Source organism: Dendropsophus ebraccatus, chromosome 14, assembly GCF_027789765.1.
Source record: "Dendropsophus ebraccatus isolate aDenEbr1 chromosome 14, aDenEbr1.pat, whole genome shotgun sequence".
Lineage (NCBI taxonomy): Eukaryota > Metazoa > Chordata > Amphibia > Anura > Hylidae > Dendropsophus > Dendropsophus ebraccatus.
In genome coordinates, this window is record NC_091467.1 from 37,199,214 (window position 1) to 37,343,392 (window position 144,179).

Consider the following 144,179-nt stretch of genomic DNA (forward strand, 5'->3'; position numbering starts at 1 on the left):
AGTGTAAGGAGAGAAGTGAGGGACGGACCATCATCTGCTAAAAAAAAAAAAAAAAAAAGAGGACTTTCTCGACAATAGAACCTCTGGCGATACCTATTATGGATTTAGTCTGTCGGATTGCCACGGCTAAAGGCTCTATAGCTAGGGCAAATAGGAAGGGGGAAAGGGGACAGCCTTGCCTAGTGCCTCGGCGGAGTAGGAATGAAGTAGAAATGTCCAAGTTTGTTTTGACCCAACCAGTGGGATTCGAGTATAGGAGCTTAATGTAGGATAAAAGATTTGGGCCAATATTACATCTACGTAGGACTTCCCAGATATAGGGCCATTCCACCAAGTCGAAGGCCTTCTGTGAATCCAGGGAAAGAACAAAACCTGACTGGAGACCCAACCTACAGGCATCTATATCAAGAAATAGTCGTCTGACATTAATGTCATTAGCTTTGTCAGACATGAAACCCGACTGGTCCGGGTGGATCAGAGAGGATTTTACATCAAGTAACCCGGCGGTTAAGATTTTCACTAAGACCTTGATGTCAGAGTTAAGAAGAGAGATGGGGCGTTATCAGTCCGGGAGGGAGGGGTCCTTACCAGGCTTAGGAAGTACTACAATGAGGGCCTCTCTCATACTGGCAGGAAGAGTCCCCAACTCTGCAGCCTTGTTAATGTGGGCCAGAAGGATCGGGCTTAGCAGTTCTGCTCGACTTCTGTACCAGTCATTCACAAGTCCATCCAAACCCATAGTTCTCCCCGAGGGGAGAGACTTGACAGCCGCGACTACCTCCTCCAAGGAAAAAGCGAGGCAGACTGCTCAGCTGAGAGCTTCCATAGGGGAAGAGAATCCAAGAAGGCCAGAATGTCTCTCTCATCAGGTTGAAGGTTTAAGCCAGTGTAGTAGTCCCGGAAGACTCGATTTATACTAGCAGGGTAAGAGATGTGTGGGTCTAAGCCAGTAGAGATAAAGGGCACAGACGCACATGGCCTCTCAGCCAAGTAAGCCAAGAGTTTCCGATTTCTATCCCCAAAGGCAAACACCGACATCTGAGAGGAAAGCTGGTTACGTTTAGTCTTATCCATCTGTAGAAGAAGGTGTTCCCTCTGTAGCTGGAGCCATTAATGTCTGTGAGCGTCTGTGGGGTCTGAAGTAAATAGGACTTCTCCCCTCAAGTTTCTCCTCTCGGATACATAGACCCTTATGAAAGGATGCTATCCCCAGAGTGAATGCCCCTCTGATCACAGCATTATATGCGTCCCATCGGACGAGGGGATCTGGGAAGGAAGAATTAAGCTCCCAATAACTAGGATGAGCATTCTAAACAGCATTGCTCAATGGAAGACTTGAGGTATAGTGGGAAATTACGAAGGTATATAAGTTTCTGATACCAGTTAATTTGAAGATTTTTTTTCTCTGGGGTACCCCTTTAATAGGATATGTAAGGGTAGATTTATCAAATGGTATAAAATATAGTGTATAATATAGTCACTCTATGGGCGTCTGACTCCTCTCTGATGAGTGCACGCACGGCTTCCAACGGGGATTTCTCGGAGGCGGGACGGGATCCGTGACCGGGACTTCGAGGAAGGGTTAAGTATAAGGGGGCTCCACCGGGGGGTCGGGCAGGCTTCACCCCGGCAGCCGGGGTGACAGGCTTCCTTTAACTCATGTAAGGATCCTTGATGAACGTGATCCAAATATTAGTTCCTGCTTGCTCCTTTTATGTAAATAGAGCTCTCCTTTCATTGGCATTTGTGCAATATCCAGTCGCTTATTCAGTATGTTACTGTAGTGACTGCTGCTTAGCGTGCTCTTCTAACTTATTAAGCTTAGGGCGCCATCTGCTGGCCCTCTTAAATATGGACTTGTTTAATGATCTTTAAAGATTAAAAATGTTAAAAAAATGTGCATATGTAAAAGGATGTTTGTGGCTTTGGTTGAAAATTGATTGGATCAGGAAACTACTAATCATATTTTGAAGGTGCACCTCCTTATAATTCAGTGTAATATACAATTAAAGTTAAATCACAACTACTGCTATATGTAGTTTAATGTACAGTAAGGCTATAGTCACCTTTGTAATTGCCCCAAGTTCACTGTATACATCAGCATATTGGCAGACCAGTGTATATTGCTGAGTGCCCATTCCAGGATACAAAGTGATCATTGCTGCCCACAGCAACCATTCAATTAATTGGAGAAGTTCCGGAAAGGAAAGCGGGCTCCGATTGGCCACTATAGGTAACATGGAAAATTTTCTATTATACATAATGTCTAACAGAGTAGCAAGCCAGCACCATATCCTATACTCTGAGCACAGAAGCCAGTTGACAGACGAGTGTTGAGCCTAGGTGTGTAGGTGAAGGAAGGCTCTAGGGATGCACAACTTAAAGCAACTCTGTACCCACAATCTGACCCCCCCCCCCCCCCCAAACTGCTTAGATAGCTGCTTTTAATCCAAGATCTGTTCTGGGGTCCGTTAAGCAGATTTCACCTGAACACAGCATCAAATCTGCTGCGGATCAGCAGGTGTTAACGCACCCTGAAACTTGCAGTTCTGTATCAAATTGGCGTGGTCAGAGTGTGTATGCCCTAGGATTGCAACGCCCCTCCTCATCACTAGGATTGTCCCTGAGCAGCATTTCTCCTATTCCTCACCTGTCTTGAACACTGCACAGGTGCCTTATGTGCAGTGTTCACACAGGTAATGTTCTAGGGGCATTTCTTATGATGAAGAGGGCTGGGAGAAGGGACGGAGGGGCGTCGCAATACTAGGGCATTGGTACTCTAGGCCACACCAATTTGACACAGTGCTGCAAGTTTAAAAGTTGTTTTTAAGGACAATAACTGTATCACCTGCCAAACAGACTCCAGGACAGATCTTGGATTAAAAGGGTTATCCAGCGCTACAAAAACATGGCTACTTTTCCTACTCTCTTGTCTCCAGGTCAGGTGTGGTTTGCAATTAAGCTCCATTTACTTCAATGGAACAGAGTTTGAAACCCCACACAATCTGAAGAGGAGAGGGGGAAAAGTGGCCATGTTTTTGTAGCACTGGATAACCCCTTTAAAAGCAGCTATCTGAAAGTACAAGCAGTTTGGGAAGGGGCAAATTGTGGATACAGAGTTGCTTTAAATGCAGCAATGCGATATAACGCTATAGAAAGAGAAGCTGGCACTCAGTTGCTTCTCGCTGGAAGAAGCGTGATCACTCACGCGAAACAGCTGTCCCTTGGCAGTACACAATTCTTCCTCCCTTGCTGTAACATGCACGTGTGGAAATAAAAGTTAAGTATTCAATTTTCTGTATTGTTATATTCTCTATTATACAGTTTTAATAACTAAGGCCTATTTATATCAGTTTTGATGTGTGAAACCTTCATATTGGCAGCGATGGCACAAGGCACCATTTTGTATGGTAAATTATCAACACACAGCCAGTGACAACTGAACATGTAATTTATTGGTGTGCAAGGCAACCAAAATGGTTATTTCCTACAAAAATAGACTGCATTGCGGCCCAATCACTGGGAAGCACACTAACCCAATAAATTCAAGGTACCCATCATCAAGGGCAGCTTACACCACATTGTACAGTATAAAAACATTGCTCTTAAAATTATTCAATAAAAGAAAAATTAAAAATAATATTAAAAAATCCATCTTCCTCCAAAGAACACACGAAGGGAAGGGTGTAAGGCAGTACAATTTATAACAAACTATTTCCTGTAGGAATAGCTGAAGACATGTGCTGATTGGAGGTTATATGGTTAGAGAGTCCAAACCATGGAGAAAAGCATATTGTCTTGTAGCTTGCTCTAGTCCAAAGGTCGTGGGTCAGTAGTGTATTCACAATGGGTTAGCTGGAACCCAAAACATCAGCATGTTGGGAGGAATGTCATTCTGCTGTGAGATGCAATTAGAGATGGGTTAGTCTACATTACAATATATTCGGTTACATTTTTCAACTATACCAGGGATGGGGAAACTTCTAGTCTGCCCTTTTAGCATATAGTAAAATGTATTGCTATTGGCCCACCTTGCCTGAAACGATTTTACCAGCATTTTCAAATGTGCAAAAACAGACAGGAGCTATCCCCACTGACAGCAAGGTGGGAAAAAACGGGAAAAGTGTCTTGGGCATACTCTGTGACCTGTCCAGATGTCATTCCACAGGGAGGGCAGATTTGTGAAGCCAAAGCCAGGAATATACTATAAACAGAACAGGTCATATAGGAAAGACTGATATTTCTCCACTTTTCAAATCTATTCCTGGCTTTGGCTTCAAAAATCTGTCAAATAAATCTCTCTGTGTAAAGGCATCCTAAGATTCACCGATTTGGCTTCTCTTTCTACTGGTGCTACTCCTCACTGTGATACTGTATAGATCACAGACATAACAGGAAATTTCAGCTTAGTTTTAAAAAGGAAACTAACAGCAGGATCATACATATGAACCTGCTAGTATGTTCCTGTATTTCTATATGGCAAATGCAGGACACACAGCATTTACTCATCATTAAATAGGATATTTAGGACATTTGCTGAAGCCTAAAATCTATCAAATGAGGACTATTGAAGGGCAAAAACCACTAAAGGTACATATCAGCAGATCTCTACATCAGTTTCACAAGGATATACTGGTATGACAGAAATATAAAAAACAAAAACACTATTTTGCAAAGAGATTGTTAATATATACCATACCTGCTCCATTACTGAGCCTGCCTCCTACAGCGATCTGGCAGGAATTTCTTTCCCCATAACTCCTACAAAGAAAAATGTAACAAACTATTTAGGGTGTCAAGATATCACTGGTTGTTAAACAAGGTATCAAAAATGAATAATAATAATAATAATTATTATTATTATTTTATGCTGCCCACTATTCACACTAGGCTTTCTGTGCAGAAATGTATATGGCAAATCCAGGCAGATTTGCGGCAGATGACTGAAAGGTACAGAATATCCATACTTCTTGAAAAGATTATAAGATTGCACATGCAAGGATGGATACACAGATAGAAGTTATCCCTAACATTTAAGGATATCTAATGAAATAGATAGAATGGTGCAGGGTCTACTTACATTCGAGTACCTTCCAGAGTACTCTGGATCTCTTTTAGCATGTCTGCAAAGACAAGAGGACAGTGCAGAAACCGGTTATTGTATTTATCTCTGGTGGATGGCAACAAGATATTGTGTTCTGATTTAATTAAAAACCAAAGATTCAACTAAGAGAACTTAATGGCCGACCAGTTTTTTTAAGCCTTTATCTTCCTTGTGCTCTGTTCAAACTATATTTCAAAACAGGAGAACATGTTCTAGGTGAAATTGTAAATGTCCTGCATTAATCCATCAGCTCAGCACTATCAATTGCTATATCAGTCAGCCACAGGAGGCCTAGCAGTTTGACAGCAGCATCTAAATGGTTAAAGGGGTAGAGCAGCGCTGACTAAACGAAATGGCCGCCGGGCCAATAGATTACAAGATGTCCATTATGCCAATATGTCAACTTGATTAAAAAAGATTTAGACTATTAGACTTCTGCTTGGGGGGGGGGGGGGGGGGGGGGGAGAGAACCATGTGGACACCATAGATGCTGGCAAGAAAGTTAATAGCACCACGTGACAAAGCTAGATTAGAGAAAGAAAAAAAAAAGTGCTGCACTACTCCTTTAAACATTTGGCACAACGATCGCTCTGTGCCAGCTATTAGCAAAGACGCGCAGCTGCTGAAAGCATCTGGGATCCCATCGTGTGGAGTGGTTTAGAGTCCATATGACCTTAAGAGCCCTATAACAAAAGTAAACTACAGGAGCGTTACTGGGTTAAGGGAGAAATCCAGGGTAGGCCACTGACTGGCTGAGTGGGGCTGACACGTCACAACCCAGGTCCCCCCTCAGACCAAGAAGCGGCTGGGGGACCAGGAACTGCAGTGGGTGACAGCGAGCCCCTGCGCTGGAGTCGGGAGGTAGGTGCATGCTGTTATGTTCAGGCACCTCCTCCCCGGCTATTTTGAAAAAATGTCCGACCCCAGACTTCTCCTTTCAATATTTTAACCCAGGGTACAAATTATTAACCATGTTTTCCCCAGAAAATCTTAATGTGGTTGTACAGTACTGCCTTTCCTTTGAGCAGGCAGAAAACTGCATCTAGTCTCTTGCTGTTCCTCTTCCCCAGTAATCTTTGCAGTGCATGCTCAGAACATCTTGTTTCTCCAACCTTAATAACCCCACTCCCTCCCCCACATGCCCCACACCTGCTGCCATGTCTTCATCCTCTATCTGTGAGAGAAAGCAGGAGACGGAGTGGATTGCACAGAGGGCTGTTTTCGCTACTTCCTGGATGTCAATCTACTAACACTGTGGCAGAACTGCGCAGGCACAGTAATACATTATAGAGACATCTATATAATGTTTAATGTATTTTTAAATAGAAAAGTGGAGTTCCCCTTTAATTCAAAGAATGATTCAGCATTATTTGGGCATAATCAGAAAATCCCTTTAGACAACTACATGTTGCAATAGAGAGATTACATTTTCAGACGGAACCAGTGGATTTTCTGCAGCAGACTATCACTGACCAGCAGAAAATCTTTTTAGATTAGTAAAGCCCCATATAACACCTAGAACTGTAAAGTCACATCCAAACAGCAGGATGCTCATGGAAATGTGTGAGGATCAGTGGATGTAATGATCAATTAAAACAGTGGCCAAACATCAAAACAACTAGAAAAAACAAACACTTTCTTGTAAGGACATCATGATATTGACTAAAAGTTGCAAGATTTTACTAAGTGCATGTAGAGATGCCAGTGATGGCAGTAACAAAAGGATACTCACTGTCATCATTTAACAATGCATGCTCCATCACCTGCCTCCGCGATCTGTGTCCTGAGAGATGAACAGAATACTATTAGAAAAATGTGTCATGGATACAAATTTTACCTGGCAATGTAATGATTTTCAAAGGGGTTTTCCGCTCTTATAAGTAGGCATGCCATAAAACTAATCAGTAGCCAACCTTGGGAACTCTTTTCAGGGATCAGAGAAGAGCCCAGTAGCAGCCATGAATTACACTTAGAACAATCTTATTAAAGATGATCAGTTTAAGCAGATTCTACAGATTTTACAGAGTTTATTTCTATGAAGCTTATCAATTCGTTAATTAATTCAATTAACTTAATAGAAGGGGAAAAAAAATGTCCCTTACCATCTGTACTGGAATCACTCCTGCTGAATGACCTGCAATCACAGAAAACTAATATTTTATTCCCACACAATGGTCAGGCAGGCTAGCCTTAAAAGGAATCTGTTATGCAGACCAAGCCCTCCCCCACTCGTGCTCCCACCCAGTACAGAGAGCTCTTAAAGAGGACCTGTCACCCCCCGTGCCGGGGTGACAGGCTCCTGACCCCCTGCATCGCGCCGGGTCCAGCTTCCTGATCCGGTCGGGTCACGAAGATTTCAGCTACCGAAGCCCGGCGCGCGCACACAGCAGAGTCCGACGCTCATAGAGAATGAATGGGGAGTCCGATGCTCCGTCATTCTCTATGGGCATCGGACTCTCCTGTGACTGCGCGCCGGGCTTCGGGAGCTGAAATCTCCATGACCCGACCGCATCAGGAAGCGGGACCCAGCGCGATTAGGTAAGTATAGGGCGCTCTAACGGGGGGGTTGGGAGCCTGTCACCCCAGCACGGGGGTGGGGGGGGCGGGGGTGACAGGTATCCTTTAAACCAAAGCAATGCTCTTAAAGGATTACGAGCATAATTCGTTCCGGGACCGTGCTTGTAATCCAAATCTGCTCTTAAACCAAAGCAAATTTTCCCATAAGAAATCATAGAAGTGCAGACAATTGGTTCCACACCGCAAAAATAATGATTTATTTTTTTGAATTACATGTAAAACAGATGAAACAAAGATTAAGAAACAGCAGAATATGTGATATCATAAACTACTGTACAGTAAATGAGAGGATGGGAAACAAGAGCTGAGAGAGACTGCAGGGAGCATGAAGGAATGAGCAGGGCAGATGTGGGCACATACATGCAGCGCTCTCTGTCCGGGGAGAGAGGGGTTACAGCTATGGAGAGATTACCCCCACAGTCCTGTCCCCTGATGTAAGCCCCAGCCAGAAGTGGATCTGCTATGATTTAGAAGGTGAGGGAGACTTCCTGGGTCAGAGTACAGTGCTGTAGACCCCGCTATGTAGACCATGCCCCTCCTCCACTCGCGCTCCCACCCAGAACATGGAGCTCTTAAACCAAAGCAATGCTCTTAAACCAAGTCACAATTTTGAAAAACTGTGAGCTCCTAAATCAAAACGCTCTTAAAGTTACTCTTAAACCAAGGTACCACTGTGTGTATATAAATATATATATATATATATATATATATATATATATATATATATATATATATATATATATGTATGTATGTATGTATGTATGTATGTATATATATATATATATATATATATATATATATATATGTATAGACCAACAAAACACATCAATCACTGAACTCAGGGAGAACAGTGAAAACTTCCAATGGAGTACTCATTTAAGAGTCTCCATTGATTGTCCCATACAAAATTTAAATATGCAAAAAAGGGGTCCGTGGAGCCTCAGTTACGAGTCTCAAAACACGGGAATAGCCAGATATCCCTCTCTCCAGAGAAGGAAGCCCATTGCCAAGGGGTGCCTCCTAGTGGGGAGAGCACCAAACCACCCTGATACGTAGTTCCTCAGGTCCTCACTCTGGTGTTTCCCTATTTAGGTCCCAAAGCTCGCAACAGAGTGAGGACCTGAGGGACTACGTATCAGGGTGGTTTGGTGCTCTCCCCACTAGGAGGTACCCCTTGGCAATGGGCTTCCTTCTCTGGAGAGAGGGATATCTGGCTATTCCCGTGTTTTGAGACTCGTAACTGAGGCTCCACGGACCCCTTTTTTGCATATTTAAATTTTGTATGGGACAATCAATGGAGACTCGTAAATGAGTATTCCATTGGAAGTTTTCACTGTTCTCCCTGAGTTCAGTGATTGTTGTGTTTTGTTGGTCAATTTATCATTGCCCCAGTAGCCAGAATCCTGCTCCACACTGACGAGGGGCAAATACCCCGAAACTGCAGTCTGTGGATGGATGCCTAGCCTTGGTAACCCTCGTCTTATGTCGTTATACTCGCCACAGAGTTAGACTTTGACTTACAGGGACCACTCTGGTGTTTCCCTATTTAGGTCCCAAAGCTCGCAACAGAGTGGCCCCTGTAAGTCAAAGTCTAACTCTGTGGCGAGTATAACGACATAAGACAAGGGTTACCAAGGCTAGGCATCCATCCACAGACTGCAGTTTCGGGTATTTGCCCCTCGTCAGTGTGGAGCAGGATTCTGGCTACTGGGGCAATGATAAATAGACCAACAAAACACAACAATCACTGAACTCAGGGAGAACAGTGAAAACTTCCAATGGAGTACTTATTTACGAGTCTCCATTGACTCTGGTGTTTCCCTATTTAGGTCCCAAAGCTCGCAACAGAGTTAGGACCTGAGGGACTACGTATCAGGGTGGTTTGGTGCTCTCCCCACTAGGAGGCACCCCTTGGCAATGGGCTTCCTTCTCTGGAGAGAGTGATATCTGGCTATTCCCGTGTTTTGAGACTCGTAACTGAGGCTCCACGGACCCCTTTTTTGCATATATATATATATATATATACACACATACACACACACACATATACACACACTCACCGGCCACTTTATTAGGTACACCATGCTAGTAACGGGTTGGACCCCCTTTTGCCTTCAGAACTGCCTCAATTCTTCGTGGCATAGATTCAACAAGGTGCTGGAAGCATTCCTCAGAGATTTTGGTCCATATTGACATGATGGCATCACACAGTTGCCGCAGATTTGTCGGCTGCACATCCATGAAGCGAATCTCCCGTTCCACCACATCCCAAAGATGCTCTATTGGATTGAGATCTGGTGACTGTGGAGGCCATTTGAGTACAGGGAACTCATTGTCATGTTCAAGAAACCAGTCTGAGATGATTCTAGCTTTATGACATGGCGCATTATCCTGCTGAAAGTAGCCATCAGATGTTGGGTACATTGTGGTCATAAAGGGATGGACATGGTCAGCAACAATACTCAGGTAGGCTGTGGCGTTGCAACGATCCTCAATTGGTACCAAGGGGCCCAAAGAGTGCCAAGAAAATATTCCCCACACCATGACACCACCACCACCAGCCTGAACCGTTGATACAAGGCAGGATGGATCCATGCTTTCATGTTGTTGACGCCAAATTCTGACCCTACCATCCGAATGTTGCAGCAGAAATCGAGACTCATCAGACCAGGCAACGTTTTTCCAATCTTCTACTGTCCAATTTCGATGAGCTTGTGCAAATTGTAGCCTCAGTTTCCTGTTCTTAGCTGAAAGGAGTGGCACCCGATGTGGTCTTCTGCTGCTGTAGCCCATCTGCCTCAAAGTTGGAGGTACTGTGCGTTCAGAGATGCTCTTCTGCCTACCTTGGTTGTAACGGTTGGCTATTTGAGTCACTGTTGCCTTTCTATCAGCTCGAACCAGTCTGCCCATTCTCCTCTGACCTCTGGCAACAACAAGGCATTTCCGCCCACAGAACTGCCGCTCACTGGATGTTTTTTTCTGTAAACCCTAGAGATGGTTGTGCGTGAAAATCCCAGTAGATCAGCAGTTTCTGAAATACTCAGACCAGCCCTTCTGGCACCAACAACCATGCCATGTTTAAAGGCACTCAAATCACCTTTCTTCCCCATACTGATGCTCGGTTTGAACTGCAGGGGATTGTCTTGACCATGTCTACATGCCTAAATGCACTGAGTTGCCGCCATGTGATTGGCTTATTAGAAATTAAGTGGTAACGTGCAGTTGGACAGGTGTACCTAATAAAGTGGCCGGTGAGTGTATATACATATATATATATATATATATATATATATATATATATATATATATATACACACACACACACACACACACACACACACACACACACACACACACACACACACAGTGGTACCTTGGTTTAAGAGTAACTTGGTTTAAGAGCTCATACTTTTTCAGAATTATGACTTGTTTAAGAGCATTGCTTTGGTTTAAGAGCTCCCTGTACTGGGTGGGAGCGCAAGTGGGGGAGGGGCATGGCCTGCATAACGTGGTCTACAGCACTGTACTCTGACCCAGGAAGTCTCCCTCACCTTCCAAATCATGGCAGATCCACTTCAGGCTGGGGCTTACATCAGGGGACAGGACTGTGTGGGTGATCTCTGCATAGATGTAACCCCTCTCTCCCCGGACAGAGTGCTGCTATACTGTGCCCACATCTGCCCTGCGCATTCCTTCATGCTCCCTGCAGTCTGTCAGCCCTTGTGTTTCCCATCCTCTCCATTACTGTACAGTAACTTATAATATGACATATTCTGCTGTTTCTGAATGTTTCTTTCATCTGTTCTACATGTTATTTAGAATAATAAATCATTATTTTTGGGGTGTGCAACCAATTGTCTGCATATCAGTGATATCTTAGGGGAAAATTTGCTTTGGTTTAAGATTTGGACCCGAAATGGTCCCGGAACAAATTATGCTCGTAATCCAAGGCACCACATATATATATACACATACATACATACACACACACACACACACATCCATGTCCTTGTCCTATATATAACAGTGTTAGTAGTTAGGAACATGAATTGCAGTATTGCAGTTAGTGAAAAACTTCCTCTGTCAAAGATACTTGCCTAGATTTTTCATTTTGCTTTTCTATGCTGTCACCTCTGCGGGGTCTTCTATTCGTAGGTGGCTCTGGTGGATCAACCTTGCATCGAGGAGCAATAAGCCAGCATGTGGACAGTGAGAAACGCTCCATTTCCGAAGGGGAAATAAGGTAAAACCCTTTAGGGTAAAAAATGAAATCCAGATAAATAAAATGATTGTATACATTTATTAATCTTTAGTTACACACACCTTATACACTGCCGACTTTTCAAGTTTTTCCACCAACAAAGAATAGGAGGTGTGTAATTTTTTATCGTAGGTACACTTCAATTGTGTGACAATATATAAAGAAATAATTAAATAATTACTTAGCATGTTATTGGATAAAATATATTTTTGATACAAAAGAAAAACAGAATTACAGAGGTAAGACATTGCGTGTAGTTCCTGACCAAGTTTGCAGGCACTGTAGCAGAGATTTTGTTCCACTCCGCCATACAGATTTTCTTCAGAGCTTTCTCTGGGCAACATTGAGTTTTAGCTGCCTCCAAAGATTTTCTATTGGGTTCAGGTGTGGAGACTGGGTAAGCCATTCCAGGATAGGGTTGGGCGATTAATCTCATTAATTCGCCCGGAATTTGAGAATCGATTAGATTTTTATTTTTTTTTTTTTAAATCGATTTAAAAAAAAAAAAAATCTGTGGATGTGGCCAGCGGGCGGCCGGGAGGGAAGCATGTTGGTGGTGGCCTCCAGGAACTGCAGGAGAGCGTGAGGAGGGAGAGCGCCTAGCAGCGTCTCAGATGTCAGCAGAGAGCACTGTGTCAGACTGAAAATAAAACAACATTTCCTGTAGGACATATACACTCACCGGCCACTTTATTAGGTACACCTGTCCAACTGCACGTTACCACTTAATTTCTAATCAGCCAATCACATGGCGGCAACTTAGTGCATTTAGGCATGTAGACATGGTCAAGACAATCTCCTGCAGTTCAAACTGAGCATCAGTATGGGGAAGAAAGGTGATTTGAGTGCCTTTGAACGTGGCATGGTTGTTGGTGCCAGAAGGGCTGGTCTGAGTATTTCAGACACTGCTGATCTACTGGGATTTTCACGCACAACCATCTCTAGGGTTTACATAGAATGGTCCGAAAAAGAAAAAACATCCAGTGAGCGGCAGTTCTGTGGGCGGAAATGCCTTGTTGATGCCAGAGGTCAGAGGAGAATGGGAAGACTGGTTTGAGCTGATAGAAAGGCAACAGTGACTCAAATAGCCAACCGTTACAACCAAGGTAGGCAGAAGAGCATCTCTGAATGCACAGTACGTCGAACTTTGAGGCAGATGGGCTACAGCAGCAGAAGACCAGCCGTTACTAGCATGGTGTACCTAATAAAGTGGCCGGTGAGTGTAGTAACTAAGTAGTATGGGAAGACTTGAGATTTTTAATTAGAAGTAAATTACAAAATCTATATAACTTTCTGACATCAGTTGATTTGAAAGAAAAAGATTTGTCGCTGGACAACCCCTTTAAATACTTATTTTCCCTACTGTATATCTCTCTCTCTATATTTTTTTTCTCTCACACATGACTGAAGGCAACAATACTCTTTAAAGCACAGTTGTCAAATATGCAGCCCTTCAGCTATTGCAAAACTACAATTCCCATGATGCTTAAATAGCCAAAACCAAAGCTTTGGCTGTCCAGGCATGATGGGAATTGTAGTTTGAGAACAGCTGGAGGGCTGCCACCCCCGCCCCCTGCATCAAAAGGAATTATAACCTTCAGAACGCAAGCTTCCACCTACCTTGACCAGATCTGGTGAACACACAGGATGCTATTCCACTCACGTCTTCCTTTCGGATGCAGTCATAACGCACTTGTGGCTTTAGGTGGGGTAGTGAAACTACCTGGACATCTCCTAGGTTGGTAAGAACGGTCAAGTGATTTTCACTATGGTCTTCTGCTCGACAGCTACCAAATGTGCACACTGCAGCCTTACGCACGCGGCAACCTTCTGTGGCTGTCAACTTCAATTTTAATTTACTGCTTACTTTTGGCAACGTGAATACCTGTAAAAGGTATGTGTCAAATTACAGATTGTAAAAACCTAATCCCATCCACTAACCAGCCACATCCCTACCTTGAACTGTTCTTCAGATATGACTAGCAATTGGTGGCTGCCTTGCATTTCTGGGCTTTTTGAAAGGTCATGAGCAGCTTCAAGGGGTTCTGGGAGGGGAATGCTGTGACCATCCAGAATTAGGATCCCCACCACTGGTGCTCTGTGCATAAGTTGGATTTCTTTAACTAGAATGAAATGAAGTTAGAAAATACAAGATAATTTTTTCTTTAATAGTATCTACCCTCCAAAAATCCTACCAGCAATCTTAGCCTTCAGCAACGAATTTTCAATAAAAAAAATTATACATCATGTCTTACTTTGTGATGCAGATACTGCCTCCTCCATCCGTCGCTCTGTTGGTGGAACACGCAAAGAAAAAGCATACACTGTGCCACCATTAGTACCAGCCCACAATGAGGGACTATGGCGGATGCCTGGGGGAGAAAAAGCTAAAGGTAACCAACCTAAAACACACACTATATACTACATACTATTTGTGAGCCTTACCATTAGGCAAATATTAACATCAATAAATTTATTTGAACTGTCCAGAGCAGCAGCAAATCTCCTTAGAAAACCTCTCCTTCCCTGCACAATTCCTGTCTAGGACAGAGGTGGCAGCAGAGAGCGATGTGTCAGACTGAAAAGAAACCACCACTTCCTGCAGGACATACAGCAGCTGGTAAGTATGGGAAGACTTGAGGTTTTTAAAAAGAAGTAAATTACAAATCTATATAACTTGCTAAAAACCAGTTGATTTGAAAGATTTTCGACGGAGTACTCCTTTAAGTCTACTTTGTTAGGCATGGCTACATTGATTGTTATGCTGTACACATGGCAAAATAAAGTAGAAATCAATAAGTTCTGTTTGGCAAACTTTTTCAAAAAGGACCCAAACTTTACCTTGCAACTTGTATATAACACTGTCTAAGAGCCCTAAAAGCCATGTATAACACTAATACATGAATTAGGACTGTATCTAAAGACGTCTGAGCTGGCTTTAGGGCAAAGTTAGTGTGAAAAAGATGACAACATGTATGACTTCAGGTAAACGGTTAGCATCTGGTAACTAACAGCATGTTGAAAAGCACTAGCTTTTCTGAAATAAAAATGGGTCCATAAATGATCACTTTCTGGTGGCAGATGCCTGCCAGTGTTTATACACACAGAGGTATCAGAGGCAGCAATGGCTTTTTCCCCAAGCCGTTTATAAGCTATGCCTTTTTAGGGGAAAAAAAATGCACACCTGAAAAAAGGATAAAACAATGGCTTTTTGTAATCTGTCAAGAAATAATCAAATTTTGGGAAGTAGCAAACAGTACTGGTATCCTAGAGTGCACACAAAGCCCCCGATTGCAATGCCTTCTCACAAGAAGTGTAAATTGTAAAAAGTCTTCTCTTCTGTCTGCTTTTTAGAGAAGAGCTTTGTGCAGAACCTCCCTATTCAGCCAATCATTGGCCACAGCAGTGTCCCGGACAGGTCCTGTTCCAAGCCTTCATCTTGAAAGCAGGAAGACAAAAGACGAGAGGTGGAGGACCAAAAGGCACACCACCACTGGACCTGCAGGGGATGGGTTAAGTATTGCCCAGCAACTTTTTTTTTTTTTTTCTAATGCCAGAATACCCACTGAACTGACAGTAAGAGAAGACTTTGCACCTACAGTGCTTTTTAAGTATTGGAATTGTGGTCCTTCCCCTATCTGTGTTGTTCAATACTCCCTGTCTCTCACAGAGATTGTGTTCAGCTGCTATCACTAAAATGGCATAGGTTATGTGCATACGCTTTTAGAGTTGCTCAGACATTAACCCAATACTGACTCCTAATTGGTTGGGAGAGCCGTTTGTAGGGCATTATGGGATACCATGAGCTCATGTGATCCTTCCTCTTCCTTTATACCATGCGGCGACAAACACAGGAAGGGGGCCATTCACAAAGATAACATACATTACAAGTTGTATAACTTTGTAATGTGTGTTATTTTGTGAATAATTTCTTAGCGCCGCACTACCCCTTTAATGTTGTCGCACATTTACTACATCATGCATTTTAGCCTGTTCTCTGTACAAAAAACCTCCTCGACTACAGAACAGTTTCAATTTCGAATAGTGTATATAGCTTACTGTCACGGATGAAGGTGTCCGCAAAATACAGTGTGCGCACAAACCCAGTGAAGGAATCTTCTGCCGATCGAGCCTCAATCTTACGTTGTACAGGGGCCAGCTCCATCTCATGCAGAGCTTCTTGTTCTAAGCGAGCATTTGCCTCCTGCACCTGACAACCACAAGTTAAAATACAATGCAATTTCTGATAAGAAACAAATAAAAGGTATATTGATGAAGTCTACACTCTACTATCCCATTACATGTGGATACATCTATTCGGACACTGGAAGAATGTTATTATACTGAAGTTCTATGTACTGATGCAATATTTGAACTAAAATGTACCAACATTTTTACTCAAAGAGCCCGAGTAGCTTTGTTTTTTTAGTTATTAAATCTAATAGATTACTTCCTAAACAACAATTTCCACTGGTTTTATAGCACACACTGACGATGATGACTGCTTACAGAACTTTGTATTGTCAAGACCCTTCAGGCTCTGAGTGCCTTGCTAAAACATGGGGAAAAATCTGATACCAGGGGGTTCTCACTCTTCCATTGTTCCCACCTCTTACAGCAAACCTTTACCAAAGAGGCATGCCACAGTTGGCCATATCTAGAAGTGTAAGAAAACTTCACAATCTGAGCTTTGACTATTTTAGGGAATTTAATCAGATTACATATAGGTATTTTATATGCTATATTACTATACTACAATACATACTATTTTGTATACTAATAGTGTAATAAAAACAAAACACAACAATATAAAAGGTACACAGTATAACATCCTCACTTTAGTTGCAACTCCATCCCTTCGCTTATTGACTTGGCTCCTTCTAATGCGTCTAAAAGATTGGCGTAAAGATTTTTTCAGTGACTTCACACGAGACAGAGGCCCCTCCAGGGCCAGCTGGTCACTGGCATGTAGTGTGCACCTGTAGAAGAAAAGAAAGAGTCAGCAGGGGAATAAGTTTATCATAGGCTCCTTCTGCACCTGGTTCTATTGGGACCAATTTACCTAGACGGATAATACAAATCTCTTAAGTCAGTGATGTGGCAGGCTTTTTCTTAGTTCCCACTCTCTTCACCCCCCCCCCCCCCTTTTTCCTCTCCTTTCTTTCCCCTTTTCTTCCCCCCATCTCATGTTGTTTTGGGCGTTAGCCCGGTCCCTACACTCCTTTTTATTATACCATAGATGTAGTTCTGCGTCTCCTGTTTCTTTGCAGTGTAACCCGCGCTTAATTGCTGTTTGTTGTTATGCCTTCATATTGTTTATGTGATTTGTGGCCTGACTGGGGTTTCGTTGAATTGTTGTTCTTATTTAAAAAATTTTTATAAAATTCTGAATTAAAAAAAAAAAATAAAAAAGTACCATAGGCTGTTCATGCTTTTATTCTATGGTGCAAAGTCAAAGAGGCTTTCCCAAGCTCCTGAAGTACATCAAGCTGGAGTACCTCCTCACTCCCTCTCCCATGCCTATTTCAGCTGGAAGCTGAGTCTCAAGCAGGGTCAGGGATGGGAGGGTGATTGAGGGTGCAATTCCAGCTTGCTGTATTTCAGAAGCTTGGAAAAGCCTCTTTGACTGTTTTTACTGGAGAATGACAGCATTTTTTCTACATTCTGAAGCACAGACCACTATATGAAAGATTACAGGTGTCTCCTTAACAGTTATCTAAGGAGTCATCAGTTTGGAACCTGAATTGCAGTTGACAGATTACATTTAATGTCACACAGTAAAAGATATTAAAAAAGTTGCAGAACTATGTTTTGTTTTTTCAATTTTGTTTTGCAGCAGATTTTATAGTAAAATGAGGGTTGCTTTAAAAAAAGTAAATTTGGCCATATAGAAAACAAGGCCTCATATACTGTAGCTCTGTTGATGGAAGGAGGAAAATTGGCTGAGCCTTAAAACATGCTTTCCTTGTGAGGCACTTACTTTACCATTACTTGACACTTTCGCTGAAAATCATATACTCCAAAGCCATGACTGGTGCCAAACGCTAATAACCTCCACTCAGAATGAAGTACCAAGGAAGTGACAGCAGCAGGTGGTTGGCATTGTACTAAGGCAAAAGGCTGGAACCCAGGAGGAAAGCGCACAGAGTCTTGTCGTGCATGAAGTCGCTCATGGCCTTTCCAACGATATCCTTCCTGCTCCTGCAAAAGATCCACCAGGGTGTGGTCCACCGTGTGCTGTGAGGCCTCATCATTCAGCTCAAGAACAAGGACCTTAGGGAAAAGAGCAAAGCAGATACAAAAGAAGAATATCAATATGCGGAGTAACAAATCATGTAACAAATGTTTTTTTTTTTTGTGAACCTGTCAGATGTAATTCACGTTTTAAAACTGCTGACACTGTTAGCTGTTAGGTCAAAGAGACATACAATGCTTTCCATATATCCCTTTGTATAAAAATGATATATAAATAGCTGTAAGCTGGAATGTCTCTCTACCCTCTCTAGCTTGATTGACAGCTGGATGCAGAGTGCCAAGCAGGTTCAGGAAGAAATCTTGTATAAGAAGTCTTGTAGAAATCTGGCATAGAACACAGCATTTATTTTCTCTTGATCCCACTTTTCCTCCTAGTGAGGAGAAAGCGGCAGAAAAGACCCCTTCTGCTGCCTGACACAGGAACGTGAGTAGAAAGGGGAAAATATCCTCTCCTGACACATTTATCAAAGATTTCCTTTTATATTTAACAGTACTGACCGCAATACAAGACAAAAGAAGACCAAGGCAAAGCAAAAGATTATGGGATGCATGGCTGGGATCTTTTTAAAGCGTTTTTGGTCAGCGTTCCTTTAATCATATGGGCCTTTTTAGCCAGTCAGCTTGCAAGCAACTTGTGACCTTAAATCTATTAAAGTTGAATTTTGAAGTGTCATGTTGCAAGTTGCATAGCATGCATGTTAACAGTCATTTGAGGAGAAGTCCGGTGAAAATTTTTATTTTTAAGTATTGTATTGCCCCCGCAAAGGTCATACAAATGACCAATATACATCTATTACAGGAAATGCACATAAACTGCTTTTTTCCCTGCACTTACTACTGCATCAAGGCTTCACTTCATGGATAAAATGGTGATGTCACGACCCGACTCCCAGAGCTGTGCGGGCTGTGGCTGCTGGAGAGGATGATGGCAGGGGGACACTGAGGGACACAGGGCACTGGAGGGACACTGAGCATCCCTCTGCCATCATCCTCTCCAGCAGCCACAGCCCGCACAGCTCTGGGAGTCGTGACATCACCATTTTATCCAGGAAGTAAAGCCTTGATGCATTAGTAAGTGCATGGGCAAAAGCATTTTATAAGCATTTCCTGTAATAAGTGTATAGTGGTAATTTGTATAACTTTTGGGGGGCAACACAAAACTTTAATAAAAAATTTCTGCTGGACTTCTCCTTTAAAGGCAATGTCACAATGAAACACTGTGATCCTTATGTTATGACTAAGGTAAGGGCCTGGCTTAATACATTTCCAACATTTTAATAAGAAATTAAAAAGGAAACTCACCTGTCCAGCAGTCCCACCTATAGACAAGTAGCCACTATATTTACAAAGGTAAATCTTCTGAATTCCCAGACGGGGATCATCACTGTACGGATCAAAACTGCCAACCTGTCAGGAGCAAAAAGTCTTTTATTAATACAGATGTATTTTATAAAAAAAAAAATTATTTGGCATCTCATTTTTAGTGGGAGAATTCCACTCACTTTCCTCAATGGGGGCCATTCATCCTCTCCTTGTGAGTTCAGGTTTTCATTAGGGTCCATGTCAGTCTGGAAGACTCCCACTGTGCTCATTTTGTACATCAGCTGAAGGCAAATCCCAGATGCATCCCAGAAACGCACAGTGCCATCTTCATGCCTTTGAATAAAGAATGATTGTCCATATACGTTTAAAAAATTAATTACCATTAAAACAGGTAGGAGGCTTATGGTGCGTTTACACACAGATTATCTGACAGATTTTTGAAGCCAAAGCCAGGAATGGATTTGAAAAAGAGGAGAAATCTTAACCTTTCCCTTAACCCCTTAGCGACCTATGACGTACCTGGTGCGTCATGGTGCCGCGGGGGGAGTTCTGAGAGGGGTCCCGCCGGGACCCCTCTCTGAACGGCGCAGCTCCCAGGTGTGATCTGCAGCCAGGTAGCGCCTCTATTAGCCGGCGCGGGTCCCGTTGCCGCGCCGGCTAATTAAAGGACAAGTGCCATGCAAAACTTTTTCCCAGTAATTGAAGCACATTACTAAGTTATATAACTCTGTAATGTGCTTCAATCACCTATCTGCCTCCCTTCCCTGTCTTTTCCCCCCTCCACCCCCCAACCAGGAAGTGTCCTGACTCACACAGACCTAATTACTGTCGTAACCGTCACCAAGCTCTTCTCTCAGCTCCTTCTCCTGTTACAGCAGCCCCCCCCCCACTCCCCTGCCTTGTCAGGTGACAGGCTTGCTCACCTCCGATTGGCTGAACAACTGCAAGCCATCACTTGTCACATCTCACTTGCTTATCTTCCCTCAGACTGACTCCAGCACTTAGGCAGCTCCCCCCTCCCCTCATCCCCTCTCTCCTGCTGGGTGGACTCAGTGAAGGAGTCATGTCACTAGAGAAGATAAGCTAAGCAAGCAGAGTCACCTGACAAGGAGGGGGAGGCTGGTGTGACAGGACCTAGAGCAGCCCTCCTGCTAATGACTCACAAGAAGGAGCTTCCTGGTGACGGTGACGACAGTAATCAGGTCTGTATGAGTCAGGACACTTCCTGCTGGGGGGTGGAGGGGGGAAAAGACAGGGAAGGGAGGCAGATAGGTGATTGAAGCACATTACAGAGTTATATAACTTTGTAATGTGCTTCAATTACTGTGAAAAAGTTTTTCATGGCACTTGTCCTTTAAGCACCTCAATGCAGCTGTCAAATCTGACAGCTGCATTGAAGGGCTTTATACTTTATATCCCTGGTGTCTAGTGGGTCGGTGTTATGTTAGTGAATAGCCCCCTTCCACGTGTTCCCCCCCCCACCCCGGAAGTGTAGTGCTCTATACTCACCTGATTCGTGTCGAACGGGAGTCGACACGAATCAGGTGAGTATAGAGAATTACACTTCCGGGTCTAGCGTGGGTGGGGGGAAACACGGGGAAGGGGGCCATTCACTAACATAACATACATTATAAAGTTGTATAACTTTGAAATGTGTGTTATTTAGTGAATAATTGCTTACCGCCACACTACTCCTTTAACCCCTTAACGACATCGGGCGTACCTATACGCCCCCGCAGGGTGGGCTTTAACGCAAACGGGCGTATAGGTACGCCCGATGTTTCCCCGATCGCTGTGTGTTCACACACAGCGGTCGGGGAGGATGGCCTGCTATAATGTATAGCAGGCCATCTCTGCTCGTCGGCACGGGGGGTGATTAACCCCTCCCGTGCCGACGATCGCTGCTATATGCTGATCAATACAGATCAGCATATAGCAGCTGAAAACACTTTCCGGGTCATCGGTGACCCGGTGGCCCGGAAAGCAATGGCGATTGGTGCTGTCCGAGATAGCAGCAATCGCCATAAGTGTCCCCACCAAAGATGGCGCCGATGCCACCCCCACGATCGCCGTGATAGGCCGGCCAGTACCGGCCGGCCCATCACGGCGATCATACTGTAAAAAACAGTGTTGCTGAGAGGTGCAGAACAGGTGTGTGTGTGGTGCAGTTGTACCATACTCACCTGATCTGGCCGTCCGGAGCGAAGATCTGCGGTCCGCGCCGTCCTCGCGTCTTCTTCGCGTCGCTTCCGGGTTCGTTCGTCCAGCGTCGGAAATCTTCGGAAACACTCGGGTCTTCGTTTTCGGGGGGCCTCGGTAATCTCCGTCAATCTTCTCTCTACTGCCCCCTAGCGGCTGATCAGTGAATATCATTCACTGATCAGTTGCTTTGGGTTAAAAAGATTATTTTTTTTTTTTTTCCCCATTTTTTTTTTTTTTTTACTTTTTTTGCGCCCTAACGCCGCTGAGTACTGATCAGCATCGCACGTAAGTGCGCCACTGATCAGCAACTCCTCCTTTTTGGCGTACGAGCGTTTTTTCCCCCCTATATCCTACCGCCACTGTCTGCTGATAAGTGCGGCATTTATCAGCAGCTCCTTTCTTGGCGTAGGGATATTATTTTCTTACTGTCAAAAAAACTTAAAAAACACTACATTACACTACACTACATGAAATAAAGTTTTACAATAAACATTTACATACCCCATATACTAGTCCCCGTATAAAGATGGCCCCCAGGGTGTTTTCGGCGTCGGACGCATATGCTATTATTGCCTCAAACGCCAGTGAGAATGAATGGGGGGGATCCTTCTTTCCTCCATTCATCCTCATCATCATCATCATCATCAAGTGACGTGTCTGGGGGTAGCGTAGCGTACGCTGCCCCCCAGACACGTCTTTTCCGCCAGTACCGTCCCAATAAGAGATCACGGTATGGCGTAAAATTCTACAAACTCTGTGAGCGTACCTCAGGGTACACTTACAGATTTAGAGTACGTGCACACTGCGGAATGGCGAAGGATAACCCTTTGTGCATTCCACAGCTGGCACCCGCCGGCGGACTGATGCAGGCGCGCGTCTCCGCCCGTGTCATAGACTCTATTCTATGCACGGGCGGATTCCGTTGTCCGTCCAAAGAATGAACACGTTCATTCTTTGGACAGAGGGCGGAATCCGCCCGTGCATAGAATGGAGTGTGACACGAGCGGAGACGCACGCCTGCATCAGTCCGACGGCGGGTGCCAGCTGCGGAATGCAAAAAGGGTTATCCTTCGCCATTCCGCAGTGTACATGTACCATTACAGTGTATGAAGGAAGGGACACCCGAATCCTGCCCCCAGATGCCCCCTCCCCCCCATCCTCGGAGTTAGTGGGGAGATCGTCCAGGAACTGATCTTCCCACTGCTGGATAAAGGTCACCACCTGTACGGGGATAACATTTATACCAGCGCCCCCCTCTTCTGGTCCCTCGCTGCCCGAGCTACTGTAGCTTGCGGCACAATCCAAAAATATCAGAAGCCGTAATAAAGCCCTAATATTTAGCAGCCATGGAGCGGCCCCAGCGCTTCTGGATATGAAGGACCCCGGATCGCACCAGGACAACATTTTCCAGGTGACGTCCCCCACACTGGAAAACAGGAGACCCCAGAAGAAGTACAGAGTGTGGCGTAACAGGGGGATCAGGAAGGACACCATTTTCCAGTGTGACGCCTGTCCTGATCACCCCGGCCTCTGCATACTGGATCGCTTCAAGGTGCACCACACGTCACTGGGGTTCTACATTATCTAAATTCTGTCCCTTATTCCTATTTCAGGGGTCACGTTAGTCCAGGGATTATTCTGATCGCCATTATGGAGTCGGGAAGGAATTTTTCCCCAGTGATGAGGCTACTGTCGTCTGCCTCACGAGGGTTTTTTGCCTTCCTCTGGATCAACACAGGTTGAATTTGATGGACACCTGTCATTTCCAACCTTGTAAACTAATAATTGGCCTAATACCCCCAAATAAATTAGAATTGTCCCTTTTTCCCAGCTAAGTAGGTATGGCTGCCATTCCCATTAGAGGAGGCCATGATGTAATTACAAAGCCTCTGTGCGGCCAGGACAGTAGAAACCCCCCACAAGTGACCCCATTCTGGAAACTACACCCCATAAGGAATCTAACAAGGGGGGCAGCGGGGATATGGCCCCCTGGTGACGGCCACATTTGGGACGTGAAAATGAAAAAAATTGTATTTTTTATTTTCTCGGCACATGTTCTACGTAAGTGCCCATCACCAGTGGGGTCCATATGCTCACTGCACCCCTTGTTAGATTCCTTATGGGGTGTAGTTTCCAGAATGGGGTCACTTGTGGGGGGTTTCTACTGTTCTGGCAGCACAGGAGCTTTGTAAATGCGACATGGCCTCCATCCTCCATTCCAGCCTCTAAATGGCGCTCTGTCCCTTTGGTGGCTTGCCCTGTGCCAATATGGCACATTATGTCCACATGTGGGGTATTTTCGGACTCAGGGGAAACTACCCTAAACGTTTTGTGTTCACTTTCTTTTTTAACCCCTTGTGGAAAAGGAAAAAAATCAAGGCTAGACCAACATTTAGTGTAAAAAATGTTTAATTTTTACACTAAATCATTGATCTTGTCTTGATTTTTTCATTTTCACAAGGGCTTAAAAGATAAAAAAAAAACACTAAATGTGTAGCGCAATTTCCCCTGAGTATGGAAATACCCGACATGTGGACATAAAGCGCCACGTGGGTGCAGGGTAAGCCTCCAAAGGGAAGGAGCGCCATTTGGTTTTTGAAGGCTGGATTTGGCTGGAATGGATTCCAAGGGCCTTGTTGCATTTAAAAGGCCCCTGTGTTGCCAAGACAGTTGAACCCCCCCACAATTGACTCCATTATGGAAACTACACCCCTCAGGGAATGTAACAAGGGGTGTAGTGAGCATATGGACCCCACTGGTGACGGGCACAAATGTGGAACAATATGGCGTGAAAATTAAATATTAAATTTTTTACACTATAATGTTGGTTTAGCCTTAAGTTTTTCATTTTCACAAGGGGTTAAAAGAGAAAAAAAACACACAAAATGTGTAGAGCAATTCCCCCTGAGTCCGTAAATACCCCACATGTGGACATAAAGCGCCGTGTGGGTGCAGGGCAAGCCTCCGAAGGGAAGGAGCGCCATTTGGATTTTGGAGGCTGGATTTGGCCAGAATGGATGATGAACGCCATGTCACATTTACAGAGCCCTCGTGCTGCCAAAACACTGGAAACCCCCCACAAGTGACCCCATTCTGGAAACTACACCCCTCAAGGAATCTATCAAGGGGTGCAGTGAGGATATGGACCCCTTGATGACGGCCACATTTGTGCAGAGAAAGTGAAAAAATGAAAATTTTCCCTTTCACGTCACATTGTTCCACATTTGTGCCCGTCACCAGTGGGGTCCATACAATGGCGGATTATAATGTAGGCGGTTTGGGCGGCCGCCCGGGGCCCGAGGTTCCGCCCACATTATAATGCCGCCCGGGAGGCCCCCTTCCCCCCGCCACTGCAGGCTCTTGTGACCGCAAGTATTGTTTCGCTTGCGGTCACAAGAGTCTCCGGCTGCCTCCGTCTGATGCGCGGCTGCCGGGGGTGTCCCGTCCTCTCCCCAGCAGCGCGCACATCACACAGCTCCTAGTGCCGTCTGGGGCCCTGACTTCCGGTACTGGGAGCACACGTACCAGAAGTCAGGGCCCAGGCGGCACTAGGAGCTGTGTGATGCGCGCGCTGCCGGGGAGAGGACGGGACACCCCCGGCAGCCGCGCATCAGACGGAGAGAGGATCGACGGGGGAACGCAGGGTAGGTGAGTTGTATTTTGTTATTTTTGTGTTATTTACTGACTGGGGGGGGGGCATCTATAAAGGGGAGAAGAGGGGGACCATCTATAAGGGGGGAAAGAGGGGGACCATCTATAAGGGGGGAAAGAGGGGGACCATCTATAAGGGGGGAAAGAGGGGGACCATCTATAAGGGGGGAAAGAGGGGGACCATCTATAAGGGGGGAAAGAGGGGGACCATCTATAAGGGGAGAAGAGGGGGACCATCTATAAGGGGGGAAAGAGGGGGACCATCTATAAGGGGGGAAAGAGGGGGACCATCTATAAGGGGGGAAAGAGGGGGACCATCTATAAGGGGGGAAAGAGGGGGACCATCTATAAGGGGGGAAAGAGGGGGACCATCTATAAGGGGGGAAAGAGGGGGACCATCTATAAGGGGGGAAAGAGGGGGACCATCTATAAGGGGGGAAAGAGGGGGACCATCTATAAGGGGGGGAAAGAGGGGGACCATCTATAAGGGGGGAAAGAGGGGGACCATCTATAAGGGGGGAAAGAGGGGGACCATCTATAAGGGGGGAAAGAGGGGGACCATCTATAAGGGGGGAAAGAGGGGGACCATCTATAAGGGGGGAAAGAGGGGGACCATCTATAAGGGGGGAAAGAGGGGGACCATCTATAAGGGGGGAAAGGAGGACCAGCTATAAGGGGGGGAGAGGAGGACCAGCTATAAGGGGGGAGAGGGAAGAGGGGGACCAGCTATAAAGGGGAAAGGAGGACCAGCTATAAGGGGGGAGAGGGAAGAGGGGGACCAGCTATAAGGGGGAAAGGAGGACCAGCTATAAGGGGGAAAGGAGGACCAGCTATAAGGGGGGGAGAGGGAAGAGGGGGACCAGCTATAAGGGAGGAAAGAGGGGGACCAGCTATAAAGAGGGAAAGAGGGGGGACCATCTATAAGGGGGGAAAGAGGGGGACCATCTATAAGGGGGTAAAGAGGGGGACCATCTATAAGGGGGTAAAGAGGGGGACCATCTATAAGGGGGTAAAGAGGGGGACCATCTATAAGGGGGTAAAGAGGGGGACCATCTATAAGGGGGGGAAAGAGGGGGACCACCTATAAGGGGGGGAAAGAGGGGGACCACCTATAAGGGTGGGAAAGAGGGGGACCATCTATAAGGACGGAGAGGAGGACCAGTTATAAGGGGGGAAAGAGGGGGACCATCTATAAGGACGGAGAGGAGGACCAGCTATAAGGGGGGGAAAGAGGGGGACCAGCTATAAAGGGAGGGGGGAAAGGGGGACCAGCTATAAAGGGAGAGGGGAGAGGGGGACCATCTATAAGGGAGGGGGGAGAGGGGGACCATCTATAAGGGGGGAAAGGAGGACCAGCTATAAGGGGGGAGAGGGAAGAGGGGGACCAGCTATAAGGGGGGAAAGGGGGACCATCTATAAGGGGGAGGGGAAGAGGGAGACCATCTATAAAGGGGGACTATCTCCTATAGGATTAGCACCCTCCTCTCCTGACATCCTCTGTGCTGCTGGGACCTCCCCTATAGATCAGCACCCTCCTCTCCTGACATCCTCTGTGCTGCTCGGACCTCTCCTATAAGATCAGCACCCTCCCCTCCTGACATCCTCTGTGCTGCTGTGACCTTGGGGGGGGGGGGGGGGGGGCAACATCAGGGGACCAGGTGAAGTGGCAATATGTTTATTGGGGGCAGTGGAGGTGGGGCGGGCAATGCTTACTGGGGGTAGCAGCAAGGGACCAAACATCATGTTTATTGGGGCCAGCAGGGAGGGGAGGCAGGCAGTGTTTATTGGGGACAGTGGGGGGGGGGGGCGCAGTAGTAGATTATAATGTGGGCGAATTGACTGTGGGGGGGCCCAGGTTGGGTGGACAGCCCGGGGCCCAGGGTACATTTAATCCGCCACTGGGTCCATATGCTCACTGCACCCCTTGTTAGATTCCTTGAGGGGTGTAGTTTCCAAAATGGGGTCACTTGTGGGGGGTTTCCAGTGTCTTGGCAGCACGAGGGGTCTGTAAATGCGACATGACCCTTGAAATCCATTCCAGTAAAATCCAGCTTGCAAAGGACAATTGGCGCTCCTTCCCTTTGGAGGCTCGTCCTGCGCCCGCTTGGCACTTTATGTCCACATGTGGGGTATTTCTGTACTCGGGAGAAACTGCGCTACACGTTTGGTGTGTTTTTTTTCTTTTATCCCCTTGTAAAAATGAAAAATGAAGGCTAGAACAACATTTTAGTGTAAAAAATAGAATTTTTCCTTTTTTACACCACATTGTTCTGAAAATCTGTGAAGCCCCTTTGGGGTCCAGATGCTCACCGCACCCCTTGTTACACTCCTTAAGGGGGGTAGTTTTCTAAATGGTGTCCCTTTAGGGGTGTTTTTAATGTTTTGGCACCCCAGAGCCTCTGCCAACCTGAAGTGGTACGGTCAAAAATAACCAAATATAACGGAGGCGTTGAAATTCACTGGGCGCTCCTTTATATCTGAGGCTTGTGGTTGCGTCAAATAGCGCAATAGGGCCACATATGGGGTATTTCTATAAACTGCAGAAACGGGGCAATCAATATTGGGGTGCATTTCTCTGGTAATAGGTTTATCATTATGAAAGATATTGGATTACAATAAAATCTCTGCACAGAAAATAAAAATTTTCACATTTCTTACACACTTGGCTTTTATTTCTGTGACTCCCCTAAAGGGTTAAAACACTTTCTGGATGTGCTTTTGCAGAGTTTGGGGGGTGCAGTTTCTGAAATGGGGTGCTTTGTGGGGCTTTATAACATACAGGCCCCTCAAATACACTTTCAACCTGAACAGGTCCCTGAAAATATCTGATTTTGAAATTTTACAGAAAATTTGGAAAATTGCTGCTAATGATTTAAGCTTTCTATTGTCTAAAAAAAAAATGAAATATAGTTTAATAAATGCTGCCACCATAAAGTAGACATGTTGCTAATGCTATTTAATATATAATTTATGTGGCATAACCATTTTCTGTATAAGCAGGAAGGTTTCAAAGTTGGAAAAATGCATTTTTTCACAATTTTTCACGTTATTTTGGTGTTTTTCATAAAGATTTGTTATGAGTATCGACTCCATTTTACCAGAAATGTGAAGTACAATATGTCACGAGAAAACAATCTCAGAATCAGCCGGATAGGTAAAAGCATCCCGAAGTTATTAATGACTAAAGTGACACAGGTCATATTCATAAAATTTGTCTCTGTCCTTAAGGCCATTTCAGGCTCTGTCCTTAAGGGGTTAAGACCTGTTCTGTTTATAGTCTGTTCCTGGCTTTGGTTTCAAAAATCGGTCAGATATCTGTCAGATAATATCTGTGTAAACACACCATTAGGAATAATGGCATGGAAATCTACCAAGGCCCCCTCACTCTATTAACGCTAGTTAATAGTTATATCCCCCTCTATAAATCCCTATATATGCAAAGACATTGCCCCCAAAAATTTGGTCACCATGGTTAGCTGAGCCTGTTTTTGGCTTCTGCAGGGACTGAGTACAGCATACATATCTCATGTCTGCATGAGAGAGCGCTGGGGTCAGTTGTGTTTGCTTGAACTTTTCGTGTTTTTGTGTAGGCTGGTTGCCAGAGTTGTCAACTTTGCTATGTACATGCCCTCTGTTGGTAATATACACAGAGCTATTGTACCCTCCTGTATCATGCCTACGGATCAATACTGCCTTCTTTGTTTTGCCTTTGTTATTACTTTGACGCTCCATGTTTGAGCATTGGAATTTTGTGTATTGTTCAAATGTTTTTTGCAAAATAATTACACTTTTCTGAGATGATTTATCTAATCTACAGTATATACAGGCAGCAAAGCCAAGATTATTACAGCAGCTCCGGGGTTGGCATTGTTGTCTTACAGCACTGGGGTTAAATTTGGAAAAAAAAAAAAAAAAAACTACAGTAAATATCTGCATTAACAGAGTTTTGTGCTGCCTGAACAATGGGCATCAGGAAATCCCAACAGGCTTCCTAGGTTTCTGGTTGGACAAACAATCCTCTTCTGTGTATGTGTATGACTGTGTCTTTTCATAGACACAGTCATACACATTTTAGTCCAGTTTGGCTGTTAGGCTATTAAGCGGTTTAAAGGGGTACTCCAGCAAAAAAAAATTCTTTCAAATCAACTGGTTTTAGAAAGTTATATAGGTCTGTAATTTACTTCTATTTAAAAATCTTAAGTCTTCCCATACATCTGTCTGAGGCAGGAACTGTCCAATGCAGCAGCAAATCCCCATAGAAAACCTCTTCTGCTCTGGACAGTTCCTATCTCGGCCAGAGATGTCAGCAGATAGGACTGTGTCAGACTGAAAAGAAAACATTTCCTGCAAGACATACAGCAGCTGATAAGTATGGGAAGACTTGAGATTTGTAAATAACAAGTCTATATAACTTTCTGAAACCAGTTGATTTGACACTGGAGTACCCCTTTAAACAGCTTAACAGCCTAACAGCCAAAATGGACTAAAATGTGTATGGCTGTGTCTATGAAAAGACTGTTCATCAGAGGATTGTTTGTTGAACCAGCAACCTACTTGTATCTAAAATGTATGGCTAGCTTCAGTGCATTCTGAAAATAATACAGTGTAATAAATGTGAAACTATAAGGTGATAGACTAAAGGGGGGAGGGGGGGTGAGAAGACACTGACCCAGTTAACAGCAAATCCCTTTGTCTTGGAGCTTCAGCCAAGTTCACACCACCATCAACTGGCCATGGCTGTAATGAGAGGATATTTAACAATTAACAAAAGTGCTTATTTTTTGGATGCTTAAATATAAAAATACAAACAGGCCACAGTTGCTACTAGAGGAAGCCTACTGAACACTAAGAGGCCTCATATACTGGACGAACAGATCTTGAATAAGTGTCAACAATCAGCCAAGGGGTAGGAAAACACCTGATCCTCAGTTGACTTCATCTTTTAAGCTGCACTAAAATATAACACCATTGGCCTCACATCTCCCACTGTAACATTTGCATAGGACCATTGAGCAAAGTAATCGGCTACAGGGTCCCATGATCTAAGAAAAAAAAAATTTACAGATTCTTTGGCTATATATTTTAACATGAAATCTGGGGCAAGGGGTCGTATAGCAGAATGATGCAGCTTTTGTTGTTCACCGTATAGAATCACATCATGATTTCAGACCAGAAGACAATTTTGACTAGTACCATGGCCTTTGCTAATTGAGAGCCTGTATGTCTAGTCTGTGACACCCAGTTATTAGGTTATACATAAATGTTAAGGAGAAAAGTAGGAGGAGATTGGCAAATGCTGCAGATTTATGACATGTCAGGTGACTATGTACATTTACTGTTGAGTATTGGGAGACTTGTGGCCAAATCCATACAAACTTCTCCTTACCATGTTGGAGTAATGCGTGTTCTGCTTTCTTCCTGCACTGATTATCCTTTCCCACAGCTTTAGTGGAATAGAAGAGATATGGTAAGAACAAGTGATTGCCGAGCAGTGTAAGGAAACCAGGTAAGGGCACTGAATTACTGGCCAACCAGGCGTCTGCAGATCTATGGCCACAAGCTCTTCTTCTGCGAGAACCAACAGGGCACGCGGGTCATCGTAATCTAGATGCAAAAACAATTTTTACATTAGTAAATACATATAAATAAAATGAGTTGTAGGATCTTAGAAAAACATGGCTACATTCTTCCAGAAACAGTGCCACTCATGGATATGGGCTGTATGTACAGTAATGTTGTGGCTTGATCCCACCCATAGGGATATGTATAGTTTATAACATGATGGCACATTGACAGAACATGGCATCACTTTATGTGGAGCTCCAACCGCCAAAAGCCCCACAGAGGATACAGCGCAATCTTACCCACCCACTTTTAGCAATCTCTGTTCCTTTTAAACTGGAATAGACATCTCACTATAAGTACCTAAGAGTTGGTCTATTAGAACAGAATAATAAGGGGAGTCTGGCCCAACTTGCAGTGCAGACAGATACACTCCCAGGGTTCTACCAGGTTACTGCATTATATAAAGACTTGACTAATCTGAATATTATGCAGTTGGCAATGACAACAACCCAACCCTTTTGGAGGACACACGGGTGGCCACATTTTAACCAGGTTTTCTCTTGTTTCCATAAGCGCTCAACATTCCTGAATGTGCAACCTCAAATTATACTAGACCAAGTTTCACCAAAATATCCAGACCTTCACCAACATATTTCACTGAACCAGTACAGTTGCCACGCTCCCATTTTCCTGTAATGAACATCTAACCTCGACTCCTGTAAAACCTCTCTGGCACACATCATTTAGCCTCTTTTACAATATTGCATTCCCAGGAGAGGTACAATGTATCTCCTGGAACACACCATCAACAATTACGTTGTCAGACAACCAGTCTCAGACATCCTCTCTTGCAAAAAATATGTGTGCATGGACAGAATATACAATTAGAGATGAGCGAATCGGGTTCGGGTTCCAGTCGATCCGAACCCAAACGTTCGGTATTTAATTAGCTGGGGCTGCTGAACTTGGATAAAGCTCTAAGGTTGTCTGGAAAACATGGATATAGCCAATGACTATATCCATGATTTCCACATAGCCTTAGGGCTTTATCCAAGTTCAGCAGCCACCGCTAATCAAATGCCGAAAGTTCGTGTTCAGATCGACTCAAGCATGCTCGAGGTTCACTCATCTCTATATACAATGTTTTAGATGTGAAAAAAAAAAAAGACTCATTTTCCGCATTCAAGACATCCAAGGGCATCTCACTGCCTAAATGCCCACTCCCACTGACTTAAATAAACGATACATATTTCAATAGGGAGGGTAGAAATGTGCTGAAAAGTGACATTCACCCCTTTCCACATGGACCTCCAAGTGGACTTTTATTTTTTTTTTCCTGGGAACTTCAGAAAGAATAAAGGGAATAGTTAAGTCAATGGAAATAACGGTGGTAAGGTGGAGAATCCAAGACTCTCTTCCCTTAGCTTTTGAAAATACCTAAGCACCCCTCCCAAGCACACGCTTGACTTATCACAGTTAATTTTCAGCCGAGAATAGGTCCTAAAATATGAGGCACAGAAATGCTCCATGTGAAACAGCAGGATCACCAAGGTACAGTATTGTCATCAGCAGAAAGACTAACTTTTATTTATTTATTTTCTCCCACCAAGCCATGTCTCTGCAGACCCCGAATAGTATGTGCCTTAAAGTGACACTGTCACCCCCTTTCTGCATTCTGACATCTCTACACAGGTGTAAAGGGTAAATTTAGCGTTTTTCATACCTTATTTTCTATCATACGTCATGCTGCTTGTTCAAGTAAAAAGTGTCCTTTTATCAACTGCAGATTGTGTTAAGTGTGGCCAACGATGCTGCCGCGAGGCCACGCCCCTTGACACCCATTGGTTGGCCGACGTAAAGGGGGTGGGGTCTAGACCTTTCAGTCAGCTTGTTCCAATAGTTGGCGGGGCCAACTGTGGCGTTGTGGGAGCAGCATAAACTAATGACAGAAAAGCTGAACAGAATGATGTATCACTAACACTGTTTCATGAAGCTGATTTGGAGATATCCTTCTGAACAACAGACAATAACTAATCCTTTCCATTATGTGCGTGATCTCAGTAGTCCTGGATATTTATGAGAAGCAGAAAACTCTGCCCACTAGATGCTGATTGGCAGTTATCTATCCATGCTTTGTATAGGCAACTATTAATCAACAGCTGGTGGGGGGAGTGTTAAGAATCCTATTCTCCTGCATATTAGGAGAATGGCTGAACAAACAAAATGATGTTAGTAATACACCAATCTGTTAAGTATTTCTGTCACTAGTTTATGCTGCCCTCATTTAAGGAGTCATAAACCTATTGATGGATTCCCTTAAAATTGCACTATAACCAACTAAGGACAGTAATTACTGGGAATAAATCCAGTCTAATCAGGGTAACCATTTTCAAAATGACTTTCTTAAAATATTAGTGAAGGTTCTCACTAAGAGTATTAATTTCAACCTGTAAGCAACAATGAACAATTGTATAGTCTGGCACGGCTTACAAAGTATAGGCCCCAGATAGGATGAAAAAGATTTATACAATTTGGCAGGGTAACCATCTAGTAACCAGAATTCTTTAACAAGGAAATTGCATCTTGCACAGAGGATGAATCTCTCAGCCCTCCAGGTGGTGACAGAGTTTTTAAATAAAATCCATAGGCTCCAGCAAGGAGATACAAAGTAGTGTATCTTCATCTTCCAATTTACTGTGACTCTGGTCTGTTGAGTGTCTTAGCATATCAGAGAGGTGTCCACTTTAATTTAATTGATTCTAGTGGTGAGAGTGGACTGTCATTGTTTGATCACTAGGAGGACATCTCGTGTCTCAGGATTAACCTTCTCTACAGATGAATAGGAACATCCAGGTGAATGGGGGGGGGGGGCAGGCTGTGGAGCAGGGGGGCACCTCAGTTCTCTTGAAGTAGTACTGCAGCAACAGCACAACCTTTGATAGGCCTCATGGTCACAAAAATGACAGCTCTTTATATTATGTTAATGGTTATCACAAATGTCAGAAAAATGGAGAATGGTAGAGCCCTCTAGTGGAGGAGGTAAGTAAGTGCAGCTGCAATGTTTTAGAGACAAGATCACAATGAGCCCCACATAACAGGCAATCGTTAGGGTATATCAGGGCTACTTAGCAACCAAAAGTTCCAAACCAGCAATGTGCTTCCTGTTTCCCCATGCCCTTTTCTTCTTTCCAGTGTAGTCAGTGTTTGATGGGATGGTAAAATCTCCTCTCTTTTTTTACCACCAAAAACACCATCACCACCTTTACTTACCAGCTGAGGGATCAGAGCTGCAAATCACCAAATGGTCAATTATTCTAGAAGTGAAGTCAAAGGCTGTTTGTTGGCTACCATGGACTACAGAAATGCTGTGTCTATCGCCATAACTTGCCATTGGCATGCCACCTTGAAACACAATATATGGTGACCTGAAATAAACATAAAGCAATTTACTTGCATAACCAAGATTGCAAAGCCAGAACATTAATGACAATTTTAGCTATAAAATATTTTACTCACCCTCTGTGCGATGACAACCATGTTATTTTAGAGATTGCTTTACAGCGGAAGGGACCTATAAGGAAAATTAGACCTTAATGACAACAACTACTCCTGTTGTTCACAGATATCCATCTTTTTACAATGACTTACCATATGGCACTTTATTCTCCATGGGAGACTGTTGTATAATTTCACCACTTGCCTCCCACTGACTGTAACCACCATCATTGTGACAGCTTACGATTTGCTGTCCATCTCGGCACCAGAAAATATTTTCTACTTGCTAAAAGAAAATTAAAGACAACAGAAATAAGGTGCTATCACCCCTCAGGGACATTTGATGTGCACACTATGCATATTAACCCTCCAGCAGATACCTGAGTGCCAAGGAAGTGTCGCACACTGCGGCCAGCTGTAACATCCCACACCATCATAAGTCCACGACTGTAGCCAATCAGGATTCGGTCTGGGTTCTTTGGATGCTCTTGCAAAGCTTCCACTGACTCAAAGGGACGTCTGCTAGCATACTCGTCTGGAAGACTGTAGGTAAAAAGAGAAATGCTGTAACAATCCTCACCCCTAGGTGTAAATACACAGTAGAAGTGTGCAATGTTGCTTACCCACGTAAGGCCATTTCATGCCCAACCGTTTTTTCCTCTAAGACTTGCAGGGATGGTAGTTTTAGAGTGAAAACACTGCCTCCTTCTGTGCCCACATACAGCCATTCTCCAGATGAGTGTGCAAGGACCACCTTAATTTGTGTTACACTAGGGGGTGCCCTGTTAACATAGGAATGCCAATACTTTTAGAAAAATTAGGTTGTACAGAATAAAAAACAATGTTCTAACAATGGCAGCATGAAAGAAGATGCTACAGTAAACAGTACAGGCTGCAATCTGATTATTGTAAAATGTAACAGAATTTTCAATCTTATTGCTATCATAAAAAAAAGTCTAGCTATGGATATGGATATGTATCCACATTTACCAAGACTAAGGGCCCTATTACACCAACAGATGTGTGACAGATTTTTTTCAGCAAAAGCCAGGAATGGGCTTGAAAAGAGGAGAAATCTCAGTCTTTCTTTTATGACCTCATCTCTGTTTATAGTCTGTTCCTGGCTTTGGGTGAAAAAATCTGTCAGATAATTTGTCAGACATCTGTTGGTGCAATAAGGTCCTAAGTAAAAAGAAAAAAAAAAAAACTTCAACAACCTCTATTAGGGTACAAACCCACTTGACGTTATTTGCTGCGTGAATCAGTCTTAAAAATAAGCAGGCAAAACGCAGGTTGCCTTTACATGATTGTTCTGCGTTAAAATACGCAATTGTGTATTTTTGAAGCGTGAAGCTTGTTGTTAGCAAAGCATCAGTTGTTAACAACCTGTGCGAAAAACGCATGTAGCTTCACGCTTCAAAAATACGCAATTGCGTATTTTAACAACTGATGCTTTGCTAACAAGCTTCACGCTTCAAAAATACGCAATTGCGTATTTTAACGCAGAACAATTGTATAAAGCCAACCTGCGTTTTGCCTGCTTATTTTTAAGACTGATTCACACAGCAAATACGTCAAGTGGGTTTGTACCCTCAAGCTTTATAAAAAGGTGTTAATGTCACTGAACTAGTCAAAAGGCCTATTGCATTCCTAAAATACAGCTGTGGGGGAGTTGCACAGCAGTTCACTCCCCTCCCTGGGCTGCCACAACATCCAACTCTTATGGCCCTATTACACGGGATGATTATCGTGTGATTCTGTGTAATTTCAGGCAACGATTGAAAATTCGTTTGTATGTTGTTGATCTAGATCTGAACCTAAAATTATCGTTAATCGTTCGCTGTAATTCCACATTCGTTCGCTCAAATTACGCATTTGTTCACTAATCGTTCAGTGTATTTGCACATTGTTTATTCCTTCTGATCCCAGCTAAACAATTAACGATCATAGTAGCGAACGTAATAATGACCGTAGTAACTATCATAACTAACAATTATCGTTCTGTGTAATATGGTGAACGATTTAAAGTTAACGATAAACAATCTTGTTTGTGATCGTTTATCATTAGTCGTTAATCGTTAAAAAATCGCTCCATGTAAGGAGACCTAATGCTCCATTGACTGTAATGAAGCAGGCAAATCAGATTTGACTGACAGCTTGTGAGAGACACGTGATGTTGTGCTCCCCTCCTGTATATCAGGATTACAGTGGGTGTCAGGAGTTAGACCCGATATGATCAACACCGTTTGACATGTCTGATGACACGTCATCAGTTACTCCAAAAGACAGTAACACTTATAAGAGAATCTGTCTTTTCTTCTGAACTAAGAAAAATACTTTTTTGAAAAGGTCATATACACACTCTGCTACACAAAAGCTAGGGGATGCTGTCATGGGTCTATTTTTTGAACTGCCTTTGGGAGTGCACTGAACCTGAAAGCACAGAAATACCAGATCAATGCCTGGAGAGGACAGAACAGGCACTTTTTCCATCTACCTTTTCCTAAAAACAATTTAAAAGGGTTATCCAGCGCTACAAAAACATGGCCACTTTCTTATAGAGAAAACACCACTCTCGTCTCCAGCTTGGGTGGGGTTTTGCTCCTCAGTTCCATTGAAGGGAATAGAGCTTAATTGCAAACTGCACCTGAACTGGAGACAAGAGTCGTGTTGTCTATGAAAGGAAGTGGCCATGTTTTTGTTGCACTGGATAACCCCTTTGATATATGGTCCCCAGATAAGAGCATAAAATAAAAGGGCTCCATTCACTTTAATGGCCTAAACAAATTCCATTCAGGCTGCTTTGTGCTGATATATGATTATTTTAACAAGGACTCCTGTTAAGCCCTGATAAATTAGCATATACCAACAAAAAAGCAGCCCAAATGCTCAGGTCAATGAAATGGCCCCAACATTACAGATAAATATGCTATTCTTGGCAGAGTGCCAATGGATACCTCAGACAGCATAAATGCAATGTGAAATGAGCCTTTTGCTAAAGTGCCAGAAAGGGGGGTGAATGAAAGAAATAATGTGCACTAGCCTCCCCAGCTCAAGCGCTAATGCCCATATACCACAGCTTAAGTCCCCTAGTCGATATCTGGTTAGAGAGGAGCTGGGATGTGACGTTCCAAGCCTGCTCAGCCAGTCATTGTCTGTAGCGTGGTCCCATCTTGGCCACTACCTGGCTGAGTGGGCCTGGAATATCACATCCCAGGTCCTCTCTCTAACCAAAAAGCATCGGGAGACACTGCAGTATATGGCATTGGCGCTAGAGCCACAGAAGTGCACTTTATTGCTTTCACCCCCTCCCCGGCACTTTTGCAAAAAAGCCCCCTGCCCGGAATTCTCCTTTAATTCTTATACTTGTACTGTCACATTCAGGATAGAACAATCTAATTTCTCTATGGTCATCTCATACTTGAACAGGACAAACCAGTTTTCAATGCTAGTCTAAACTTGCCCATGACTGGCAAACACACACTGTATACCAGTCAAGAATAAGTAGCACAAGGGTATGGCACAGAGGTCAGACTCTCACTGGCAGAAGATATCTAATATTGACTCTCTCATTAGTTTATGCTGCCTATTCTGAGAGCAGCATAAACTAGTGACAGACATACTAGTTACTACAATGTATTACTTACATTACACTGATATTGTAGCAGCTATTCTTATACTGTACTCTAATTTGTAACCTGGACACTGAGCACAATGCACTCTCCATGTATGTGCTATTCAGAGGATTCATCAGTTATCTGTGACCACTCAAGCCCCTATTAAACAAAGCAATTATTAGCCGATGCTGGTTGATCACTGTCTTTCAACATGCTGAAAAATAAACTATATGCTGCAGTCGCTCCATGTAATAGGCGTGGTGGCAGCAGACCGCCGCCATCTTCTATCGGCTGCCCAGACGATCTAGCAATCGCCCGGGCAGCCCCCCGACTCTTATCCGCTTGTGCCAGCAGCGAGAGGGGAACGAGGAGCATGTGAGCATTGATCTGACAGGTCGGCACTCGTTTGCTCTTCTGAATCGCCCCGTGTAATAGGGGCTTTAGAGCCTGTAAATAATAAAGTGGGTTTAGGTCCCATAGTAGAAAACCTACAGTGTGAGGTCTGAGACAGGTGTGAGGTGGTAATTTTGAAAGGCAGAAAACTTTAATCTTTCACAGAACACATCAAATATCTACAGAAAACAAACAAACCAAAAAACACATTAATGAAAATGACGGGAACAAAAGATATCTTCTTTACACACCCAGGCGGTCCTCGAAGAGTGAACTTCTTCTCTTCCTGCAGTTCGGACACCCCATCCTGATGCCTTAGTGACCACAAGTGAAGGCTATTGTCATCCAGCAGTGTGATAAGTTGGCACTAATGTCATATGATGAGAAAAAACAATATGAGCAAAAAGGTGAACAGCAAGAAATTATATTCATATATTAAAGATGAGATTAGGTTTATTACTGCCATGCAACTGTAACTCAATACTGTAGGATAGACAGGATTTATAAAGTTGTTGACCCAGTGTAGAATAGAACTTCCACATTTTCCTGGAGGCAACCATTTAATTTCCTACTGAAGCAACAAGAACAGTGGGGCAGTTTAACCGTTATAAAAGTGCAAAATTCCAGAATAATTTTCACCAAAAAAACTGGCTGACACAGCTTGCATTTATTATGCCTGAGACTTCTGTGTGTCATCCAACAATGGGGAATGGGTTATTATTGGGAAACTATGTAGCCTACATATAATACCATATAATTCTTCCATAAAGTAAGCCAACCAGTTGGTCTAAACTTAGATTAGAAGTGAAAACCTAGACTAGACAGTGTACAGGCCCGTTGGTTTGCCATCTGTAGTAATAAAAGAGATAAAAACTAAGGGCAGATCACGTCTGACTAATCTGATTTGTGTGACTGTCACACAGTACTGGATGAAGGTGGTGTCGTGGATATCGCCTATGGGGACTGCAGCAAAGTGATATAGTTCCCCATAGAGAGCTCAGAGAAGTTAGTGACAACTGGCCTTAATCCATGGATAGTTCAGTGGATTTGTGGTTGGCTGAAGGATATATATCAAAGGGTGGTTGTTAATGGTGTGTATTAGATCCTCCGGGTGGCCCAATGAAAAGAACGTCGATCTACTTTCGCCACTCCAATTACAAAAAGTGATGGGCAGCAGACCGTCGCTGTCGTGATCGCTGTGATCAATGGCTGATCATTGCTTTAGGCCCAAACCTAAAATCATCAGCCGCCAACCGAGCATCACTACATGTAATAGTGATGTGCGGCTAGCGGCTGACGATTCTGCAAACAGTATACATTACCTGTCCATGTTCCAGGGCTCCTCTTGCTGTCAACTTCTTTCTGGTCTCCACGTGCTGCAGCTTCATAGCGGCCTGTCTGAGCTGACAGTCAATCACTGGCCGTGGAGGTCACAGACAGCTCAGACAGGCCACTCTGAAGCTGCAGCGCGCGGGACCTGGGAAGAAGCAGACCGCAAGAGGAGCCGTGGAGCATGGACAGGTAATGTATACTGTTTAAGCAAGGACTGCATGGACATCGGTAATAATTTCTGTGCAGCCCTTGCTAAAATGATTATCAGGCTCAGTAATAGGCCCAGTAAACGAGCGCCGATCTAGCAGATAGGCCCTCGTTTACAGTATTCATCGGGCCTCGATTGGCCCATGTAATAGGACCCTTAGAATCAACTCTTCAGCTAAAAACACCAACCAAAATAAAAAGTTGTGAAAAAAACTGCGCTCCTTTAACAGATTTTTAAAAGAAAGACCAAGGCTCCTTCCAATTTTTCCACTCTCAGTAACCACAGCAAGCCCCCACCCCCATCATTCTATTTACTTACTTTTAGCATGCATTTGCACTCTAATAACAGGAATCTACATATAAAAACAGAGTATTGCTGGGTGACAGATGAAGGAGGAGACCACCACTTCCAGCAGGGAAGCAGCATGCAAGTTTTGCCAAATTAAATGTTAGTATCTCACCTGGTTTGGAACAAAGCTGATCTTTATTACTGCATTATTCTGTTCATGTAAATTCATGAACTCAACTCCAGGACAACCATATCTAATAAAAACATGGCTAAGGAAAAAAAAATGTAATCTACAATGTAGCTGTTAGTGCAAAAATAGCCTGGGCCAGTATTTAAAAAACTGCCAATTTTGTAACTTTCCTTTGCAATAGTTCAACATGGGTTGTGTAGTAACAGATTAGTCCCAAGAAAGCGATAGGGAGTTTTCATTGCTTCTGTAGCCTTCACGGTCCACATTTCTGGGACCAAGTAGGAGAAGCTGTTTGGAATAGTACTCTTTGTGAATAGACATCAGGGTTAGTAATGTCCCTGCAGCCCTTGCCCTAAGAGTAGAATAATAAAGTATTAACTTACCTTACCACCCTTCTCTGATCTCTGCAGTTCTGCCTACTGTTCCAGTCTCTACACAAACAGGCCCTGGCTGCTCAGCCTGTCTTGGCCAGTGATTGGCTAAGCGGCTGCAGTCTTTCAGTGCAGAGACCAGAACTCTCTCGTTCTCTCTATTATGGGCCATTTACACAGAAAGATTATCTGACAGATTATCTGCCAAAGATTTGAAGCCAAAGCCAGGAATGGATTTGAAAAGAGGAAAAATCTCAGGCTTTTCTTTGGCTCTGGCTTTGGCTTCAAATCTTTGGCAGATAATCTGTCAGATAATCTTTCTGTGTAAATGGACCCTCACACGGAGCAATAATTGGTTGATTATCGCTCCGTGTAATAGGGCCCTAAAAGTGGTAAAGGAGAAGCAGGAAAAGGACACTGAAGCTTATCAACAAGATCCTTTTCAAAAACATGAATGGGCTATACTCCTTAAAGTATATTCTCACTTTAGGCTAGATTCAGACATAATGTATCGGATGCGGATTTCACGCTGCGAGTTTGCAGCGAAATCCGCTGCGGTTACCTCTCCTGTCAGTGTCAATTTGATTACATAGTCGTAAAGTATCTTCCCGGCGGTGGAGGGTTAATGGGGGTGGCACTTACATACTCACAGCGGGATGACAACCCCGCTGCAAGTATGTAATCACATTGACACTGACAGGAGGTGTCTGCAGGGGATTTCACGGCGAACTCGCAGCATGAAATGCGCTGCGGATACGTTACGTGTGAATCTACTAGCCTTATAGTGGAAACACAGCAGAAAACTTCCATAGCACACAGATGAGATTTGCATAAACCTTAACCCCCTTGCTGCTACTGTCTTTCACTGCAAATTTCCGTGCGAAAATCCAGAAAGGAAAGGGAACATGGCTTAGCACTACAAGTGAGTGACAGAGATAATTCTGGTGGTCTTGCAGAGAATGTCATTACCTAGCATCGCTGGATGCCACACTGCCTGCAGACTCCACAGAGTGCCCATCCACTTGCCATCCTGTCACCAACTGCCTTGCCGCAATCCGTCAATCTCTACCATCTGCCTACTCATATTATCCTCATTCATTGGCATACAAGTGGATTTTTCTTACACCAAATAGTCTAGTTTCCACTTGCCCACAAATAGAGAGGGCTGTTCTTTCTGTTACAAGATAATTCTGGTGGTCAGCATGGATTAAGAATACTATACATGCAATATTTTTTAAAGATTGCAGATTGAAAAGTAAATAAAAAATTTTCCCTAATTTAACAAAGACAAATTATTTATTTATATATATATTTCACACACACATATACATATATATACACACACTATATATTATATATAAAATACTGACGACTGACATGACTGAACCTACAAAAGGATACAATTTGATAGCTCCAGAACGGGTTCCAATTGCCATGAGCCGAAGAGAGTCACTAAAGCCCAGGGCACTAGGTTGGTGAGGAAATCCATGTTCAACAGTCTAAAAAAAAAAAAAGTTAGACAAGTTAGAAAAGTTCACAATTCTGTGAACAGAATTGAAAAGATGAAAACACACCATTTATTTCCTCCACTCTGCCTAATATGACATATTAAGAAGAAGCACTCCTGCAATTTTATCGGTCTATACATTGCACACTCACCACCACTATTCCTGTGGTGTCATCACAGCTCTGCTGCATCCACACATTTCATTACTACTGCTGGGTCATGTGACCTCAGATTAGCCACCATCATGACTGTTACTCTCCTTTTCAAATCTGCTATCATTCCCATGATGCATCAGCACAGCATCACATGGGCGGCTAGAGGGCGCTCTCTGCCTGTTGGTAAAAACCTGTAATAATCGACATCTCTATTTATCTTTAAATAAACTAAGAGACTAAGTATACAATCAGGGAGGCTGAATAGTCATCAACAATAAAATTATGTGACAGGAGCTACATCATCATCATCATCAACTCCCGCCCCTGGCCCCAATCTCCCGATGCGCTCCTTCTTCAGTTTCCAGGCCCCTGATCACTGACAGCCTGCTCGTCCAATCACTGAGCTAAGCCATTTTAGCAGAGGAATGAAAATCTGCTGCAAGAATGCAGGGCCCATAGACTGTAATGTACAAAGTACTGAAGCGGATTTCATTTGCTACATGTGAACAGACTCTAATTTCTAAGGTCTTCAATAAACTTGTTAGCAAAATTACTTTTTTGTGTGAGCAAATTAACAAATCTTGTTTGCAATCAATGGGCCGCATTTGTGGGAGTATTTTGTAACATGATAACCCATTGAAAATGTTGATTTGGATAGGAAACTAATGCTGGAATCACACACAGAAAGTTTTTTGGAAAACTACCACTGCAGTTTTTGTGCCAAAGCCAGTGGATTCAAATAGGATAGAAAATATAAAAAGGGAGTACATGTACTTCTCTTTTCTGTTGGATCCTCTCCTGGTTTGGGCACAAAACCTTCAGTGTGATTCCAGAATAAAGGCTATCAGACAAATCTGTTGGGGTGTATTCATTTAGCTGTGCATGGTATTTGTGAAGTCAAACTGAAGAATACAATTACAATTTACATCCTTCCATATTAGTCCCAAGATGTCTATATAATTATCTGCAAGATCCTTGGTTAGTTGGATTATAGAAAGAAAAACATTAACATAAGCTTAACTAGGACTACATAAAAAGAAAGTCTATAAGCCTATGAGTTGGCAAAGGAGCATGGGAAAAAGTATACTGGATATTCTGCTCTCTGTGAGGTTTTAACTCTTTTCTAAAATGAGGTGTAATTCAAGAAGTCTGGATTTTCCCGGCTGCACTTGCACAATAATAACTGGTTTGTGCACTAGCTGTGGTTATCAATGATACTTGCTCTTTAAATGAATCAGGTTCTGCATTGGAGAGACATTTTGAAACCACCTTCTCAACCGGTTAAGCTAGAAAAGCAAATTAAATATAACGTATGCAACTGTAATAATTATGATCAACGATACAATACTGGGGAGGTCAGCCAATCGGGCTCGACGGAAAACACCCTCTTGGCCTGACCAGCTAAAGCTCCAACAATTATAGGACTGGATCCAGCACATCTTGCTAGTGTCTAGACAGAGAAAATCCTAAATATCATTGACAAAGCCAAATGTGGATAAGTGTTGCACGATTAAATATCCAGAATTGACAAACTATGTAAAGTGCTGCAGAATTAGTTGGTGGCTATACAAATTAAAGAATTATTATTAATAAATATGGAGAGTTGTAATGCAACTAGGCTGTGTTTTTGTTTCCGTTAAATGTACAAAAATGGCACAAAAATGCAGTGTGAACCCAGCCAAAAAGGGGGGGGGGCCATGCCAACACTATATGAAAGCTATGCAAACCAAATCACATGGATAGACTTAACGGTTAAGGATCAAGTCTTGTTTATGACTGAGGCCAGATAGGGTGGTTTAAAGAATGCAAATCCTAAAGGTCTCTCCTTAACCTTTTTAATGCCTTGGACCCTCAAGTTGGTAAAGTCACCCTAATGCATCAGATATACAATGATGCATGAGTGCACATGATGTGCATATACTTTACATACAGCTAAACACAGCTGCTTTCTTCCAGAAACCGCACCACTCTTGTGGTTTGGGTGTGGTTATGCAGCTTAGTTCTATTGAAGTGAATTAAGCTTAAAGGGGTTATCCAGTGCTACACAAAAATGGCCACTTTCTTCCAGAGACAGCCCCTCTCTTGTCTCCAGTTTGGGTGGGGTTACGCAACTCATTTCCATTGAAGTGAATCGAGCTTAATTGCAAACCACAAGAGTCATGCTGTCTCTGTCAGAATGCGGCCATGTTTTTGTAGCGCTGGATAACCCCTTTAAAGGAAAATGCATGATCACCCTAAAGGGTACTAAAGCATTTATTATTCACTTAGTTGTCCACAGGTTGGCATGGAGAAAAAAAAAAATTCTGGAGCCAGCATCTTTTATGTTTTAGGGTGCCTTCACATGTACCATAATTGTTGCGGATTTCATGCTGCGAGTTCCGCTGTGATACTCTGTACTGTTACCTAAAGCCTACTTAACTTAGCATCTGCTTGCGCGCTTCATCTACCTGTCCACGCTCCAGCTTGCTTCTTTGGTTCCCGGGTGAAGGATGTTCCGCTCAGCCAGTGTGCTGTCCCGCCGCAGTCACTGACTTGCTGAGTGGGACAGCAGCATGGATAGGTAATGTATTCACTTGTTAGCCTGGCAGATGCTAAGTTAAAGAGTCACTGTTGTGAAATTTTCTTTTGCAGAAATCAATAGTCCAGGCGATTTTAAGAAACTTTGTAAATGGGTTTATTAGGCAAATATGCCATTATTTGCATTTAAAAAGACTTTTCCCAGGCCCCCCCCCCCTTCCCTCTCCTTTCTGTCATCCACTGCTCAGAATCAGGAACGATCAAATCAGACGAGTCCTGTCTGTTCTATAAGTAGGGGGGGGGGGGGGGGGGAGAGAGACGGAGGAGGAGAAATGTCAGCAGCAGAAAACAGAACAAAGGATTACTCAGCAGAGGAGCTTTTCAGAGTGCTATTCAGAGGTCAGATAGGTCAGTGGTGACATCAAAGGAGAGAGGACAGAGGGTAATTTGTTGTCCTGTTTTGGTGTCTCTTATTCCTCTCTCCATTGGAGAACAATGAAGACAGGGGAAGAGCTTCAAACTGCTTTTTCATGATAAAAATTCATTTTTCGGCTAATAAAACCAATTACAAAGTTTCTTAAAATCGCCTGGACTATTGATTTCTGCAAAAAAAATTCCACAACAGTGACTAAGTAAGCCAAATGAAAATTCACTGTGAGAATGTAGAGTCCATAGGCCATGACAGTACACAGTCTCACAGTGGCTTTCACCGATACGGAACTCATACGGCATGTGTGAAGGCACCCTTAAAGTAAATTTGCAATATGTGCTACCATATCTAGAACTCATTGCTGACAGAAGCGGATCCTTAACGCAGACAGATAGCACTAAGAAAAATCCAGTATTTCTTTCTTTTCATAGTGACATATGAGGAGATGAGAGGATGTGGTTACAAAGGTTCCTAATTTCTCCTGTTTGTGCGTCCCAGCAGCAGGTCGACCAGGTATAAATGTAATGTTGTTTGGGAGTGACAACCACCTGTGTGAAAGGAACTGTAGCAATGATTTATGGAAAGCAACACACACCCATACCACAGCTAACATGTGTTATCCAGAATTCGAAAACCATAGAGGCTTTATCCTAGGAAGAGCCTCACTCTGTGGTATTGCAGCTCAATTCTATTGATGTGAATGGAGGCGTTGTTACAATACCAAATATAGCCTGATGATACTGTTGAGTGGCACTGTTTTTAGAAGAAAGCAGCTATGTTTTTCTAATCCTGGATAACACACCTTTAACAATCACTTATGTCCATGTTTCAATTAGTTTTGGATAAAAGAAATATTAATCCTCTTGCATACTTTGCTATAAATATATTGCTCCAGTTTCCCAGAAATCCTTAGTCATGATTCCTCATGGGACCATAAACACTTCAGCATCAATGCTTTTCTCTGACATGACACACAATATGCAGGGACAGGTTGCTGGCACGCCACAAACTAGGTCATTGTCATTTCTTGTCCAAAGGTAAAGATGGATCCTTCAATCCACTATTCAGCACAACTAATGCATTAAAGGGGTTATGTGGGTAACTAAATCAATACTCTAAACAATCCCTCTTCCCAATACCACCCTATGTCTAATATACACATATAACCTGTATGTCTTGCCTGTTTTTTCTCATACTGACCCGCTCTGGACATCTAAAATGTGTTTGTCTATGTCCACTCTGATAATGCATTGGTCCCTCTTCCGCACTCCCTTTGTGGACACAGGAAGGGATCTCCTCTCTGACATCTTCATAAGCAACTCTGAGCTCACAGACACAGGCATAGAGAGGTTTAAAGAGAAGCCTATCAGCTCCTGACTCCCTGCCGTGTACAAATATAGCGTTCTTCATCTGAACTGTTGTTCAGTGGCCGAGTGCTCTGGTGATATATGCACCCTGCACATGCATATGACATTAAAAAAAATTACTATGTACATAAAACACTCCAAAATGTAGTCGCTTGGTATATGCCGTGTAACAGAGCGATTGATCACCTAATGAGGGAGTAAACACTTGTTCATTGGCTGATTAGGGTCTTTAAGCATGTCAAAAGATAATCTTCCATCGACCGTACATCTCTCCGATTAATTCGATTTATGGTAATGGTGGATTAAAGAATAAGGCTACATGAACATGGCTAGCGATCCCTGTGGAGCCTTGGTCTCACAATGATCGAGCTGTGTAATAGGCTCGGTACACTTGTTTAGGGGTTGACACATCTTCTAATGAAATGAAGATTAATTGCTAAATATGGTTATAGAGAAAAGATTTTTCCAAAAAGTGCTACCTCAATGGTGATATAGGAAAAGTATTCTCACTATGCGGCCTGTGTCTTGCAGTGGTAAGGGTGCTGGTAGTGTTCTCCTGTACACTGCTTCTAGTCATAGTCCAACTGGTCACCCCATAGCATGAGCAGAACGGATCCGGATACCTGGGTTTCTGGGTAGTGGCCACATAAATTAATCAAGTTCTTTTGAACAAGGGCGCATATTGTATTGATATAAGGAATATATAATAGCTATTGTAGTCCACCTGTAGACAACTTTCAGCTTTCCCCTTCTTTAGTAATGTAGCACTACTTTATCTTGGGATCTTAGTCTATGTTTTATGAAGTGATCTCATAAATTCACCTTCTATGCTAAAAAATTTAAATTTCTGTTTTTAGAGACTTTTTTTTTTTAAATATAATGAAATGACTAAAAATTGTGAATATTTACAGTTTATTTGGTGCAGCCAAAAGATGCCAAACTACTCCCTTTACCTATCAAACATTTTATATAAGAGCGCATTGGTCTGTCATGAGGGAACATTTGCTCCCGTGGCATCTACATTCTCTTATTTTTCAAGGTACGACAATGTGATTGCTTAAAATAACCACACTGATTATATGGTACATTCACGTGTATTTAAAGTGGTTTTCCCATCTAAACTATTATAGTTAAACTTGTTAACATTTTTGCAAATACATTCATTTAGCAAACTTGTCTCTTTCTCCTGATATGCTGTTCTTCCCTCCCATTGTTGACAGCTGGTTGTCTAAGTTACCGACCACCACTCTGCTCTAAAAGCAGTAGTCGGACTGATACATGATTCTGAACAGAAATACTGTATCGATGGCAAGAATGGAGACTGTTATAAAGAAAAAATTTCAATAAGCATGCGGTTTCTCAGTTTGATGTCTAACTTAAAAAAAAAAATTATGTGCAGGGGGTGGGCGGAAAATAAAAAACACACCATGCTCACCATTGCCGGGGCCCACACTGAGCAGCATCATGGAGCTCCCGGACCCGCTGCCTGTCTTTTTTACCCGGTTCCGGGTACGTCACAGACTAGTGAGGTTAAGCCCACTCAGCCAATCAGCGACTGCGGCGGTGTCCCCCCTAGTCACTGACTGGCGGAGCTGGGCATCCGTTAGCTGTGTTGTGACGTAGCCAGTTGTCAGCGGGGCCCAGGAGTGGGACGCAGCTCCGTGCAGGCACCAAGTAGTTTTTTTATTTTTACCCCACCCTCTCGCCCTTAATTATTTTTTTATTTCCCCACTGGACTCCTTCTTTCAATGCTTTATAAAAAGTTACAGGGCTTTTTTTTTTCTTTTATAACCCAGACACTGTCTTTAGTTTTCATTAGGAATCAATTTAATTAATTACAAATGCAAAAATTCTACCTGTACCTCTCCTGACAAATCTGTTTTAGCGAATACTTGTATTTCAGAGCTCAGCTTTTATTTTACCAGAGCAATACAAGACATAAAAGAGCTGGGACGGATTGCTAAGAGCAAATAAGGCTGTTGCCTCAGATGTTACAGGAAATCTGGGCCATCGTTCTCAGCTGTATTACTAGCACTCATGTGGAAAGGAGTTCAAGCAGCAGATGGTCACAGCAAATAAATAATTAATATACTAAAATAATAGAAGAGAACAATAAAGAAACATTCAGATGAAGATGTCTGCCAGGACCAGTGTTTCATTTCTTGTCACCTTGTTAAACTGGAACAGGTCCCTTTTCAGTCTCTCCCTCACAGAGTCTTGACCAGACCTCAGGAAGCGTTTCATTTCTGCAGCTCCTGCGACACCCTGAAAATCCAATGAGAAAACAAAAATGACTCCACAAACACAAGTTCCATGATGGATATCACAGCGAGAAATGGTGTTAGTACAGAGCATGAATAAAAAACTACAACAATACAAGCCTTGGGCATAGGAATCAAATGTGCATGGGCACTGCCAATAAGAACTGCATACAAAAAAATAAACCCTCACACACACATTGTACATGTATACAGCTGTATTTATAGATTATATAGAGCAGGTCGCTGAAATACATTAATCATTAACCTGCAGACAGCTGCACACACTGAACCTTTACCCCCCAGCTGGTAGCAGCGACTGGAGGATATATTACCAGTCTTTCTAGCCAGTCTAGTACAGACAAGGAACACTGCTTTTAATTATAACAAAATTAAGGGATTTCTGCTTAGATTACTGTAGGAAGAGAACATTAGCAAACAACTACTGTGCATTAAGCAGCAAGCTCAGGATAGGGATTTAGACCCAATATCCAGTATCATACTCTAGTACCCAGGACGTCCTGGGTACTAGAGTGATGGGTCTATACAGATATGAACTATCTGTACCGCACAAGAACCTCTTAAGGTGTTCTGTGGTATCTGGCACCAAGATGTACCAGACCAGACCCCATCAAACACATACGTAAGCAGAATTTGAGAAAGATCTTAAGAATTTCAAGGTCAAGTCAACACCTTGAACTCTTTTTCTTGTTCCTGAACTATTTCTGTGGCGTAGATTATCCTAATAAAAAAAAGTGGCTCTGAGTACTTTAAAGTGTACCTGTCAAAAAAAAAAAACTTTTGACATGTTGTAGAGACATGTCAAAAATTTAGATTTTGAAGACAACACTTTTAGCACACTTCTCCTTCATCCTTCTACCAATTGGTTGGAATCTGAATACCCAGACTCCAACTGATCAAAAGTTGATTTTATTTTTTTTTAAAGAGGCAGTGTCCATTTAAATGATGTCAAGCACGAGTCAATGGCCTTGAGTTCTTCAAACATTACTGTGAATGATGCAATAGGTAATTTGGCAGCCTTGTGCAGAAGTCCTGATACTGAAAGCAGCTCAATGATAATGAGGTCACCAGAGAGTCAACAACAGATCTTACAAGTCTAGCTGAGTAGTATGAAGGTGATGCCGCACAGACAGATTTATAAAGTTAGAGGTCTATGCATAATCCAGTACATACTGCTGTCAGACACAAAGTATATGCTGTGTACAGACTGCTGTGGCAGTGCGGTACATAGGGGCGGGTGCATAGTAGCAGTCCTATTTTTAGTATACTCACACGTGATTAGTCAGAGCTTATACTTCTACTAGGTGGCTTGAAGAAAACTATATGCTTTGTGTAAAAAATTACTTTCAACAGATTTCTCAAAATAAAAATAAAAACTCGGGATAAACTTCTATATTGAAAAGACACACTTACAAGTAGCATAAAGTGCAGATTCTTCACTAAATATCTCAGCCAAAGTACAATGTATGAGAGAGCGTCATGCTGGGTGGTAAAGGACAGTTATCATTGGAGGCATGGTAGGAGGCATTTACATTTTAGGTGTCGAAAATATATAAATAAATCACATTTAGGTTACAAAATGTAATGGGTCTTCAGAATAGTATATACATATACACAAACCCCTGGATCTCCAGGGGCTGCTACTTCCAAGACAGACCTGTCACTGCCACTCAGCTAATCACAGCCAGCATCACCAGCAAGGAACTAGAAGCTGCCACACAGGGACCACCAGGATTGAATAGCATGTGTATTTCTTTTTTTATATCACTGCAGCCTCAGCAACACACATATAAAAAAATAAAAAACCCTACTATCCAGAATACCCCTAAAAACTATGGAAAACTATTGGTTGTGAATTCCCTAAAACATCAACCCAAAAGAAAGAAAAAAATTATAACAGATAAAATCATTGGTCATTTTAGAGTAATATGTCCCTTTTGTCCACACAGCGCTGAGGATAGAGAGTAGTTTCTTGGGTGCCCTAACAGAAAGAGATTTATCTGACAGGAACAGACTATAAACAGGGAACAGGTCATAAAGGAAAGACTAAGATTTCTCCTGGTGTGGCTTCAAAGATCCGTCTGTGTAAAGGCACCCTAACCTTCATCCTTGTTGCCATTCCCAGGCAGTTAGGAGTTAGATCCTTTGGGGCAGTTTGAAGCACTGGGGATGGTGCTACCACTCCTGGAGCACCAATCTGCATTGTCCGTGCAGCACTATAGTATAAAATAAAATGTTAACTCACCTTACCATGTTCCCTTGTGTCCTGGGAGGCCTTCCCCACTCCGAGGACACCAAGGTGGTGGTGAGTTAATATATTTATTATTTTATACTAAAATCATAAGCTGTTTGCTGCAAATCACTATTACCCGTAACGTCCGATGATTTTTTGGGCTGGACCTAAAGTAACAATCAGCTGATGAGCCTTTCACCGGCCAAACAGTCTCTCTATCCCAGGCAGTTAGGAGTTAGATCCTTAGGCCCTATTCACACATCCTGTTCCTGGCCGCAATTGCGGATCCGTAGAAAAATAGGACCAATGTATTTCAATGGACCCATACACACATCCGTGTTGTGTACTGGGCTGCAATCCGTTCCGCAAAAAAAAAAAAAAAAAGGACAGGCCCTAGTACGGACAGTAACTGACACACCCAATACAACTCTATAGGGTCCGTATTTACGGATGCAATACGGATGAAAATTTGTGGATTGCTTACGGATTCAAAATTGCGGATTGGAAAATATACTGACGTGTGAATAGACCCTTATGCTAATGGAGCAGTTTGAAGAACTGGGGATGGCGCTACCACTCCTGGAGCCCCAATCTGCATTGTCCGTGCAGCACTTTAGTATAAAATAAAATGTTAACTCACCTTACCATGTTCCCTGGTGTCCTGGGAGGCCTTCCCCACTCTGAGGACACCAAGGTTGTGGTGAGTAAATATATTTATTATTTCATACTAAAATCATAAGCTGTTTGCTGCACACCACTATTACCCGTAACGTCCGATGATTTTAGGGCTGGACCCAAAGTAACAATCAGATGATGAGCCTTTCACCGGCCAAACGATCTCTCTATTACGATGACTAGAGGAGGATTGCGGCACGGATCCCCCAAAGTGCAGCCCCCCTGCAGCAGAGAGGACAGGAGCACAGAAGACAACTAAATCGCTCACTCCCCCGTGCCGGCTGGCTCACATGTTCACCATCACGGGAGGAGTAGGTGAGTAGTTGTCATCTTTGCTGCCGGGCGGGGTTATCCGTGCTTCAATCCGCACCAGGACATGTCCTATTTTTTAGCGGTTTGCAGCACGGATTGTGTAAATTTCTGCATTCATTTGAATGGTTCCTAAAATTGTCTGTGGTGGCGGATCCGCAACCATGAACACTTTTACGGGACATGTGAATGCAGCCTTATACTGGAAATGTCCTGTTCAAAAATCAACTTGAAATCCTTTCACACTCACACGTTCACTACTTGAGCTGTATAACTCCTCCTGACCTGAAAGAGGAATTTCAGCTATTTTCTATATTCACTCCACACGATCAACAACACAAGTTAGGAAAATATTTATACTGCAGTGTGGGTCTTTTCCCTTCTATGTGGGACATGACAATAAAAGGGCCCAACTGTTTACAACCATGAACAAGCTCAAAAATTTGATCAATTATGTTATGATAGGAGGACTGATATCCTTACAGAATCTTATATACTATGCTCCAGCACCAGAAAAAAAATAAATCTAAAATTAAAAAGGTCAATTTCTGGCACTTTATATTTTCTATTTGTTATATTTCTATTTTTTATAAGGGCTAACAGTCCAAAAAACATTGCTGTTTTACACTTTCCTGCACAAGGGGTTCTCAATCTTTAAAGAACGATGTTATACTGTTACCACAATGCTGTTATGCCATTCAGAGAATAGCAAAAGGGTGTGTGGCCACTGCAGTCCATTACATTTACAATAGTATAATGATACAATTCATCAAAGATTTCACTTTGATGCATGTTGGTCCGCTGCTGCACCAGGAGATGTATTTTTAGGTCAGGGTCACTTAATAAATCGGGGGCAGGATGTTATCAATGACCAGCGTGGGAAATTGCGTAGCAATAGTTGACAAGTCATTCTTTAGCAGAATAAAAGAAAAGTGGCCCTATAGAGTTCCAGGATAATATGCTCCACAATTGTAACACAAGTATTTACTAAAGCAAGCATGTCTGGAGAGCTGACAGCTACTCTCTAGTATCCACAATAACATGAGTGGTTATAAATGATTCCGATGTTTTTTACAGCCTGTTTTCTGTATTACATCTAGTAGAGAATGTTTGCTTGGTGTCTTTCTCGGCTAAGAATGGCTCCACTGACCCAAAATGTCCTCCTTTCTTGTACGTGAAAGTTCTTTCAGCTTTTGTAATTGTCTGCATACTATTCCCATACAAGGAGAGCCTGGAGCGATTCCACCACTCTCTACTGTACTGCCCTTATATCCAACAGAAAGAGCTGTGCATACTAAATCTACTCTCCAAGTCTAATAAATGCTAAGACAGCCGCATGTGTGGTGCTGTACATCTACTTCATACACCCTGTGCAGAGTTTCACTGATCGTCTGGCATAGGATGGCACTGAGCCAGCAGCTCACAGGTTTCTGGGTGTGTTTGCACTTTCAACATGTAATGGGCGTAGAAGCTGAGGCTGTGACCTGTAGACTACTATATGTTTTATGGGAAAAAGGTGTGAACGCAGACGGTATACTGCACCATAACTATATCCTAATATTACAGCCGCCCACTCGCACTGGACAGTCTTCATTCATGTTAAATTTATACACACAATCGGGGAGATTTATCAAACATGGTGTAAAGTGAAACTGGCTCAGTTGCCCCTAGCAACCAATCAGATTACACCTTTCATTCCTTCCAGACTCTTTGGAGAATATAAGGTAGAATCTGATTGGTTGCTAGCGGCAGCTGAGCCAGTTTCACTTTACACCATGTTTGATTAATCTCCCCCAATGGCTTTAATGTTATAGGGAATATTCATCATTGATAAAGAAAAAGTGTACTCTGCAGCATTTTATCAGGTTTTACAAAGTTACCTATACCAGCCGAGTATCTCTATTCTATAAGGGGCGACTGACAGAGTTTGACATTTATAGACAGATATTTAGCAGGGATTATAAATTGGAAAAAAAAAAAAAAATGACCACCATATCTGATACTACACTGTTCAGGTTTACGTCTGCATCAGATCCTACATGTATTCTGGCAGCAGAAATCTGAGACTGGTCCTTAAAAGGAACCAATCACTATTATAATGCATACTCTGTGTGCCGTCCTCATGGGGGAAATATCTGAGAGAATGCTGTCTTATTCCGGCATGCGTTGCAGGAAGAGAGGCCGAAAACTAGTCATCTGGGCGGTGACTAGTCACGGCTCTCTGCCTGTCAGCATGCTCTGCAGGGATGATTGACAGGTAAAGAGGCTTCTAACTGGTCTATCACTTAGCCAGTTACTTACATTATTCCCAGTCCAAGTATTCCTATGTGTAATTTCAACCTTGTATGTGGCACAGCATCAAATGCTTTGGAAAATTCAAGATATACCACAGGTCAGTCTGACAGGGCCAATTCCTCATAAACTCATGCTGATATGGAGTTATACATTTATTTTTATTAACATTTCATTACCTGTCACCAAAAAAAACCTTTTTGACATGTTAAAAGTTTTCATCAATCAGGGTTTAAGTGTTTAGACCCTGACGATCAGTAGATTGAGAGGGGAGAGGACCGCACTGCCCGCTCCCCACTCTGTGGCAATGTAAAGACACATGCCCCATAGACTTTCATTGCACAGCTTGTCTGATCATGTGCAACAAATGCTTGATGTGCTGTCCGTTTTACTATTCTCTTAATCAACCACTTCAGGAGCTTGGGAAAGCCTCTCTGACAGTTTGCATCGGAAAAGAAAATAATTTTTCTACATTCTGGAAGCATGTATGAAAGGTACCGATGTATGAACGGTACCATGTGTCTCCTTAGTCTAACAGTTGTCTAAAAGTGTCAGCAATTTGGAACCAGAATTGCAGCTAAAGGCCCTATTCCACGGGGGAGCCAACGAGCGCTGTCAGCCTCGTTCCCCACTTGCTGCCGCCGCTATTTGTCTTGTCGGCAGCGAGCTGGTGAGTGGCTGTGGGGAGGCTGCCCAGGTAATCGCTAGATCGTCTGGGCAGCCCATAGAGGATAGTGGCGGTCTGCTGCCACCGCTCCTATTCCACAGAGCGACCGCTATCACAGTCGCTTGTTTTTCAACATATTTGAAAAACAAGCGACACAATGATCAGCCGACATGAACGATGTCAGCTTATCGTTACCTTCTATTCCACGAGACGATTATCGGCTGATAATTGTTCTGTGGAATAGTGCCTTAACAGATAGACTTTATTTAATGGGGTATTCCCATACCAACTAACATTGTTATACTTGTCTGGCTGGTATATATAGCCATAATGTATATTAGAGCTGAGCAAACTTTGAGTAACTTGGGCTCGTCCGATACCCAAACATGCAGCATGCGATCAGTGGCTGCTGCGGAAGTTGGATGCAGCCCTAGGCAGCCTATGGTTGTTTTCCAGGACTCCATAGAGCTGCATCGAACGTCAGCAACCACCGCTAATAAAATGCTGCATGCTCGGGTTTGAACGAACCAACGAACCAAAGCGCGCTTAAAGTCTGCTCAGCTCTAATGTAGATGTATAGAGATATAGGGGCAGATTTAGGTAACCTGCGCCCTTGGCTTATGCCACAGGAAGGGTTCAGATTCTTACCGTAGCCGTAACTTCTAGTCGCCTGATGGGTGGTCTCCTCTCATTCCTAAATTATTATGGTTTACACCAGGAAAAACCAAGCATAAACCTACATCTACTCCGAAGCAGGTGTAGATTGTTGCGTGAGCCTACAGCAGAGGGGGCTAATTTAATAAATCTGCCCCATAGTGTATATATACACTGTACAATATATAAATATGTATGCGACAGATACATGTACACCAGCCAGACCACTGCTTTTAGAAAAGGGAGGAAGTTCACTAAACGAACGTTATAAATATTTAACTTGATGATCCTCGTCAGTATAACTATGTTAGGCGAGATGGGAATAGCCCTATAGTACACAGCAGGCACCAATTTCCCCATACTAGGAGAAAACTTCCTTCCTAATTCAAACTATGGAATAAATAACTGAATCCACTTCACACCTCCAGAAATCTAGTTGTTCTAATACATTTTTCAGGGAAAACATCCAGTCAGACCCCTCTTGGGCGTATTCAATCGACAAACCATCACAATACCATGTGGCAGAGAGTGCCATAGGATCAATACAGTTACAGTAAAGAATCCCAAATTTGGGTTGATGGTGAAACCTTATTTTTCTCTAGACATGGAGGACACCTTAAAGGGGAACTCCAGATAAGAAAAACTTGTTTTCTATTAAAAGTACATTAAAAGTTATATAGATGTGTCTATACATTGTATTACTGTACCTGTACGGTTCTGTCACACTGGTAGCTGATAGAAATCCAGGAAGTAAAAAAAAAATGGCCTATGTGCCAAGTCACTTTGTCTCTTGCTCCTTCTGCTCTCCCCCCCCCCCCCCCCAGGAGACAAATCTTACATGCCTCTGTCTCACATTGTGTGTGTTTGCTGATGATACAAACAGGTGGCAGGGCTTGATGTCACAGGAGGCTTGGCTGGCTAAGGCAATCCCCTGACTGATTCACCATCTCAGACCAGCCAGAAGCAGGTGCAGCACTAATTTTTCTGATTGTAATGGGTGGGGGCTGTGATGGTCACATGAGGGAAAGCATTGCATTCTGGGAAATGTTAAACCAGGAAAGACAGAAACACAATACAGAGCAAAAAAAACAAACAAATGGATTTTTGGTACTTTCAAAACTGGAATAGACAGGTAAGTAATGCGTTATGCTTCTGCAGAAGTTTCATTTTTTTAACCTCTACCTGGAGTTCCCCTTTAAGCCCCTATTACAGGGGGTGATGCAGAGGAGTAAATGAGTGCTGTCAGCGCTCGCCTGTCCCTCATTCCACACTGGCTGCGGGCGTGCATCAGCAGCAAGGGTTTAAGAGTAGGAAGGGGGCGCAGGGAGCTGCCCGAGTGATTGGTACACGGAGCGACGGCAGCAGATCGTTGCTATCTTAAGGCCCCATTACATGAAACAATTATCGCCCGCATTCGGCCGATAATAGTCTTGTGTAATAGAATGCAACGATCAGCCAACATGAACGATATCGGCTTATCGTTGCTCTCATTTGTCTTTCAACATGTTGAAAGACAAACGACTAATATAGCAATGATCTGCTGCAGACGCTCCGCGGATCTGCTATGGACTGCCTGGGCGATCACCTGGGCAGCCCCCCCTGTACCCACCCGCTAGCTGCAGTGCCAGCGAGTGCGGAACGAGGAGCAAAAGAGCGCTGACAGCACTCATTTGCTCCTCTCAGCCGCCCTGTGTAATAGGGGCTTTAGTCGGTTGTCTTTCAACATGTTGAAAGACAACATACAATGATCAGCCAACATCATTCATGAGGGCTGATAGTTGTCTTGTTAGGGTATAAACCCACACACCGTATATGCAGCGTATTTACTGCTGCGATACGCAGCAAACTCGCAGCAAAATCGCAGTAGATTAGATCTAAATAACTGAACACAGCATCAAATCTGTACCAACAAATCTGCTGCGTATTTGTTGCATATCTGCTGCATATACGGTGTGTGGGTTTATACCCTTAGGATGGTATTACACGGGCCAATGGGAGCCCGATAATACCAGTAAACGAGCACCGATCTGCTAGAACAGCGCTGGTTTGCTGGGCCGATAATCGTTTAACAAGGGCTGCAAGGACATAGTTACCGATGTCCTTGCAGCCCTTGCTTAAACTATATACTTTACCTATCCACGCTGCAGGGCTGCTCCTGCGGTCCGCTTTTCCTCAGGTTCCGCCCGCTCTAGCGACAGTTGACAGGCCGCTCAATCACAGACTGGGACCGCCGCAGCCTGTGATTGGCTGAGTGGCCTGTCAGCTGACAGGCCGCTCTGAAGCTAAAGCGCGCGGAACCCGGGGAGAAGCGGACCGCAGGAGCGTGGATAGATAATGTATATCGTCAGTCGCAGGCCGCGCACCGCTATTACACATAGCGATGCGCGGTCTGTGTCCGACAAATATAGGTTCTAACCTATATCAACGATCAGCCGATGATAGTTGTCATCGGCTGATCGTTGTATTGATTACACAGTGATAATTGCCCAAATCGGGACAATTCGGGCGATTATCGTTCCGTGTAATAGTACCCTTACACAAGATGATTACCTGACGGATATGGCCGATAACTGTTTAGTGTAATAGGGCCTTTAGTTTTGCAATCCACCCACTCTTGTTAATAACTTGCATTGCCTCCTCAGTTCCCTCTTCATTTCAGCCTTATCCTTTTTGTATACAGGTGCATAACATTGTACACAATATTCCATGGGTACTTATAACCTATATGCCTCATATGTCCTAGGGGCAGTTCCGCTGATAGAGAAGGATCTGGGTGTACTCGTAGATAATAGATTACAGAGCAGCACACAATGTCAGCCAGCTGCTTCTAATGGTGAGTTTACACAGAGAGATTTATCTGACCAATTTTGGAAGCCAAAGCCAGGAATGGATTTTAAAAAAAGGAGGAATCTCAGTCTTTCCTTTATGGCCTGTTCTGTTTATAGTCTGTTCCTGGTTTTGGCTTCAAAAATCTGTCAGATAAATCTGTCTGTGTAAACGCAGCATAAGGCAAGCAGGATATTGTCATGCATTAACAATTATTCACTAAATACCACACATAAGGCCCCGTTCCCACTGAGCAAAGCTAGCGGAATTCCGCGACGGAATTGTCCGCCGCGGAATGCCGTTAGCCTCCCGCTCATAATGGGACTCTATGGGAGGCGCGCGCTGCTGCTCTATACGCGCTGAAGAATGAACATGTTCATTCTTCAGCGCGGACAGGGCAGGAGCGCGCGCCTCCCATAGAGTCCCATTATGAGCGGGAGGCTAACGGCATTCCGCGGCGGACAATTCCGTTGCGGAATTCCGCTAGCTTTGCTCAGTGGGAACGGAGCCTTACAAAGTTATACAATGAATGGCCCCCTTCCCTGTGTTCCCCCACCACCACCCGCGCTAGACCCGGAAGTGTAGTGCTCTATACTCAACTGATTAGTGTCGACATCCGTCCGCCATCTTGGGACAATGATGTCATCTTCGGGAGGCTGGACAAACAGCTCCAGCCATCCCTCATGACGGCCCCCCTCTGCCGCATCATCAGCTGCTCAGCTGCGATATGCTGAGCATAACTGTGCTCAGCCAATCGCGGCTGAGCAGCTGATAACACCGCAGGGGGGGGGCGCGGCATGAAGGAGGGCTGGTGCGGTCCAGCTGGCCTCCCGAAGATGACATCATTGTCCCAAGATGGCGAACGGGGGTCGACACGAATCAGTATAGTGCATCACACTTCCGGGTCTAGCGTGGGTCGGTGGGTTGGGGGGGGGGGGGTGGAACATAGTTGTATAACTTTATAATGTGTGTTATTTAGTGAATAATTGTTTAGCGCCGCACTACCCCTTTAAAACAGGCATGGATTCTGGGGACAGGGATATAATATTACCGCTTTATAAAGTTTTGGTGCGGCCTTGTCTGTAGTATGGTGTCCAGTTTTGGTACCCGATTCATAGAAAGGATGTTTTTCTCCTCTTCTTGGATTCATAGAAAGGATGTTATAGAGCTGGAAAGGGTACAAAGACGGGCAACTAAACTAATAAGGGGAATGGAGAATCTTAGTCTGAGGAAAGATAAAGAGAATTTAATCTCGAGAAGAGACATAATTAATTAATTTATTTAAATATATAAATAGCCCCTACAAGAAATATGGGGAATAGATCTTCTAAGGTTGATGGACATGTGTCTTTTTTCAACCATACTAACTATGTAACTATCTGTAGTCTGACTAGTGATTTGTATAGACGTATACAATCTCAATCACTTCTAAGTATTAGAATAAAGGTTTGGTACAGCTTTCTGTGTGATGGTTCTAACATAAAAAAAATCACAGACGGCTGATGCATATGTCAAGTGTCTGCACGTGGAGATTCCACAGACCCATACAATAGATATGTAGGTTTTCTGTGTGCCACCATATGGTGTTATTGTGAGGCATCATTCTTTCTACAAAAAGCTATACTGCTAGAGGAGAATACTTCTGTAAACCCCACATTTTTATTCTTATGGAGAACAAACAAATCTGGAGACTCACAGAGGTAGAGACAAGAGCTCAGACATCAGGACCTGCCCTTCTCTAAATATATAAAAGTGTATGAGTCAAGAATACACACAGGAAACCCCCAGGCTGGGCTCACACTGCATTCATATTTACTTTTAGCATAGACATTTTATATTTTTCAAGAGGATAACAATGTATACTTAATGCATGCTGTGGTATGCCATACAGCAGGATCTGTTTCCCTACCCACTGACAAGGATCAGAACATACTTTTTTCGCTGTATACAATAACGCAGCCTACTAAGCTTTTGCATATAAAATTATTAAGCATAAAGAAATAGAAATGAAAAATACAAAGCACGGTGTTAACCACTTACAAGGAGGAGTATGGAAAACCTGACCACAAAAAAGCCCTTTATCCAGTAATATAAGGTATTTTTTGTGTGTAAATCTGTAAACCGAACCTTCGCAAAAGTATCAAGAGGAAGAAAAGATGTGTCTGAACAAAAAAAAAGAAAAAAAGAAAATGTGGGGCCTTGGGACAGGACAGAGGGGCCAGAATAACAAGCAGATGATTCAGAAAGACCATGTGGGATTTATGACTCCTAGCAGATAAATGTCTACAACACACAATGGAAAGTCAATACCATAAAATGAAGGGGAAGTGCACAGACAGCCCGGTCACTGGAGAAGAGCCTGTGCTGCCAGTGATTTTCCCAGTCCGTGATTGTGGTCCAAGAGCTACCTCCGTGATCCGTGCAAAACAGTCCGTTTTGTATCCGTGTCCGTTTTTTTCACGGATCTGTCTTACAGCATTTTAAATGACATTGATTACATCACATCCGCGTTTTTCACGGATGAACACGGATGTTACATCCGTGTACGTCCGTGAAAAACACGTATCTCATTGATTTCTATGGGGAATCCTTTCCGTGCATACGTTCCGAGTAATGACATGTCCTATTTTTTAACGGAACGGGTCACGGATCCGTGAAATCACAGAACATCTGAATAGCCCCATAGAAAGCAATGGGCTGTAAAATTGTCCGTGCGCACGGACAACTTCCCGGAACGTGTGAATGCAGCCTTAAGGCCCTAATACACCGAGTGATTATCGGCCATATTCCGCAGATAATAGTTTGGTGCAATAGCTCCTGTTAAAAGGCAACGATTAGCTAACATGCACGATTGGCCGATCCTTGTCTTTCAACATGATGAGAGATTTTTGAACGATAACGATGGTCTTCTGGTTGATGTTCCGTGTAATAGGAGTGTCAGCAGCAGACCGTCGCTATCTTCTATGGGCTCTCCGAATGATTTAAAGATTATCTGGGGAACCCCTCCAGCAGCCCCCCCATTCTGACCAGCTTGCTGTCGGTGTGTTGGCGCTTGCTTGCTTCTTGCTATCAGCCCATGTAATAGGGGTATTAGGGTGGGCTCAAACGTACTGGAATCACAGAGGATTTCACGCTGCAATTCCCCATACTGTCAGTTTAAATAGGTTTACATAAGGTCTGGTCTCCATGGTATAACTGCGCCCATGTAGCAGACTTGTCTTATTACATTATGTCTTAATATGTCAATTGGTTTTTATTTTTGTTGGGTATTCTGCACTATAGTTGTTTGTTCAGTCAGACTGCGTTCTGCTACCACGTTTTTGCATTTCTCTACTTTACCGCCCGAATATATAATATAGGCCATTATGCTATGTATGATGCAATCTCATGCAAATTAAAGGGGATATCCAGCACTACAAAAACATGGCCACTTTTCCCCCTACTGTTGTCTTCAGTTCAGGTGCAGTTTGTAATTAAGCTCCATTTACTTCAGTGGAACGGAGTTTCAAAACTCCACCCAAACTGGAGACAACAGTAGGGGGAAAGTGGCCATGTTTCTGTAGTGCTGGATAACCCCTTTAATAAACTTATATGTTTAATAAACTGATATGCTCTTCTAGCACTAAGTGAGCTGAAACATTGGAAGGAGCTGAAGTAGCTATACAATGCTGGCCACAAGAGTGATTGACAATGGCTCCTGGCCCAGCCAATTACTGTGCCGTATTTAACTGTATGCACTCCTGATTAGAAACGCGTACAGTTAAAGAGCAGTCAACACCTGGTGGCACTTGACTTGACTTGGCGCTATCATGCAATACATGTGGCATTCCAGATGTTCTTCTGGAGCTCTCTGGAATTCTGGATGCCCCTATAAGGTTTTGTGAGGTATTCATGCCAGAATTCCGGACAAATATATGACATGTCCTACATTTTCCAGAGTCATTTTATAGCATGGACAACCTTGAAGAAAAATCCTAACGGGATTTGTGGCCAATGGGTCCGAAAATGAATTCAAATTTTCTGATCTGGATACATTTACCAGACATGTGAAGGGGGCCTAAGCTGAGACTTCCTGTTCTGTCTGTGATTATAAGAAGGAGGCTGCCAGAAACTGATCTGCACAAGAAAACTGGATCTATATCAATTCTGCTCTTAAACAGGATAGAAAAAAGAACAAGCAACAAGGAACCAGAGTGCAGAACTTGGCTCTTTCCGGTGGCTCCATAGAAAAATAATAGAGCCACGTTCGCATGCTGTGGCTGTATTTAAAACAAAGGAGCCAATCTGGAGATCGACGAGGGGTACAGAGGTGGGACCCCCTGTGATCTTTTTCTTGTCCATCATTCACAGGATAGGGGACAAGTTAGTTTAAGGCTAAGTTCACACTGCGTATGATTCCGGACGCATTTCGCACGCCGCCGTACATGTGCGGCTGAAACTATGGGCGTGGGAAAAATAGACATGCGGCCGGATGCGTACGAACCGCGAACATACACCCGTAGTACAGTTATGCTTCCCTAGCTTGTTTCGAAGTGATCTGAGGCAGGTCATTTACTTTGAAATCTTCGCCCAGCCCCGTAAACCACACAGAACCTTTTGGATCGAAAAATCTAGTTCAATTTGGCTGAAATAAGTACTCCGTAGGGAACCGCATGGAAATCCACGGCCGTGAGTTTCAACGTTTCCGTCCTCAAACAATGGTCTTTTTCATGTATACGATCCGGCCATAAGCTCATACGTAGTGTGCATTGTGCGGGCGTATATCGTATACTTTCAAGCGAACGCATCAACCTCAAAACTACATGCGTATATTCGCGGTTCGCACTACGGCCGGAATCATATGCAGTGTGAACATAGCCTAAAGGTGGAAAACCTTTTAACCCCTTAAAGCGACTCTGTGCCCACAATCTGACCCCCCCCCCCCCCACCCAAACCGCTTGTACCTTTGGATAGCTGCTTTTAATCCAAGATCTGTCCTGGGGTCCGTTCGGCAGGTGATGCAGTTATTGTCCTAAAATAATTATTTTAAACTTGCAGCCGGGTGCCCTACGGGAGTATCTGTGCACTAACTTTGCACCACCCCTCCGTCCCTCCTCCCCACCCGCTCCATCATTAGGAATGCCACTGAAACATTTTCTTCTGTCTGAACATTGCACGGGTGCCTTAACGATCCAGCCCATGTGCCAGGCTGACACAGCTGACGAATAGGAGGCAATCTGCCTGGAGCATTTCTAATAAGGAGGGTGGAGAGGAGGGACAGAGGGTGCGCCAGCCTAATGCATACACAATCTAGGCCACACCTGTTGGGCATGGGGCTGCCAGTTTAAAAGTTGTTTTTTAAGACAATAACTACATCACCTGCACAATAGACCCCAGGACAAATCTTGGATTAAAGGGAACCTGTCACCCCCCGTGCCGGGGTGACAGGCTCCCGACCCCCCGTTAGAGCCCCCTATACTCACCTAATCCCGCCGGGTCCCGCTTCTGGAGGTGGTCGGGTGATGAAGATCTCAGCCGCTGCAGCCCGGCGCGCGCGCTGAGAGATGAGTCCAACGCTCATAGAGAATGACGGAGCGCTGGACTCTCCTGTCATTCTCTATGGGTGTTGGACTCATCTCTCAGCGCGCGCTTCCCTTTAAAAGCAGCTATCCGAAGGTACAAGCGGTTTGGGGGGGGGGGGCAGATTGTGGGTACAGTTGCTTTAAGGACTGGGCCAATTGTCACTTTTGGGTTTTCGTTTTCTTTCCTTCATCCAAATCTGGCCCGTGGTGCCATTATTTTTGGCCCGCCAGGCAATTCAGAGTTTGAATTACATCTGGCCCGCCATGGCCATACAATATAAAAGACTACTGGGGAGGACTGGATACTATATGAGACTATTGGGAAGGGCTGGCTACTATATAAAAGAGACTATGAGGGAGGGCTGGCTACTATATAAGAGACTATGGGGGGGGAGGGCTGGCTACTATATAAGAGACTACTGGGGGGGAGGGCTGGCTACTATATAAGAGACTACTGGGGGGAGGGCTGGCTACTATATAAGAGACTACTGGGGAGGGCTGGCTACTATATAAGAGACTACTGGGGAGGGCTGGCTACTATATGAGACTACTGGGGAGGACTGGCTACTATATGAGACTACTGGGGAGGGCTGGCTACTATATGAGACTACTGGGGAGGGTTGGCTACTATATGAGACTACTGGGGAGGGCTGGCTACTATATGAGACTACTGGGGAGGGCTGGCTACTATATGAGACTACTGGGGAGGACTGGCTACTATATGAGACTACTGGGGAGTACTGGCTACTATAAAAGAGACTATGGGGAGGGATGGCTACTATATAAGACTATTGGGGGCTGGCTACTATATAAGAGACTATGGGGGAGGGATGGCTACTATTTGGGCACTATTGGGAGGGCTGGCTAATATGTGGGACAATTTTGGTTGGGTCGGCTACTGCATGGGACAATATTGCGGGGTTGGCTATTACATGGGTTGAAGTTTAATCATGGCATTGCAATATATCATGTCATTTATCATAGTGCACAGCACTGAGAGACGCACGCCACTGATAGTGGCAGGAATGCCGCACGCTGCTCTGGACCACCGCATTTGTGCTTCGATAATTATCAAGGTTGGCCCGCGACTTTGTCCAATTTTTTTATTTTGGCCCACTGTGTATTTGAGTTTTACACCCCTGTTCTAAGACCTATAACTCTTATTTTTCCAGATACAGGGCCATGTGAGGGCTTGTTTTTTTCACAAGCAGGTGTACTTTGTGATGGCATCTTTCAATCTGCCATACAATGAATGACAGAACCCCCAAAATATCATTTATGGGGTGAATTTGAGTCAAAAAATGCGATTCCACAAATTTTTGGGTGGCTTCCATGTTTAGGTACAGTAATTCACTTTACGGTAAAACTGAAATTTTTCTTTATTCTATAGGTCAGTCTGAACACAGCAATATGCATGTCTACTAGGTTTTATAATGTCTTACTATTTTTATTAGCAATAAAACTTTTGCAAATAGGCATATTTAAAATGCCCCGATTGTAACTCCTATAGCGCTTTTATTTTTTCACCTACAGGGTCATATGGGACATAATTTTTTGCGCCATGATCTCTACCTTTTATTAGTAACAATTTTTTCTAAATCAAACATATTGATCGGTTTTTATAAAAATTTTTTATACATAAAATGTCAAAAAAGCTAATCTCTGTGGTTTTTACAGCTATTTGTTTACGCCGTTCACCTTAGGGGACTTTTACATTGATACATTACATTGCATGCACTGATCCCTGCTATGCCATAGCATAGCAGGAATTGGTGTCATCTGCGATCTTCTGATAGAGCCTGCCTGTGGCAGACTGTATCAGAAGATTAAAAATCTGACTGCACAGAGGAAGGTAAGGGACCTCCAGCAGTAAAGCAATGCGATCGGGACCCCTGCAGGCATGCTACGGGGGTCCCGATCGGTAAGTGACAGGAGATGCCCCTGTCACTTACACAATCGCAGTGTTTAAGGGGTTAATGGCAGGGGACCGCGGCTGCCCGCCTTTAAGGGTGAGGGCCTGGCTGCAGATAGAGCTATAGAGCGAGGACCCCGGAAGGGCGTACATTTACGCCCTCCTGCATTAAAGCGACTCTGTACCCACAATCTGCCCCCCCCCCCCCAAACCACTTGTACCTTCAGATAGCTGCTTTTAATCCAAGATCAGTCCTGGGGTCCGTTCGGCAGGTAATGCAGTTATTGTCCTAAAAAAATACTTTTAAACTTGAAGCCCCGTGGAGTGCCTGTGCCCTAACTTTGCACAACCTCTCTGTCCCTCCTCCCCGCCCTCCTCATCATTAGGAATGCTCCAGGCAGATTGCCTCCTATTCCCCATGTGTCAGCCCGGCACATGGGCTGGCTCGTTAAGGCACCTGTGCAGTGTTCAGCATGGAGAAAATGTTCCAGTGGCATTCCTAATGATGAAGAGGGTGGGAAGGAGGGACGGAGGGGTAGTGCAAAGTTAGGGCACAGATACTACCAATTGGCACGGGCTTCAAATTTAAAAGTATTTTTTTAGGACAATAACTGCATCATCTGCCGAACGGACCCCAGGACAGATCTTGAATTAAAAGCAGCTATCCGAAGGTACAAGTGGTTTGGGGGGGTCAAATTGTGGGTACAGAGTCGCTTTAAGGCCCAGGCAGCAGGGGCGTAAATGAACGCCCATGGTCATTATGGGGTTAAAGAACGTACAAAATAGAAGGCTAAACATCATACTTCAGAGACATGTCAGACACTTTAGACATTTATACCAAAATTTTAAAGGAAAACACCACTGACCCAAAGCAAGGAAGTCAAATAGAAAATGACCTGGAATCTGTAGCTGCCCTACCCTAAATCCCTTTAACCTGCCGGCACACCCACACCCTCGCACACTCCTGTATTGTAGAAGGACTAATTAGACTCCACTAAGAGATTAAATCACCGACCAAAGTTCATCTAGAAAACGTAGATAATACCCCTGGGGTCTTTATTATTAACCATTTCTACCATGAACAGAATTAGTTCAGTGCAATCATCTGAGGGCAAAGCCACATATAGCAGCAGCAACACTGTACAATTTGTCACTGTATCTGACTGTTATGGGACGTGTTTGGCAGCACTACAGTGTGCCACCAACTTGCCATACCTTTCGGTGCATTCTCACATACCTGAAGCCCACTGGAGTTCACCAGTAGCCACACAATGCTCTCATAGCAACATGGAGGTTTACCAACAATAACTAAAATAAACAGGCAGCATAGGATTTCTATGAACTTTCTGTGACTCTATACACCATTCACACCACTATCAAAGCAAAGCAGTGATAAGCAGAAACAAACAGGAATAGCACTCAGCTCATTCAATTTAGTGACTGTGGATAGGAACGATGAAAAGGTGTATTTATGCAAGTTGGCATTGCCAGTATCGGGCATCAGGGGGTACAAGCCCTGGGGTTTCACATTCTTTAGGGTCCTATTCCATGGGCCGAGGAGGGCCCGATCAACGATGTAAACGAGCAGCGATCTGCTAGATCGCCGCTCGTTTACTGGGCCTATTCCACGGCCCGATGATCGTTGAGCGAGGACTGCAAGGACATCGTTACCAATGTCCTTGCAGCTCTTGCAGCAATACATTACCTGGCTGCAGGGCTTGTCCTCCGCTCCGCTTCCTCCCCGGGTCCCCCGCGCGCTATCTTCTGAATGGCTAGTCAGCTGACAGGCCACGCTCAGCCAATTACAGGCCACGGCGGTCCCGGCCTGTGATTGGCTGAGCGCTCCGTCAGCTGACCGGCCATTCTGATGATAGAGCACGCGGGACTTGGGGAGGAAGACAGCGCGGAGAAGAAGCCCTGCAGCCAGGTAATGTATGATGCTGCTGCTGCTTCTTCTCAAATCGTCGGTCGCCCGCTGTGCACCGCTATTCAACTGTAGCGATGCGCGGTGGGGGAACGATGATTTTAGGTCTGGCCCTAAATGAACGATCAGCCGATGACACGATCATCGGCTGATCGTTCTCTCTATTCCACCGAGCGATAATCGGCCAAATCAGCCCAAATGGGGCCGATCCGGCCGATTATCGTTACTGTGGAATAGGGCCCTTAAAGCGACTCTGTACCCACAATCTGACCCCCCCAAACCACTTACACCTTCAGATAGCTGCTTTTAATCCAAGATTTTAACGATCCAGTGTGAATGTTCAGTATTCACACAGCTAATGAATAGGAGACAATCTGCCTGGGGCTTTCCTAATGATGAGGAGGGTGGGGAGGAGGGACAGAGAGGTTGTGCCAGCCTAATGCATAGACATTGTAAGCCACTCCCATTGGGCACAGGGCTGCCAGTTTAAAAGTTGTTTTTTAGGACAATAACTGCCTCACCTGCCAAGCGGACCCCAGGACAGCAGCTATCTGAAGGTACAAGCGGTTTGGGGGGTCAGATTGTGGGTACAGTCACTTTAATCACATGATTTGTAATACATGCCTTTTGGAAATCTCCACTCCAAAGCAAGCAAAAAAATACATAAAAGTTGCTGGGTTTTTGGAATTTAAGCCACAGATTTAGACTTTAAAGTGAATGTACCACCAGGTAAATCACTTTGGGTTTTTTACATTAACAGACTGCATTTGTTTTTTGAACCGCCGGCCAGTCATATCCCATCTCCCTTGTGATGCGGCTCCATTAAATCTAATGGAGCCATGTCACAAAGGGAAGGGTTGCGGTAACATTGGGGGCCGGCAGGTATGCCCAGTGCTCTGGAACCGGCTGGTGGTTCAAGAAAAAGAAAAAAAAAAAAAAAAAAAAAAAGAAGGACCGTGCCATCGGCATCCCTGCAACGGTCTTTTTTTGTACAAAAAAACAAAGCAATGTACCTGGTTCACTTTCAACAAGTTATTTTAGGGTACAAACACACGCAGCAGATATGCAGCAAATTTGATGCTGTGTTCAGTTATTTAGATCTAATCTGCTGCGTATCGCAGCAGTAAATACGCAGCGTATATGCCGTGTGTGTTTGTACCCTAAGGGTATAAACCCACACACCGTATACGCAGCGTATTTACTGCTGCGATACGCAGCAGATCAGATCTAAATAACTGAACACAGCATCAAATCTGCACCATCAAATCTGCTGCGTATTTGTTGCGTATACGGTGTGCGGGTTTGTACCCTAAGGGTATATTCACACGAACGGGCTCGCAGTGAGATTCTCGCTGCGAGCCCGGCAGGTCCTGGCAGTTCCCATACACTACATACTTGCTGCGGCGTCCTGCTCTCCCGTCCGGCCAATTAGTGTGTTGCCCAGCCGCAGCCACTGATTGGCCGGACGGGAGAGCAGGACGCCGGGACCCCGTGCAGCAAGGACAGGTAAAGTATGCTTACAGTGGGGGAGCCGGGCGGGAGCAGAAGGGGTTAAGGGCGGCAGAATTACATACTTGCTGCGGTCGTTTAGACCGCAGCAAGTATGTAGTGTATGGGAACTGCCAGGACCTGCCGGGCTCGCAGCGAGAATCTCGCTGCGAGCCCGTTCGTGTGAATATACCCTTAGGGTACAAACCCACTTGACGTATTTGCTGCATGAATCAGTCTTAAAAATAAGCAGGCAAAACGCAGGTTGGCTTTATACAATTGTTCTGCGTTACAATACGCAATTGCGTATTTTTGAAGCATGAAGCTTGTTGTTAGCAAAGCATCAGTTAACAACCTGTGCGAAAAACTCATGTAGCTTCATGCTTCAAAAATACGCAATTGCGTATTTTAACGCAGAACAATTGTATAAAGCCAACCTGCGTTTTGCTTGCTTATTTTTAAGACTGATTCATGCAGCAAATACGTCAAGTGGGTTTGTACCCTTATACTCAAAATAACGGCATGTTTTGAGTACCAAACAACAGCCTTGGTTTAGCATGTGCCAACAGATATCATTGCAATAACTGACATTGGAACATTGTTCTCATTTAATCCCGCTGCGAGTACGTAATCACATTGACACTGACAGAAGAGGTATCCTCAGCGATTTCACTGCGAACTCGCAGCGTGAAATCTGCTGCGGAAACGTTACGTGTGAAGCTACCCTAAAAATTAACCTATCCTACAGAAAAACTTTTGAAATGTCAAAAGTTTTGATTGCCAATCAGGAGAACGAGCCGGGGGAAGTCTGCGCTGCAGCTAGGTCCGCTCCCCATTCTGTGTCAGCGATATCAGTCGGGCTCCACAGACTTACATAGACACTCAGTCGGAGCCCAACTGATCATGTGAAAGAGCAAGGAGAGGATTGCACTTGGCGTGTCTTCCCCCACCTTATGAGGACACCTTAACATGATGACATGGTACACTCTGTTTCATCAAATGGTTTGCTAAAATCCAAATTTGTAGAGCAGGTTTTTGTCGTGTGTACGGCATGGAGGACAATGTACAGTAAACACTTGCAACTGTAGGTTGCTGTTGCACTTTTTGTTTTTTTATGTCTCTATGACATGTCAAAAGGTTTTCCAAACGATGGATACACTTTTCTGGATCCACAATTAAAAGGTGATTTTAATACAAAGGACGGTAAGAGAAGAAAAAAAAAAAAAAAAAAGGTACGAAGTTAGGTCAATAGGAAACTTCTGTGCTAATATCTGCAGCAGGAGCAGTATGTCACGCCGCATACCGCCAGTGAGAGTATGTTATTTCTTTTATCCTCCCATTCCCCGGCACTTGTGAAAAAAAAGAGGTCTGCCTGGATTTCTCCCAGGGAGACTATGATTTGAAGGGAGCGGCAAGATACGCTGCAAAAATCCTGCTGGCGGGCTGTCAGTTCGGGCACGCGCAGTAGACTGATCTCTTCCGGCTCTGCATTTCCCTGCATTAATGGTGTAATTACACAGACAGATTTACATCATACGCCATGGTGCTTATTCAAGTAAAAAGTGACCTTTTATCATCTGCAGATTGTGCTAAGTGCACGTGACTTCACAGCAACTGCTCCACTTAGTCCCACCCCTCTGTGACATCACTGCACGGAGGCTACAATCAGTGTGTTGCCCTGCCGCTGCCACTGATTGGCCGGGCAGGAGAGCAGGACGCCGGGACCCCGTGGAGCGAGGAGGTAATGTATACAGAGCTGAGCGGGAGGCGGCCGGCATCAGACATACACGCAGCGGTCGTTCAGACCGCTGCGTGTATGTACTGACAGTGATCTGCCAGGACCTAGCCGACTTGCAGCGTTATTAACGCTGCAAGTCAGTAGGTGTGAAGGCACCCTAAAAGTGTTTTGTGTGTGGTATAAATAACCGTACTCACAGCACTCACACTGACAGCCGCTCCCTGTGTACTTCATAGAACTAAAATCAGGCTCCCCTCCTCCAGGCTGTGCTGTCCTGCTCTGTGGTGAGTCTGACCATAAGTAGGCCAACATGGAGGAGCATGTGATCATGCCCCGCCACCGGTGTCCACCATAGGCATATACAGGTTCAGTGGTGGACACTGGGGGGCAGAGCATGGTCCATGTCGGCCATCTTATGGACTGCCTCACCACAGAGCAGGAAAGCTCAGCATAAAGGAGGGAAGTCTGATTTTAGTTATATGAGGCACAGCTGCTGTCAGTATTTACAGTGAATACACTGAATGTGAATTTTACGATTAAATGACAACTCCCGCAACTCCAGTGCGCTTGCGCACCGGCAGCCTTTTCATTGGCTGGAGCGCATCACATGGCTTCCAGCAAGCACAGCCAATCAGGGCTGAGCAAGCTGGAAGCCATGTGATGCGCTCCAGCCAATGAAAAGGCTGCTGGTGCGCATGTGCACCAGCAGCCTTTTCTCTCCCATTCACTTTCAATGAAGACGCCGAGGAGGAAGAAGACCCGGACCGCCCCCCGGCTCTGACGTAGTCGTCACCAGATGCCGCCCGGGAGAAGAGGACCGTGACGACCGTAATAGGTAATGTATACATTCTTTAACTTCTGGGGGGGGGGGGGGGGGTCGGGGGTCGCAAAGTGGGGGAAGGGGGCCAGACCGGGTATTTAACCACATTACTAAGTTATATAACTTTGTAATGTGTGTTAAATAAGCCAAAAGAATTTTTTGTGGGAGTTGTCCTTTAAGTGGCCAACCCCTCTAAAAATCTTAAGATAGCTCTGTGAGCATCAAATTAGTGAAATTCAGCTTCTTTTGGATTGGATGGGGTTTTTTTTTCAAAGGAAGGCAAGCCAATACCCTGAAACACTTGAAATTCTGTAATAACATTGGGCAGGAAGGAAGGGGTAGTGCGGCGTTTAAATTTCATTCACTAAATAACACACACTACAAAGTTATACAACTTTGTAATGTGTGTTATTTTAGTGAATGGCCCCCTTCCCCATGTCCCCGCCCCCGGACCCCCGGAAGTGTGGTGCATTATACTTACATATTCGCTGTCGTCCCGGCTGCCGCCATCTTCAGGAGCCCGGCCAGACCGCTCCAGCCGTGTCTCAGGCTGCCTTCACACGTACCGTATCGCTGAGTTTTTAATGCTGCGTTTTTGGTGCGATTTTTACATGCGCGTTTTGATTTTTACATGATTTTCATGTGAAAATTAAAACGCGCATGTAAAAAAATCGCACCAAAAACGCAGTGATACGGTACATGTGAAGCTACCCTCATGCTGGCCCCCCTCTGCCGCGTCATCAGCTGCGATTGGCTGAGCATAGTTATGGGGGGGGGGGGTGTAAAGGGGGGGACGGACGGGGCCAGACAGCTTATTAACACACATTGCAAGGTTATATAACATATAACTTATGTGTAATGTGTGTTAATTAAGCAGAAAAAGAAAAACCCCACACTACCCCTTTAATTCCTTAAAGAAACTAGTGATCCGACTGTCCAGTTTCTTAAAAGAAACTAAGAAAATCATTTCTTCCTTTGCCACCCTAGGTAATCCCATCATGTTTTAAAAAGTGTAAGAAACAAAAGAACTGCATATTCTTGGTATCCTTGGTTCTGTAGAAGTCTAGTTTTTTATAAGCGTTTGTAAATTTTAATGGACAGGAAACTGACTTTCTTTGTTCCGAGATCAGCAAACATCATGCACTGAACCCTTTCTCATGAACCATCCATTGTACTCCCCACAGCTCACAATAGTTCTTGCAAATATTCAAATAAGAATTATTTCACCAGGATTACGCTACTACCTTATCCAGCGAGAGAGAATGACCCCAGCGCAACTTCACCAACTTCATAAATGCAGACACTGAAGTAGCAAAGAACACAAGAATACGCAAGACCCTCGCTTGGCCCCTACACAAGGGAAGGCCATGATGTGCTCTAGTGACAAACACGCACAAAGGTTAGGCACTTGGGAAAGTCATGAGACTGCATGCAGGAGATGGTCATGGCACAGTATGACAGAAAAGACTGCAACCCCAATGGCAATATTAGTACAGAGCAGCACATTTTGGAGAGTTTGGGAGCTCCAGGTTAGGACTAAAGCCGACAGCATATCCCGAAGAGGAGGTGCTGGTGGGAGAATATGGGCCCGGCTATAAAATCAATTAACAGCTTATTGGAGAAGAACCACAGATGTCCAATAAGCAAAAGTAGAAAGTGTACATGGCGGACAGTCAAAATACCGGCCCATTAGTGGCCAAAGAAAAAAAAAAAAATGTTCTCAGAGTAGCTTGCCTCCATTAAGCCCTTTAATTCCTATGTAACACCAGAAGGTATAACAATGATTTTAAGGGGTGTTTTTTTTCATAATGAAGTCATTTATTGGTGTTTATACATACAGGTCCTTTAAATCCATTTCAAAATAAAATCAACCCTAAAAATAAAATTGCAAATGTAAAATATTAAAAGGGGTATTCCATTCAAACATAACTTTTGATATGTTGCTGCCCATAGTGAGACTAACAATTCCATACTTATCTATTCAGTCTCCTCCTCCCAGTTCTCAATTGCCACTTTCTGTTGAAAACACAAAAATCTGTGTGAGCCTCTCCCCTTGTCTTCCCCTCCTCCCTTCTGAGACAGCTGATGTAAACAAGTCCCTGACTGTCTGTATCTGCAACTTTGCAGCTTCTTTGTAATGCCGAAAAGGTTAATCACAATGAGCAACTTAACCTCAGAATAATGCTCCCAGCATTGCAAAGAAGCTACAAAGTTGCAGATACAGTCAGTCAATCAGCTGTCTCAGAAGGGAGGAAGGAGGAGGGGGAGAGGCGCTCACACACAGATTTTTGTGCTTTCAGCAGAAAGCGGCAGCTCAGAATTGGGGGAAGGAGACTGAATTTTTAGTCTCACCATGGGCAGCAACATATAAAAAGTTATGTTTGAGTGAAATACCCCTTTAACCCCTTAGTGATGCCAACACGCCTTTCTACGGTAGACACTAATAGACTATTCCGAATGAAAATCTTTTTATGGCGTGGTTGGAATAAAGTAATGGGGGATCCTCCTATCCAGTAAGTTTAACCTATTGCATGCCATAGTCAAATCACAATCACAGCGTGTAACAGATTGGCTGGTGTCACTTACACCATTTGCAGTCCAGCTATGTCATACAATGGTAACCCATCAGCAGCCAGGGGACCAAAACTTTTGAGAGTCAAAAGTTGTTTTTTTCGGGGGGGTTTTCGAAGCAAAGTTTAACATGAAAGAAAGATGGATTTGGCACACAAAATATAAAAAAATTCTTTATTCCTTCAAACAGGTAACATGGAGTGGACAAATGTAATCAGGCAACAGCTGTTTTGAGTTTGTTATGCTTTTTCACAGCCCTCTGATTCTAATCAGTAAAAGAAATTTAGGGGACACATTCCCTTTAAACCCTTCAAGACCAAGATGCACAGATGTCCGGGTCAAATTAGTACAATGTTCCTCCCCGCCTTCTAAGAGCCATATCGCTTTTATTTTTCCATGTACAGGGCTGGTTCGGGAGTCATTTTTTGCACCATGATCTCTAGTTTTCATTAATATCATATTGGTGTAACAAAAAAGGTTATGATCACTTTTTATTATTTTTTCACGGGAACAGTAATTTTATATTTTAATAGATTGGACAGTTCTGCATGCTACGATGTGTATTTTTTTTTATATATTTTTATTTATATAATGGGCAAGGGGGTATATTAAACTTTTATTGGGGGGTGTTATAAGGTTTTTTTTAATACTTTTAAAAACCTTTTTTTAATTACTTTAAAAAAAAACAAACACAACAACTTATATTTCATAGTAAAACATGCAATAATTAGATTGCATATACTGATCTATGCTATGCCATAGCATACCATAGATCAGGGTTATCGGCGATCTATGCACAGAACCTGTCTGAGAGCAGACTCTATCCATAGATGGCCGATCTGACAGGACGTAGGTAAGTGGATTACCCCCGCCAGTCGGTACAAGCAATCGGGACACGCTGCGGGGGTCCCGATTACTCAGTGACAGGAGCTTGTCCTGTCACTGAGTACCTTAAACGCTACGATCGCTGTAGTATGCGGCATTTAAGAGGTAGTGACAAGCAGCTGCAGGATCGCAGATGCCTGTCATTACCCTTGGCTTCAGGGACACTAATGTGTGCGGGACCGCTCTCACTGCAGCACACACATCAAACCCCTCTGACACGCAGGAACTAATATATACATTCCTACTGCACTGGTTATGTGCAGTAGGAACGTATATGTACGTATTACTGAAGTGAAGGGGTTAAAGTCTATGTCTATGCCACATAAAACAAATAAATATTACTAATCAAGTCAATTTTTAATATACAATAATTACACTTTGATTTCCACAGAAACTGTTCTAAGAACTGGTTCGTGCTCGATGTGGTGTCTGCTTGCTGATTATTTCCTATACCAAGCAGTTAAACCAGCTTGGTACAATAATAGAGGAAGGAAATAATTGAAGCAAAGTATTTATGAAGATAGTGACATTGTATGCACATCCAGTCTTTAGACTAGGACATAAGTATGTCTGCTATTATACGTCTGCTGTGGTTTTGTGGTGTCATCTATCAGGACTTCCCATCATCCAAATAAAGTCTGGTGTGAGGCATCACAGGTTCCACTCCACAGGCGCCTTAACAGTCAGAAAAATAATCTCTATAAATTTCCTACTGTGGTGAGGTTGAGATATGTATATCCTATGTATAACGCTTACTTAGACTGTGTATACGCTGCTAATAAAAGAACATGGCAGCAAGTGTGGACAGAAAGTAGCACAAGGCTCAAACTTCATAAAAGTAACTTTAGGCTGGTTTCACACAAGGCGTTTTATTTCTAAAAAAAAAAAAAAATTTAAATGGGTGATGCATGGTGTTCTGTTTTAGAAATAATGCCACGTCTAGACGGGCTAGGCTTCTTTTCCCCAAGCAGAAAAAGACACTGAGCAATCTTCCTTTATGTTTTTCATGTGTCGGTTCCACTCTTGGTAAAAACTCTGAACAAAATGAGGATCACAGGGGTCTCTCCAAAGTATTTCTGGCAAAGTAAAAATACTCCTCAAAGCATATTTAAGGTGCCTTCACATGTACTGTATCACAGCAAATTTTACACTGCGATTCTCTGTACTGTTAAGGCCCTATTACACAAAGCGATTAACGGCCGTATTGAGCAGATACTAGTTTAGTGTAATAGAAGACAATAGAAGCATGAAGTCGGCTGATCATTGTCTTTCAACAGGCTGAAGCGGCAACAATCAGCCTCTTAATCTGCTTCCTTGCCCCGTGTAACAGGAGCGGCAGCAGTAGACCACCGCTGTCTCCTATGGGCTTCACAGATATTCTAGCAGTCACCCAGGCAGCCACCCCCCCCCCCCCCACCCCACCTGATTCTTACCAGCTCCTCGCAGAACTCAGAGTGTGAACATACCCCCGGTGCCAGGGTGACAGGCTCCCGACCCCTCGCTAGAGCATCTTATACATACCTGATCCCGCCGGGTCCCGCTTCTTGAGACGGTCGGGTGACGGAGATGAGTCCAACACTCAGAGAATGACTGGTGAGTCCGACGCTCCGTCATATTCTATGAGCGTTGGACTCATCTCAGGAGCGCGCGCGCCGGGCTTCGGGCGCTGACATCTCTGTCACCTGACCGTCTCAAGAAGCAGGACCCGGCGGGATCAGGTACGCATAAGGTGCTCTAGCAGGGGGTCGGGAGCCTGCACCCCGGCACAGGGGGTGACAGGTTCCCTTTAATGAGTTTCTATCCAAGGAGGAGTATGAAATGTGCAGCAACACAAACACAGTGTCGCTATCTATACAGGGATACCATTACTATAACTATCTTTCATGTACGGTATTAATAGCAAATTTGGGCGATGTTAAATATATCTTAGGCTATATTTCCTTCTATATTTTGGTCAGTATTTTTTGATACCTAAATCAGCAGTGGAAATGACAGGGCAAAGTTATAATGGAAAGATCTACAAAGCTTCTGTGTCTTTAAATCACTCCTAGACTTGGTTGGATTTACAAGTTCAATGTTTATTCTGTGAAGCATGGACGATACGGACTGTGAATCCCAATACGGGACTGTTTTCCCACCCTGCAAGATACATAGATATCATACTGGGAGCAGGGAAACTGTGTGAATCTCTGCAGTGTTGTAATGACAGAGCCACAGGGTCCATTTTAATACTTTCTTTCACCCCGCTGAGTATGTAAAAGTCAGCCCCCCTTAAGCCCCCGCGGCCCGGAACATACATTACCGGTCCACGCTCTGACTTGCTTCAGAGTCTGGACGTTCTGCTCAGCCAATCACTGGCTGCGTCGGGGCAGTGCACTGATTTGCAGTCTAGACATCCTGCTCAGCCAAAGACTGCAAAAACGCAGTGTGACCCCAGTCTAAGTGCACACCTCACCAGGCCCGAACCTGCATATGCACCGATTATTGATTGATATTTGAAATGTTTACACCAGATTGTAATCTACTGAGTGTGATATAAAGGCCCTATTCCACAGAACGATTATCAGCCGTATACGGTCGATAATCGTCCCGTGGAATAGAAGGCAATGATCAGCCAACATCGTTCATGTCGGCTGATCCTTGCAGTTGTTTGTGTTTCAAACATGTTAAAAAACAACGACTGATAGCAGCGATCTGCTGCAGTCGCTCCGTGGAACAGGCCACTCCCGCACTCACAGGCTCGCTGCTGCCGCGTGTATTAGCGGTAGCAGCGAGGAGCAAACGAGCAATAACAGTGCTCATTTACTTCTCACAGTCGGCCAGTGGAATAGGGGCTTAAGGCACTCGGACATGTACTCTGTTCACTGCTTGAGAAAGGTTATTACCAAAACCTTGCATGATGGAATAAAGGGCTGTTATTTTTGCACACTACCCAAAGGTGCTTTCGTGGGGAGATTCTTGGATTTATCATGTCTGAACATAGCCTTACAGTTACCACTATACAGTGATGAAATATTGCCTCCGTACTGCTACTAAACAAAGCAACCTATACACAGAAATAGATTACCAATGACACCACATAATGCTTACATAATACCGCCACACCTTGACCGCTATCACTACCAAGATATTACAGTACAGTTACAACCACTGACTCATAGGGGTGTCAATGTCGGTTACCTTCCCTTTTCTTTTCCATTAGGCAAAGGCAGGCGTCTTAAGGTGCCTTTACACAGAGAGATCTGACAGATCTTTGAAGCCAAAGCCATAAACAGGGAACAGGTCATAAAGGAATGACTGAGAATTCTCACCTTTTCAAATCCATTCCTGGCTTTGGCTTCAAAAATCTGAAGATAAATCTCTCTGTGTAAAGGCACCCTTAGGGTCCTATTCCACGGGCCGAGGAGGGCCAGATCAACTATGTAAACGAGCAGCGATCTGCTAGATCACCGCTTGTTTACTGGGCTTATTCCACGGCCCGATGATCGTTGAGCGAGGGCTGCAAGGACATCGTTACCGATGTCCTTGCAGCATCATACATTACCTGTCCAGGCTTCTTCTCCGCGCGGTCTTCATCCCCGGGTCCTGCGCACTCTATCTTCAGAATGGCTGGTCAGCTGACAGGCCACACTCAGCCAATCACAGGCCGCGGCGGTCCCGGCCTGTGATTGGCTGAGCGCTCCGTCAGCTGACCGGTCATTCTGAAGATAGAGCACGGGGTACACGGGGATGAAGACAGCGCGGAGAAGAAGCCTGGACAGGTAATGTATGCTGCTGCTGCTTGTCAAATCGTCGGTCGCCCGCCGCGCACCGCTATTCAACCGTAGGGATGCGCGGTGGGGGAACGATGATTTTAGGTCTGGCCCTAAATGAACGATCAGCCGATGACACTATCATCGGCTGATCGTTCTCTCTATTTCACCGAACGATAATCGCCCGGATCCGGCCGATTATCGTTACTGTGGAATAGGGCCCTTAGGCTCTGCACTTTTTGAACAACTATATTGTCCAAACTAATAATGCCCCCCATGTTGTCCCAAACAGCAGGGTGAGGGCACAAGATGTAGATAGGTGCGCTACTTAGGTAACTCAAGTTGAAACACATTTCCCCAGTAGGTAGTTTTTCCCATTACAAAGTCATCTAAGGTTACTATTCCGCAGATTCACAGTTCTCATAGTAAAGAAAGCTTAACATCCCCCAACACATACCCTGATTGGAGACTGCCTAAATTATAAAGAGCCACACAATATGCCTTTAGCGTCTAGCAGCACACGTCCAAAGCATCACATCATGTTAAAGATATAAAGCAACTGAAGTGGCACATAAGTGTTTTACCCCAACTGTGTCTAAGATCATGTACTTTTCATTTCGGCCACTAGACCTAATAAACTGTTAATTCCTATTCTGTAAGATCCCTTTCCAGTAGTCTCCTTCTTACCATCACAGACGGGGGGAACAATACTCCTTCAACATACAACATTCAACATACACAACTCAGTCACCTTAAGACCAATGGCCAAAAGATTGCGGCTATATGCTGATTTGTAAGCTTTTATTAACAGTGGAATAAAAGTTATATTTTATGATTCTCCACTGCCTTGCACTCGGCTGGAATTTAGATGGCGTTTAGTGATGAAGTGGAGGATCACACCAAGAATGGAGTAGCATGAATTGTATCATTTTGTGTAACCAAACAATTATATCAAAATAACATACAATGGTCATCCTGGAACCGATTAACATTTTGGGGGAGATTTATGAAAGGATGTAAATATACACCTGGTGTAAACTGCCCACAGCAGCCAATCACAGCTCAGCTTTCAGCTCTGGTAAAATTTAAGAGGAGCTGTGATTGGTTGCTGTGGGCAGTTTACACCAGGTGTATATTTATACCCTTTCATAAATCTCCCCCTTTATGTTTAGGGATCACTGTACAATGAAAAGCGACACCACACACACATCACATTGCCGACCATTCATTGGATTCTCCATCAGCAATCTGACCTAATGGGGAGCCCAATGTTCTAACTGATTGAACTGGACTGCCTTTGGTTCATTTTCTGAACATAATTTACATTTTGTATGTGGCCTACTATCATTTCTGAGTTCCATAAAGAAAAAGTCACAATTGAACAGAACCAAGCAGACCACTGCTGTAAAGCGTATGCCTAAATGCTGTTAAAAGCAGCTCAGGCAAGATGGCTGCCCCCATAATGTAAAGAAAATAGAGAAAACAGAAAAAAACTAAATCATGTTTCACTACCTGGCTCTAATTGGTAAAGAATACATCGAGGCGATAGATTTACTTCAAGCCAAAACAAGAACTGGATACAAACAGCAGCAATATTAGGGAGGTACTACACACTGTGTATAGAGGACATGGTAGAATAAATGCAAGTGAAGGGAATCGGAGCACATTCACACTGCAGATCACCTCAAGCTCAACCTAAACCTGTAATTATGATGGATGGGGTTCTGGAAAATCTTACGCTGTGTTTACACTGACAGATTTTTAAAGCCAAAGCCAGGATCAGATTATAAGAACAGGTCATAAAGGAAAGACTGAGAGTTCTCCTCTTTTCAAATCGAATTCTGGCTTTGGCTTCAAAAATCTGTCAGATAATCTGTCCGTATAAACACACTTTTACTCTTAAACAGAATTTAGGACTGGAAAAACATCTTTACAGGTTTTTAACTGCAATGAGTAAATACAAAACCAGAAATATATTTAAAAAGAGGAGACGTCTGAGTCTTTCCTTTATACACATCCCCCATTTATGGTCCACTCCTTTGTATTCATTAATTGTAATGAAAAACCTGAATGTGTGAACACACCCCTGTGCTTTCATAGTACTTCTCTGTATGGATAACTGATACACTTGGGGTTCCCAAAGACCTGCAGTCACCCTGCATGGGAACACCAGATGCAAAAAGCTGGAAGTGTTGCCGCCTCCATCACATTCATCGCTCTATAGATCTTCCCACACAAGACTGTGGCCTAGATACTCAAAAAGGTGTAAAATACTGGAGTAACCTGGCGAGAGCAACCAATCAGAGCTCAGCTTTCATTATCACAGAGCTTGGAGCTGAGCTGTGATTGGCTGCTGTGAGCAGGTTACATCTGTGGGTCTCTGTCTCCTCAGCCCTCAGGACTATGCCAGACTGACTGCAGGGATACAAGAGACAGCATGGGGAGGTGTATGCGCTCCCCCAGGCTCCTGTGCATCCACCACACTCTCCATGTAATCTTTTCCACTGTAACTAAAACTTTTTCCTGCCACTAATAACCGCAGACAAAGCCCCGAGCGGAGCGCCCCCGTGTGTACGGAGCTCTATGCCCGAGCTACAGGTGGGGTGACAGGAAGATGTGACACCCGTGTAACTTCCACCCCCGCCCCCAGCCACACACCTGTTGTATCAGGGAGACCTACGTGCCGAGCCGGCCACACCCAGGGACACGGCCGTCCTCCCCGCACAGGGCGCCCCTCACAGCACCTCAGCCCCCGGTACCTCACACATCACTGAGGCTCTCGGGTCTCTCAGCAGACACTTCTGTGCCCCGCCTCCCGCCACTGCCCTTCATCACCGGACAACACCCGGTCACCTATAACCCGGCACCGCACCGGACTCCAGCACGACTTTCCCCCAAGTCATCCCCGTCTCACCTTCCCCGCGATCAGCAGCTCCCCGATCCTCGTCCCGCAGGAGGCGCCTGGGCCGCAGCCGCTTCCTGGTTCCCTCCACCGGGGGCCGGCTAATTACATATTCATGACATCCTAACAGCAGCCGACCAATAGCAAGGCAGACATCCTGCCTCCCAAGCCACGCCCCCGGACACAGCTGACGTCGCAGCCTCACGCCCGGCCCTTCTTCTCATGAATAATGTAATAGTTGGGTTTTATTGATTCCTCCGCGCACCTGGCTTACCTGGGTCGCAATACGTAATGGAACCGCCCGTAACATTACGCAGTGTGGAAAAGAAATCCCTCTAAGCAGTGCATAGTGAGCCTGCTCTGGGTGCAGCACACCTATGTAGGAGCCGCCTGCTCCCCGGAGACGGTGTCTGGTACTCTCCTGCTTCCATCACTACCATGTATTTACTCAAGTATAAAATGTAATCATTTCTAGACTATACAAGACAATTCCTTGAAGACAGGAAAAAGTGCTTCAAAGGTCTTTGTTAAAAACTAAAATGAGAATTAATTTTTTTACTTTTAGAAGCTGACTAAATATATGCAGAGGCAATAGACCCCATTTAGACGGCCGTTTTTTAACGTCCATAGCCGTACGGCAGGTCTAATAGCAGCGGCCCAGGCTTATTAAGGCTGCTGCTCCAAAATGTCCTGGATTGCGCCAAAAACTTGCACCTGTTAAAAGAGGTTATCCAGTGCTACAGAAATGTCGCCACTTTCTTCCAGAGACAGCAGCTCTCTTGTCTGCAGTTCAGGTGTGGTTTGCTATTAACCCCTTAAGGTCAAAGCCAATTTTCGTTTTTGCGCTTTGGCTTTTTCCATTTTATGTTGAAAAGTCCATAGCACTTGCATTTTCTCACCTAGAGACTTATATGAGCGCTTTTTTTTTGCGAAACCAATTGTACTTTGCAATGACAGGCATTATTTTTCCATAAAATATGCTGCGAAACCGGAAAAAAATCATTTGCGCTGTCAAATTGAAAAACAAAAGGAATTTGTTTTGATTTCGGGAAGTTTTGCATTTACGCCGTTCGCCCTATGGTAAAACTGACTTGTTATGCATGTTCCTCAAGTCGTTACGGTTACAACAATATGTAACATGGATAACTTTTATATTATCTGATGGCTTGTAAAAAATTCAAACCATTGTTAACAAATATATGTTCCTTAAAATCGCTCTATTCCCAGGCTTATAGCGCTGTTATCCTTTGGTCTATGGGGCTGTGTGAGGTGTCATTTTTTGCGCCATGATGTGTTCTTTCTATCGGTACCTTGATTGCGCATATACGACTTTTTTCTTACTTTTTATTACATTTTTTCTGGATTTGATGCGACCAAAAATGCGCAATTTTGCACTTAGGAGGTTTTTTGCGCTTACGCCGTTTACCGTGCGAGATCGGGAATGTGCTAATTTAATATTTCGGGCAATTACGCACGCAGAGATACCAAATATGTTTATTTATTAATTTATATTTTTTAAATGGGAAAAGGGGGGTGATTTGGACTTTTATTAGGGGAGGGGATTTTTTATTAATAAAAACTAGAGATGAACCGGGTTCGAGTCGATCCAAACTCGAACGTTTGGTATTTGATTAGCTGGGGCTGCTGAACTTGGATAAAGCTCTAAGGTTGTCTGGAAAACATGGATACAGCCAATGACTATATCCATGTTTTCCACATAGCCTTAGGGCTTTATCCAACTTCAGCAGCCACCGCTAATCAAATGCCGAAAGTTCAGGTTCGGATTAACTTGAGCATGCTCGAGGTTTGCTTATCTCTAATAAAAACACTTTTTTACTTTTTTTTTTACATGAACTAGAAGTCCCCCTGGGGGACTTGTATATACACAGCACTGATCTCTCATAGAGATCAATGCTGTGTATATACACAGCAAAGATCCATTTGATCGGTGATAGATTGCTTTGGCCTGCTCCAGGCCACAGCAATTTATTGCTGAGGCGGGATCAGCTTCATTGCGACGCTGAGGCCCGGCACGGGCAGAAGAACGGATCTCCCCACTAGACACCAGGGATATGAAGTGTAAAGCACTTTAGTGCAGCTGTCACTGGCTGGCCGCGCCGGCCAATAGAGGCACTCCCCGGATGCAGATCACAGCCGGGAGCGGCGCCATTCAGAGCGGGGTCCCGGCGGGGCCCCTCTATGAACTCCCCCACGGCACCATGACGTACCAGGTACGTCATGGGTCGCTAAGGGGTTAAAGGGGATATCCAGTGCTACAAAAACATGGCCACTTTCTTTCAGAGACAACACGACTTTTGTCTCCAGTTCAGGTGCGGTTTGCAATTAAGCTCCATTCACTTCAATGGAACTGAGCAGAAAAACCCCGCCCAAGCTGGAGACAAGAGTGGGGCTGTCTCGAAGAAAGTGGTCATGGTTTTGTAGTGCTGGATAACCCCTTTAAACCACCCTGAGAGTCCATTCACATGTGCAGGGCTTTCAGCTGCATGTTTTTATGCTGTGTATTTGTGGCTTTTCTCGTTGTTTTTTGGGCTTCAAACGCAAAAGACAAAACACCAAAACATCCAGCTGAGAACACTGTAAAGTGTGAATGGAGCCTTAGGACCCTATTACATAGAAAGATTATTGTGCACAAAAATTGTTACATTGTTTGAATTTAAGCGATTATCTTTGAGTGTGTATGCAGGTGACGATCAAATGGTTCACAAAAATGTGTATGCCATTGAACCCATCTTTTGAGCTGACCATAAAATCATTGTTAATCGTTCACAATTTTTTCAGTGTATGTATGAACGCATTGTTCGTTATTACAATCGCTCGTAAACTAGAGTATACAAATGATTGTAATTACAAACGTAATAGCGATTATATCCAATGACTATCCTTCTGGTGAATGATTTCAGGACTCCCACAAAAGCGCTTATTTGCAATTGTTAATCGGAGAAAACAAAAAATCACTTTATCTAATAGGACCCTAAAGGCCCTACTACACCAAGAGATTCTTGGCCGTATTTGGCCGATTATCAGCCATAGCGGCCAATAGTTGCTTGGTGTAATAGGTAGTTTTAAAAGGCAACAATGTCAGCTGATCGTTGTCTCTCAACATGTTAAAAAAAATCTTTAACGATAGCGACGGTCTGCTAGCGGTTGCTCTGTGTAATAGACCGCAGACCGCTGATCTCTCCTATGGGCCACCCAGGCAATCTGAAGATTGTCCAGGAAGCCCCTCCAGCAGCTCCCCGCGGCCCCTCTGCTTGCTGTTGGTGTGTGTAATAGCACCTAAATATCGGCCCGTATAATGGGGCCTTAAAGGGGTAGTTTACCAAAAAAAGTTTTCTTTCAAATCAACTGGCACCAGATTTCAACTCTTCCAGTACTTATCAGCTGCTGTATGTCCAGCAGGAAGGGGTGTATTCTCTCCAGTCTGACACAGTGCTCCCTGCTGCCACCTCTGTCCATGTCAGGAACTGTATAGAGCAGTGGCAAATCTCCATAAAAAACTATTTTGCTTTGCAGACTGCAAAGAATACACAACTTCCTGCAGGACATACAGCAGCTATTAAGTACTGGAAGACTTGAGATTGTTTAATAGAAGTAAATTAAAAATCTATATAACTGTCTATCACCAGGGAGTGTTGTATGGGATTCTAAGATGCATTATAAGACAACTCCAGCATTAGAAACAAAAAAAACACATTTTATACTCACCCTTCCTCTGGTGACGATTGCTGCATAAATCTCCCACTGGCCGTTAACCCGCTGGCTATGGTCGGTGTCTTCAGATCTCCCTCACTTTCAGGTTCCAGTGAAATGAATGGAAAAGAAAAGGCTACTGGTGTGCATGCGTGACAGTCGACAGCTATTAGGTATGTATGCTTTCTTTTACTTCTGGGGAAATGGTGTGTGTGTGTGTGTGTGTGGGGGGGGGGCAGATAGCTTATTAACACATTATACAACTTTGTAATGTGTGTTAATTAAGCAATACTTAGGTCCAGACACAATAGCTAAGTGGAAAAACATAGTTTACTGACAATACAAAGAGGTTACAAATACAAAGAAGAAAACAAGATAAACTTAGCTATAAATACAGATAACACCAGGTGGGGGTTATGGATATACAATGCACACCTAGTTGGAGAGTAGTTTCTTCCAAACATGGCTGCACCTGAGCAGGACCCCCTGTGTTTAGTGTACCTCATGTTCGAACACTTTCCACCCCTTCTCAAACCTTCCAGAAACAACCTTCACCTTCCCCCTTTTGATTTGAGCAGGCGCAGAGCAGCTTAGAGAATGTGGACCCTAAACCAGAACAAGTACCTGTTATAAACCATCCCATAAACACTTCCCAATTAGTTCCCAAGTAATAAAATATCCAGAAGACAAGTTAGATAGGACCAAGATAAGGGGGGAAACAACAATGCAACTGAAAGCTAAGAACACTGTCAACCCTCTCATATGCTTTCCATCTATGGTAACTGTAGCGGAGTAAATCATATAATTTTACTCAACTACACAGATAGGTTCACAAGTAAAATAAAAGCAAAATATGACCTTAACCCTTAGAGGACCAGGCCAATTAAAATTTTTGCATTTTCATTCCTTCCTTGTGCTTAAAAGGCCATAGCACTTGCATTTGTTCACCTAGAACCCACATAAGCCCTTATATTTTTGTGCCACTAATTGTACTTTGCAAAGACAGGCTGAATTTTTTCATAAAGTACACTGCAAAAGCAGAAAAAAATGTAATGTGTGGTGAAATTGGAAAAAAAAAAAAAAAATTATTTGGAGTCTTTTTGTTTTTACGTCTTGTTATGCATGCTCCTCAAGTTGTTACGATATGTAACATGTATAACTTTTATTTTATTTGATAGCTTTTAAAAAATTTAAACCATTGTTAAACATATGTTCCTTAAAATCGCTCTATTCCCATGCTTATAGCGCTTTTATGCTTTGGTCTATGGGGCTGTCTGAGATGTCATTTTATTGTGCCATGATGTGTTCTTTCTATCGGTACCTTGATTGCACATATGCAACTTTTTCGCTTTTTATTTAAATTTTTCTGGATTTGATGCGACCAAAAATGCGCAATTTTGCACTTTTGGATTTTTTTGCTCTTACGCCGTTTACCATGCAAGATCAGGAATGAAATAAATTAATAGTTTGGGCGATTACGCACCTGGCAAAACATGTTTATTTTTTTTTTTTTATTTATAACATTGGAAAAGGGGGGTGATTCAAACTTTTATTAGGAGAGGGGGGCTGTTTATTAATAATAACTCTTTTTTATTTAATTTTTTTACACTTATATTAGAAGCCCCCCCTTCTAGGGACTTCTAGTATATAGGTACACTAATCTCTCATTGAGATTTATGCAGTATAGTTATACTGCATAGATCCATGAGATAGGCATTCTATAGCAATAGAGTGCCGAGCCGGGATCAGCGCCATTACGGTGCAGACCCTGGACCAGGTCAGATGTGAGGATCTCATGGGGGACCGTTCGCCCCCACTAGACACCAGGGAAGGCGGACAGCTAGTATTCAGATGCAGCTGTCATCACTGTATATAGAGCACAATATGGTGTGTGTATGTACTTTATGTGGTCCGTGTTTTTAATGACTTACTAAAAGATGTATTAATTGTCCTATACCTCGGTGAAGCCATTTACTTTTGACTACTGGGTCAGATTACTATTGTGGGAGACGGGACCTTAGTACCCGTTATTTGGAAGTTATACTTAATTAGCGAGCACGGCAATCGGACCGTGCCAGCTAATAGCCGCGGTCCTGGGCTACAAGCGGCACCCGAGACCACGGCAGTTCAGAGCGGAGACGCCGCGCAGCCCCACTCTGAAATTCCCTAGCGATGCCAGGACGTACAGGTACGCCCTGGGTCGTCTAGGGGTTAATTTTGAGGGAAAAGAAAACAATGTGTAAACAGATTAAACCCTAGACGACTAAGGACATACCGGGGTGATCTCGCTGCAGCCTGTCATTAACCCCTTAGACGCCACGACCGCAGCGTTTAAGTGTAAGTGACAGGGACAGTCCCCTGTCACTTAGCGTTCGGGACCCCCGCAGTGTGACTGCCAGGGTCCCGATCATTGTAACGGATCGCCAGAGGTCTCTCACCTTCCTCCGTGCTGTCCGATTGGCCACAGACAGGCATAATGAGTAGAGCTCCTATTACACTGATCAATGCTATGTCTATGGCATAGCATTGTACAGTGTATGTAATGTAATGACTAGAGATAAGCGCATACGATCCGATCGAGGTATTCAATCAAATATTGCGGTATTCGAAAGATTAGAATTCAATCGAGTAGTGTGACGAATATGCGGGAAACATTCAAAAGCCCTCCCATCGCACTTGGTGCTTTTTTTAATCCAATCACCATGCAGGGAGGCCGTGAGGAACCCTAGTAGTACGCACGCAGCGCGAAAACGACGTCTACCCTCATTGGATGGCTGAACCACATGACCTCGAATATTTAATAATTGACTTCCGCCTCTCGACCACAGATGCGCTTTCAACCTAGCCAGGGAGAGATCTTGGAGCGGGGAGAGATAGGTTTTAGTAGCGTTTTGGTTAGGCAGGCTTACTACAGAACCCCAGCAAACTAAGATCCAGCAAAAAAGTCATCTCTGAATCCAAAGCACTTCTCATTGCTATGACATAGATGATATAACAGCAGCATCAGCAGCTGTATTCATTCCAGTACTCTGTGTGTACAAGTGACTTATAGTGTCCCTGGTTTAGCCCACTAAGGGCACGTAAACGTTATACATATTGTTCCAGTAGCCCAGAAAGAGGCACGTCATACAAACTGTTCCAGTAACGTTCGGACAGCATGATGCGTGATAGGCGCTAATAACATGACACTCTATACTCTACAGATGCACATTGGAATCATGTATGTAACTCTGCACAAGAAATGCGAACAAAATGAGTGAACATTGCCATAAAGTGTTTGCAAATATTTTTCCTTTGCAACTGCGGAGAGTGGCATTATACTGCGATTTTGGAGTGTTGGGTGCACCCAGGCATGCTCCCCCTAATGTCCCAGTGTCATTCTGGAGGTGTTTGCATCGTTTATGGAGGTTTCATGGGGGACTTGGTGACCTCCAAGTGGTCAAATTTTGATTTCCAAGTGCCGAGAATTTTTTTCTCATAGAAAATCTCGAGGCCTATTCGATTCGAATTCTTGAAGGTCGAATATTTCACTACTCGCTCATCTCTAGTAATGACGGTATGTAAAAGTCCCCCAAGGGAACTTAAAGGGAACCTGTCACCCCCCCGTGCCGGGGTGACAGGCTCCCGACCCCCCGCTGGAGCACCCTATACTCACTGATCCCGCCGGGTCCTGCTTCTGGAGGTGGTCAGGTAACTGAGATATGAGCGCCCGGCGTGCGCGCTCCTCAGATGAGTCCAACGCTCATAGAGAATGACGGAGCGTCGAACTCGCCTGTCATTCTCTATGAGCATTGGACTCATCTGAGGAGCGCGCACGCCGGGCTTCGGGCACTCATATCTCAGTCAGTATAGGGTGCTCCAGCGGGGGGTTGGGAGCCTGTCACCCCGGCATGGGGGGTGACAGGTCCTCTTTAAAAAGTGTAAAAAAAGTAAAAATGTTTATTACAATACCCCAAAGCCCTGCCCCCAATTGAAATCACCCCCTATCCTCTAAATAATATTAAACCTCTGGCCTCATCTCTAATATTTATTGTATCCTTGGTTCGCCTGCTGCGGGTACCCAGGTGAGGCACTCGTACATGACCAAATGGGAAACACTGTTAGGAAGGACACTACCTCCAGAATGCTGGACAGCTATTTAGGATAGAGCTGCCACCTCCTCAATATGTACTACCTACAAGGAATCCCATTATAAGGTACTGATGTTTTGGTATCACACACCAGAGTTGCTCCACAAGCTTAACACCTTAGTATCCCGGCTATGCTGGAGGTGAACTAGAGAGCTGGGCTCCCAATTTCACATTTTTGGGGAATGTGAGCTTCTGTGGCCCTTCTGGTCGGAGGTCTGAGAGGTGTCCTCAGTTGTCCTTGGTTTCAAAATCTCTAGGGATCCAGGCCTTTGTCTCCTACAATATGTGATGTCTCTTTTTCATTTTCAAACGTGGGTTTGGCTGTCTTACTGCCTTTTGTTTTCCGCATTATAACAATGTTCCACTGAATTTATTTGTGTCTTATCAAGTCTGCAAAGTTGGTTTTTTTTTCTTTATTGAAAACTCAATAAAAAATATATAAAAATAAATAAACATATTATATAGCGTAGCGTGCATAATTGTCCGATCTATTAAAATATAACAATCGTCATTCCTTGCGGCAAACGGCATAAATGAAAAGTGGGGGAAAAAAGCCAGGATTACAGATTTTTTGTTAATTATATATTAAAAAAAAATAATAAAAAGTTATCCAATATTCACAGTTAGCCAATATTCACAAATATGGTATTAATAAAAACTGGTGTAAAAAATGACACCACAGCCCAGTAGGTGAAATAATAAAACTGTTATAAGCGTCACAATAGGCCCATTTTATTAATAATTAATTGCAAAAAAAGGATTTCATAAAAAATGTATAATATTAGGAAATATATGTAAACCTGCATATAGTTGTGTTTGGACTGACCTATAGAATAATGGTATCATGTTGCTTTTACTATATAGTGCATTACGTAGACACAGGAACCCCCCACAAGTTACCATATTGCATTCTTTTTTCCAATTTCACCAATTTATATTTTCATAAATAATATTTTGGGGATTCTGTCAAACATGTTATGGTAGAATAAAAGACACCATTACAAAGTACAACTATTCCTGAAAAAAAAAAAACAAGTCCTTACATGGCCCAGTAGATTGAAAATTTAAAGTGCTAGAGCTCTTAGAAGGGGAGGAGGAAAAAAACAAAACACATGGTCCACCTGGTCATTTTGGCCTTGGTCCTCAAAGGGTTAAAAAAACAAAACAAAAAAAAACGCTGTATTTTTCAAAAGCAGGAGGTAAATAATGAACCTGATGATTATATGGATGGTCGTAATCAAAAAAGGCCATTATTCTATATTGTGTGTGCACTGCCGGCCAATTTCCTGCAGTCTTCAATGGAGTGCATTATTATATTGAAAATACAGCCATATATTTGACCTCAAAATTAGGGTTATATTTTTCTTTTATTTCACGTGTGCGTGAAACATATATTAGTTGGCAAAAAACTCTTAATAATGGCTCAAATGTATTGACAAATGTTCTAAACTAGTGCGATACATCCAAAAATGCCTATATCTCACACAATGGACTTGGCGTGTCTGACAGAAATCAATAGTAAATCCCTCTCAGTGTCATAGATGCCTCAATCTGCATCCAGAATGCAGGCAATAAAATACAGCTGTCTGAATACGGCCTTACTTGAAGCCTTACTTGAATAGGATACCTATTGTGAGTAATTAATTGTACTGGGTTTCTTATATGGGACTATTCTGCTCCCCCTCAGGCTCCAGGGACTGTGCCTGTCCATAACCTCTTTACACCTTATAGTTATGGCCCAGAATACAAAGGAAATAATAAAGTAGAGTTTAGGTATGTTTAAAGGGATTATCCAGTGTTACATAAACATGGCCATTTTCTTCCAGAGACCGCTCTTGTTTCCAGTGTAGGTGGGGTGCTGTCTCTGAAAGATAGTGGCCATGTAGCGCTGGATAACCCCTTTAAATGTTTCCTATTTTTGTACAAGTCGTCTGACTAGAGCTTGTTTGGGGGTTTTTTTCGTCCGCTTCCTGGTCTGAGCAGGGGCCTGGGTCGTGATGTCATGCCCCAGGTCCCCACTCATACCACAAAATGACCGGGAACTAGAGCGAGGGACAGCAGACTCCTGAAGGTAAGTGTATATTGTTATGTTCAACCACCTCCTGGATAAAATGGTGATGTCACGACTCCAAGAGCTGTGCGGGCAGTGGCTGCTGGAGATGATGATGGCAGGGTCACACTGAGGGACACAGGGTACTGGAGGGACACTGAGCATCCCCCTGCCATCATCCTCTCCAGCAGCCACAGCCCGCACAGCTCTGAGAGTCATGACATCACCATTTTATCCAGCAAGTGAAGCTTTGATGCAATAGTAAGTGCAGGGAAAAAAGAACATTATAAGCATTTCCTGTAATAAGTGTATATTGGGGATTTGTATAGCTTTTAGGGGGCAATACAATACTTTAATAAAAATTTTCGCTGGACTTCAAACTGTATTTAAAGAAACTCATACCTTACACCCCCAGATCTGATAAAGGGATATACTTTCTCAAAACACATCATCTGTTTTACCTTTATTGTTTTATGTAGATTGTTTTATTGTGCTTTTATACATAAACATTCTTTGATACTATTGGAAAGATATGGAGACCTTTTTGAGCAGCGCCACACTATTGGATTCATCTTCTTCTCTACTGCACCACATGGCCATTGATGGTCTGAACTGTGGAATCATCTCAAAGGATTCTCGACCTAGCATAGTGCCATAAAGACATGGCTTCACAAGTTTGGGGGGGGGACTCAAATGGCCTGCACTAAGCCCAGGTTCCCCAACCGCATGGGCTGAACTAAAACGCCAATTGTTATACTGCGTGCTGTATCTCCAAATATCTGTTACTGTACACTTTATGGAGGCACACCGTTTTGTAGTATATAGCTACAAAGACTCTGCAAGAATCCGCAAGGAGTTAGGGTACATGACAGCTGTTTGTGTACCAGATGTTGCAGATTGGCAACTGCATTGCACTTTCTACATCTATGTATAAATCTATGTATATGCATCTATGTATAAATATAAGGTTTTCCAGTTGTGGAACTGCAAATCCCAGTGCATGATGGTTTATTGTCATGCTGTATTTCTTGCCACAATTTCCTGACATCATAGCAAATTTACAACATTTACAACTGTATGAAAGCTAAGACTGAGAGACACCTATAACATAGTACATAACATGAGCTTTAATTTGGAAATCACTTCTGTGATTCATTATTAGTTTTGTGACCCATGTGAATGGCTTTCAGGGCGTAGCCTCATTTACATAAAACACAATGGCCCAGACTTATCAACCACTGGCAGGTTAAGGGGGATGAGGTTTACATACTCGTAGTGTGAAATTCTCTGCGATTCCGGTATGTGTGAACCCATCCTATCTTTTTGTTCAAGCTGGATTTCAAAATGAAGTGAACTCCACAATCCAAAATGTTATGATGCGGCAGACCATGCTGGCGGAAGATATGTTCAACTTAAAGGTGCTTCAGATGGGCGGTGGAAGGCAGTCCAAGAGAGGAAATAAATCAGCCATTTTAGAAAAACAGTCCACAACTACCAAAAAGCGGGTACAGCCGGCAGAGGGAGGGAGATCAGAGATTAAATTCATATTATTCATTTATAAATTGTGGTGGAAATTGAGGGATTTCTATGGTGTGAAGGGGTATACTCCTTATACATCCATATGGGATACTCCTTGGCTGGGAGAGTTGTATACACTGGGATACCTGCAATCAGGGCTAAAATTTCATTGCCCTATACAGTCTGTTGCCCCTGTCAGAAGCCACTCCAGTATCACAGAATGTGAATAGGATACCCACAGGAATATATTACAACTATTAAAATTTATTTAAAAACTCACAACGCATTTCGGCACTCATACTTGTGGGACGCCTTCCTCAAGTATAACAATACAGATCATACCATTGTTCTGGGTCAGAGGTTGTCCTCCGGCCTATAAAAAATATTTCATTTAAAAAATAAATAAATAAAGAGATGAAATCCATGGCAATATGTTACATGGGCGTCTGGAATTGGTAGAGGTTGGAGTAAACTTTATTACAGGCACAGCTGGTATACGCCAGGCCATCAAGACACAGTCCTTTATGTCCTTGGAAAAGGATTGCCACCAGTGGTAACAGGAAAACAGGAAAGAGGAATAGTTTGTTGTGGACTCCAGTGTGACCAGCATACTTGGGGCTGTATTAGACGCCCCAATCACTATAGCAAACAAACGATGATCTGCTAGATTAGCGCTCGTTTGCTGAGCCTCTTATACAGCTCGATTATTGCAAAGCAAGGGCTGCCTGGAGATCATTAAGGGCTGCAAGGATACTCAGAATAGCATCGCTATTATACGAAGCGATGCACGCCCCACGGCCGATGACTTTAGGTCAGGACCTAAAGACAGGATCAGCCGATTGTTGTCATCGGCTGATTGTTGTCTTTATTACAAGGATCGATAAATCTGCTAAACAGCCCTCATTTGCTGGGTTATCGTTCTGTGTAATAGGACCCTTAGAACTGTAGGCCTATCTTTGCTTTGCCTATGGCACAAACAACTTCCCAGGTGAGATATCTTTGAGACTAGCGTCACGGTAACCATATGGCTTATGGTGCCTTTACACAGAGAGATTTATCTGACAGATCTTTGAAGCCAAAGCCAGAAACAGACTATAAACAGAGAACAGGTCATAAAGGAAAATGGATTTTAAAATCCATTTCTGGCTTTGGTTTCAGAAATCTGTCAGATAAATCTCTCTGTGTAAATGCCCCATTAGATCTATGATATACTGTGGTTCCTACTCCCAATCTATCGCTGCTGCCAGCATGCACTGCATGGGACGTCAAAGCAAGCAAAGAGTGCCCATACATCTAGCCTGGCATGGACTTAAATGCAGTCTGTAAATAGATGAGGTTCATTTAGTCAGTGTGCATAACCGCTGTATGTAAAGCTCCCTCCAATAGATAATTCCAATCCTCCAGGGTAAGTTTCATAGCAAGCAACTTCTACCCCCTATAGAATAGTTCTTTTCTACTGGGAGAAAAGTGTAGAGAAAAATCCACAGGTAAATTGAGGCAGCGGTGTAGACTACAGGCTGAGGGTCAGAACTGGCGGCTCAGATGCAGGTCAGGCAGACTACCTTAGCAAGGTGCTGAGAGCTTACACACCCTAGAGGACAGTGAAGGAACTGCAGAAGTATCAGAATAATGGATGCCATGCAGAGTGGAGAGAGGAAGCAGATACTATCAACCAAATGGTGAATGTGGCAGAGGAGCAGGCAGGGTCGGGCCACGAGAAGCGAGCTACCGCAGGTGGGACCTGGCAAGTTGAGGAACTTTAGTGGGAGACTACCAGCAGCATTATATTTATATTATACTCTGACAGCGCCAGTACCAAAGGTCAGCATCCTAGATGCAAACCTCCTTTAGCTGGCAGCCCTCTCTAAACACACTACCCTCTTGGTCAGGGTTATATGCATGAAGGGTAAAGGACAGTATAATCTTAGTCTGGAATCTTGGGACACACACTGATGTACAATATTACATGAGGCACTGTTTTCCATTTTTCTTCTACTACTCCTCCACAGGGGAATACCCCCTTTACTGAGTCCTGGTAAAATGAAGCCTGAATGCCTATTAGCTGCCATGGGCCAATTGCAGCATTTTTTGTTTTAATAAATCTGGGCCATTGTGGGATGTTACCTAATCACTGGATGTAGCAATCACTATGCGCAATAGGGGGCCACTTTTCACGTCATTGGAAATGTTTTCTTTTCAGTTAGTTTTTGTTTTCTTGTACCTCCTGACAGTAAAATAAGCAAAATTGTGGCAAAACCGCAAAATTATAACACTTTGTATGTTTCCTTTGTAAATAGCTAAAATTGTCATTCTACTGATTTTGCTTACAGTGACCTGTTACTGAAATCTGTTGTATGGCCCCATAAAGATGGCCATATACTTTCAATAATGGGCTGCTTAAGAACAGTTCTCTCTCCCAACGTTTCTATACACATAACACAGTTGAACATTTATGTGACTGATGATGCCGGGAATTCTGAGGTCTAGTCTATAGTATACAGTCTGTGCACAGACTGTATCAATGGAACATGTGAATGCAGCGTAATATACTGGCAGATAAGGAAAAAAAAAGTGTTGTCCTATTAGATATTAAGTTGCACAAAACGGTGTAAACATGCTTTCCCCGCTTCCCTATAACACTGCTCTCAAATGCCAGTTCTGGGTAGTGTCCCTCTTAATAAGAGATCACTAACTGCTAAATATGGCTATATGATTTTCAGATATTTTGCCTGAGATTATGACCAATATTCTGAGAGTTAGGGGTCTGAATAGGGCAATTCAAAGCATTATTTAAAAAAACAACATTATTATAACCCTCTTAAAGGGATTCTGTCGCCTCCAACCCACCCTCCTCAAAACCTGTATTACATATTCTGAGCTGCAGTCGCTTACAGAGCCCATCTCACGGCTTCATGATTGTGCGGCATTTTTCTTTAGTCAGTCAGGGTGGCCGCACATTTCCTATTACACAGGGACGGCAGACTATTTTATGTCCGGTTTAAAGTCAGTGATCGGCGGACAATGAAGTGTTTTCCTATTGTCAGCTGATTTCTGGCTCTTTTACATGGGCGGGCATTTGCCTGTTTTGGCAGATAATCGCTCCATGTAATAAGAGCCTTAACATAGCTAATATTTTTTTACCTAGTTTTTATCATTGTGTGGCCATATTAACCCCTTCCTGGTATACACCAAATGTGTTTGGGGTCTATAGAGCAATCTCTGGAGTTTACTACATCTCACACTGCTGCAGTAGCCAGGATAGGAGATAACTCTGCTTTCCCATCTGCCAGGACATGCCAGTGAACAGTAACCCATCATCCCAGTGTCGGCCTGGGGTGCTGAGGGCCCACCAGTGAAATTCTCGGGGCTCATTCAAAATATAGATGTATGATCAGGGAATATTTCTACATGATCTTACCATTGCTGATGGAATGGGCACATTGGCAATGACATGTGATCACTGTGGTGTCATGGTGCTGTTATGTAAAGATGTTTTAAAGGGTGAACTATTAGGGTATGTGCACACTACAGAATCCCGGCGTATCACCCGCCACAGATTCTGCAGCTCAACCCCGCTCACGGACGCTGGCTTCATTCTATGGTTTTCCAGATTCTACCATCTGCTCGAAGAATGAGCGGGTTCATTCTTTGGGCAGACAGTGGAATCTGGCAAACCATAGAAGAATTGTGATCCACCGGGATTCTGTACTGTGCACATACCCTAATGCAGTATGGGGTTTCAGGACCAGATGTACTTGTGAATTAAATTTTTATTTTTTCATATAATGTGTTGTGGTACACTTTGATAAAGAAGCAGCTTGCACAGAGTAGCTGCAGGCCGATATAGTAAGGAGACTAGAATCACTGTGAGTTTGGATAAGATGCTTGACCATATACTGACACAGGACGCAGGACGCAAAGATTTGAAGCCAAAGCCAGGAATGGATTTGAAAAGAGGAGAAATCTGACTTTCCTTTTTACCTGATCTGTTTATAGTCTGTTCCTGGCTTTGGCTTCAAATATTTGGCAGATAATCCTTTCTGTGTAAATGGACCCTTAGGAGATCTTATTATGAGGCATCATTGTTTTTCAGAGTTCATGGCGGTCACTTTTAAGGGGAGCGTGCTTAGACCTTAAAGGGGTTGTCCGGCGATAAAAAATTATTCACAGAATAACACATATTACAAAGTTATACAACTTTGTAATGTATGTTATGTCTGTGAATGGCCCCCTTCCCCGTGTCCCACCACCCCCACCCGTGTACCCGGAAGTGTGGTGCGCTATATATTACCTGTCACGTGCCGACCACGGTCTCCGATCCTCAGCAGTGACGTCTTCTTCGGGCGGGCGGCGGATCTTCCCGAGTGCCGGCCGCCCTCTGCAGCGTCATCCGAAGCTCAGCCGCGATTGGCTGAGCATAACTGTGCTCAGCCAATCGCAGCTGAGCAGCTAATGACGTGGCCGCGTCATCAGCCGCGATTGGCTGAGCACAGTTATGCTCAGCCAATCGCAGCTGAGCTTCGGATGACGCTGCAGAGGGCGGCCGGCACTCGGGAAGATCCGCTGGCCTCCCGAAGAAGACGTCACTGCTGAGGATCGGAGACCGTGGTCGGCATGTGACAAGTGAGTATAGCGCACCACACTTCCGGGTACACGGATGGGACACGGGGAAGGGGGCCATTCACAGACATAACATACATTACAAAGTTGTATAACTTTGTAATGTGTGTTATTCTGCGAATAATTTTTTATCGCCGGACAACCCCTTTAAGCTTGTGGGGGGTAGGGACAGGGTGGAGTGCTTCTTTATTGCACCATGAAGGCCTTACTGTCTAAAGACGACATATCTGGCTACAGAAAGCATTGCATCCAGCATTGTTAATGGCCTCAGAGTCTGTTATTATTGGGAAGGGGGTATTATTTGACATTACTTGAGCATTATTACTGGGACCTACAGATCAGTCACATAGTTATGGGGGGAATCTGATTTGGGAATCATTTGCTGACAGACTTTATACAGAGCCTATAGAGGCAGAGTAATCTCAGCCTTATTAAGGCAACATTTATGGGGTACCTTGGGGGGTTCTCAGCTGAAGCATCCCACCACATGGAGGTACTTGACTTAAAAAGGTTGATATACACTGCTTTAGATGAAGATCCCAGAGGAGCCAGTGATAGATGGCACATCATAGCCTTTAGTTCTATAGTCTGGGACAGAAACATCAGCTGTGCTATAGTATATAATGCATCTTTTATCCATAAGCTGTAGCCATGGGAAATTTAGAGATACAAGTGTATTATGGTTTTTATGACATGATCGAGAACCAATACAGTTTGAAACGGATTAAAAATCATGTATTCTGTACACCATACATATGAATGGAGATCTGCTGGCAATAGAGGTGTCGCTATCCAAGGTGTTCTATTATGTGATAGAATAAAAAGGATGTCTAGATAAGTCTTGGGCCGTCAGAGTAATGAACATAGTGTGAGAATAGCTAGGGCTAACCCACTGTGTATGGAGGTCAGCAATGCAACTCTACCCATGGGGATGATCCGAGGGGGGGAAATCTGGACTTGCAGCAGCCCATACATGTCTATATTCACCTAACTTAAAAAAAAAAAACCTTTTACTATATGGGCCTTGCTGCTTTCAGTCAGAATTTTTCCCATGCTGATATGCCAGATACGGTATTCACTACAGCAGTAACGTGTGGGTGTTGCAAACTACTGATCACGGAGGGGCAATCCGTTCAGTAGGCCACCACGGATGGGGTTTAAAGGGGAACTCCGGATAAGAAAAACTTGTTTCCTATTAAAAGTACAATAAACGTTAAAAATATGTGTCTATACAATGTATTACCACATCTGTACAGTTCTGCCATACTGGTAGCTGATAGAAATCCAGGAAGTGAAGAAAAATGGCCTCTGTGCAAATCCACATTGTCTCCTGCTCCTTCTGCTCTCCCCCCTTAGGAGACAAATCTTCCATGCCTGTCTTACATTGTGTGTGTTTGCTGAGATCAGGCTGATGATGCAAGCAGGGCGTGATATCCCAGGAGGCTTGGCTGGATTCCCCAATCCCATAAGTGATTCAACATCTCTGACCAGCCAGAAGCAGGTGTTGCACTGATTTAAAATTAGGTCTGTGTTCACACGTTGGAGTGTCATTGCAGTACGGCAGCGTATTCACAAAAATGATGCAGTAACACAAGTAAATGATGCTAAACGACAGAGGGGATCAGAACCTTATTGTGGGGCTCAACTTCAAAAATAATAGATGCTTGATCATAATATGTGCGTGGAAATGAAAAGAAAAAATAAAATTCAAAAAGTTCTTTACTTTATTCCAATATCAGCGTTACAGGTAGAGAATACAGTGTGCTGTGTGGAACCACAATGAAATCACGAATTACAGCAAATAATTCAGTAACACAATGAAACTGCAATATGTGAACACAGCCTAGATGTTCTGCAACAGCTTTTGGCGGGGAATAGGCAGGGTGGAGGACTGTGATGAACAGCTGAGGGAAAGCATTGCATTCTGGAACCTGTAGTACTGTGTACAACTGATCAACCAGGAAGTGCAAAAACACAGAACAGAACAACCCCCCCCCCCCCCCCAAAAAAAAAAACCAAATGGATTTTTGGCAGTTTCAAAACTGAAATTGATAGGCAAGTAATGCTTTATGCTTCTGCAGAAGTTTCATTTTTTTTTTTAACCTCTTTTTAAAGTCTACCTGGAGTTCCCCTTTAAGGGTATCCAGGCACAGCAATTGACCCATGCCGGCTAATAGTCGCTGTCCCAGCTGTATGACCCCTCTCTAAACTCCCCTTCAGGCACCATGACGTACAAGTAAGTCTTCGGTCCTTAAGGGGTTAAAATAGTAAAACATTTAAAAAAAAAAAAAAAGAAAAGAAAAGATAAACTGGGTACTGTTGTAAACATACTGACTTTTAGAATGAAGATAACAAGTAAGTTTACTTACAAAGGAAACTAAGTACTGAATGAATTAAACCCCCAAATTTGAAAAATTGCTGTTAGTTTTTTTTAGTCTTTTTTCTTCTAACATATCTAGTACAAAAAATATCCTAAATTATAAAAGTACAGATTTATTTTCTTTAATACAAATATGATGAAAGATAAGACTTTATCATGGGTAAACATCCAATGGTAGCTGAAAATCTTTGAAGGTGTAAAATGCTATTTCTCCACAATCCACCAAAGCAAACACAACTGGTACGTCTCCACTTTGGGATGCCAGGATCTTCATGGTTCGCAGTGAAGGAATCTGCTCATCGAAGCTATGGGCAGAAAGAGAGAACTTATGAAGTTTGATGCAGATTAGCAGGATTACCAATGTAAAAATGATAATGCTATGACTTGAACAATTCTAAGTGCTCCTGACTTGCTCGGCCTTTAGGCATAAGGAAGTATTACAGAGAAGCCCTCCTCAATAGCCCCCCTCTATAAGCTACACAAAAGAAAGTTGATGGAAAGAGTAGCTGTACCTCTGGACCCATTTTCTATATACTGCTTACCCCAGCAACAGGTAATTCCCTGGGGGTACACAAACACATGACACATATGTGACTGCAGCAGCCAATAACTAGCTGTAATAGGCTGCCGCAGTCACATGTCCTGCGTCAAATCCTAGTATGTCCGTGCACTGTGTGTGTTGGTGCCAGTTGAATAATAGTCCAATATAGTAAAGATAACAACTGCACTCCACCCCAAAGGTAATGCTTATCACACCATCATTTATTTATAGGTTCCGGTAAAGATCATTACTCAGGCACAGTTCAAGATTAATTGTTTTAGATTGGTTAGTAATGCTTTCACATGGTGTTAGTATACCCAATCACAGGGACGTTTCGTTCACGTGCACTTTTGTCAACCAGGTATATAACCAGTAGTGGGAGAAGGAGATGAAGAAGTAGTAGTAGTAGTAATGAGTGTCTCGGATGCAATGTAAGAATCCTAGATGGCGGCCGGTGTGGAGAGAAGTGAATATATGAATTGTAATATGCCACTTATCAGCTCACCGCTCAGAGAAAGATGCCCAGAATAAGGGCTTCCATTATGCCCTACTAGGGTAGGGTGACTTTTATGAGACAACCCTTTTAAAGAATATGCTCCAAGGACTTTATCTGGTTGTAAAAAATTTATTGTAAAATCTCCTGTAGACATACCCTTGATTTTCTGCTGCAGACCTTCAGCCTGAATGTCATGGATTTGGCAACAGATTCAATAAGCCTAATCTGCATCCAGGCTACCAGACAGGTTTTGCACATCTAGAAGTTACAAGATACTTCTTTCCTTTTTTTCACAATGTAGATCTAAAGCATGCGGGAAACTTTTGCAGTATAAAGATAGCCACCTTTCCAGTGGTCTTAGGTTAATTATAACTGGAGCACAGAACATTAGGGAGTAAAATGCACATGTTAAATATTCAGCTTAAAAAACTTTTTTGAATAAGCAAACCCAAGTTTGTATTTAACAGGTATGAATTTTTGTGGGAGAGGATATTTGGCTGCCTGCATGTTGTATTAAGTGGAATCTGCCAGAAATATTTAGGCCTGGGCTATAGACAATTGACCGATTTTAATTGTGAAGTGACAGCTGAAGTCCAAAAGATTGCAAGTAACTTAATGTTTTCCTTTCAAGTGTAGCTGCAGCTCAGTAGTTGTAAAAAAAAATAAAAATAATATCTCTGTTGCACTACAAAAAGTTTCTGTAACCAGGCCATGGTGTATTGTCATCTCGATTTCCCTATCCACAGAACAGGCGATAAAAATCATCAAGTTACCACCGATCCTTAGAATGGGGACATGACTGTCCCCAGAATGAATGGACCGTACTACACATACGCTGCCACCACACCATTCATTCTCTATTGGGCCGCCAAACACTGTTGAGTTCAGCCCTTCGCAACATTCAGCAGCCCCATATAGAATGAATTGAGTGTTAACCACTAGCATGTGATGTACTCCATTCATGCAGGGGACAATTATGTCCCCATTCTCAGAATTGGTGAGGGTCCCACCAGTTGAACCCTCCCAAATCAGCTTGGCATACACTATACTATAAGGGATAAGTTGAGATGAGGAAACCCTTTAATGTCTATGGATATATTGTTAGTCTTTTGCCTTCATAAATGTTTCAGGCATAAAAGGAAAATAAATCATAACTGACCACCTACCTGTGCACACATAAATAAGCATATGGTTTGCCTGGTTTGGATTTCTTAAACTGCGAGATGCCATCAGCTTGATACAAATTAAAGTGTATCTGTAGTACATTCTGCCTGTCCTGAAGCCTGTAACAGAAAGTTACACCTGCAGTTAGGCCAAACAGAAGCAGGATCCTAGGCCATAATAAATCAGAAATGCATATATATTATGCTTGCGTTAATAATATACCAGTTTTAAGAAAATAAACTTTTTTTTTATTAAATGGGCACTGACTTTCAAAATCTAAACAAAGGAAGTCCCAGTCATCTGCATGCTCACAGGGAAGGCAGCCACTTAATAGATGGACGCATTGAGCGGTTACACTCTTGTTGGGACTTTCAGCAATCGTTCTTTTTTTTAAAAAAAACTAGCGCAATACTAAAAAGCAAAAATAAATAAATAAATACGATAAATGAATAGTAATTAATAAGTTTTTAAAAAAATGTAAATTGCAAACATGCTTAATTTTATACCCCCTGTTGATTTAGATTTTGGGAGTTACAACGAGAGGAACACCTTAATGTTTAAAATTTACCTGCTCCGATTCCTAAAACTATTTTATTTCTCCAAGGAACTATATGGGACTAATTTTTGCTTCATGGTCTGCTATTTTTATTGGTATTATTTATTTTGGTATTTTATGGTCTATTTTAATGCAGATTGGAATTTGTTATTGCTTTTTATCAATTTATTTTCTGGGATGTCACATGACCAGAAAAATTTTAATCGGCTGTGTTCCCACTGCGGAATAATATCGGAGAAGGCGGCTGTCTTGTTAAATAGGTGGCTGTCAATAATGATCCTGATCATTATTAGCGGCAGTCTATGTTAAAAGATGACCGCCATCCCCGACATTATTACGCAGTGGAAACTTAGCAATTCATTCTATGGGATAAATAGCACTATGTTATAATAGTTTGGTCAATTCCGCATGCGCCAATACAAAATGTGTTTTTTCATTTATGGCATTCAATGTGCAGAATAAAAATTTCATTTAAAATAGTTTGCACGTTTCTGCAAGTGGCAAGATGCCTGTTCTTGCAGTTTAGATTTTTTATAATAAAAAAAAAAAACGAAAACACAACAACGACAAAAGGGGTTGATTTGTATCTGGCTCTATCAGTAACAACAAATTTAGGCGATAAATTGCATGTAAAGAGGCCCTGATGCCAAAAGAGGCCCTGATGCCAAAAAAAAAAAAAACCAAACAAACAAAAAAAAAAACACACTTTCAGCATTCATGGGAAGCCACTGATCCATGCAGGCATTTTTTTAAAGCCCCCAGTCATTATCAAGCAGAGGTGTTTGTGTGATCACTGCATGTTTTTAACATGTAGAGTGCTCAGGTTCATGCCTTACTGAAAGCTGTAGTGATTGCTCCCATAAGAGATAAGAGTCTATGGGCATGTCTTAAATATCTTCAGATTGTTAACTGTTAAAGGATCAGTAACTACCACTTTCAATGAACACACTGAATACCTAACCGCCTGCCTACTAGAAAGCCTAGGCTCTCTTAAGCATATTTAGCTAAACTAAAGATAAGATTTTGTTGTATTAAAAAAAAAAAAGAAAAAAGTATCACAATCTTGTAAAGTTTGTAAAAAGAAACATATTACACATACCTCTTATTATCCTCCACCAATGTAGACTGACGGATAGCTGTTAGTTGTGCTAAAACTGAAGCTGGATGCACAAATAATAGTAGTCAGTACAATATGTGGTATTATCAACACTTTGAATGATATGACAAAAAAGGAACCAGGAACAGGATAAAAATCCTTGTCCAAAAAAACAAACAAAAAAAAAAAAAAAACACAAAACAACTGTTAAGGTGTCTTCACACAACGGATCGTAGCGGATTTCTTGCTGGGAGTTTTGCAGCGAAATCCGTGGCAGTCCAAGGTCCTGTCAGTTCTTATCTAAATACATACTTGCAGCGGATCTTTCAGACCGCTGTATGTTAATCACCCGCCCCTTTAACCCACACACTGCCTGCACATACATTACCCGTCCTCGTTCCGGCTTGCTGCATGGGCTCCTGGCTTCTTGTTGTTCCGCCCAGCCAATCAGTGCGTTGCCCAGGCGCAGCCACTGATTGGCTGAGCAGGAAGCCGGGAGCCTGTGCAGCAAGCCAGAACGAGCACAGGTAATGCATGGGTTAAGGGGGCGGGTGATTTACATACTCTCAGTGGTCTGAAAGATGCCCTGCAAGTATGTATTCACATAGGAACTAAACGTGTGAAGGCACCCTAAAACTGAGAGAAAGTGCTACTAAATACAATATAGTTTAATCTTTCTGATAATCTGATAACCATGATTTGCCTGGCTTTGCATGTGCACTAAGAAAGCTGCATTGATCACCACAAATCAGTGTACAGAGTGGCGGTAAACTTTTTGAGCTCTCCAGATCATGGGAAATATTCAGTGCAGAACAATCTATATCACAAAGCAAAAAGGTAAACATGCAGTAAGAGCTCACCTGTAGAGTTCACATGTCCTGGAGCCAGCAGTGGCCTGACTGTACTCGACCAAAGATGTGTTGGTCTTTCATTGCGACATTCCCTCTCTCGCAGGAGCCTCTTATATTCACTCCAGTTGCTGCATTTTTGTATTTTAGGGTCAGCGTTGATACTAATTTTGTACTTCCGTTCCCAATCCAGCTGCTCTTGTTCTCTTCGGGAAAACTTCTCTGGACGCAAATTTAGCTTTCCTAACCAAGGAGATATGTCTGCTTGATGCCCAGTAATATTATTAGGCAGGAAGGCAGGCTCGGGATCTGGAAGCTGAAGGCAGGGTTGATCATATGCACAGTTTGGAAAGCAGATTCTTGAGAAATCCCATCTGTGTTTCCTTTGTGATTTTCCAGAAACACCATACTCTTTAGCAGTTTCACCATCAGCTGAGTCTTTGCTCCCCAACCTATTGTTGTTATTCTTGGCTTCTTCATCAACTTTTACATTTTGTGATACAATTGGTACAAATGCCACGGGCTCTGGGGTGAAGGAAGCAACCGTTTCTGGGCAATGGCTTATTTTGGGTCTTGAAGAATTACTTTCTTCTTTGCTGTCATTTCCAGGTGTCTCTGAAACATTTTGACTTTCCGAACTGCAAATTAAAACATAACAGCTCAGTGTAAGCTCTCACCAACTATTCCATTATCTTTCATATCTAACTTTGTGGTCTGTACAGTCTAGTTTTTCTTTGAAAAAAAAAAAAAAAATTCATACCAGAACAAAGGGGGAAAAAAGGCCCCGGCTGTCTGATAACAGTGACAACTAAACAAGATTGGCTGTGCTGGGTTCTACAGCTTGGCCCTCTCTGTTCTGCTGGTAGTACTAACCCAAATCATATGTATTTTTATAAATGGTCACATAATACTTTCAACACTCAAAATAAAACTTTGTGAGGTGGATCCATTTTCAAACATTCAGAGTAACATTTAAATTTTTTAAGTGGACCTTTATGTTCTAAAGCAGTGCTTCTCAAACTTTTTCTACTGGAGCCTCACCCAACAGACCAAGGCAACGCCTGGACCTCACTAGACTGACCCAGAGGGTGCCTTGGTTTTACTACATGTGGTAAAAATCCATTGAAAATAATGCTAGGGCTACCTTTCACCTGTCTCCCAAGCTCTATATACTAATAAAGCAAGTACAAAATAAATGAATAATGTTTCTAAAATTGAGATTTTGGCAAACAGTAAAAGGATTGTGCAGATCATAGTTACTTTTGTGATAACTGGCTCCCCAGCTGGGCCTCACCAACAACTAGGGGGCGCCTCACTGTTCTAAAGCAATGTCCTCCAAGCAACCTTATGCTCTTCCGCTGTTGCAAAACTACCATCATGCCTGGACAGCCTTGATGGGAGATGTAGTGTTTCAACAGCTGGAAATCCACAGGTTAAGGGTGACTGCTCCAAAGAATCTATATCATTTCTTAGATTTTAATCCTGTTTTAATCCTTGTCTGCTAAAGAGCAGAGCATGAATGTATGCATGTTAGTATCCTATAAAAACTAGAATTCAGGATGTGTAACTGGGTTATGTCAACTATGCTAAGGTGCAGTTTATGTTCAATTTACAAACTCAAAAATAAGTGCAAGAATAAGGGTGTTTGAATTAATTTGGGGGGGGGGGGGAGGATTGATCAGCTTTTTTTGTATGCATTTATGTGTATATGACCAAGATTTTGACATTTTTTAGTTTCCAAGCCAAGTTATTTTTTTTATCATAACGCCTTAGGATGAAGTCAAATATATTTTGGCATTGCAGCAGCTGATGAAATGCATCAACTTAATGGGGTAGTGCGGCGCTAAGAAATTATTCACAAAATAACACACATTACAAAGTTATACAGCTTTGTAATGTATGTTATGTCTGTGAATGGCCCCCTTTCCCGTGTTCCCCGCCCCCCGCCCGTGGACCCGGAAGTGTAGTGCATTATACATACCTGATACGCGTCGACCCCGTCTGCAGTCTTCTGACAGTGATGTAATCTTCGGGAGGCCGGCCGGCCGACTCGCTCCTGCCGTCCCCCCTCTGCCGCGTCATAACTGTGCTCAGCCGCGATTGGCTGAGCATAACTGTGCTCAGCCAATCGCGGCTGAGCATAGTTATGAATAATTTCTTAGCGCTGCACTACCCCTTTAAAATTGTTGCGTAATTTCACTCCATCCCAGACCAAACTAGATCTCGGCTATTTAGCCATTTATCAAGAATGTGCGCCATTTGCAACGATTAGCAAAAAGTATAAAAAGTCATTTCAAATACAAAAACGATGACAGACTGTCCCCTTTATAGTCGCACCCATTTGATATGCAGGGAAAGTGTGTATGTGACAATACTTTTCACATTCTAAGTAAATGGCTATAATAAAATACCATACTGCATAAGATGTAAGATCTTTACCATGGTCTTGAACTCCTCTTACGCTTTCTATTTGATACTTGGCTCTCCAAATTTATTTTTTTCTCGTAAGGCAGCTGTACTGAGCTACAGAAGAAAACAAAAAGATAAATTAGGATATTATACACAACAATGATGTAATATGGAAGTTCAAGGAATATCATCAACCAGATAGCCAGCATTGTAGGTCCTGGACCATAGGGAAAGGGTTCTTAACAGGGAATTTTAAATGTACTGTCAATGGGGGCAACTTTAAGGCAATGTCTATGAGGCGAAGCTGGTAGAGTATTTCATGTGGCTGTATTAAAAAAAAAAATCCCACAAATGTGTGTTTTTATCTTGTTTCGCTAGTCATGTGGGAGTCAGTATTTGACAGTACTTTTATGTCTATCTTTAGAACTTTTCATATTATTCTAGTCCTGTCTCCACAGTTGCCAAACAGTCTAAGCCCATTAAACGCAGACTTGGAACCATTCAACCCCTTAAGGCCCTAATACACAAAGCGATTATCGTCTATATTCAGCTGACAATGGCTTTGTGTAATAAAAGACAACAATCAGCTGACATGCATGGTGTCGGCTGATCGCTGTCTTTCAACAGGCTGAAACAAAATGATCAGCCTTATACCATGTAATAGGAGTGGCAGCTTCAGACCGCCGTTGCAGAATTCATTATAACCTATGGAGGAGTGAGGGGCCGAGGGGGATGACTAAGCAGGAAGAGGACAGAGCCAGCCCGTGCAGGTCTGTGCTTATCTGAGAGTCTGGTGAGAGAAGATTGCATTTCTAAAAAATTACATTTAAATGACAGTTACACTTTAAGCATATTTAAGTGCACCTATCACCATCAAGTCAAGTGCAGGGGAGAAAATAACAATCAATCATTGCTTACCTCTCCCCATGCCCGCAATACGCCATGTGACAGCCTCCAAGACCCCCCACCGGAAGGCATTTTCCGTCCCAGAGTAGTGAAATCAGCATGTACCAGCTGATGGATTGCACACTCGGCCAAATCAGTGACTGCAGTGGGGTCTTGCTGCAGTCACTGACTGGCTGAGTAGGTCGTCCATTAACAGGGTCGCAACCTTGGCTCTGCAGGAGATCCTGGAGCCTGGCGGGGGTCCCAAAATGGCCATCCAGTGCAGGAGAGGTGAGTTAGGATAGTTTGTTATGTTACCCCCCCTTCCCCCATGCCCCTGCTGTATGAACATTTTTTCACATGTCCGGACTTCTCTTTAAAATAGACTTCTAACATGTCATAGTGACATGTCAGAGCTTTCTATCAGTGGGGGTCCGGGTGCTGCAATCAGCACCTGTTCAGCAGCGTGAGCTCTGCCCCTTCATCTCTGCTATCACTTGTAAAGTAGCAGTGGATGGAATTATAATGAAGTCTATGGAACTTCCAGTAGATGTGATTGCCGGAAGTTCTATAAGCTCCATTATAATTCTGTCTACTTCTACTTTAGCAGTGAGAATGGAGATAAAGGGGCAGAACGCACGCTGCTTATTACATCTGCACTTTGGTTCTAGCGATCAGAGCGGGTCTCAGCACCTAGACCCCCACCGCTATAAACCTCTAAATGTTGCTATGACATGTCAGATGTTTGTTAAAATGATATGTACCCTTTAAATGTGCTTCGTTGTTGGCATAGTGGGGTGAATCTGCTGTGAAAAGATTGTTGGGAGACATCCATTGTCATGGCAGCCCTGTGCCTGCCCTAAGGCTCTGTGGCTAGCGAGAATTCTTTATTGCTAGAGCCTAGCATAGCCAGGCTGTAGCAATAGGTACGCTGATCTGATGGATCAATGTAATACTGTGGTATTGCTTTGATACCTAACAGCAATGAAGCAGTTGCTCATAGAAATCCCCTATTGGGCAAAAAAAAAAACCCCAATAGAAATTCACATCACCCCATCTTCCCATTTTTCAAATGATAAAATGTAAACCAAAAAAATAAAACATACAGTTTTGGAATCGCCCCATAGAAAACCTCTACTGCTTTGGACAGTTCCTGTCACAGACAGAGGAGGTAGCAGAGAGCACAGTGTCAGACTGGAAAGAATACACCACCTCCTGCAGGTGATAATTACTGGGAAGCTTGAGATTTTTTTTTTATGGAATTTACAAATCTGTATATTCTTTCTGACACCAGTCGATTTGAATACCCCTTTAATGCTAACTAGAGAAAGTCCAATAAAGGCCAAGTGTTCGCACCTTGGGTCGAATCGGGTGACAATGTAGCCCAATCTTTTCAAATGGCTATATACCTGTTTAAAAGAAAAGAAAAAAAAACACAAAAACAGAAATAAATAAACTAGCAGAGAAGAGAAATACTGTTAAATTATAATAACAATGATAATAATGCCAATAACCTGATAGTGTAAAAGACTGACTGGACCACAAGAGAGCAGCTTCTTATAAGCCTCCTCAATAGACAGTGGAAGATCCCTGTAAGACAGCTCAATAGTTCCCTAAAAAAAACAAATAAATATCACTTACCTGGGAAACAGTGCATAGTCATGTTAGTTTATATCATGTGAGGATATACAGTCTACACTGAGGACAGAAAGTCTATTACAAACCGATTACTATAGTATATGAATCTTTGTGTTATTGGGACAAGACATTTATAGATTCTATATAAAGACTTACACACTCAAGTAAATAGACTGCTTCCTCAGGCAGGAGACACTGCCGTCCTCCCTCTGTGAACCCCATGATCTGCCAAAACTTGCCCTGCACACAGGAGTACATGTTAGGGTTACTCTCGCTGGTAACAAGTATCACATTGTCAGAGAGCAATTGTCAAGGATGTATTGCATCTGTGACAGCTATCACCCATTAGTCTCTTAAAGGCACCTACCGCAGGCAATGTCAGCTCCACCAATTTTTCTTCTGGTTTCCACACTCCTCTCCCTAAGTTCCCCCTGCAGATGTCAATAGGGCATTTTTAAGGGCTATGGTAACCTTTGTATCTATTGTTTACTGCATTGCATCTAGTATACATGCAGCTTACATGTACAGCATAACAATTGATAGCAACCTGCTTGATACAATTTACAATCAATTCTGTCAGACAGGCTCTATAGCCATTCAGTGTCCAGCCCTTCTCCTCTTCTTAACCCCTTATGGCCTGGTTTACTTTTACCTTTTTTATCCTCAGCTTATAAAAGCTGTAACTCTTATATTTCTATACAGAGAGAACTTGTTTTTTTGCTGGACTAATAGTTTCTTTTACTATTATTATTTATTTGAATATTTGTGAGGTAAAATTGCCAAATTGTTTTTTGTCATCTTTCAAACCTTTTGTTTTTACACCATGTATGTCACAGTAAAAGCAAGAGGTTATCTGTATTCTGCGGGTCAGCAAGATTACAGAGATATCTACTGTATATAGCCTTTGTTTTATTTGCGTAATAAAAAAAACAAAAAACTTTTCTTTTAAAATTAAAGTGAAAATGCAGTGATCCTATATATCCTCAATGATCCCCCATTGATTATGTGACAACTTTTTCATATGTCTAAACTGCTCCAGCCACTAGATTTAAAACTTTTATAAATGATCCCAGTGAAACTACATCTCTCATCATGCATTGCACCTCAGAGCCAAATGATGGGTACTTGCCTCTGTTTTGTAGTATCTGCCCACCACTGACTCGATCGGCTTCTACTTTGCACAGTAAACACAGATACAGAAAGTGAAATGAAACAGTGTCTCCTTTCCCCTATATTATTTGCGTTGCGAACGAGCAACGATAAAAATTGGTCCAGGTCTTATAAAGCGATCAACGATTTCTCGTTCGGTCGTTAATCGTTAACTGCATTTCAACCGAACGATTATCGTTCAGATTCAAACGATTTAACCATAATCTGAACGATAATCATCCGGTGGAATAGGGCCCTTACTCAGGAGAGGCTATTGTTTCCCTGCTCTTTTTTACTATACAGACTTAGCAGTGAAGAGGTAGAATCCACTACTAAACTTATCCTGTAAATAGCCGACGTTAACCCCCTTATTATTACCCCAGTACTGACTTCCACCAGGGATACTAGAAAGAGCTGGTTATCATCAGGCCCAGAGCTTCAAAAATAATGTGCAGGGCCTTTGAAATGTCAGTATGGTATTATTAGGCTGAGAAGGCCCTTCCCACCCTGGCAGTACTAGGCTGCTACTTGGTTTTAGACCTAGCTGGTTATAGAACCGCACTTTTTTATCTAAAAAAAAAAAGCATAGGGTCCCCCTTCTTTTCAGTAGAAAACCAGGTACAAGCCAACTAGGCTTTTCTTGAGTAAACATTAGTGGGTTAGCCTAAAGAGAATGGGCCGATAATCAGCCAGGAGCATTGCTAGAAACGCTCCTTTGGCCCATGTAAAAGCGGCAGTGATCAGACGAGGAGCGGGAAAGACACCGGATCCTTGGCTGAATGCATCTTTTGCGTCTGCTGTAAAATTTGTTATCGATATAAACAGGAGATGTGCTGTCGCATCAAACAGTGCAGAGATATGTATGCACTGCTTGTATGCATATCTGTACTGCAAGTTTCCATGGCCGCACAAACTATTCAAAGATTGTTCGTGCAGCATGACTGCTCAATTGATTGTGCCATTAAAAGGCACCACAAACGAGTAAAGATCTTTTGCTGAATGGCGCTCATTTGCATCCTTGCATGGCTTCACGTCGTGCTGTGTAAATAGACCCCTAGCCATTTAATAGCAAGCTAAGAGTGCTTTTACACAGAGAGATTCATCTGACAGATTTGTGAAGCCAAAGCCAGGAACAGACAATAAACAGGGAACAGGAAAGACTGAGTTTTCTCCTCTTTTTAAATCCATTCCTGGGTTTGGCATCCAAAATCTGGCAGATAAATCTGTCTGTGTAAACACACCATTAGTAATGAGGCAGTCTACATAACACAAAGGAGAAAAAAAAAAAAAGTATTGAAATATAAAAAACACTTTCACATTCTTCACAAAGGGGAAGAGCCTCAGAAAGTGCTGAAAAGCTTTGTGCCCCTATTGGGTTTCATTACATTTTTAACATGTCTTTTCTGAAAACATAACCCAATATATTCTGAATTGCAGCCTCTGGTGACCATAACTAGAAGCTGCAATGCAACTGGAGATGCCAGGACACAGGCAGAAGCAAAGTGCAGTATATAGAATGATGCTTACTATCTGACCTCTAAGGAGTTAAGCAGCGATGCTGAGCATCACCAGTTATTATCTTCTCGCTGGGTGGGGTGCAGAACACTCAACCTAGAGAGTAATGCTAAGTTTACACAGAGCGATAATTGGCCCGATCGTACGATTAACGATTTTGAAGTAACGATTTTTTTGTTATAACGATCAGCGGTTAGACGGTACGATATATCAAACGGAATAATTGTTTTGCGATCACGCGCCCGCAGCCCGGCCCCCCTATCAACCGCAGCCCCCTGCACCGCTCTGATCGCCACCCCCCCACCCGGCTCCCTTCTTCAGCAAATCAATGCACGGCAGCACTGATTGGCTAAAAAGGGGAGCCGGGAATTTAAAACGGCTCCTCTTCAGCCAATCAGTGCTGAAGAGGAGCACTGATTGGCTGAAGAAGAGCCGTTTAAAATTCCCGGCTCCTCTCTTCAGCCAATCAATCCGCTGAAGAGGGGAGCCGGGGATTTCGAAGACCTGCTACGCAGAGCAGGTAACGTATGCTCGTGGCCGGGGCGGCGATCAGAGCGGCGGCGGGGGTGGCGGTGGCCGGACTATCGCGAGACGACTGTTTACACGGAACGATCGGCGAATTTTGGGCGAACGATGAACAACGATTTAAGAACATGTTAAAAGATCAAAATGAACGATTTATCAATCAAACGATTATCAAATCAGGTCACAAAGGAAAGACTGAGATTTCTCCTCTTTTCACATCCATTCCTGGCTTTGGCTTCAAATCTTTGGCAGATAATCTTTTCCGTGTAAATGGACCCTAAGGAGTTACAAGTCTATGCAGAGCATGGACACCTAATGAAGCATACTGATCTAGGACAGTTTTGGCATACAATCCTGTAGGACACCTTCATGGAAATCTACAGACTCCATTTACTTCAATGGCCTGAATGTAGTAAACTAATGACTATATTTGCATCATTTCTCTTATGCACATAAGACTCAAAAGCGTGCTATGCTACACTTGCGTAAAAACTCAGGTACCTGTGAGAATTAAACCAAACATAGTTACTAGCTGACTCTTAGGGCCTGTACAGGGCCCATGACTCTCCGTGCAGGTATATATATAGGTTCTGATTGTGACAGGTTAAGGACATAGTTGTGCAATGGAGTGTAGAATCATGATGCAAATGAGCCCTTAGATGAGCATTCAGGGAATAAAAAAGCATCTGACAGAAGTGACTGAACATCATCAAGCTGCTTTTTAAATTATAATACTAGTGTAAAAAAAAGTCCAGTTAGGCACTGTTCATGCTTCTCCTATTAAATAACTTTAATCAGCCATGCTCAATATGTCTGCTGGCTTATTTACCAAAGCTAACCTGGACACCTGGTCAGTGCTCCTCTTCCTTAGCTAAAGACAGGAGGGCTTTTTACCAATGTACTTGTGTATATGTGTCTGAGTTTTATCCCTGTAACAGATACATCATATAATTACGTACAGTCTCTCCACGCGCTCTTCTGCCAGCAGACACCATTGCTCTGCACGACAGATCTGCAGCTTGTCATCCTGTGTTTGTGACCCATCTGGCAGAAAGTCCTTCTGTCCATGAGAGCGCTGAGGAAGGCTCTGCTCCCGAATCCGCGCAGCAAATAACTCCGCTGGACTGAAACACAAATATGTTACAACAAGTTACCAGCAAAGACTAAATGGTTGGTAATAAAAATTTTTTATATATATATATATATATATATATATATATATATATATATATATACACACACACACAGTGATGCCTTGGTTTACGAGTAACTTGGATTGAGAGCATTTTGCAAGAAGAGCTCACAGTTTTTCAAAACTGCAACTTGGTTTAAAAGCTCCCTGTACTGGGTAGGAGGGCGAGTGGGAAGGGGGCATGGTCTGCATAGTGTGGTCACCTTCCAAATCAAAGCAGATCCACTTCAGGCTGGGGCTTGCATCAGGGGACAGGACTGTGGAGGTAATCTCTTCAGTGTCGGACTGGGGTATCAGGGGCCCACCAGAGGAATTGATCCTTGAGGCCCACCAAAGAAGAATTGTTAAAAAGCGACATACTGACCCGTCCCTATCCTGGATTCATCTGAATCTGGGACAACTCCTTTGTGAATGACGTGTTTTCAGTCAAACTATAACTCTCTGAATACCCTTTACTTATGAAGCTTAAATGATGGGTATTTTGGGAGTTGTTTCAGAGAGAAAAAACCTTTAATAACTGATAGTAGTGCTAAAGCTTCTGGTGGCTGTAATCTGTTACAACCATCAGCCCTGAAGGTCCAGCACTATATCTTTCTACAGCGGCAGCTCATATGTATTAAAACTCCCAGCCTATCCCGAGGGATGCAGACTATCAGTAAATGCTGGGAGTTGTAGTGCTTGCAGCTGTTGTAGTTGGAGGGTCTTAGGTACATTGTACACTGAATGCTTTGTGGGAGATCAGAATACAGAGTTATGTGGGGGCTCAGTGTGTGGAAGTGACCCCAGAACAGCACTAATATATATATCACCATACAGTACCTCTCAACATACCATCACACTGTTACTGACCAAATCATCCATCATCATACTACTACCCCTTCATCCTCCTGCTCCTCCATCATCATACTACTACCTCCTTCATCCTCCATCATCATACTACTACCTCCTTCATCATCCTCCTGCACCTCCAAGATCATACTACTATTCCTTCATCGTCATACTACTACCCATTCAACCTTCTGCCCCTCCATCATCATAATACTATGCCCTTTATCATCATACTACTACCCCCTTCATCCTCCTGCCCCTCCATCATACTACTACCCTCTTCATCCTCCTGCTCTATCATATTAATACCCCTCCATCATTCACCTACCCCATCATACTACTACCCCCTTCATCTTCCTGCCCCTCCATCATATTACTACCCCTCCATCATCATAGTAGTACCTCTCTCATCCTTTTGCCCCTCATCACCATACTACTACCTCCTTCATCATTCTCCTGCCCCTCCATCTGTATTTAAAAGAAAAAATGCTATACGTACCTCACCTGTATGGTTCCTCTAGTGCCCCAGCGACTCCTCTCCCCAGTCTGACATCGCTAACACCAGAAGGGGGTGGGGCTTCTCATGGCGGGGGCAGAGCTTCCCGGGACATGTCTGTCGCCTCAGAATCGGGCAGTCCCTGCAAAACCATGTATTTATCCTGCTGCAGCACGTCCGACGCTGGGACGTGAGGAAAGGCAGCATCACCCTATGGCTGTCTGGGGGCCCCAGCTGCTGGACGGTCAGTGGGAGTGGGGAAGGGGGCCCACCGGAGGATCCAGTCCGACACTGAATCTCTTCATAGCTGTAACCCCTCTCTCCCAGGACAGAGAGTGCTGCTATACAGTGCCCACATATGCCCTGCTCATTCCTTCATGCTCCCTGGAGTCTCTGTCCCATCCTCTCCATTTCTGTACAGTAACTTATAATATCACATATTCAGCTGTTTCTAAATGTTTGTTTCACATGTTATTCAAATTAAAAGATCAATATTTTTGGGGTGTGGAACCAATTGCCTGCATTTCAATTAATTCTTATGGTAAAATTTGCTTTGGATTACAAGCACAGTCCTAGAATGAATTATGCTTGTAATCCAAGGCACCACTAATAAATTTTATATAATATATATATTACACACTTACATATACATACACACACACATACATAAAATCATCTTTAAATTAATCCCAAAGAGCAGAAAACACTGTGTTTTCTACACATGATGTAGAGCCAGATGTACTGTTCCATGTAACAAAGCTGCATCGCTAGGCTGCCATACTAAATACAGGGGCCTGGTAGACATTGTGCAGCTCTGTGGTAATGTCCCACTATATGAATTACTCAGTGTAGTCGTCTGTGAAACATGGAATGTGGGAACATTAAAGGGGTACTCCAGCAAAAAATCTTTTTCTTTCAAGTCAACTGGTTTCAGTAAGTTACATAGATTTATAATTTGAAAATCTCAAGCCTCGCCATACTTATCAGCTGCTGTGTGTCTTGCAGGAAGTAAAATATTCTCTCCAATCTGACACAGTGCTCTCTGCTACCACCTCAAGCTGTCTAGGGCAGTAGCAAATCCCCATAGAAAACCCTCTCCATCTCTGGACAGTTCCTAACATGGACAGTGGTGGCAGCAGAGAGCACTGTGTCAGAATGGAGAGAATACACCACTTCCTGCAGGACATACAGCATCTGACAAATATGGGAAAAGTTAAGATTTTCAAATAGAAGTAAATTACAGATCTATATAACTTTCTAAAGTCAGTTGATTTGAAAGAAAAAGATTTTTGCTGGACAACCCCTTCAATATGTAGAAGGTGAATATTGTAGCACCCAGGAAAATGGGTACAATCCATAACCAAAATAAAAGTTATGTCTGAACAACCCAAGTTAATGTTTCTTGAGCAGGTGTTATTGTTGTCAGCTGTAACATTACACTGTGATACAGATTAATAAAAGCTGGAGTTGCACTCAGTATATATACACACTCTGGAAGGAGTTTATCAAACAAGTTACAAAAGTTCCAACTAGTTCACACTGTTATTCTGGTGACAGCACTAATAAATTGCCCCCGGTTTTTGTTGCAACACTTCTCATAAAACTGAAGACCCCACTGGTTTTGGACACGTAAACAGGAAAGCTTCCAAGCTTGGTGGCAAACATAAATAGAAAAGTCTAAAACAAAGTTTAAAAACTTGTTGCATGCATTACATGTATATACGTATAGACAGAATACAGACTGCTGCTCCGTAAGCACAGTATAATGGACTATAAGAGGGGTATATACAGAATACAGACTGCTATAGACCGCTTCTCTGTAAGCACAGTACAACAGACTATATGAGAGGGTATATACAGAATACAGACTGCTCCCCTGTAAGAATAGTCTAACAGACTATATGAGAGGGGTTTTTACAGAATACAGACTGCTCCCCTGTAAGCACCGTAAAACAGACTATATGAGAGGAGTATGTACAGAATACAGACTGCTATAGACAGTAAGCACAGTATAATGGACTATGAGAGGAGTATATAAAGACTGCTATAGACAGTTCTTCTGTAAGCATAGGACAACAGACTATATGAGACCGGTATATATAAAATACAGATTGCTTCCCTGAAAGCACAGTATAACAGACTATACGAGACAGGTACATACAGAATACAGACAGCTCATCTGTAATTATAGTATAACAGACTATATGAGAGGGGTATATACAGAATACAGACTGCTCCTCTGTAAGCACAGTACAACAGATTATATGAGAGGGGTATATACAGAATACAGACTGCTCCCCAGTAAGCACAGTATAACAGACTATATGAGAGGGGTATATACAGAATACAGACTGCTCCTCTGTAAGCACAGTACAACAGATTATATGAGAGGGGTATATACAGAATACAGACTGCTCCTCTGTAAGCACAGTACAACAGATTATATGAGAGGGGTATATACAGAATACAGACTGCTCCCCAGTAAGCACAGTATAACAGACTATATGAGAGGGGTATATACAGAATACAGACTGCTCCTCTGTAAGCACAGTACAACAGATTATATGAGAGGGGTATATACAGAATACAGACTGCTCCTCTGTAAGCACAGTACAACAGATTATATAAGAGGGGTATATACAGAATACAGACTGCTTCTCTGTAAGTATAATATAACAGACTTTATGAGAAGGGTATATACAGAATGCAGACTGCTCCTCTGTAAGCACAGTATAACAGACTATATGAGAAGGGTATATACAGAATACAGACTGCTCCTCTGTAAGCACAGTATAACAAACTATATGAGAGGGGTATATACAGAATACAGACTGCTCCTCTGTAAGCATAAGACTATATGAGAGGGGTATATACAGAATACAGACTGCTCCTCTGTAAGCACAGTACAACAGATTATATGAGAGGGGTATATACAGAATACAGACTGCTCCCCAGTAAGCACAGTATAACAGACTATATGAGAAGGGTATATACAGAATACAGACTGCTCCTCTGTAAGCACAGTATAACAGACTATATGGGAGGGGTATATACAGAATACAGACTGCTCCTCTGTAAGTATAATATAACAGACTATATGAGAGGGGTATATACAGAATACAGACTGCCCCTCTGTAAATATAGTATAATAGACTATATTACACTGGTATACACAGCTACAGAATACAGACTGCTATAGACAGCTCCTCTGCCAGCACATCACTACGCCCCACCAGACCTCCTGACATGGCTGCCAGGACAGCAGATTAGGGCTTCTCCTCATCCCGGCAATGTACAATAACATCATGACATGGTCACCACAGGGGGAGAGCCCGGGCTCCCTGCAGCATAATAAGGAAATACAGCAAACTATTGCTCCAGCCTGCGGGGACAGTGATGGGGCATGTGCTCTGGGGCCCAGGGGAAAGGAGGCAACACACAGCTACCACCAACACACTGTACAGCGCCCGATGACACCCCGCGCTGCATACCTCAGCATCACGGCTCACCCGGCCGGCCCTACACCCGGTACACAAGCGGCAGCACACGAAGAGCAACGCACACGAGCAGGATGTGCCGCAGACTAGGACGGACAGCTCTCCAGCCAATCAGCGCCATCCTCCTTTACTATGATTGGCTGTCGATCTAACTCATCCGACCAATGAACCTGTCAGGGGTCACGTGAGTGAGCCAGAAGCTGAAGGAACTGGAGGCGGCTTTTAGGGCTTCTGTACGAAGTTTCATCATAGTGAGAAGTTCTGGGAAAGTCTCATGTCATCTACACCGGCATAAATAGCAGTCCATTAATATGGCGGATTGTCCACAATATCAGAGGGGTTGTGGAACAGCAGACGCAGCCCCTCCCTCTGGCTATAAGCCGTGGTCAGTATTGTACAATAGCTAAAGCCGAGCTGCAATACCATACACAGCCTATAGAGGGCTCTTTCGGCAAGGACGCATTTTTTATATATTGTGTTTGATTTTTAACTATTTAGAACCCCTTTAACCCCTTAGAGGACCGGGCCAATTTGCATTTTCGTTTTTCCCTCCTTGTGCTTAAAAGGCCATAGCCAGAGGACTTGCATTTTTTGACCTAGAAACCCACATGAGCCCTTATTTTTTGCGCCACTAATTGTACTTTGCAATGACAGGCAGAATTTTTTCATAAAGTACACTGCGAAACCAGAAAAAAATTCAAAGTGTGGTGAAATTAAAAAAAAAACAAAACGCATTTCTTTGGGGGTTTTTCAATTTTACGCTGTTCACCCTGGGGTAAAACTGACTTCTTATATATGTTCCTCAAGTCGTTACGATTACAACAATATGTAATATGTATAACTTTCATTGTATCTGATGGCCTGTAAAAAATTCAAACCATTGTTAACAAATATATGTTCCTTAAAATTGCTCTATTCCCAGGCTTATAGCGCTTTTATCCTTTGGTCTATGGGGCTGTGTGAGGTGTCATTACTGTATTAGCAGTCACGGCGATCGTACCGTGCCCGCTAATAGCCGCGGTTTGGGTCACGAGCGGCACCCGGGGCCGCGGCGGTTCAGAGCGCGGCCGCCGCGCAGCCCCGCTCTGAACACATGGAGGCGGCCCTGAACATACGGGTATGTCCAGGGTCGCCTAAGGGCTAAAGGGAATCTGTCACCCCCCCATGCCGGGGTAACAGGCTCCCGACCCCCTGCTAGAGCCCCCTATACTTACCTGATCGCACCGGGTCCCTCTTCTTGATCCGGTCTGGTAACGGAGATATCAGCGCGTGCTCCTGAGATAAATCAGACGCTCCATTCATTCTCTATGAGCATCGGACTCATCTCAGGAGCGTGCGCGCCGGGCTTCCGGACCGGCTCAAGAACTGGAACCCGGCGCGATCAGGTAAGTATAGGAGGCTCTAGTGGGGGGTCCGGAGCCTGTCACCCCAGCACAGGGGTTACAGGTCCTTTTTAACCTCTTCGTGCTGCAGCTAGTTTGGGCCCGCCACAGAGTACCGCCTTGGCTGCTGAAAGGCTGAGCTGTCTTGAGGAAGCGGCCACGGGACGGGTGTACGGGGCGGCGTGATCTGGGTGTAACGCCTGGAGTAGTGGATCCACTGAACCGTCACTAGCGATGGCACTAACCTCACCAGGGAGCGGAGTCTAAGGGGCCGCTGGTTTTCACCAGAGCCCGCCGCAAGGCGGGATGGACTTGCTGCGGTAGGCGACCCCCAGGTCGCTACCCCTGGCTTGGTTGCTAGTGACGGCAGGCGAGGCGTGGCAGGAGGAGTGCAGGCAGAGGTCTGTAGGCGTGATCGCAGGTGGCGGACAGGACTCAGGAACAATGGGAAGGCAGCGGGCAGGGACTAGGGACAAGGACTGCGGACAGGAACAAGGAACAAGGACTAAGGTCAGGGCAGTTTCTAGGTCATTTTGGCTACAGGGCGAATGTGAAAAAAAGCGCCCCCCCCCCCAAACAAAAACAAAACAAAAAACGCACAGGGGTGCTATATACCACTGGGGGGAGCAACAGGTTTATAACTGATGTTCAGCTCGGACCTTCACCTGACAATAGCGGGGTCTATTGTCAGGTAAAGGTCCGAGCTGAACATCAGTAGTAAACCTGTTGCTCCCCCCAGTAGTATATAGCCCCCCTGTGCGTAGGTTGGACCTTCACTAAAGATTGTTGAGTACCCCTGCCATAGATTGTGAACTACAACTCCTAGCATGCCCTGACAGCTATATACCTTCAGTACCTGCTGGGAGTTATAGATCTCCCTACAAAATCCTTTTTTTTATTGTCATTTTGTTAGAACTACAACTCCCAGCAGTTCCTAAAGGTTTATAGCTGCCAGGGCATGAAGGGAGTAGTTCACAATCTATGGGGTTGGGTGTTACATAGTTCTGGAAAATTCATTTACATGATTAAAAAATTTTACATCCAACCCCATAGATTGGGATCTACACCTCCCAGCATGACCTGACACTGTCAGTTATAAACCTTCAGTAACTGCTGGGAGTTATAGTTCTCCCTACAAAATGCATCTATTTTTATTTTGTTGGGAGAACTACCACTCCCAGCAGTTCCTGAAGGTTTATAACTGACAGTGCCATCAGGTCATGCTGGGAGGTGTAGTTCACAATCATAACTTTTCATTATAATATTTTTTTTTCTTTATCCTAGGGGCCCAGCTTCCATTACAGTTCTTTTCATTACTAATTTTTTACTACCTGCTGGCTGCTCCTATGCTGCAAGCTCTGCTCCTTATTACTGTCCGCTCCTCCTCACAGGCCAGGCGGGAATCAGCAAATGGCGTCTGGACCAGGGGCGGGGGCGGCGCTGGGGAGAAGCGGGGCGCCCTGGGAACTTGAGGGCGGTGTGTGTGAAGTAAGGGCAGCGCTGGGGATGTGAGGGAAGCTTGGAGGAGACGTAGGCACGTCACAGTGGGCGGGGCATGTAGCAGGGCATGGAGGGGGCCGGGAGCGGCCCAGGAGGCCAGTAGCTTCATCTGACACCCCCCCTCGCGGCACAACTGTTCGACGCCCACGTGACCCCCCCCCCCCAGGGGGGTCATTGCTGTGTGTCGAGGGCGGCGATCAGATGTGCCCGGGGGGGTGGAAGGCGTCCGGCAACGTGAGGGCGTCATTTGAGGCCGGGAAGCGTGGAGCGTAGGCACGTCACAGTGGGCGGGGAATGGAGGGGGCCGGCCCAGGAGGCCAGTAACATCACCTGACAGCACCCGCCGCTGCACACATCAGTGCTGTCGGCCAAGGGCGGGCGGCAATGGGATCAGATGTGCCGCGGGGGGCGCTATGCTATCGGCCGTGGGCGGTGATCAGCTGTCAGTGCAGCCGGGTTACTGCGCCCTCCTCCCTGAGTCCCTGTCAGCGCCCCGGGCGGCCGCCCGGGGCGCACGGCGGTAGAAACGGCCCTGACTAAGGTCAGGAACAACAGGGAGCTGGGCGAAACGCTATGGGAAGCATGCAGAGGCTCCAACACCTGTTGTGGGGCAGGGCTGGAATTTATGGGGAGTGATTAGTGCAACTAACCAATTAAGGGCGGACTGGCCCTTTAAATCTGAGACAGCCGACGCGCGCGCGCCCTAGGAGGCGGGGACTCGCGCGCTGGCCGGCACAGACGGAGACAGGAGCGGGGCGAGGTAAGGCGCCCCCCGGGGCCGAACAGGTAGCAGCGCCGGGTCCCTGCACAAGGACCCCGGCGGCTGCATGGGACAGAGGGAGGTCGCGGCGGCGGCCCGGAGCACGGGACGCGGCCGTGACAGTACCCCCCCTTTGGCCTCCCCCTCTTTCTAGCCTGCAGGAACCTCTTGATGAGATCTTGGTCCAGGATGTTAGCCTCGGGTTCCCAGGACCTCTCCTCAGGACCAAATCCTCTCCAGTCCACTAGGAAGAACCGTCTCCCTCTGACAGTTTTCATGGCCAGAATGTTACCCGCAGATGGAGGCAAGTTTGTGACAAAGTCCATGCCTATATGGCACCAGGGGCGGTCTGGAACTGGCAAGGGCTGAAGTAGGCCGGCAGGTTTTTGACGGGAGGACTTGTTTCTGGCACAGGTGGTACAGGAAGCCACAAAGTCCTTGACATCTTGGAGTAGGCTAGGCCACCAGTAGTGGCGGGAGATCAGTTGCCCGGTCTTTAGAACTCCCGGATGCCCGGCCACCATAGAGGAATGACCCCATTTCAAGATCCGTCTTCGAAGAGCAGGGCGCACATAGGTCTTACCGGGAGGCAATCTTAGAAGAGTGGATGTGGCGACTGGCACTAGGCGATCAGGAGGTATAATGTGGCGAGGAGAGTCCTCTTGTCCCATGACGTCAGATGCTCGGGAGAGAGCATCGGCTTTCACGTTCTTTTCAGCCGGACGGAAATGTATAACGAAATTGAAACGTGAAAAGAAAAGCGACCCCGGCGGCTGCATGGGACAGAGGGAGGTCGCGGCGGCGGCCCGGAGCACGGGACGCCGCCGCGGCCGTGACAGTACCCCCCCCCTTTGGCCTCCCCCTCTTTCTAGCCTGCAGGAACCTCTTGATGAGATCTTGGTCCAGGATGTTAGCCTCGGGTTCCCAGGACCTCTCCTCAGGACCAAATCCTCTCCAGTCCACTAGGAAGAACCGTCTCCCTCTGACAGTTTTCATGGCCAGAATGTCTTTAAAAACGTAGACATCGTCAGAGACGGCTTGTGGAGCAGTGAACGAAGACTTATTGGAGAACCGGTTGAGGACCACTGGCTTTAAGAGGGAAACATGGAAGGCGTTCGGAATCCGCATAGTAGGGGGTAGGCGGAGTTTGTAGGTGACAGGGTTGATGCGTTTTAGCACCGAGAAAGGACAGAGGAATCGAGGACCCAACTTGTAGCTGGGAATCTTGAGTCGGACATATTTGGCCGAGAGCCAGACTTTGTCACCTGGGAGAAAATTCGTGGCAGGTCTTCTTCTCTTATCCGCCTGGTCCTTAATGCGGTCAGATGTCTTGAGCAAAGATTGTCGAGTCTGTTCCCAGATCCACTGCAGGTCAGATAACAATTCCTCCATGGCTGAGACCTCAGAGGATGGAGAGAGAGGCAGAGGAGGACGAGGGTGATGCCCATAGACCACATAGAAGGGTGACTTGCCTGTGGAACTCGAGTCCAGATGGTTGTAGGAGAACTCCGCCCATGGAAGCTGACTGGACCAGTTTTCCTGGCGAGCGGAGACGAAGTGTCGAAGATAATTGCCAAGGACCTGATTGACCCTTTCCACTTGCCCATTGGTCTGAGGAGCATAGGCCGATGAGAAGTCCAGCTTCACTTGGAGTTGAGAGCAGAGAGCACGCCAGAATCTGGAGACGAATTGTGAGCCTCTGTCAGACACTATATGAAGAGGAAGACCATGTAGGCGGAAGATATGCTGAAAGAACAGCTGGGCCAGGCGAGGAGCTGATGGTAGTCCAGGAAGAGCCACGAAGTGGGACATCTTGGAGAAGCGGTCAGTAACAACCTAAATGACAGTGTTAACCGCAGATGGAGGCAAGTCTGTGACAAAGTCCATGCCTATATGGCATCAGGGGCGGTCTGGAACTGGCAAGGGCTGAAGTAGGCCGGCAGGTTTTTGACGGGAGGACTTGTTTCTGGTACAGGTGGTACAGGAAGCCACAAAGTCCTTGACATCTTGGAGTAGGCTAGGCCACCAGTAGTGGCGGGAGATCAGTTGCCCGGTCTTTAGAACTCCCGGATGCCCGGCCACCATACAGGATTGACCCCATTTCAAGATCCGTCTTCGAAGAGCAGGGCGCACATAGGTCTTACTGGGAGGCAATCTTAGAAGAGTGGATGTGGCGACGGGCACTAGGCGATCGGGAGGTATAATGTGACGAGGAGAGTCCTCTTGTCCCATGACGTCAGATGCTCGGGAGAGAGCATCGGCTTTCACGTTCTTTTCAGCCGGACGGAAATGTATAACGAAATTGAAACGTGAAAAGAAAAGCGACCCCGGCGGCTGCATGGGACAGAGGGAGGTCGCGGCGGCGGCCCGGAGCACGGGACGCCGCCGCGGCCGTGACAGTACCCCCCCCCTTTGGCCTCCCCCTCTTTCTAGCCTGCAGGAACCTCTTGATGAGATCTTGGTCCAGGATGTTAGCCTCGGGTTCCCAGGACCTCTCCTCAGGACCAAATCCTCTCCAGTCCACTAGGAAGAACCGTCTCCCTCTGACAGTTTTCATGGCCAGAATGTCTTTAAAAACGTAGACATCGTCAGAGACGGCTTGTGGAGCAGTGAACGAAGACTTATTGGAGAACCGGTTGAGGACCACTGGCTTTAAGAGGGAAACATGGAAGGCGTTCGGAATCCGCATAGTAGGGGGTAGGCGGAGTTTGTAGGTGACAGGGTTGATGCGTTTTAGCACCGAGAAAGGACAGAGGAATCGAGGACCCAACTTGTAGCTGGGAATCTTGAGTCGGACATATTTGGCCGAGAGCCAGACTTTGTCACCTGGGAGAAAATTCGTGGCAGGTCTTCTTCTCTTATCCGCCTGGTCCTTAATGCGGTCAGATGTCTTGAGCAAAGATTGTCGAGTCTGTTCCCAGATCCACTGCAGGTCAGATAACAATTCCTCCATGGCTGAGACCTCAGAGGATGGAGAGAGAGGCAGAGGAGGACGAGGGTGATGCCCATAGACCACATAGAAGGGTGACTTGCCTGTGGAACTCGAGTCCAGATGGTTGTAGGAGAACTCCGCCCATGGAAGCTGACTGGACCAGTTTTCCTGGCGAGCGGAGACGAAGTGTCGAAGATAATTGCCAAGGACCTGATTGACCCTTTCCACTTGCCCATTGGTCTGAGGAGCATAGGCCGATGAGAAGTCCAGCTTCACTTGGAGTTGAGAGCAGAGAGCACGCCAGAATCTGGAGACGAATTGTGAGCCTCTGTCAGACACTATATGAAGAGGAAGACCATGTAGGCGGAAGATATGCTGAAAGAACAGCTGGGCCAGGCGAGGAGCTGATGGTAGTCCAGGAAGAGCCACGAAGTGGGACATCTTGGAGAAGCGGTCAGTAACAACCTAAATGACAGTGTTAACCGCAGATGGAGGCAAGTCTGTGACAAAGTCCATGCCTATATGGCATCAGGGGCGGTCTGGAACTGGCAAGGGCTGAAGTAGGCCGGCAGGTTTTTGACGGGAGGACTTGTTTCTGGCACAGGTGGTACAGGAAGCCACAAAGTCCTTGACATCTTGGAGTAGGCTAGGCCACCAGTAGTGGCGGGAGATCATTTGCCCGGTCTTTAGAACTCCCGGATGCCCGGCCACCATACAGGATTGACCCCATTTCAAGATCCGTCTTCGAAGAGCAGGGCGCACATAGGTCTTACTGGGAGGCAATCTTAGAAGAGTGGATGTGGCGACGGGCACTAGGCGATCGGGAGGTATAATGTGACGAGGAGAGTCCTCTTGTCCCATGACGTCAGATGCTCGGGAGAGAGCATCGGCTTTCACGTTCTTTTCAGCCGGACGGAAATGTATAACGAAATTGAAACGTGAAAAGAAAAGCGACCACCTGACCTGCCGGGGATTGAGATGTTGGGCCGATTGGAGGTAGAGAAGGTTTTTGTGGTCCGTGTAGATATTTACCGGATGCCTAGCCCCCTCTAGGAGATGACGCCACTCCTCCAGTGCCAACTTAATCGCCAAGAGTTCTCGGTCGCCAATAGTATAGTTCCTCTCGGCAGGGGAGAAAGTCTTTGAGAAGAACTCACAGGTTCGGGTTTTGTCTGATGCGTCCCTTTGCGAGAGGACGGCTCCAGTGCCTACTGAAGATGCGTTGACCTCAAGTGAAAACGGCTTGGTGGCATCCGGGCGAACTAGCGCAGGAGCAGAAGCAAAGGCTGACTTTAGGCTAGTGAAGGCTTGCTCGGCCTCAGGTGGCCAATGCCTGGGATCTGCCTTCTTCTTAGTGAGGGCCACGATGGGTGCGTCCAGGGTAGAGAAGTGTGGGATGAACTGCTGATAGTAGTTGGCAAATCCTAGGAGGCGTTGGATAGCTCTGAGTCCCACAGGACGTGGCCACTGGAGAAGAGCTGAGAGCTTGGCCGGATCCATTTGTAGACCCTGGTCGGTGACGATATACCCAAGAAACGGAAGACTGCGCTGATGGAAAACGCACTTCTCTAGCTTGGCGTACAGATGATTGGCCCGTAGTCTTCGTAGGACCTGACGTACTTGTGTCACGTGAGTCTGCTGGTCAGGAGAGAAGACCAAAATGTCGTCAAGATAGACAATGACGCAGACATAGAGGAGGTCTCGAAAGATGTCGTTAACAAATTCCTGGAAAACCGCTGGGGCATTGCATAGGCCGAATGGCATGACCAGGTATTCGTAGTGCCCATCTCTGGTGTTAAAAGCGGTCTTCCATTCGTCTCCTTCACGAATACGGATTAAATTGTACGCTCCCCTGAGGTCCAGCTTAGAGAAGATCTTGGCTCCACGGAGACGGTCGAATAGTTCAGGGATAAGTGGAAGAGGATAACAGTTCATGGGCGAAGAGAACCGTCCTTCTTCTGCACAAAGAAGAATCCTGCGCCAGCAGGGGACGTGGATTTGCGAATGAAACCCTTCTGTAGGTTCTCTCGGATGTAGGAAGACATGGCCTCAGTCTCGGGCACGGAGAGAGGGTACACCCGACCTCGTGGAGGAGAAGTTCCAGGAAGGAGGTCTATGGGACAATCATATGTCCGTTGAGGGGGTAGAGAGTCCGCCTCTTTGGCAGAAAAGACGTCAGCCAAGTCGTGGTATTTTGCCGGTAGGCCGGGTAGAGGCTTGACGGAGTCAGGTGACAACACAGAGCTCTTGGGCTGAGGAAGCTTCAGACACCGGTTAGGACAGTCCAGACCCCAACTGAGAATCTCCCCGGTTCTCCAGTCTAGCTTAGGGGTATGTAATTGCAGCCAAGGTAGACCCAGATGTCGGAAGAGGAATGGCGCAAGATGTAGAAGGAGATCTTCTCCTGATGTAAAGTGCCCACCTGGAGGACTAGAGCTGCAGTCTGGTAGAGCACAGCTTCAGCAAGAGTCTCGCCCGTGACCAAGGAGATAGACAGGGATCGGGCTAGCTGGATCACGGGTAGCCGCCATCTTTGGACCAAGGTAGCTGCAATGAAACTGCCCGCAGACCCAGAGTCGATGAAGGCAGTAGTCTGGTGAATTTGTCCTGAGGGTGTCTGGATGGAAACTGGCATAGACACTCTTGGAGAGGTGGCATTCACACCTAGGGAGGCCTCTCCTACCAGACCTAGGTGTGAGCGTTTCCCGGACACTGAGGACGTTGGGGACATCTCTGCCGGAAGTGATCAGAGCCACCGCAATAGAGACAGAGATTCAGCTCTAGTCGGCGAGCCCTCTCATGAGGAGTTAGGCGAACTCGTTCTACTTGCATAGGAACCTCAGGAGTCGACTGGGGTACAGGAGCAACAGGATTCTGGAAAACCGGTGCTAGGCGGTGATGGAGACGGGGCAGGCTTAGTCGCCGTTCTTGCCGGACCTCCTCCTCTCTCTCGGTAAATCGGTTGTCGACTCTGGTAGCCAGTAGGATTAGATCGTTCAGAGATGTAGGGAGGTCGCGGGCGGAGAGCACGTCTTTTTCCCGACTGGATAGGCCCTTCTTGAAGGTGGCTATTAGAGCGGCCTCATTCCAGCCTAATTCAGCTGCCAGGGTGCGGATCTGGATGGCGTAGTCACCAACAGAGGAGCTCCCTTGAGAGAGGTTGAGGAGAGCAGTCTCAGCTGAAGAAGCACGGGCAGGTTCCTCAAAGACGGAGCGAAACTCGGCCAGGAAGGTTCGGAGATTGGCAGCAACAGGATCATCTCGGTCCCACAGCGGCGTGGCCCAGGCCAAAGCTGTACCCTCCAATAGGCTGATGATTTAAGAGTTCAATATGCATGGTGCATTGAGTCAGGAATCCCCTGCACAACTTGGGATCGCCTCCATATTTACTCGGGAGAGGCAGTCGAAGTCTCGAAGAGGCTGCAGGAGGTAGTGAGCGCTGAGCTGTAGTATGCTGCTGTAAGGCGGCAGTCAGTTGCTGGATCTGCTGCGATTGTTGCTGGATTTGTTAAGCCTGTTGAGCGACCACTCTGGCTACGTCACGGAGATCAGGCACCTCGCCGGGATCCATGGTTGGAGCCTTCTGTAACGCCTGGAGTAGTGGATCCACTGAACCGTCACTAGCGATGGCACTAACCTCACCAGGGAGCGGAGTCTAAGGGGCCGCTGGTTTTCACCAGAGCCCGCCGCAAGGCGGGATGCACTTGCTGCGGCAGGCGACCCCCAGGTCGCTACCCCTGGCTTGGTTGCTAGTGACGGCAGACGAGGCGTGGCAGGAGCAGTAGGCAGGAGATGGGAGCTGGGCCAAACGCTATGGGAAGCATGCAGAGGCTCCAAAACCTGTAGTGGGGCAGGGCTGGAATTTATAGGGAGTGATTAACTAACCAATTAGGGGCGGACTGGCCCTTTAAATCTGAGACAGCCGGCGCGCACGCACTAGGAGGCGTGGACGCGCGTGCCGGCCGGCACAGACGGAGACAGGAGCGGGGCGAGGTAAGGCGCCCCCCGGGGCCGAACAGGTAGCAGCGCCGGGTCCTTGCACAAGGATCCCGGCGGCTGCATGGGACAGAGGGAGGTCGTGGCGGCGGCCCGGAGCACGGGACGCCGCCGCGGCCGTGACACTGGGACCTGATGCTGGAACCGGGGAAGTAAGTGACCGCCGTCATCTAAAACCACCCCCTCCCCACCATAGCTTAAAAATACCCGCGGGCCAGAGTATCCCTTTAAGGACCCAGTGGATTTTGTCCTTAAAGCGTAACTGTCATTTCAGGGTCATTTTTCTGAAAACAATAAATATCTATAGTACAAGCAATTTTAAGAAACTCTGTAATAGGTTTTATTTACCAAAAGAGTTTCCTTCTGGACTGAAAAAAATGTTTTTCTAATTCCCCCCTCACTTCAGAAGAAGCAGAATTATGCTCTATGGAGAGGGGAGGGGCTGAGAGGAGTGAGTGAGCACGGAGGAGTCCTGCACAGCACAACACCCTGCTATCTTCTTTCAGCAAGTTTCTACATAAGAACTGACCTTTCTGACCTCTAGGTCCAGCGTTTTAGGTGCCCAGATAGTCTACAAACAGCTGACCTTCATGTCTCTTCTTCCTGCTCGCTCATCTTCCTCGGCCCCTCTCCCCTCCATAGGATATAATGGAGAGAGCAGAACCCTTCTTCACTGGCTTCTCTAATGAAGACAGATTTGTCTGATAATAAACAGATAAGAAGTGAGGGGGGGGGCTGGGAAATTGCTTTTTGAGTACAGAAAGAGGCTTTTTTGCCTAATAAAACCTATTATAGATTTTCTTAAAATCGTTTATACTACTGATTCCTCCCCTTATAAGAGCCTTATTGCTTTTATTTTTCAACCTACAGGGCTGTTTGGGGTCTTAATTTTTTGCGCCATGATCTTTAGTTTTCATTGATATCATATTCATGTATATGGGATGTTTTTATTGCACTTTTTTCTGATATAAAATGTAACAAAAAATCTGCAATCTTTTTTGCTTTTTTCTTTTATGCCGTTCATTGTAGGGTAACACAATTTTATATTATATTAGATTGGACAATTACGCACACTAGGATGTATAAGAGGTTTATTCATTTATTTCAGGTGTTTTATATGTAAAATGGGAAAGGGGGGTGATTAAAACATATTAGGAGAGGGGCTGTGTCATATTTTTTTAAAACTTTTTTTACATTTTTTATTTTATACTTTTTAAGTCCCCGTAAGGAATAATTACATTTATGCATTACCTTACTAATATTGATCAATGCTATGCCATTGCATAGCATTGATCAGTGTTATCTGCGATCTTTCCATAGAGCCTGCCTGTAGCAGCCTCTATTAGAAGATGGCAGAGCTGATTGCATAGAGGTAAGTGTTAGACCTCCGCAGTCAGTTAAAACATTTGGAATCCACGCAGACAGACAGTGAAAGGAGTGCTAAATGCAGTTAAATGTCACAATCGCGGTATTAAAAGGGCTTCTATAAACCTCATAATTTTTTTGTCTACGGAGACATACGAGGGTTCATTTTTTGAAATATAATTTACAGTTTTTATCAGTACAAGACTTGGGTAGATGAGACTTTTTACTAGCTTTTTATTCCATTTTATCTAATAGTTGATATCACTAAAAATCAGCAACATAGAGAGTTTCGCTTTGACAAATTGTAGCTTATTAGTGTTGGTAACCAGATTGGTTTAAACAAAGCTGGTAAAAATGATGTGTGAAGGGTGAAGTATACTGAAAAAATAAATATGAGCGTGTTATGGGAGCATGATGCTAAAGAAAGAGGCTCAGAATGGACTCGAAATCTGCCCACATTGGCCGTATATGCGAGAAGGTCACCTCCCTTTTGGTATGTGGAAGAACAATACCAGACGCCTGTGCTTCTCTCAGCAGTTAGTGTCCACTTTGATCACACTGCACAGGCTTGAGAAAACAAGTTCTTTCCTCTGCAAGTAAGTGTATGAAGTGTACTGGCCACCCTATCTTCCCAGGGACACAGCCTAGGAGAAATACTCCTCACCCAGTTACTTTATCCTCCCCAGTGCGTTTTTTTTTTGTACACTGCATCTGGTAACATGGCTTTTCTCTTTGGATTCTGAAAAGAACAGGCTACTTCTCTTTCCTAAACCCAGAGAAACAACCCACGAAGATCCACTAGGTGGTGACAAATCCTAACAAGTTACTCTCTTTGGGGGACATTTTTTAAATAAAAGTCTGACCTCTTTTTTCTCAGCCGGATTTATTAGGGGGCCTATTATACGGCCCGATAATCGTTTAACAAGGGCTTCATGGACATTGTTACCGATGTCCTTGCAGCCCTTGCTTAAACTCTGTACATTACCTATCCATGCTGCAGGGCTCCTCTTGCGGTCTGCTACTCATCGCGTCCCGCGTGCTGCAGCTCCAGAGCGGTCTGTCTCAGCTGACAAGCCGCCCAGCCAATTACTGACCATGGTGGTCCCAGCCAGTGATTGGCTGAGCGGCCTGTCAGCTCAGACAGGCCGCTCTGAAGCTGGAGCGCACCGGACCCAGGGAGAAGCAGAGCGCAAGTGGAGCCCTGCAGCATGGATAGGTAATGTATACAGTCTGGAAATCGTCAGCCGCCGGCCGCGCGTCTCTATTACACGTAGCTATTACAATACCTAAAGCCAAGCTGCAATACCATACACAGCCTATAGAGGGCTCTTTCAGCAAGTAAGCATTTTTTATGTATTTGATTTTTAACCTTTTAGAATCCCTTTACCCCCTTCGTCCTGCAGCTAGTTTGGGCCTTTAAGGACGCAGTGGATTTTATCCTTAAGGACCAGGCAAATGTTCACTTTTACGTTTTTGTTTTTTCCTCCTCCCCTTATAAGAGCCATTGCGCTTTTATTTTTCAACCTACAGGGCTGTTTGGGGTCTTATTTTTTGCGCCATGATCTTTATTTTTCATTGATACCATATTCATGTAGATGGGATGTTTTTATTGCACTTTTTTCCTGATATACAATGTAACAAAAAATCAAAGTATGGTGGAATTGTTCAGGTCTGGTGTGGTGGTGTTATCCAATCACAGTATGGCGGTATTGTTCAGGTCTGCCGTGGCGGTGTTATCCAGTCACAGTATGGCGGTATTGGTCAGGTCTGGTATGGCGGTGTTATCCGGTCACAGTATGGCGGTATTGGTCAGGTCTGGTATGGTGGTGTTATCCGGTCACAGTATGGTGGTATTGGTCAGGTTTGGTGTGGCGGTGTTATCCGGTCACAGTATGGCAGTATTGAAAAAATTGGTGTTGGGGTCCTCAGGTGTTTTACCAATAATGTGTTGGCCTATTAGTTTGGTCAAGATTTTTTAATGAAGACACATAAAATTAATCAAGTGATAATATATTCAACACATCATAAAAGCGTATGGTACATATACAGATTGTTAAAAAACATAATATAATATAATGTAATATAATATATAGAATAGCAATGTATATAAAGGAAGAAAAAATTCATATAAAAATAGAAATCTAAAATAAAGATGAAAGTAACGATGAAATCAAAAATAAAAATAAAAATAAAGTCATCTATGGATAATAAAATCTTAGTTCATATAGTATATTATGGCTGATTTCATCCAAATGATCCTTCTTATTGGTAACGATCCTTAATTCATTGAAATAATTGATATAATGCCAGTTAATAGAATGTTTATATGGATGGTAGAACAACACTGGTATATGTTGTCCTTAATCCGTAATTGTTGTGTTGACAGTCTTATTTCAGAGCTCAATTAGGGATGCTGTTTTGCCGTATATCGTTTGGTACATTACAAGTACAGTTCACCGTAATTGCTGGGAATGATTTATTAATTAGGCTTATTGAGGCAAGTTAATTAGACACATAGTTATGTTAGATTGCATGCTTTGGTACACATATGCATATAGTGTATAGTTGTTATACAATGTCTCTATGGGCGCTGACTGTATCCAGTAGCGATACTTTTGATATTTTACAAAACTGCCCGATAGCCTTGGCCACAAGAATTATAGTGTTATTAGTTGGCAAATACGGCAAATAAATTATGTTGTGTCGTCCGACACTTCTCACCCGTCCTGCGGTGGTTGGGTTCCGGTCGTTGAGAAGGGGATCGTTCTGGCAGCAGTGGTTCTTGCGTCTGGCTGTCAAGCGCTAGACGCGCTGCTTGGTGCTGGATAAATAGGTAAGCTGGCTTGCGCATGCGCAGATGGGCTTGTTGCCCGCGGGACCTCGTGTGTCCTTCGCGCCAAATTCAAGTGAAGAAGGAAATCTTTACTGAATATTTTTGGATCAGATGGATGATATTGGTGTAAAAATAAGTTATGTGCACAAAAAATAAAGTTCTTTAAAATAGCTGGACGCGTTTCAAAGCCTTCCTTGGCTTTTTCCTCAGCAGCAAAATGAATGTCCATGCAACATATGTCCGGTTTTTTATAGGCTGTTGTACAACTGATCAATTGGTGAGTAGGTTGTTTCTAAACTCCGGGATGGACTCAAGCATAAAACTGACGTGGAAGTATAGAATTTATATAATACTCACACAGATTCTATGTATGTATATATATGAAATTACATAATATTCACACAAATTCTATGTGTGCATATATAAATTATTTAACATTAAAAGGTACAGTAGGATAAAGTCTAATAGATATATTGATAGATACATATATTTGTAGTTTGTGATATTCATTAATGCTAAGCAACTACAAGGCAACCTCGACATAACCATCCGTCCTGCAGATAAAGGTGGAGGTATTGTAGTTCAAGACACCTCCAAATACATCCTAGAATGCAATAGACAATTAGAGGATACCTCTACCTATGTCAAACTTACATCTGACCCAGGAGAAAAATATGATAAAGAATTGAAACTTTTATGCGAACCAGCTTTAGAATCGGACATATTAAACACAAAAGAATATGAATTCATTATGGCCAATCAACATAGACTTCCAGTATTTTATACTATCCCTAAAATTCACAAAGATCCAAAAAACCCACCAGGTCGTCCCATCATTTCCGGCATTGGATCCCTTACAGCCAATCTCTCACAATACATAGACAGAATTCTTCAACCCTTGGTTCAATCAACCCCCACCTACCTGAAAGACACCACCCAAGTTATCAAAGAATTAGAATTCTTCAGTTGGCAACCCGATTACCTCTTAGCCACACTAGATGTACAATCCTTATATACTATCATTGACCACCATCAAGGAGTAGAAGCCACTAAACACCATTTACAAAAAACCAATATTCCATCAAATCAAATCACATTCATAACCGAAACCATTTCTTTCATCTTATCACACAATTATTTTCATTTTCATGATTCATATTACCAACAAATTACAGGTACTGCTATGGGAACTCGTTTTGCTCCAAGCTATGCCAATCTTTTCATGGCCCATTGGGAAGAATCAACCATCATGCCGCATATAGGGAATGACATTATCTTCTGGAAAAGATACATAGATGACATCATATTAATTTGGAAGGGCACTCAAATCCAACTAGAACAGTTCCTTCTCCAACTCAATACCAATGACCGCAATCTCAAATTTACCCCACACATTAGCCAGGAACAAGTAGAATTTCTTGATCTCAACCTTACAGTTAGGGACAATAAATTAACATGCCAGACCTACACAAAGCCTACTTCCAAGAACAGTTATATACTCTTTTCCAGCTGCCATCTCCCTAGATGGCTCACCAACATACCAACTAGCCAATTCCGTAGATTGAAAAGAAACTGCACTTTCAATGACCAATTCCTAAGTGAAGCTGAGGATCTCTCTAACCAGTTCAGAGCTAAAAAATACCCCGAACCGATCATACAAAAATCCTTACAATTAGTCCAGCAATTAGACAGAACAGAATTTTTTCAGCACACAGAGCGAACTATCCCCAACCAATACAATACATCAGAAACATCCAAAATCATAATACCATTTAATACTCAACACAAACAAATTGAAAAAATCTTTACCAAACACTGGCCTCTACTTCGTCAAGACAAAGTCCTAGCCCCCCTTCTGCCAGCCAGACCCCCGATTGTATTCACGAAAGCTCCTAACTTAGCCATTAAAATAGCCCCTACAATCAGGAATCCCTCACATAAACAAGAGAAATCGACTTGGCTCACAACCAAGGGCTTTTATCGTTGTGGAACCTGTTCCTGCTGTAAATGTACACAGTTCCCGAAAAAAACAACCGAAGTCCAGTCAACAAGTAATGACTTTAAATGGACAATTTCTGAATTATTGACCTGTCACACCAAAGGCGTTATCTATATCCTACAGTGCCCATGTAAGAAACAATACGTAGGTCGCACAAAGAGGGAACTGAAAACCAGAATCAGTGAACACCTATACAACATCAGGAAGGGCAATGAGAACCATCCCCTATCCTTACACTTTAAAAATTTCCACAACATGAAAACTGAAGGAATTACATACGCAGCATTGCATACAGTTAAGACCAACTGGAGAGGAGGAGACTTCATAGCAGCCATGTCAAGGGCGGAAGCTAGACTAATTTATGACTTTGAAACTATTGCACCAGCAGGGTTAAATGAAGAACTAGAAGTATTTGGTTTCATCTAGACACCTGCCTGGGTGGACCTTTTTCGCGGCCCGTCATGTGCCTGGCTGTTCATCAGCGCCATGACGGGCCCCGAGATCTGTCTCCCCATGGCTTCCTAACATCTATCTCATAGAGGCAGTCCACAAAGAAAATCCAAGCACACAACACATAACATACTCATACTACCATTCATTCATTGAAGAACCATTTTAGAAGATTTTTGTAACTAGCATTAATGAATATCACAAACTACAAATATATGTATCTATCAATATATCTATTAGACTTTATCCTACTGTACCTTTTAATGTTAAATAATTTATATATGCACACATAGAATTTGTGTGAATATTATGTAATTTCATATATATACATACATAGAATCTGTGTGAGTATTATATAAATTCTATACTTCCACGTCAGTTTTATGCTTGAGTCCATCCCGGAGTTTAGAAACAACCTACTCACCAATTGATCAGTTGTACAACAGCCTATAAAAAACCGGACATATGTTGCATGGACATTCATTTTGCTGCTGAGGAAAAAGCCAAGGAAGGCTTTGAAACGCGTCCAGCTATTTTAAAGAACTTTATTTTTTGTGCACATAACTTATTTTTACACCAATATCATCCATCTGATCCAAAAATATTCAGTAAAGATTTCCTTCTTCACTTGAATTTGGCGCGAAGGACACACGAGGTCCCGCGGGCAACAAGCCCATCTGCGCATGCGCAAGCCAGCTTACCTATTTATCCAGCACCAAGCAGCGCGTCTAGCGCTTGACAGCCAGACGCAAGAACCACTGCTGCCAGAACGATCCCCTACTCAACGACCGGAACCCAACCACCGCAGGACGGGTGAGAAGTGTCGGACGACACAACATAATTTATTTGCCGTATTTGCCAACTAATAACACTATAATTCTTGTGGCCAAGGCTATCGGGCAGTTTTGTAAAATATCAAAAGTATCGCTACTGGATACAGTCAGCGCCCATAGAGACATTGTATAACAACTATACACTATATGCATATGTGTACCAAAGCATGCAATCTAACATAACTATGTGTCTAATTAACTTGCCTCAATAAGCCTAATTAATAAATCATTCCCAGCAATTACGGTGAACTGTACTTGTAATGTACCAAACGATATACGGCAAAACAGCATCCCTAATTGAGTTCTGAAATAAGACTGTCAACACAACAATTACGGATTAAGGACAACATATACCAGTGTTGTTCTACCATCCATATAAACATTCTATTAACTGGCATTATATCAATTATTTCAATGAATTAAGGATCGTTACCAATAAGAAGGATCATTTGGATGAAATCAGCCATAATATACTATATGAACTAAGATTTTATTATCCATAGATGACTTTATTTTTATTTTTATTTTTGATTTCATCGTTACTTTCATCTTTATTTTAGATTTCTATTTTTATATGAATTTTTTCTTCCTTTATATACATTGCTATTCTATATATTATATGTTTTTTAACAATCTGTATATGTACCATACGCTTTTATGATGTGTTGAATATATTATCACTTGATTAATTTTATGTGTCTTCATTAAAAAATCTTGACCAAACTAATAGGCCAACACATTATTGGTAAAACACCTGAGGACCCCAACACCAATTTTTTCTGTACGTACACCTTTTTTTCCCTCTGGTATAAGGTTAAGGGGTTAACCTCGGTGTAAACCAATTGCAGTTGATCTCGTACTAATACCTTTTTTTGTCTAGTATGGCAGTATTGTTCAGGTCTGGTGTTGCGACGTTAAATGTGACGCCTGGAGCTATTGCCTACCAATTTACCAATCCTGATGCTAATTGAATTGAATAGTGAAGATGGGGGCGTCTTCAAGCTTAGTGCCTAGGGCAGCAGCAGCTGGTAATACTGGATGGATGGCAGTCTATGCTCTTATTGGCTATTCTTTCTCAGGGATTCTGCCGTTCTTGCTCAGTGTGAACGGGGCCATTTTCAGGCTCTGTGCACTCTGACAAGTCAGTATCCCAAACGCGGGCCTTGTCGGGGGTGGGGCTTATCGACAGGGGGTGGGGCTTACCGGGACATAACCGGAACATTAAAGTGACTGTACCACCAGGCCCAGGCTAAAGCACTGGAGGCGGGCTGACCCACCCCCAGTGGGAAGAAACCCCAGCCCCTCTACGTGACGTGACTCCATTAGAATCAATGGAACCCTATCATAGAGGGGCTAGGGTTTCCTCCCACTAAGGTTGCGCCGGCCCGCCTCCAGTGCTTCAGCCTGGGCCTGGTGGTACAGTCACTTTAATGTGCCGGGTCCCTAGCCTTGTTGGGCCCCAGAGAGCCCCCACTAAATTCGCTACTGGCTGCACATCTAACTTAGAAATAGGAATCTCTAAGTTAGATGTGCTGTGTTTCTGCAGAAGCAGTCCCAAATGAACCACCACAGAAGGAGGGTAGGCGGCCAGCTGGAGGGGCACTCCGGCAGACAGGACATCTAACTTTTCATATTCTAAGTTAGATGTGCAGCTGTCTGCAAGAGCGCCCCCTAGCTGGCCAGGAGTGATGTGCCCTGTGCAATCGCACAGGTCACACACCCCAAAGACCGTCCCTGATTAGTATAGATTGCTTGTTTCTTTCCCCAATTAGTATAGACTGCTTGAGCGTTACCTCCCCGGCACCCCCAACCCCCTGCTCAGCATCATCTGTAATAAAAGTGAAACAAATAAAACAAATGTATACTTGCCTGATTTCCGTGCCCTCTCTTCTTGGCAAGCAGTGCTCGAGTGACGTCACTCAAGCGCGGTAACACCAGGGCGAGAGCGGCCTCTTGTGACTGCAGGTGAAACACTGGCTGGGGCCCCAAGTGTGACTGACAGGGAGGGAGCCAATGGCAGTCAGTTTTGCTGCATTTAATTATGAATGCTGGTTACAAGCACTCATAGTTATAGTCCTGGGTGCAGCAGTGGGGGGTTCTGATGTCAGCCCTGAAGAGGGCTGCATGGATGGGTAAGTAAATCAATTACTTACCCATCCCGATGGCACCCCCTGACAGTCTGGTGGCCAGCACCCTGTGCAACTGCACTGGTCGCACATAGCTAAGGGGCGGCCCCTGATATAGTTTGACATGGACAGGTATACTTTGGCCAGACTATTTTACACCCAGGCGTAGAGTTAAGCCTAGGACTGTTAGTCCCCTGGGGTATACTCTGGCCTGGGCCAAACTATACCCAGCTATAATCTGGAAATGGGTTATTTTGGCCTGCCACACTGACTTTCTGCATCTTTTCCTTTAAATTAAAGGTTTACTTCCATCTGCCAAATATTCAGTTCAGCATTGCTGCATCTATGCTCAATTCCTGGTTCGGAGCAGGGTGGCTGTGTGGGGGTGCTAAGCAGAAAACGTAAAAACGAAAATGGGCCATGTCCTTAAAGGCTTAAAGGGACATATTTCGCTATTGAAGGGACATATTTCGCTCTTAAAGGGACCCAGGTCGCTCTTAAAGGGACCCATTTTGCTTTTAAAGGGACATATTTTGCTCTTAAAGGGACATATTTCGCTCTTAACCTCTTAAGGACATAGGACGTACCGGTACGTCCTATGTCCTCACTTGCACTTCAAAGCGGGGCCGCGCGGCGGCCCCGCTTTGAAGTGCCGCGATCCCGGGTGCCGCGAGTAGCCCGGGACCGCTGCTATTAGCGGGCACGGTCTGATCGCCGTGCCCGCTAATTAGCTAATCGGAGGCAGCTGTCAAAGTTGACAGCTGCCTCCGATTACCGGAGGCAACGTTTCCCTGGTGTCTAGTGGGGGAGATCGCTCCTCCGGGACCTTGTCCCGGAGGAGCGATCTCCGTTACTGATGCCGGCCGGGGACGCGTCCAAGATGGCGCCGTCCTCGGCTCGGCACTCGTTCGTTTTCGGCTGCAGCAGCCGAAAGCAAACGAGTGCCGATCTCATGGATCTCTGCAGCATATCTATGCTGCAGAGATCTCAATGAGAGATCCAAGTGTATATACTAGAAGTCCCCCAGGGGGGCTTCTAGTATATGTGTAAAAAAAAAAAAAAAAAGTGTTGTTAATAGTAAAAAGCCCCCTCCCCTAATAAAAGTCTGAATCACCCCCCTTTTCCCAGGTTTTAAATAAAAGTAAACAAATAAATAAATAAATAAACATGTTTGCTATCGCCGCGTGCGTAATCGCCCGAACTATTAATTAATCACATTCCTGATCTCGTACGGTAAACGGCGTCAGCGCAAAAAAATCCTAAAGTGCAAAATTGCGCATTTTTGGTCGCATCAAATCCAGAAAAAATTTAATAAAAAGCGATCAAAAAGACGTATATGGGCAATCAAGGTACCGATAGAAAGATCACATCATGGCGCAAAAAATGACACCTCGCACAGCCCCATAGACCAAAGGATAAAAGCGCTATAAGCCTGGGAATGGAGCGATTTTAAGGAACGTATATTGGTTAACAACGGTTTGAATTTTTTACAGGCCATCAGATACAATATAAGTTATACATGTTATATATCGTTTTAATCGTAACGACTTGAGGAACATGCATAACAAGTCAGTTTTACCCCAGGGTGAATGGCGTAAAAACACATTTCCCCCAAATAAAAGAAATGCGTTTTTTTTTTCAATTTCACCACACTTTGAATTTTTTTCTGGTTTCGCAGTGTACTTTATGCAAAAATTCAGCCTGTAATTGCAAAGTACAATTAGTGACGCAAAAAATAAGGGGTCATGTGGGTTTCTAGGTGGAAAAATGCAAGTGCTATGGCCTTTTAAACACAAGGAGGAAAAACCGAAAACGTAAAAAACGAAAATGGGCCATGTCCTTAAAGGGTTAAAAGGGACCCAGGTCGCTCTTAAAGGGACCCATTTTGCTCTTAAAGGGACATATTTCGCTCTTAAAGGGACCAATTTCACGCTTAAAGGGAACCATTTTGCTCTTAAAGGGACCAAGGTCGCTCTTAAAGGGACCCATTTTGCTCTTAAAGGGACATTTTTTTCTCTTAAAGGGACATATTTCGCTCTTAAAGGGACCCGGGTCGCTCTTAAAGGGACCCATTTAGCTCTTAAAGGGACATATTTCGCTTTTAAAGGGACCCAGGTCGCTCTTACATGGACAAATTTCACGCTTAAAGGGACACAATTCGCTCTTAAAGGGACCCATTTCGCTCTTAAAGGGACCCAGGTCGCTCTTAAAGGGACCCATTTTGCTCTTAAAGGGACCCGATTCGCTCTTAAACGGACATATTTTGCTCTTAAACGGACATATTTCGCTCTTAAAGGGACATATTTTGCTCTTAAAGGGACCCATTTCGCTCTTAAAGGGACCCATTTTGCTCTTAAAGGGACCCAAATCGCTCTTAAAGGGACCCAGGTCACTCTTAAAGGGACCCAGGTGGCTCTTAAAGGGACCCATTTTGCTCTTAAAGGGACCCATTTCGCTCTTAAAGGGACCCATTTCGCTCTTAAAGGGACCCGGGTCGCTCTTAAAGGGACCAATTTCACTCTTAAAGGGACCCAGGTCGCTCTTAAAGGGACCCATTTTGCTCTTAAAGGGACATATTTTGCTCTTAAAGGGACATATTTCGCTCTTAAAAGGGACCCAGGTCGCTCTTGAAGGGACATATTTCACTCTTAAAGGGACCCATTTCGCTCTTAAATGGACCAATTTCACTCTTAAAGGGACCAATTTCGCACTTAAAGGGACATATTTCGCTCTTAAAGGGACCCAGGTCGCTCTTAAAGGGACTAATTTCACTCTTAAAGGGACCAATTTCACGCTTAAAGGGACCCATTTTGCTCTTAAAGGGACCCAGGTCGCTCTTAAAGGGACGCATTTTGCTCTTAAAGGGATATATTTCGCTCTTAAAGGGACATATTTTGCTCTTAAAGGGACCCAGGTCGCTCTAAAAGGGACCCATTTCGCTCTTAAAGGGACCCATTTCGCTCTTAAAGGGACCCAGGTCGCTCTTAAAGGGACCCAGGTCGCTCTTAAAGGGACCCATTTCGCTCCTAAAGGGACCCATTTCGCTCTTAAAGAGACCCAGGTTGCTCTTAAAGGGACCCAGGTTGCTCTTAAAAGGACCCATTTTGCTCTTAAAGGGACATATTTCGCTTTTAAAGGGACCAAGGTCGCTCTTAAAGGGACATATTTCGCTCTAAGGAGCATATTTCGCTCTTAAAGGGACCAAGGTCGCTCTTAAAGGGACCAATTTCACTCTTAACCCCTTAAGGACAGAGCCTGAAATGGCCTTAAGGACCGGAGCAAATTTTATGAATTTGACCAGTGTCACTTTATTCATTAATAACTTCGGGATGCTTTTACCTATCCGGCTGATTCTGAGATTGTTTTCTCGTGACATATTGTACTTCACATTTCTTGTAAATTGGAGTCGATACTTATAACGAATCTTTATGAAAAAACCCAAAATAGCGTGAAAAATTGTGAAAAAATGCATTTTTCCAACTTTAAAACTTTTCTGCTTATACAGAAAATGGTTATACCACATAAATTATATATTAAATAGCATTAGCAACATGTCTACTTTATGTTGGCGGCATTTATTAAACTATATTTCATTTTTTTTAGACAATAGGAAGCTTAAAACATTAGCAGCAAATTTCCAAATTTTCAGTAAAATTTCAAAATCAGATATTTTTAGGGAACTGTTCAGGTTTAAAGTGTATTTGAGGGGACTGTGTGTTAGAAAGCCTCACGAAGCACCCCATTTCAGAAACTGCACCCCCTAAACTCTGCAAAAGCACATCCAGAAAGTTTTTTAACCCTTTAGGGGAGTCACAGAAATAAAAGCTAAGTGTGTAAGAAATTTGAAAATTTTAATTTTCTGTGCAGAGATTTTATTGTAATCCAATATTTTTCATAATTATAAACCTATTACCAGAGAAATGCACCCCAATATTGATTGCCCCATTTCTGCAGTTTATAGAAATACCCCATATGTGGCCCTATTGCGCTATTTGACGCAACCACAAGCCTCAGATATAAGGGAGCGCCTAGTGAATTTCAATGGCTCCGTTATTTTTGGTCATTTTTGACTGTACCACTTCAGGTTGGCAGAGGCTCTGGGGTGCCAAAACCTAAAAAACACCCCTAAAGGGACACCATTTAGAAAACTACACCCCTCAAGGAATGTAACAAGGGGTGCGGTGAGCATCTGGACCCCACAGGTGCTTCACAGATTTTCCAAACAATATGGCTTGAAAAAAGACTAAAGTATTTTTTACACTAAAATGTTGTTCTAGCCTTCAATTTTTCATTTTCACAAAGGGATAAAAGGAAAAAAAAAACACAAAACATGTAGCGCAGTTTCTCCCGAGTACGGAAATACCCCACATGTGGACATAAAGTGCCAAGGGGGCGCAGGACGAGCCTCCAAAGGGAAGGAGCGCCAATTGGCTTTTGGAAGCTGGATTTCACTGGAATGGATT

At 44.0% G+C, this 144,179-nt stretch overlaps 2 protein-coding genes across 8 annotated transcripts; both read right to left on the reverse strand.

Annotated features, from left to right (window-relative positions):
• Nucleotides 1-3,433: 3,433 nt before the first annotated feature.
• Nucleotides 3,434-82,445, reverse strand: LLGL2 (LLGL scribble cell polarity complex component 2). 4 transcript variants are annotated; one of them, XM_069951525.1, is made up of 26 exons: nt 82,309-82,445; nt 48,978-49,073; nt 42,234-42,331; nt 40,444-40,525; nt 38,695-38,810; nt 35,057-35,215; nt 34,814-34,976; nt 34,587-34,719; nt 34,455-34,509; nt 34,209-34,363; nt 30,760-30,977; nt 30,043-30,110; nt 19,700-19,853; nt 19,500-19,604; nt 17,923-18,215; nt 16,780-16,921; nt 16,002-16,152; nt 14,198-14,314; nt 13,899-14,065; nt 13,563-13,827; nt 11,779-11,932; nt 7,207-7,238; nt 6,837-6,887; nt 5,081-5,123; nt 4,700-4,761; nt 3,434-3,898 (listed from the first exon to the last, which is right to left on the reverse strand). In XM_069951525.1, exons 2-26 carry the CDS (start codon nt 49,050-49,052, stop codon nt 3,891-3,893), a joined length of 3,066 nt encoding a protein of 1,021 aa, XP_069807626.1. In that variant the 5' UTR covers nt 49,053-49,073; nt 82,309-82,445; the 3' UTR covers nt 3,434-3,890. The 4 variants fall into 4 exon arrangements, with proteins under 4 accessions (XP_069807626.1, XP_069807628.1, XP_069807627.1 ...); XM_069951527.1 differs by lacking the exon at nt 82,309-82,445 and adding an exon at nt 82,248-82,277; XM_069951526.1 differs by lacking the exon at nt 82,309-82,445 and adding an exon at nt 82,053-82,149.
• An 18,357-nt stretch (nt 82,446-100,802) lies between these two features.
• TSEN54 (tRNA splicing endonuclease subunit 54) lies at nt 100,803-119,623 on the reverse strand. 4 transcript variants are annotated; one of them, XM_069952898.1, is made up of 11 exons: nt 119,535-119,623; nt 114,487-114,651; nt 110,706-110,769; nt 110,495-110,578; nt 110,215-110,313; nt 110,057-110,109; nt 107,846-107,929; nt 105,419-106,044; nt 104,562-104,622; nt 102,909-103,025; nt 100,803-101,010 (listed from the first exon to the last, which is right to left on the reverse strand). In XM_069952898.1, exons 1-11 carry the CDS (start codon nt 119,540-119,542, stop codon nt 100,860-100,862), a joined length of 1,512 nt encoding a protein of 503 aa, XP_069808999.1. In that variant the 5' UTR covers nt 119,543-119,623; the 3' UTR covers nt 100,803-100,859. The 4 variants fall into 4 exon arrangements, 3 of the variants coding, with proteins under 3 accessions (XP_069808999.1, XP_069809000.1, XP_069809001.1); XR_011359773.1 differs by having other exon boundaries at nt 100,922-101,010; nt 101,899-103,025; XM_069952899.1 differs by lacking the exons at nt 110,706-110,769; nt 119,535-119,623 and having other exon boundaries at nt 114,487-114,617.
• Nucleotides 119,624-144,179: the final 24,556 nt, after the last annotated feature.

What these genes read in the sequence shown, in the direction of transcription:
- LLGL2 (XM_069951525.1), bottom strand. Translation starts at nt 49,052, where the DNA reads ATGAAACGCTTCCTGAGGTCTGGTCAAGACTCTGTGAGGGAGAGACTG. An exon ending in AAGTGTCAAGTAATGGTAAA is followed by an intron (nt 16,922 to 17,922) that starts GTAAGTGCCTCA and finishes TTTCTTCTACAG; the next exon opens with GTGCACACTACATGCCAGTG. An exon ending in AAGCAAAATGAAAAATCTAG is followed by an intron (nt 7,239 to 11,778) that starts GCAAGTATCTTT and finishes CTGTGATTGCAG; the next exon opens with GTCATTCAGCAGGAGTGATT.
- TSEN54 (XM_069952898.1), bottom strand. An exon ending in GAAGAGCGCGTGGAGAGACT is followed by an intron (nt 110,770 to 114,486) that starts GTACGTAATTAT and finishes TGACATCTGCAG; the next exon opens with GGGGAACTTAGGGAGAGGAG. An exon ending in AGGACATGTGAACTCTACAG is followed by an intron (nt 104,623 to 105,418) that starts GTGAGCTCTTAC and finishes TTGTGCATCCAG; the next exon opens with CTTCAGTTTTAGCACAACTA.